We start from the raw sequence: 129,666 nt of genomic DNA, 5'->3' as shown, positions 1-129,666 counted from the left end.
TATCGGATAATTTCTAAAATCACAATTTTCAGTACATTTATAAATTATAATATAATATCAACGCCTAAATTAGGAGACAAGGGCGATAAATAACTTTTAATAGTGTTAAAATTTAAGAGAAATATAGTTAGTGAGTATGTATCGTATATAACTTAATTTAATAATCGATAATGATAAACTAGTAAGTAATTAATAAAATTAGTCACTACGTATTAATGAAGCATTTATTAATTAATTAATAACTAATAACGTAGTAATTAATAATCGATAATAATGAACTAATACCTACTAAATTTGTAAAGTTTGTAAATGACAGTCTGTCAAATATTTATATTGTTTTAAACAACAATGAGACAAACATGTTCAACTACGAAACGAGACAAACAAGCTAGTTCAATAGTTAATTAATTCGAGAAGTTAAGATAACGTATTTTTTCGGTTAGTTGGTTGATTATAAGCTTATAATGTATTGAATTATATTAATTTAGTTTAGATCGAATTAATCAGTTTTACGTAGACAAGCAATTAATAAACGGTTTGGATTAAGCGGGTTATGAGTTTTGTAAACGGTTTGTGTTGAACGAGTGACGGGTTGTAAACGGTTTGGGTAAATGGGATTTTTTTGGTTGAAACGGTTCAAATTGAAATGGATCGGGTCATTAACGGTGTTCAAATCCATTCGGTTTGGGTTACCGCAAAATGGTTTGTTATTAGATTTCAGATCTTAATCAGGTAAATATTTTCGAGTATGTTTTGGTTCGGGTTGAATATAATCATATCGGATCGAGTTTTGGGTTACAACTCGCGGGTTATATTAACGGTTCGGGTTCTAAACGATCAGATTAACCCAACATGTTCAACCGTTCATGCAGGTTGAGAATTGACAGCCATACCGTCATACTCATATTCTTATTTTTATTCACTACAAAAAGTTATATCATTAACGACGGGAAATCCCTTCGCTAAAGGCCAATAATCGTTGATTAATGACGGGAATTCCTGTCGCGAACCCGTCATAAAAGGGGGCCGTCGTTAATGGAAAATCCCGTCGTTAACCCGTCGTAAAAAACATTTGCGACGGTTATTCCCGTCTTTGTTTGTTTGTTAGCCCCTGTCGCAAAAAACTTTTGCGACAAGATTTTTGACCTATCGTAATTAAGTTGTCGTTAAAGATACAAATTCTTGTAGTGAATTTTTTTTTTTTTTTTTTATCATAATTCATTTGTTCCGTAATCATTGCAATTTGCAACTTACAAACATTACGCGTATCCTTTTAAGGAAATCGGTATAGCTATTACTATTTCCCTCTACACGCACTACGTACTCAATATATTCTTGTTGAATTGGCAACTCATCGATCATAATTAAGTTTTTTACCCAGCTAGGGTTATGTGCTTAAGACGGTATTTCACACAACGTATGTGGTTTTCTCTCGTAGTTCTCCAAGTTAATTATTCACGTACTACGATAGCTGCAATAATATTTTTGGATCGGAAACGAGAAAAATAAAATAAAAATAAAAATAAAAAGTACTTCCACTTTAGGAGCATATATTATACTTAATACTTGGTATATATACAGTCCATATTCCATAGAGCCTTAGGCTGTGCTTGACCAAATGATGACAAATAAGTTAACTCTGTAAGGATTAAAGTATGTACATCTATCCTATTGTTATAGACTCTGATTGCCTATTGCATGATTTGCATCTATCTGAATTCTGAAATGAACAATTTGCTGTTTTGTTTGGCATTTCGTGGAACGCTAATAATTTCACATGATTACTCCTTTTGTCACTGTTTTCTAGTCTTCAATTCTTTACTGTTACTATTCTACATTTACACTGCTAGTATCATTGTACATTCCTTGTCAACGGGCTACTAATTAAGTTCCGGTGTATTTTGTTCGACTTATTTTGACTATTAAATTTATACATAGTAATAATTTGTGTACACTACAAAAATTTGTATCTTTTATGACAAGTTAATAACGACAGGTAAAAATCCCGTCGCAAAAGGACTTTTTCGACGGGGATAACAACCCAACAAAGACGGGAACAACCGTCGTAAATGTCTTTTACGACGGGTTAACGACAGGATTTTCCATTAACGACGGCCCCCTTTTATGACGGGTTCGCGACGGAAAATCCCGTCGTTAATCAACAATTATTGACCTTTAGCGACGGGATTTCTCGTCGTTAATAGTACAATTTCTTGTAGTGGTAGTAGAAAGTTACTCCATGTATGAAGTATTTTTTAACTTTATCATGTGCATGGTAGTTGTGAATTAAAATTTAGAAAGCTTATTGGAAGCAATTATAACTTACTTATGTGTAGTACTTCTACTACGTACTCCTTATAACCTTATTAGTTTCAACTACTAATTTTTCAATTTCAGTTAACAAACTCCGATAACAGTTGTTAAAAATGTTTAGTTAGTAGTACGGAGTAGTAACGTATTTTTCAATATTTGTCTTGATTGGCAACAACGAGTAACTACCTCGGAAACTCTCAAAGTCGAACAACAACAAAGGTACCCAAGAAATGAGATCGGGTCGGGGAAAGACAAAAAAACTTGAAAACAGGATAAGATGGGATACCATACATAGGCTAAGTTGCCTAAGTATGGTGATTTGATTTGTTGTTGTAGTTGGTCTTTAGACAAAGTTAACAAACATTAAGTGGAAAGGGATCAAACTCACATGGGGTATTTCTTAAAATGTTTGAGGCCGAGTTAGTCATGCATAGATGGTTGTCCACAGACAAGGGTAACCGACTATCCCATAAGCAAATTAAAAGGGCTTCAATTAAAACTCTCCCACATATGTTTGATGGTAAGGAAACCAATAACGTCTCACTATTCCTTTTTTGTTGCCTAAAAGTCTCACCATTTATTACTTATACCATACATCTATATTTCTTTCTTATTTGGTGACCCCATGCAGTTAGGGAGCAGTTTCTTAACAAAATCTTTTGAGATATATGTGCCCCCATTCTTAGTTTTGTGGGCCTTGCATATTGAGGTGGCAGATGGGTCGTTTAGATTGAGATCGGATCGGATCAGTTCGATCGGCTCGAATCACTAAGTCCAGGTAAATGATATATATATCATATTAATTTCAGGTTGAAACAGTTCATATTCGGCTTATTGTCAATGGTAAAATAAGCATTGTTAAACACATTGTCGTCGGGTCAGTTCAAATTGGTCGAGTGAGTCAAATCGGGTTGAGTACGTACAATTTGGACCGGGTTGATTTCAGATAGAGTTCGGTTCTCTTGTCGGATAATTTTGTTCTTGTAATTGAGCACTGGACATTTTTGCCATGTCTACTCGAATAAAGATTCGGAATTAGATGTGTGTGATTGGTCATAGGTTTGAATCCTCCTATCCAATTATACGGTCATTTGTTGTAGATTATTTAGGCTGGAATTGATAAGTTAGCTGAAACTGAAAAGATTGTAGTTGAAAATGATAAGGTGTTGAAACTAATAAGATACCAAATTAGATGAGTTGTTTGGTAGAATTAATAGTTTAAAGAGCTGAAATTTATAAAATAATTATTTTAAATAAAAAATTAAAGGCAAAATACATGAAAATTTAACGACCTTACATTGAAACGTTACTCAAAATAACGTCTCAAATTATATCAATTTCAAGACCTTATATTCTATTTAAGGTGCTTGATAAACCGCACTAATCATTTAAGTTAACTTAAAATTTCAACACCTTAATTATCATTTAAAACGTCTATAATGGCATGCCAAACCACCACTACAAGAAATTGTACCATTAACGACAAGAAATCCCGTCGCTAAAGGCCAATAATCGTTGATTAATGACGGGATTTCCTATCGCGAACCCGTCATAAAAGAGGTCGTCGTTAGCCCGTCGTAAAAGACATTTACGACAATTGTTCTCGTCTTTGTTTGGTTGTTAGCCCCGTCGCAAAAAGCTTTTACAACAGAATTTTTGATACAAATTAGATTGTCATTAAAGATACAAATTCCTGTAGTACACACATCCTTAATCTACACAAAAACACCAATTCTAATAATAATAACCATGCTATCAGAGAGCAGTTTCTTAACAGAATCTTATGGGATAATGCCCAATTGTTAGTTTTGTGGGACCACCCATAGTCCCATATATCTTATGTGACCCTTTCAATTTTATTCATGCATTTTTTACCTCGCTTTTTTTGGGTTTGAATTAGTACAAAGTAAAGTTATGGACTTATGGTGCATGCATATATTCTGTCAACTTGATTTTTACATGGAAGTTTTTCTATCATCCTAAATGCATGTTCTTCCCAACTTATAATATGGTTCAAATAACCAACTTATATTTCATGATGTTGGATCTCTCATTTGCACGTGTGGTGGTGACTACGGAGTAGCTTATATTGCAAGTAGGGTTTAGGTTCTCATATGTCACAAACTCACAATTACTTAATGTTATGGGTTTAGATGTCATAAATCTTTAGCCTAAAATTAAGTTGTTTGTAATTGTCTAAGAATCATATTAGCCTTGAAGCTCACATGTTAGCTTAAAACTAATAATTCTCGATAGATTGTCTTAGAGTACAATCACACCCTTAAATTTAAAATACTCCTTTCGATAGGAATATGAGAGATATGCAATATCTCTTTATTATCTCAACTATCGTACAATATTATGCATTAGTAGTATATATGGTGTGTGGAGAAACATACAATTTGACCAGATATAAGAGCTAGTTACGACTGACCTGACTGTCCTTCTCCTTTGATACTCACCTCAAGGGTCAAGTCACAATGTAGTACATTAATTAGTTAGACAATTATTCATACATGTATTACATGACATCTAAAGTCAGAAGAAAATGTATACGGAAAAAAAATATTCTCGAAACAACAAAAATGTATATCCCGAACAAATTAGACACTTCTTATTACGCGCGCAGTAATTAGATGTGATCAAATCAAAATTAATTAGGTAGCTAGATTCATGTTACAAAAAAATGATGGAAATATATAATTAATTATGTTATACTGTACATTTAGTTATGAAAAGGTGTTGATCTTGAACCATACACAAACTATAATGTGGGTGAGAAACTTTCATGTAATCGTATGGCATAACTTTGTAATCGCAATTTGGTTTGTACAAGCAAAGCATAGACAACTAGTTGGCCTACCAATTAGGGAAATACGTTTTGGGTTAGAAATTAAACACTAATTAAGATAAATATTAATTATTCAGCTTAATAACGTATAGTATATGCATGCTGTTTACCTACTTAAAACGAACTTATCCATAAAAGTTGTTTAAGGAGAATACATGATTAGTTAGTTCGTTGAACATGTTGTACCCCCTTTATCCCCATTTGTTGGCCTCGTAGAAGAGAATTCTGTTTATGGGAGATAAATTTGGTGAGATCAAAATTAATAGAGTAATTTAGTGTTCTCTATGACAATTTACACTACAAGACTTTGTATCTTTAACGACAATCTAATTACGACGGGTCAAAAATCCCGTCGCAAAAGCCTTTTGCGACGGGATCGGACTAACAACCAAACAAAGACGGGAACAACCGTCGCAAATGTCTTTTACGACGGATTGACGACGGGATTTTCTATTAACGACGACCCTCTTTTATGACGGGTTCGCGACAGGAAACTCCGTCGTTAATCAACGATTATTGGCTTTTCGCAACGATATTTCCCGTTGTTAATGGTACAATTTCTTGTAGTGTTATGGTATGTGGAAAATTCAAAGGGACAACTCAAATAAAAATTGGGGCAAAGATTAATTAAGGGACAAAAAAAAGGTAGTATTTACTATTACTCCGTATAATAATACGAAGTACTCAAGTTATGTGGGCGCATACATTAAAAAAAATGCAAATTGGATGTCCCTATCTTAAGCATGTTAACTAAATGCCGTAAACATGGTAATTAGTCTCATGCCTTTCATCAATATTACACCAATAACTTCTTAAACTGATTAATGTATGAAATGTTACAATTGCCCGGCACTATGTTTTCTACCATTAACTAACCTTATATTGATTGTAAATTTAGTACTCCGTATTTGGATTGAAATGTTAACTAACAAGTAACAACCTTTCACTATCTTATTGTTTCCCAAATTTAATCTTAGGTTTTTCCTTTTTGTTTGCTTGAGCTTCCTCTTTCCTAAATACAGATACGGAGTATTTTGGTTTTATTGGCGTACATGATCATGTAATAGTTAGTTACAACTAACTCTCTTAGGTGTGTTTGTTTAGCCTTGTAAACTAGCACACTAGTATATAAACTGTAGTGCTTTGCTTCTGTTTTGTAACAAGAATCATTCTCGATTCTTAGTTAATAAAATTCTCTTCCCTTTCTCTCAATCTGAAGTTCTAAATATAGAACTTCTTCAGGTTTAGACTTGAAAAAATTGACATGTGCCCGATTAGACAACCTAAATTAACTAACTCCATACCCAGAAGTATAATTTACCCGAAATCACTTGCCTCGAATTTTATCTGACCTGGTTTTGACATGAATTGGTCAAGTTAGGTATGGCAATGAGAAGGAGTTGGACCGAATCCTAATAGATCCAGATCAATATCCGTTTTTCACACATGGATCCAGATCCGGATCCGCGGGTCCAAAAAAATTGGATCCAGATCCGCGAGTAGGATCTGGATACACGTGTATTTTTTTTCTACAAAAAATATAATTTTTATGCTACTTTTTACAAAAAAAAAAAAAAATATTCATTCACCGTATAATGCAAATATATATTTTCTAATGGAATAAAGAAAAAAAATATCAAAATTATGAAGAAAAAAAAATTAAAATTCATTTTATTTTAAACACATTTTTTATTAAAACGGACCAATGGGTAGAATCTGGACCTCAAAACGGGATTCTTTTCCAGATCCCATCCATATGATTCGGATCCAGATCCGCGGGGTCCAAAATTTAAAGATCCAAATCCTGTAAAATGAATCTGGATCTACATGATCCCGATAGGGTCCAGGATCTATCGCCATATCTAAGCCTAATAGTACACTGATTAATGTTTTTCATAATAAGCCAATTCATAAGAAATAAATACAATATGACCCGACCCGACCAAATATTAAATTAATCTGATTTAATCTTAATCTGAACCGGACTCGATCGAAGTTGACCAATACCAAATTTGATCAATACAATCCGATTGGCATTTCTAATTTGTTTGGTGTACATGTAGTGTTGTTTTGACCTAGTCAACAATTGATGAAAAAGGTATTTACTTTGTGGGTAATTTAAGTAAGTTTCCTTGAATCGTAAAAAAATATTTGAAAGAAGTCTACGTTAGATAGTTAATTTAGTTATAAACTCAATTCTAATTTAGTTATTCAAAATTCTTATATGAGACTGTCCTCACCATCAACTGATGGTGAAACCAGTTCACACTTGCGAATTTAGGTATGTTACTTCTATAGTTTAGACTTGTTACTTTTTTTTATAATTTTAGATGAGGTATTTTTTTTAGTTTAGGTATGTTATTTCTATAGTTTATATATGATTATATGTTACTTTTTTTATACGGAGTAGTTTTAGGGGAGATAACTTCTTAGTGTAGGTATGTTACTTCTATAGTTTAGACATGTTAATTTTTTTTTATATAATTTTAGAGGAAGTACTTTTTTTTTAGTTTAGGTAAGTTACTTCTATAGTTTATACATGTTACTTTTTTTTTTTATACGGAGTAGTTTTAGGGGAGATACTTTCTTAGTTTAGGTATGTTACTTCTATAGTTTAGACATATATTACTTTTTTTTTAATAATTTTAGAGGAGGTATTTTTTTAGTTTAGGTGTGTTACTTCTATAGTTTAGACATGTTACTTTTTTTATATACGGAGTAGTTTTAGGAGAGGTACCTTTTTAGTTTAGGTATGTTACTTCTATAGTTTAGACATGTTACTTTTTTTATACGGATTAATTTTAGGGGAGGTACCTTTTTAGTTTATGTATTACTTCTATAGTTTAGACATGTTACTTTTTTTTATAATTTTAGATGAGGTACGTTTTTTAGTTTATGTATGTTACTTCTTAGTTTAGACATGTTACTTTTTTTTATACGGAATAGTTTTAGGGGAGGTACATTTTTAGTTTAGGTATGTTACTTCTATAGTTTAGACATGTTACTTCTTTTTTCATAATTTTAGAAGAGGTACTTTTTTAGTTTAGGTATGTTACTTCTATAGTTTAAATCTGTTACTCTTTTTTTATAGTTTTAGGGGAGGTACGCTATTGGTTTCGCGCTCGTCACACCATCAAGTTGATGGTGTGATTGGTCTCACAGGAGACGCGCTGTTTAGTTATAAACTAAATTCTAATTTAGTTCGTACCAATTGCCTGTTGGTTTAATGGTGATTGGGGCTGAACTTGGTAGGGAGAACTCGTGTTCGATTCCCCGCAACAACAATTAGGAGGAGAGTGGAACCTATCCACCCAGAACACGCCTCGAATCCGGATTAACCCTAAGGGTGAAGCGGGTGCTAACACCAAAAAAAAAAAAAAAAAATTCTAAGTTAGTTCGTAACATGACGGTACTCCTACCGTCCTATATTGTGCTGTCCGTTTTGACTTTTTTTCCATATTATGTTTAATTACTTCAACCAAAATAATACGGAGTAGTCATTATTTGGAATAATACTATAATCAACTACGTTTACAAAACCAATGATTTCTTGGCCTAGTGGTTAAGACTGAGGGCCTGTGTACAATAGGTCTCAGGTTCAAATCCCCCCGCTCCCATTTGTAATTTATATTGCCTTTGTGGCTCATTCGCACCAAAAAAAAAACTACGTTTACAAAACCGGAGTACCGTAGTTCATACTCCGTAATGTAACAAGTGTCTCCTACGACAAAAAAAAAAAAAAAAACAAGTGTCACACTTCCTTGCTTCTTGTGCTAGTATTATACTCCCGTTCTGTTTGTTTTTCTTTTTGTTTGTTTGTTTTAGCCATCTTGTGCACTTTTGTTACATGCGATGATGGAAATTGAGGGACACATACATGTACTTGTCCTTTTCACTTCCTATTAAGGTTTTTGTACTCACTTATAACTAATTCCACTTCCTATTAAGGTTTTTGTACTCACTTAGAAGTTATAACTAATTCCAGTTCATCATCAAAGAAAATTCTTTCATGCTTCCATCATCTGATCATCTCATCTCCAACAATACTCCGTATAGTTTATATAATCTACCCAATTTCACAAGTCATTATGGTAAAGACGGTTTGCGTGTCGAGTTGGGCCGTACCACGTACTGAAAATTCTAAAAAGCGACCCAAACCTGCATGTTGATTTTTTGTGTTGGACCGAGTTGAGCCATTTCTTATACGTAGTAGTACTTTTACCAAAAAATAATGTGGTACTCACATGCCAACCGACTGTCAGGTACACACGTTGCACTTCTTATACCCATGTTTGAGATGTTTCTTTGATTACAACATACCCAAAGTTAACACGGCATTGCCACAACAATGTCGCATGACTCCCGGCAGTGGCGGTGTCAGAATTCACCATTTAAGGGTTCAGAATTTTTTTAAAAAAACATATAATAAAATCAAACATCAAAATCCAAAATCCAACTTATAACTAATAATTCGGTGGTACATATGTTCTATTACAATGTCGTACACTACCAATTGAGCCTTGGCATGAGTGGTTAAGGGTCTTTTGCTCCTTAACCAAGGTCTCGGGTTCGAGGCTTGGGAATGAAAAAAATCTCAACTGGGAGGGATGCTGCCCGTCGAGGTACCCATGCAAACTCCCGCGGGAGATTAGTCCACCTGCCGAAGGCGGTGGGAACTCCTCGTAGTAGAACCAAAAAAACAATGTCGTACACTAAAAATCTTGAATATAGGAAAAAACAAACGGGTGATTTTTGTGACTTTGACACACAATCATTCAACATATGCTCTAAACCCTTCAGCTAATCTCAACCTATTCAAAATCAAATCAAAAAAATTCAATTTAATGTAAAAGAAAAAGAAAAAGAGGAAAGGAAAGGAAAACAAAAGAGGTTTATATGCAGTATAAGTTATTTCAAAATGACGAGGCTTTGTTCGGGGGTAGAATACAGAATTATGAGTATGAGATGCTCAAACGACTTTAAACAAAAAAGCTCAAACGATTTTCAATCGAACTCAAGACCCTCGATTTAATAGGTTAATGTCAAAACCATCACAACACTTGGTTTGCTTGCGACATATTCGTGGCTTTTATTAGATATAATGGTGTTTAATTATAAAAAACCTGGCAGATTTTTTTCCGGGCCAGTAAGAATTAAGTTGAACCCACTGAACCTTTACTGGTGCCGCCACTAACTCCCATCAAGCACAAAAACACATTCGAGCCGTTTACTCGGATGCACCTAGAACCAAGTATGTTAAAATGTATTTTTTATTCCCGATATTATTATAATAAATACTTCTTTCGTCTCTTTTTATTCTTTACGTTTAGTTTTGTGCACGCAATTTAACAAATATTTATTGTGAACAAAGATTCTTTTTTTTTACTTAAACAATGTAAATTATATTTATTAATACTAATACTTTCACTTTTATTCAAAATTTGACATTGGAGAAATGAGAAAGATTTAATATTCCAATGGAAAAGTGTGAGAGATTTAACGAGCTAATGAATGTGATTGGTTTAAATTAATTACTTCACATGATTTTTGACTGAACTTTATGTTATAATATAAAAAGAAGTATTCAAAATGTAAAGACTAAAATAAGACATTAGAAACGAAAAACATAAATGATAAAAAGAGAGAGAGCGTGCAAATAAAACAATCATCGGATTTTTAAAACGAGTACATCTTTTTGGGAAAATGTTTGGTTGACCCTAAGGGTTGGTAACCCTTAAGATACATATAACATAAAATAATATATAAACATAATTAATTGGAGAGAGAAAGTGTTATATGTAAAATTTCAATGCATTTGTAACCAATTAAAAATCAATATTAAAAGGATTACCAACCCTTAGGGTTACTCTATCATTCTCCATCTTTTTACACCTAGGCAATGGACAGTTACCTATATTTGGTGAAATTGAGGGTAAATTTTGGTTAATTGGTGTGATTGGATACTAAAAAATGTAATAGGATATACGATCAATAGATGGATAAAAATAGGAAAACAGTACCACTAGTAACTTATCTGCAGCCTCAATTTTAGACAAAACTGCATTAAAACACAACTACTTGTGGATTCCCAATGTGCATCTCTATTCATAGCGTTTGACATCGTCTAAAACTTACACACCCTTTCTACTCTCACTATTTGCCTTGTTTTTTAGTTCATCTGCATTCTTTTAATTTGATCTGATCTATATCTTATCCGATGTGATACAAGATAAATGACATTTAATTAGGAATTGATGCAACGAGATCAAATAAACTATAGTCTCACGTTATTATTTTCAATAAAGCTAGGACTCGTTAATTAAATTAATGTAATGATCAAAGTTCAACTTACCGGTTGATCACAAAAGGCTAAACTATGATTAATCCTATAAAATCCGATCATGCATTATTAATTTTTGGTGCAAATATAATCATGCAAGTGGGAATGGAATACTCGTCATTAACTTTTTCGAAGGACTCGTAATTAATTTTAGTTAGTAAAATCACGCAAGGCTGATAAATAAAAATGATACGTACTTATAACTCGAGATCAAATTACGTCTATAATTCTATACCATCACGACATAACATACAACATACAAGTCGCATAATGTACTATAGTTTTTTAGAAAAGTAAATATTGTTGGTGTCATCTCTGTGAATTGATTTGTGACTCAAACTTGTATGGTGTATGCCTTGTTTGGTCCCCTATGTGCTCTAGAGACACCCGCATAGAGGTTGGATTGAACTCAAAATTTGTTGGCTGAAACAAATGCTCTGTTTTTTTGCCCTTTTTATGTGGGGTATTATATTATTTGTATTTACATACGGAGTAAAAGAACTTTTCAATGCCAATTTTCCAGCTGAGCTTTCTTGTACGGACACAATATTTTTGGTTATACATACGTTAAATAATTACACTATTTTGTTCCTTTTAAAACATTCTTGTTAGGTTGTAAATATCGGACTGAGCTGGGTTCGGATGGGTAGTGCAAAAAATAACTCCGCCACATTATGTCGGGTTGGCCCAAATTATCGAACACAAAGCCCGATGTTTCGTGCCAAGTAGCGGGGGTTTTCGAATCAGTTTCTTGTCGGGCAAAATTTATAGGATTTTTGGACTTCTACAAATTACAACATTTAGAAATACACATTTTGTGATTTACCACCTTAGTTAAAATACGCATTTTGTAATTTACCACCTTAGCTTCATATGATCTGGTCTATACATAGTTTAGTACAGTACTAGTTTTATTGCGCGTGCGAAATTTTTTGTGTATTGTATTTGGCAGTATTATAATTTTTTATGTGGATGATTTTTTTTTATTCCATCACAAGGATACATATGATATGGATACATAAGATGATTGAGTTTGATGATGTGAAGTGATTTGATTCGGTGAAAGATATAGAGTCTTAAATAAATCTCGAATTTTAAAACTCACATCTAGATTCGGTATATTCTTTTATCATATTATCCCAAGAGTCTGACTCCATACTCTAACCCAGACTCCCCTTCACACTAGAGATAAATCACCCTCACAATCGGTAAATATTTAAACTCTTTGACTCACTCTTTAAACAATGAGAAAGGGGGATGAATAGTGGTGGGAGAACACAAGTCACAAGTAAGCAGAAGGGAAGACATTCCTTAGATGGAAATATACTTTCATCCTTTTAACTGGTTTAAATAGTAAGTTGATTTTTTTGGGAACATGCATTTGCCAGAACTTAATTGCCTCTTTCTTCATCATTTTCCATTTTTCCATCCAATCTCCGCTTCTTAAGGAAAATCAAACCCACTACAATTTACTCTCTGATTAGACTCTTCAATGGAATATATATGGAGTAACCCTTTTTATTTTAACCCCCCAACACAATTACTCCGTACTACATTTTCATGTTCATGTTCATGTTCATCTTTTCTATTGGAGTTTTTAAACAGTTCCATTCTCTTTTGTATTAAGTCAGTGCACGTGCTGTTGATTTTTACCAGAAGTTTTGTGTAACGTATTCCACTTTCTTCCTATGTTTGTGCTGCTTTCCCTTCTTCTGTCAAGTAAAAACAAAAACTAGCTAGCGATAGTGTCTATCGATCTGTTATGATTACAACGATGATTTTGATCTGATTCAAATATTACATTGCGATGTAAATAAGAGTATCAAATGGAGCATCAAAACATCAGGAGGTGGCATATCGAATAAGAATAGGAAAATTTATCAGAAATGACATTTTAAAACACAAAAATTGTGAAAAGCACCTTTAAACAAACCTCAAGTCTTTTATGAGATCGTCCACACCATCAAATTGATGGTGTGACGTGTTCACACTATATGGACTGACCTTGGTTATTAAAACAACATGAAAGATGACCAAGAGTACAAAACTATCACCCATCCCTTCTATATCACCATGCATCTTCTCCTGGAAAGGACATTATTTGAAATTTTACTCTTATATACTCTGCATTAATTAAACCGACTCCTTTCTGGATCTAGCGTCAAATATTCTTATTGAAACACATAATAATCCTAAGAACATTTTCGGTTACGTTGGATTAATTTCTAGCTAATATGTCACTGGACTCATCAAGGTAAACTAAGCAATAAAGAGATAATGAATAGGAAATTAGAAACAATATGTTTACTATACTTGTAAAAAAAAAAAGAAGTAGACATGTTACTTTTTTTATACGGACTTACGGAGTAGTTTTATGGGAGGTACATTTTTAGTTTAGGTATGTTACTTCTATAGTTTAGACATGTTACTTTTTTATATATAATTTTAGAGGAGGTACTTTTTTGTTTAGATATGTTACTTTCTATAGTTTAGACATGTTACTTTTTTTATACGGAGTAGTTTTAGGGGAAGTACCTTATAAGTTTAGGTATGTTACTTCTATAATTTAGACATGTTACTTTTTTTTTTTTAATTTTAGAGGAGATACTTTTTTTGTTTAGGTATGTTATTTCTATAGTTTAGACATGTTACTTTTTTTACACGAGAGTAATTTTAGGGGAGGTACCTTTTTAGTTTAGGTATGTTATTTCTATAGTTTAGACATGTTACTTTTTTTATAATTTTAGAGGAGGTACTTTTTTAGTTTAGGTATGTTACTTCTATAGTTTAGACATGTTACTTTTTTTTTATACGGAGTAGTTTTAAAGGAGGTACCTTTTTGGTTTAGGTATGTTACTTCTATAGTTTAGACATGTTACTTTTTTTTTTAATTTTAGAGGAGGTACTTTTTTAGTTTAGGTATGTTACTTCTATAATTTAGACATGTTACTTTTTTTATACGGATTAATTTTAGGGGAGGTACCTTTTAAGTTTAGGTATGTTACTTCTATATTAGCCATGATACTTTTTTTATAATTTTAGAAGAGGTACTTCTTTAGTTTAGGTATGTTAATTCTATTGTTTAGACATGTTACTTTTTTAGTTTAGGTATTTTACTTCAATAGTTTAGACATGTACTTTTTTTTTTTATAATTGTAGAAGAGGTACTTTTTTAGTTTAGGTATGTTAATTATATAGTTTAGACATGTTACTTCTTTAGTTTATGTATGTTACTTCTATAGTTTAGACATGTTACTTTTTTTATACGGAGTAGTTTTAGAGGAGATACTTTTTTAGTTTAGGTATGTCACTTCTATAGTTTAGATCTGTTACTTTTTTTTATAGTAATATTAGTAGTAATTACTTTAATAGCTTTAGAAAATATTAGTAGAGTTACTAAGTGATTGCTTCTTTTTATAATTTCAGTTACTTCTTTTTATAATCCGCCCATCAGACGTTCCATCCCCAAGAAATAAAAAACAGAACAAGATCGTCGTCTTTCAGATGATCAAGTGTTGGAATTATTGCGTCAACACATCAAAACCAATAATATGGAGTTTAAAGATGTGAGTGATGTCAAGTTAATCCTGGAGAAGAAGCTTACACCTACTGATCTAAAATTAGCAAATCTTTAATGTGAATGTGTCACACCATCAAGTTGATGGTGTGACCGGTCACACAAGAGACGGGCTGTTAAATAAAAGTTGTGAAAGAAGGCCCAATTGAGTTTTTTTTGTTGTGAATAAGGACCATAAGCGATTTTTCGATGGTCAACGACTGTTTTCCGGCGTTGACCATCACGTGTCTTAAACTTTAACATTTATTATTATTATTATTATTATTATTTATTAAAGTTTTCCTCCAATATTTCCCCCCACCCCTAACTAACTTATTCAGATGTAAAAAAACACAAGCAATTGGATAAAATCAGAATTAAATCCTGCATAGTAAAATCAGAAGAAAAGAAATTAAAAAAAATAAAAAAAATTAAGCACAAGAATTCAAAATTTGGAGAAATTTGAGCAAAAAAATTGGGGTTTTTAGTGTTACCTCGTACGAAAAGGACCGACAATCAATTGGGTTAACAGAATTTAGTTGATTTCGACTGAGGAGAAGAAATTTGTGGTTGGAAGGAAGAAGAAAATGGCGAAGGAGCAGCAGAGCAGGAGAGAAAAATCGTTTTTTTTTTTTTTACATCTAAATAAGTTATATAGTTGGGGGTGGGGGAAAATATTGGAGGCAAACTTTAAAAAAAAAAATGTTAATATTTAAGACACGTTCGTGTTACGTGATGGTCAACGCCGGAAAACAGTCGTTTACCACTAGAAAATCGCTTATGGTCCTTATTCACAAAATAAATAAATCCAATTGGGCTTTCTTTCACAACTTTTTTTTAAAAAGGTCATTTCTCACAATTTTTGTGTTTTAAAAGATCATTTCTGACAAATTTTTCATAAGAGTATCCTCATGACCTTTAAGAATTACAAATTTCCAGCCGGTAAATATTGAACTCCTAACATTAGGGTCAATATCTAAGTGAAAAGCGCACATTCAACTATAAATTTGTTATAGCTAGGAAGTTGACATGTTTTTGTGATACATGTGCTGTTGTGTTACTTTCAAAGTACATATCCTAATTGAATCAACTTAGCTTGATTACAACATCTTATATATTAATGGAAGTTAACATATATAGGCATTTGGTTATCCGTCATTTACTCTCAAAAGAGACAAAAAATATTATGGAAGCTAAGGTGATAATTAATTAATTAAGAAAATAGTTAAAATTTCCAGTCCCACAATCTGCGTATTATTTGTGTATCTTTTTTTATTCTATTGGTTTATACTATTGTAATTTTAAAACTGAAAAATACGAAGCGATTGACAGAGTACAAATATCAACAACGAAAGAAATGACACACAATTTGTGAGTAGACCTGGTTATTGGGCGGGGCGGGTCAGGGTCAGTGCGGGTCAAAAGCGAGTCGGGTAATGAAAGGGTCATTTTTAGCGGGTCGATAATGAGCGGGTCAAAAGCGGATCGCACGTCAATAGCGGGTCGTTAGTGGGCGGGTTAATAAATAAGCAATGAAAAATGAAAAACAAAAGAGTCATGTGCAAGTACAACTGAATACGAAGCTATATACACAATTTTTTGTATCATTACTATTTCAGTTTTCAAAATAATTGCGGTATAAGTTTGACCCTATAACGACCCTGTCCAATAAAAGCCCAGACCAATAAAAGTCTTATTAACATGACTCTAACCCTATATCCATTGGACTACCCTGTCCAATAACCAGGTCTATTTGTGAGATAGATGATCCGATCCAGGCACATGAAAAAAAACAGCCTCTTAATTAAATGATGACTTTAAGAAGTTTCTAAATTGGGAAAGATAAAATCACAATTAAGGTAAAGTAGAAATTGGGGATAATTAAGGGCATTAAACATGAAATTGGTTGGGTGGGTCTACCACTCTACCTCAGGTGCCCAACATTGCAACTCTCAAAAGCAAAGAGACATGGATATTGATAGAGTTTGATTGATTGAGATTTAAGCTATTAACTAATGTTGGCAGAAGTCTGGTGTCAAAGGCCTCCTCAGTTTTATTATTTGGTCTTTTGACAAGAAAGCTCTCCATAATTGTACATGCCCCTTGCTTTACCAAAACCGTCACATTCTTGTTATTAAAGAGATAGGGAGAGAAACAACGTAACCCTTTTAATTAGTTTTAAGGCTTGATTTTTTAGATTTAACTAGTTAGTGTCTCGGGCGATGTCCCGGAGTGTTGCATGTAGTTTGATTTGTTTTTTTATTCATTTGTAATTTACTTATAAATTTTTTTATATATGCAATTTGAGAATAATAATATGAATTTTATTATATATGTAATTTAAGAATAAAATTATTTAACCAACAATTTTTGAACTAAAATTTTGAGTAATTTTATTTGTATAAAACTTTATTTTTTGTAATACTTTACTTACAACTTATCAAAAAAATTAAATTACAATTGTATATTGAGTTACAAAGTCGAAATACATTTTAGAGGAAAAAAAACACATTTGATTGGCTAAAAGAAAGCGTAATATTCTTTTTCCTACTCTTTTCTCTATCAATGTCATGGTTTTATGTTTGATCTAAATAAATTTCTAGAAAAGCTATATGATTTGGTTAGTAAAAGAAAAAAAAATTAAGAAAAAAATTATTATCATAAATTGTTACTCAAATACATAAATTTGGGCATTAAATTTTTATACGACTTTTCTCAATTTTAGTTGTTTTGGAGTCACAAGTTGTATCGTTGATGTGATGGATAAAATTTGGCATTAACATACAAGAGGTCATGGGTTCAAGGATTGGTAGCAACAATTTTTTATGGTGAAGACACAATAAACAATCATGTGTGCATATGATGTGGCGCTACGATGCCATGTTACTTGCCAAGTCATCGTGACACGTGGAGAGATGGCATGGATTGCCTTGGAGATTTAATAATATATATATAGATTTCAGTTCATTTTAGTTAAGCTCAATTTTGTTCAGCATAATTTAATATAATTCAATTTGATTTATTTCAATTTAGTTAGTTAAGCTCCATTTAATTAACAATGAACTAGCAAGACTAGGATTGAATTATGCATAATAAAATACAAAAAGTCAATACAACTCCTAAATGGATTCTCTATTAGTGTATACTATAGTGACTTAGTGAGGTATTAAAAATTGGACACACGTGTGATGGGTTGAGGACTGTTTTGCCAAAGTTAAGAACAAAAGAGATTTAAATGCAAACACAAAAATAGTCAGACCTAATCTAAACTAGATTTTGAGAGTGGGGCTTATTAGTTACACTACACACGTTCATTTCTTTCTTGTGGTTGGTCATCAATGCCTCCAAAGCCCTTATATCAGCTTCTTTGACTCACTTAACTTGTTTAGGACTATCTTTTTCTGTTGTTATGAAGTAGCTCAACTTAGCTTATTATTACCTTTTTTTATCAACCTATTAAAAAACACCCTATATACATTCTTAACAGGTTATTATTATTATACCTGCATCTAATTAGTCTCCACTAATTTGGATTCAAATTTGTGATCTATCTTTCATATACCGACCCTTAATATCTGCTATTAGGCTAAAATCTCATTAATAATTGGACCTTTATTTTCAATTTTGTGATTTAGAATAAATTATTAGCTAAAAAATATTGAATAGTCATACATATTAGAGGTCGTTTTAATTTTGAAAAATTACAACAATTAAAAAACTGGAAACTATTTTATGTGATTTTCATATACTTCGTATATATTTTTTAATTATTAAAAAACTGAAGAAATAATTAAAAAGAAAAAAACTATATCAAACGAGGCCCTTAGACCTTAGTTATCCTAAACATGCAAACCCGCTAAATTAATTTTGTTGTTTTGCACAATCAAATCAAATGAAAAAAAAAAAGATGGACCCAATTTAAAAAAGGTCTAATATTTGTTTTGGTTGGGAGTTACATCAAAAGGTCAGTCAGCAGGGTGTTTAACAACTTGGGGAGGCAGTAGTATTTATTTTAACTCAAGAGTAAGAGAGAGAGATAAAGGGGTTTGAGTTGTAGGTTTCTGTTACAAACACTTTTGCCATTTTCAATTGCTTTCTTCTCCTTCATTTCTCTCTCTATATATACTTTCTCTCTCTACAAAATTAAGCTTAAAATTTGGGCATGGCTAACAAGTTTTCTTGTTAGCTTGTTACTACTCAAGTATCTCCAACATTCTCTTTGATTTGGATAATTTATTTCAGTATTGTTCGTCTTCTTTCTTAATTTCAAATGGGTATGAGCGCGTTTCCGGACTTAACCTCGCTGTCGCTAACGAAAACCGCCTCATTCGGTGCAATGCCGGCCGCCGCCTCCGAAGAGCGGCCGCAGAACAGGGGTTTCCCCTTTCTTGGTAGTTTTACCAGTAGACAACAAGAAGTAATTGAGGGGAAAGTGTGTGATTTTGTTGAAAAACATGGGGTTTCGGTTTCGGTTTCTAATATGGATCTCAATTCCAATGCAAGTTGTAAAGATGAAAACTTTTATGAAAATAATAACAATAATGATAATAGTAATAAAGTGGGTGGTTCTAAAGAAAGTAAGGCTTGTGCAAGAGGACATTGGCGACCTGCTGAAGATAGTAAGCTCAAAGAACTTGTTGCTATTTATGGCCCTCAGAATTGGAACCTCATTGCTGAGAAATTACAAGGAAGATCAGGTAATTCTTTCTTTAATTTAATCCCCTTTTCTAACCATTTGTTATTATTCAATCTCAAACCCAAAAAAAAAAATTAAATAAAAATACAAAGAAATGAGTAGTAATGATTTATGTACGGTCATAACAAAATTAATTGTGTTTGATAAATGTTGGTATTAATTCCCTATTCCATTTATCAAAGTTTTGGTCATAATCTTTATTTTCATTTTCATTTTCATTTTCATTTTCATTTTGTAAAAATTTAATTATCAAAGGGTTGATCATAATAATAACGTTTGTATAAAATTGACAGGTAAAAGTTGCAGGTTAAGGTGGTTCAACCAACTAGACCCAAGGATAAACAGGAGAGCATTTACAGAAGAAGAGGAGGAAAGATTAATGCAAGCACATAGAGTGTACGGAAACAAATGGGCAATGATAGCACGACTATTTCCTGGAAGAACTGATAATGCTGTTAAAAATCATTGGCATGTTATCATGGCTAGGAAGTATCGAGAACAATCTAGTGCTTATAGACGTCGCCGTAATCTTATGGCTCATCATCAACAATATCAACAACATCAACAACAACAACCGTCATCGTCGTCGAGTTTTCCTCTTAATAACCAACATGATTTTAATAATGGGAGGAGATCGCCGTCGTCGTCGTCAATGGAAGATGATGAACAACCACCAAGCTCGTATAATACTTGTTATAATGGTGGGATTAATATTAACAACAACAACAACAACCAATGTTCTTCTTTCCCTAACAATGGTGGTAGTAATGGGTTTTGTGGTCATCCGCAGTCTCCTTTGGATTTCTTTTCAGGTGGGTTTTCTTCTTTTTATTATGTTTAATTTCTCTTTATTCTAGTCTTATTAATTCTCTCTAGGTTAAATTTATAAGCTCAATTTTATGTGTGTTGTTTACGGAGTATTAACACATTGCCTTGCACAAACAAAAGTTTAATGTCTAATTAGACTAGAGGTTATATGGAAGTTGTATTTTCAAGTAAAAAAAGTCACAAAGGCAATATAAATTACAAATACGAGGGGGAGATTTGAACATGTGACCTACTGTATTCAAAACCCCTTAGTTTTCATCATTAGGTCAATATCTCATTGATCGAGCTTATAAGTATTTGTCCTTACAGTAGTGTCGCATGAGTAATTAAAGATCAAAAACGGGGAAATGGAAAATTAGTACTATACTATGTAATACTCATTACTCTTGTAATTAGTTAAAGACTCTAAATCCAAGCACAAAAGGAAATTAAAGAAGTACTCCGTAAGAATAATGTGTTAGGTAAATAACGGTTAATACATAGCTAACTTAACTCTTTTAACCCCTACCAATTACCAAATGTAGGCATAGACTTTTACTTGGTCAATGTTAAGGAGAATAAAATCATCATACTAAATCTTAAAAAATAACCAAGATATGTGTATACTACGTACATGTTGTTTGCTGATCTCATAACACATTTATTCTTTGCTGTTAATTTTAGAAATGAGTTGTGTATTTATATTTGGATTTAATTTGTGTTGGGCAGGTCCAAATAACAATAACATGGTGAGCATGTTCAGTCAAAGCAGCTGTTTGGATAGGCCAATACAAATGCAAATCCAACAACAAGAGTCGTACTATTACTACTACTACAACAACAATAACTCTTCTTCTCTAATTTCACTGCCCCAAACAGACCCTTATTCTCTCTCCTCCTCACAATCCCCTTCATTTCAAGCAGCAAGATCAGATGATAATCCCAATTCATCTTCACCACCTTTCATAGATTTCCTTGGTGTTGGAGCTACTTAGTTTTTATTTTAATTAAATATATGTTAACCCTTAATTTAATTATTCCTAAAAACGTGTAGAAATTAGTTAGTGATCATTCGGGTTTTAAGTTCTTCGAAAAACATCTGATAAAATTGGGACGATTGATACCGAGAGATTTGATTGGATCATGAAGGTGGTCATGAATTGTGGTGTGTGTTTTTTAGATGAACTGAAAATTTACCATAAATGGTAAAAAAAAAGAAGTGGGAGTGATTCCTTGTATCAGTTAAATATGACAGTTTTTTTTTTTATAATGATATGATATGTCATGATGGAATTTCGTTAATTTAAATTAAAAATGAGTAATAAAAAGTGTGCGGACCACTAGTGGGTTTGAAGTGATATTGGGAAAAAGAAGCAATCGTTGTCTGTGTTTTGTTGTTCTACAATGTAGATGGAGTATGTGGGTGTATGGATGGATAGAAGATCGTTTTAGTAAAAGAACCAACGGTCCAAATATGGTTATCTGTTAAGTTATAATCATGATTTTGTGTTGGAAAAGTAAAACCTGATCTCAGATGTGATGCTTTATTTAATTCACTTTGGACTACTTGACAAACCCCCCAAGAGTGACTTCTCTATCTCTCTTCTAGCTACTCGGGTATATTATGGGTCGGGTTGTATTTGAGTGACGCGTTATTAGCATTTTCTTGTTATGTTAATTAATGTAATTGATTAATGTAATCCGGGCAAAGATCCGTTTAAGACCCCATGCTAGCTTTTGAACTTTTTTCAAAATTCCAATTCAGTTTAGGTTCATTAGCCAATTTAATTTTGATAAAGTTTAGGTTCTAGTCGAGTAATTCATTCGATCAACGTGTTTTGATTTTGGCGAGTATGACATCATACTTTATTTGTATCAACTCAAGATAAACATTTAAGACAGGAGAATCTCCTTATTCAGAAACCGAAGGAGTAAAAGTAGTTAAATACTATACAATACACTCAACCTTAAATGTTTTTTGTTTTCATTTTTCCTTATAAAAGAGAGTAAGGCCTAAGGGCTGGGGGGGGGGGGGGTAGGGTGGACTGTGGAGGTGGAGAGAATTAAGTTTGTGTCTTTTGTCTTTACTAGTTGGTGGTCCGTGCGCTAGCGCGCACGACCCCCCAAGATATAAAAAATTATTTTCCAAAATGTTGTATAAATCACGAGTTTAATTACCCTATGAAAGTAGTTAAAAGCATGGACATAGTAAATGATAAGAAATGTAGTTATTTCCTAGGAGCATAAAACCTTAAGTGGTCTATGTTCATATGAAATACCCTGAATTCCTAGAGCACATAAGGTAATATAAATACTAAAATCATTCACCATAAACAATGGTTGCTTTCAAAAAGCGTATACTACTAAGATTTCACATATACACAATGTTGATTCTAAAAGACGAGTTATAACACACTGTGTCAAAAGTTTACTGCATTATAATTATTTTCACAAACAACAAGTGATTTGATTCATGACCAAATCTTGTCCTACTACATGTTGGCGGTTACAAAATAGTCCGGATTTTGTCGACAACTTGGGGAACGTATAAATGATTTATCTCCCTTCATTTTTCACATCTCTCCTGTGTCATTGCAACACAAACAAAGAAACAAGTATTAGGCTTCTGGTAATGCATGCTTTATGACACAAAATCTTAGTCAAAGACTGTGTATTTGTATATGAATGATATCTTCCTAGTTCGAGTAGTTCTGCACCAGTTTGACAAAAAGATAACATGAAGCACCCGAGATGACTCTATTGACAAAGTGGATCAGCCAGCTAGCTTTAGTAGCCTAGCTCTTCCCAGACTACAGTATGTGTGTCTATGCCCGTGAATATACAGAGTGCCCCAAGACAATCAGGATATATTAAAAGATCCTACACCCAATGAAACTACTGTCTACATAGGTTAAAAAATAAGAGTATCTTACACTAAGTTTCACCCATCCTCTGGTTATAAGGGAAGCTAAAAGACCCAGGAAATTTAGTCAGTTTTAAGCTTTCTGGTTCCTCTAATGCCTTGGAACCTTTAGTTTATCCAGGAAAATAAGCACATTATCCCACCTATCACCTCAGCAAACACTATAAGATTTTCTTGAAATGAAAACAATGTCAAAAAAATCAGTTCATGCCAAATGCACAAAAAAAAACCTTTATATAAGAGATTTAATGTAACAGACCATTTTCGTAATCTGGTGGGGGCATGGACAGTAGATTACAGCTCTTTTACACAAAAAAGACATAAATCATGCAAGAGAGTTAACCTTTAACATGAATCATGTGTTACAAAAGGAAAGTTCAGAAATGATATTGGGAATAAAGACCTCCTAAAGCAACGTCTGGAAGTTCTTTTAACACGAAGCTATGCTAACATCAAACTATAATACCCAAGTATGAATATTGAACACAAGAAATAACACACATACACATAAATACATAGAATGAACTCATGCACTTGCAAAAGTCGCACAAGGAAGGATGATGAATAGATGACCCCTGCCAGGTTGCCATAAGCCATAAGTCCCTCAACATTAAATTAAACTCAAGATGGTTCCTAGCTATATTTACTTCATATTTTGTCCAACCAATTTTAAACGACGGCACCTAGCTACTGTGTAGCTGAATCTTTCGACCATCATAAAAACTGCATGAGAACAAGCAAGTTGTTGTCCACAAGAATCAACCAGGGAAGAAATTATAGTCTAGTTCAAGTCTCAAACCCTAGTTCTAACTATGGGTCAACACCAACCCCATTAACACCAATTTCTAAATATCATACATTAAAGATTATGATTTCAGGGTACAATCATTGGAAGAAAGCAAGCTAATGTCTACATAAATCCTTCGACCGTCATACAAAACAAGCAGGCTACTGGCTACAAGAATCATCCACGTAATTAAGTCTCCCTTGTAAGTTGTTACTCTTCTAAGCATAATCTATTTCAAATTTCAAACCCTAGCCAGAGTCTCTATAACTATGGGTTCAAAACCACCCCCAGTAGTACCAATTTATAAATATCATACGGCATCCATAATTTTAAAATTACGATTTCAAATCATAGAACGAAAGGAGCCCCTCCCCCCCTTCCCCATAAGTTAGAGAACGAAATCATAGAACGATTTCAGGTAGACTCCCACCAATGCAAAATTTTCAATCAATATTGGGAATGGAAAACGAGTGAAAGAACATAATTTTCCCCATAGCTTGGCACTCAAATAGACTTAAGAGCCCTAATCCAAATACAAGATAAATATATTATCAGATATTGTACTATATTTTTCCACACGACACTGATTTCTAAATTTTTATCCTTTGTTTGGGAGTTAGGATGGAGGGAGTAACTGAAATTAACAAATGCTACCAGTATACAATATTTAACGAAGTGACAATCAATAATCCCAAAAGCAAGGGATAATCACTACTGATAATTCGCCACCCACAAGACAACGCAAAGACAACCCAAAGCTTCTTAATTTTACGAAATACTTCACATGTTATATGGGTGCTGTAATCTATTAATTCCACTCAACAAGTGTCAGCTAAAAGTTATGTATGGTGATAAACATATTGACAATGAGCTCGAATAAAGTAAACATCAATGTATCACGTTTCAGATGCCCACTTGACAGACAATCTTAGACCCTGACTATTAAAACCCTCCAGAAAAAGGAGAGTGAGAAGAGAATGTAATTGCCAAAACAAAATAAAGATTCAAGCAGGAAAAAAAATTGAATCATATCAAGAAAGATCATACAAATTTCAAGTAGAATTATCAAGGCACTTTTATTAAAGAATTTGAAACTCTCCGCCATATCAGAAAATTATATTTTCGAATCAATATAAAATACAAATAAAATCAACAGAAAAATCGATAGAAAATACAGAGTAGATAATTATCGAGAATTCGATATCCAAAGATAAACCAACTTCAACAGCTGGAAAAGGGATTATCAAATTTGATAGTTCATCTCCAACTGATTCCATAATTCACGACGAAGGGCCAAATTAGGAGTTTAAAGCCTATTTTACTCACGAATTAAGTTATTACTCAATAAAAAAAAGTAAATTCTTCAAAATGTGTGACATTTGGGAAGCATGAGCCCCGTCGGCAAAGAAAAATGAAGGGAAATAGCTTTACTTGGAAACAATCATATTTGTTCTAAAGATTAAAAAATATATGAAAAGTTTGTCTTCCAACAGAACCTACCAAGCTTTCCCACATCTATAGTTAGATGACGAACATGAAGTAGGTAACTCAGCACTACATGATACTTCTAACCCAACTTATCAAGTTCGGCCATAACACAGTTAGTAAAGCATGGATTTCAATATATTAACATACATAACCTATTGTTCAAAACAATATACAAAATTTACACAAAGATCACAATAATCACTCACATTTCGCAAAGCAGTTAATCATTGCTTTCTCCAAATCCAACAACATAAAAAATATACAATAAAAAACCCACCAGGTGAAAATTTTATCACAAGTCAACAAAACCTAATCGCTAAGAACCACTTTTATGCAATCAATAAGTTCAGCCAAGAAAAAAGCACATTTCCAACTAAAATAAATAATAAAACAGAAAGTAGTACTATATTTCTATATGAAAGAAACAAATAATTTGAGGTTCTCACTTTATTTTGGATGGAAAGGTTGATAAAGTTGGTATCAACAATTACCTGATAAGGCGGTCCCCAGGCGGTAATATACTTGAAAGCTGGGCAGATGAACATCCGGCCTAAGAACACACACACAACAAAAATAAACAACGAATTTTATCAAATTATGATCAACATGATCATATTATATGAAGTTGTTTAAAACAAACCAGAACTCTCTGGAAATAGTTTAAACTCATCTGTTAGTAAATCAGATACATCACAAGCCCAACAATCACAAACCTAAATCTAAGACTAAATGCTCTAGTCTTTTAGCTAGTGCTTCTAAGCTGGTGCTTCTAATTTCTAAAATATTCAACTCTGCAACCCATTGTTTCTGCTTTCAAAAACTACACTATGACATAATGGTATTAAGCTAGCAAAATGGCATCAATTGAGAAACAATTTCAAATTCACAATGCATACATTTACCAAAATCAAATAAATGATTAAAAAAAATTAAAAAACGAAAAAGCAAAAAAATTTATAGTGTAAAATAAAAATATAAAAATATTACTTCTTTTGTCTGCAACAGGTACTTCTTTTGAATGAAAATCTATTCAAGTTGTTTAAAAAATACAAGTATTACTTTTTTTGTCTGCAATAGGTACTTCATTTTTATTAAAGCAAAGCATGTTTACGCCAGCTGGCAGCTTGGAGTGGATAAACACTCAAGCAACTTCTTTTCTGGTATTCTGAGATGGGTCTGAGATAGATGCAAAGCAAGCAAGTTAAGAAAGGGCGTGTTCTACTCAGAGCTGCTAGCTACTGTGTGTAACATTTGGCTTGTAATAAATGATTCATACTGGAATCAGAAAGTTACATCTATAGAACATACTATAAAGAAAGTTAAAATTGAAGTCACGGGTGGAATACAGGGTATTTCTGTTACACCTAGAAGAATTAGAGTAAATAATAGAAGTTGGTGTGGGTCTTCAAATTGATGTATAGAGATGTATTTAGTTAATCCAGGCTCAGAGTCCCTAGATGGTGGTTGATGTTCCTATGGCTGTAAGGGTGTCCTTCCTAGAAGTTTATCCTTTCCTGTAGGATATGAGGTTGCACTTTGGTTTGGTTGCTCATATTTCATTACACTTGCTTGCCAAAGAAACAAAAAATCTTGTTGTACCACTGAGCATGCAAGCTAAGCATGAAAAAACAATGCAGAAGATACAATTACCACAAGGACAGTAGAAAGGACCAAGTCAAGAACCAAGCCAAGAAGCTCAGCACCAACAAAACCCTAATCTAACCTCACCAACATCGGTCATGAAGAGCAGATTGTATGATGAGCAAACACCATACATATCTACTGGCATTTCATTCAAAATTATAGTTCAAATATTTCACTGAAATTTTGGCACAATTATAGAAATTAGCTTTTCGATTCGATCCATATATTTCAATTACCTTAATCGTTGTTTTTGCTTGATTCAACTCATCAAAACTAACAATTAATTAAAAAAAATCAAGCAACCAAAATACCACAAATCAACTAACAATCAAACACTAAAATCTGAACTAAAACAGCAAAATCAAGAATAAAAACTACCAAAATTGAAAAGGCATCGACTAATTGAACTCTTCATGTGGCATGTTCAGACTCTCCAGAATTGAACTCAGAGTTTCTGCAAACCTAGTTTTCTGGCAAATATCAAATTCAACAAGATTAAACCATAACAGATCACCCATTGAAACGCCTACTATAGGATCTACCTCTTTTGTGGGTCTGATTAAGGAACCAACCTTGAAATTTCTGGTCACAATTCATAGCATAATGCCCAATTAACCCGCAACGAAAACACTTAAACCTAGAATTCATACTTAATGGGAATTTCAAGGAAGAATGGCCGAATATTTTGCAGCTACTACACTTGCTCCCAAATGGGGCAACATCAATGTCTTCCGGAGAATGTTGGAGGTCAGAAACGTTGAATTTGATGCTGAATTTGACATGATCTCCGTCTTTGATGGAACTTGAGGAGAGAGAAAATGGGGGGACATATACTTCGTGAATGAGGTGGTTGTCGGGGAGTATGTAGCCGACACCCTGTGCATCGAGCCACTTCGTTGTTCCAGTTTTCTTCTGCTTGCTTTCGTCTTGCTCACTATCGTATCACCCGCCATTGGTGAAGCTTTTTGACGCGTGAATTAGGATGAAGGAAGAGGGGAGGTTATGGGAGGTAAGATCGAAGAAGAGAAAGGTAGCCATAACAGATCTAGTTACTACCATGAGAGAAGGGGAGAGGGAGAACTGAAGAACAAAACAGCCCGAATTAGGGCACCAGATTGAAAGAAGAGGGGAGGGAGATCTGATGGGCAAGGGAACGTGGCAACAGATTGGGGCAAGGGCAGAATGTAAAACCAAGAAAAATAAGGGGTAATATAGGCATTACACTGTTCTAGGAATAGTAAAGGCAAGTTCATGCCTTTATAAGTGTAGAGATTGTCAAACCTCTCTTGATTTCAGACACATTAGATTGTGGTGGCGAGCCATACTCTAACACTGGTTAATTCAAGAAAAAAGTAAGAAACATGCACCGATAGGACCATTTAACATGCAAATCAATGAAAGAAAAAACGGGAATAAGTTGATAACTTCATATATAAATTCAACGCAAATGAAGCAAAAAAGATATTAAAGCTAGAGAGAGACACACACACAGAGGAGAGAGAGATAGAGAGGGAGAGGGGGGGGGCATCATCATGATATCCGTCCAATCAATCTTTTCAAAATCATACACAACCATCAACCACATCAGTGTATCAATAGAGGATGCCTAAAGAAATTATTTTTACTCAAGTACTCCGTATATACTAATTTCACTGTAAGTTAAAGCACAACTTTTTAACTACACTATCAGTTCTTTAAACTCATAATGATTCCATCAACACAAACAATTGAAACGTTTAAAGGACCAGCTTAGAAGTTGCTTAGTTTTTCGTATTTGTGTTTTCTCCCATTTCCTTATACCCAATATTAATGACAAAGCATACTAAGAAAACTGTAGTTGCTTAACACTTTATCTGGCTTCCAAAATTTTACAAATCAGTAAAGACCATAAGCATTACATAACTTCCTATACACCACGAATTGGATTGCCTTCTTACTGGAATGATATGCAACCCCGCCTAACACGCATATCTTGCATACCACACCTAAAATTCCTCTAGAATAACCTAACCTCCTTTATTGATCCCATATTACAAAGCATATCACTATACAAAGATCAGATTTTCATAGCATATCATTATAAAGTCCAGATCAGAACCCTAGACATATCTTGTGGTTTCTACGATTTGTCAAACAAAACCCAAACCATCAAGACCTCAAAAACAAACCCCAGGTCAAAAAGATGTAAACATAAACAAAGAGACGATAGCAAAACCTATAATACCTGAACAAAAGCATGAGCATGGGTAACATCCAATGGCCTTTCACTTCAAGACTGTATACATTCAAAGAAACAAAATGACAAAAACAAAAAACTGAATTAATCAAAATTAAAACGATAATCAAAAAAAAATTCTCAGATTACCAATTCTAGAATTCGAAATATTGTCACAGTAAACTTTAAAATCGAAAAAGAAAATTGAGTAGTACCTGAAGCAATACATGGAAAAGCCCTTGGTTCTGGAATTGCAAGATTGTTCATCTCCTACGCATCCACGGAAATATTTTGTGCTGGAAAATAGAGGAGAAAAAGTAATTTCATATACGGTAAGTAATCTTGAATCGCGGAAACGCTCAAGAAGGTCACATTTCGCGTTTCCAAAACTCAAAAACTAAAGTTACAAAAGACCTATTATATCCAAAAGTTTCTTTGAGTAAAAAAGCCTAACTATAATACACTATTTAATGTTTTTTATTTGAAGTTTAAGATTTTGCATTCCACATATCCTAATTGTATGAAATATTATATCTCCTCATTGCTCGGGTTATATTTCTCCCGTCTTTTTTACATGTAAGGTAGCATTTACGTACGAATCCAGCAAGAAATATAGTAATGTATAAGTCTGAAATCTCAAAAATTCCGGTCAAGTAAATAACTTGATTCGGTATGCTTCAAAAGCCAGATGCATCTTTGAAGAATCAATCAATTATTTCCCCCGTAATTATTAAATTGGCAACTTGAGCTAGAAAACGCTTCAGAGGAGTCTCTGTGGTCAGAAACCAGGATATGCTAGAAAATGGGAAAATCCATTGTAAATTTCAGATTGGGAACACAATGAATGGAAGAGCTGATTGATCTTAAGCTAAGGCCATTAAAATTCTTGGTAGGTACTGCCAAACTTGATTTTGAATGTTACATGTATTATACGATTTCAAAAAGGCAGCAAGAAAGGACCCATTGACTAACAAATATCATGTCCCAGCTCATTCTTTATATAGGCAGTAGTTTGTACTTACATCTTTTGACGGAAATCCTTCAATACCAGGGCTGGTTCTCGTATTGACAGCTTCTAATTTCATTGAAAGAAACTGCAATAAGTTCAAGGTTCACTTTAAAGCTCAATGAGTAGGCAACATAAAGAACATACAACCAGCAGTTTCAGCAGTTGCGCACCTCAACTTGACGCTGTAATGATTGGATATAATTTATGATCTCGTCAAGTACCAGTGCCTTGCCAATGACCTGAACCCAGAAGTTTGGTCAAGAAAATGAACATGAACATCTCAGAAAAAATCCAGGAAACTCAAGCACCACGAATCCCACAAATTCAATACTCCATAATAGGATTCACTGTGTAATTGGATAAGATGCTTTAAGAGAAAAGTGGACTGCCTAATTGAGAATACAGAACGACTAATGCCATTTCGAAATAAATATGACAGATCGATAGTTCATCAGCCTTCCAATGATAACAACAATAAGTGGAAAAAACTGTAAGGAAAGAAATCGGACCTTATTACACCCAGGGACAAGATCCTGTAATATTCTCATCCTCTCACTGATCTTTTCTCTTCTAGCCTGCCAACAAAAATATCTAAAATCTCATCAACTGTATCATATTCCTAGATGTCTGACAACATATGGCTTATTGAAAGGATGAAAAATACAGGGATTTTTCCGATCTCCTTAAATGATCACGTAAAATTATTTGTTCCATGAGGTTAATATAACACTCTAGCTCAAGAATTTTTGCGAAAAGCCAGCTATAATCAAAAATAGAAAAAAGGCAACTGAAAATCAAAGATGAAGAAAATTGAACAAAAGTGGAATCAATTGAAATCAAAATGATCCGATTTAATCATAAAATTAACATATTTATGCAACAAAAACGCTAAATTAATTTGCCAATTCAATTAAAAACCCTAATTCAGCAATTACAAGCAAAAATAGAACCCTAATGTAACAAAACCAGAGAAGATAGAATTATACCAGGGAGAAAGAAGACGAAGTGAGAGTGTTGATTGCAAGCTGAAGGAGGAGAGAAAAATCCGGCATCGCAATCCATAGCACATTCTTTTTTTCAATTTCTGATCTTCACATCCGTAGAAAGACAAGATAATCTGGAAAGTAGGTGGAGATAAAAAATGGAAGAAAATGAAGAGGAGAGAGTACCGATGTTCGACATTCACATAGGAAAGAGAAAGGGTGAAGAAAGAGGGAGGAACTCATCAGGAGTTCTGAGAAACCCGCAAAAGAACAAAGAGGAAGGGAAGCAGTGGAGGTGAAGAATGGAGAGGGAGAAGTGGCACAAGATCAACGGTGGATGAAGAAGCGACGTGGCAGAAGCTGGACAGAAGGGCAATGAGTAATAAAGATATATGAGTGGGGGTAAAAATGGTAGAACACTATTGCTGCAATAGTAACTCCAAGTTTACATGTTTTAAAGTGTTAGGATATAAGAAGTAGGGGAAATGCAGAAGTTGTAAATCAATAATACTACGTATGATATCTTTAAGGATTTATTCATGCCACCCACATGGGAGGTAACACTAAGTCACTAACTAGGTAGCTCATGTCGTCAAAACTCAAGATTAAAAATAAAGGTAAACACAAATTTCAGCTATTAAGTCTTTTTTTTTTTTTTTTTTTTTTGAGTCGAGGTAAGGATTAACCGCCACACCGGTTAGGATAGATATGTGGTAGATTTTAATTACATACAAGTATACAACATCATACTCCGTACTTCCGTAGTATTAATAGTACAATACGTGTATTTGGATTCCATACATTAGCGTTCTACACATCGGCCTTAATTTCGTAACTGAGTTTTGGATTCTTAATTACACAATCCATCCCAAACAAGTTTGTTTCATAAGGTTTTGCATATAATCGAAAAGTTATTAGTTCCTACTCGTGTAACGTGCATTAATAATATTGTTATTGAAAATGGTCATTTGATGTTTTTTCCTTGCATATAATCGAGAAGTTATTAGCTATTACTCCGTACCCGTGTATAGGGTGCATTAATAATATAGTTATTGAAAATGATTTTGAAGTTTTTCGGGAAGGACAAATTTTAAGTAATATCAATATTATTACCAAATGATCACTTATTATTACCGTGTATCCAAATGAGAAAATTTTAACATGATTGTTTCCTACCAATTTATCATTAATGAGAAAAAGTATTTTCTTACCCATGAATCTAACGTAAAACAATGACCGAGTTAAATGATTACTGTCTGAAAATGCCACAAATTAAAAATTAACCAACGATAATACATCTTATCAATAAGTAGGCAAAAGTTTACTACTTAAAAAACGACTTATCATTGAGAGAGAGAGACTCCTTATGAATAAAGGGGGAAAACCCAACACACAAATGTTATAACTAATTTGAGTGGATGGTCCTAAAATTGGTCCCGAATGGATTGAATAGTTGGTTTCAAAGGTCTCAATACCTCATAAATAGAACAAGTATAAATATTTGCCAACATCTATTTATGTAAGTTTTGAAAAGGGGAACATTACATTATTCATTATGTAACTATCGATTTCACAGCTCAGAAACCAATAATACTTATTAACATTTCATTTTCATCTGGTGTTCGTACACACTTACAAATATAGAGTTTTCTCATCAAACTTCTTTTATATAAATAAATAGAAACTGTTAATTTTTGACATGTGAATATGGGCCAATAGCTATTCATTGTTGTTTTTGTCCGATAAGCAACAAGTGCATTCTAAATTACGCATGAGGATTGAGGGGATTTGAGCATATACGTGATTTACCGTATAGTTTATGAGTCTTTGCCATCAGGCCAATACCTCATATTTTTTGTTGTGAAAGAGTCACAAGCTTACAAGGAATCTACGAATAAATAGGGTACGAACATGTGACCGATAATACACTTTTTTTTTTATTATTATTGTGAATAAGCCACAAAAGACAATAGAATTACAAATGGGAGAAGGCAGATCCGAACTTAAGACCTATTGTATGTTGGCCATAGTCTTTACCACTATACTAAGACCTCAATGATAACTGATCATACACAACCCTTAATTTATGGCACCAGACCGGCCAAGGCCAATACTAGGAGTACTCATTTCATAGTGGCAGCCTGAATTAAATTATCTAAGACAATATTGGTAGCCCATATTGATGAATTGGGTCAAGTTGGGTTGGTAAGTAAAGCGCCAAACATAAAATGCCAAAACTTCCTACAACTTGTGACATTGCAATTTCATACTATTATGGTGAAATGTCCAACTTACTATACGAAATGCAATGTTGTTTGTTTACCATGCATGCATATATTGCTAAAGCACTAAATTTCAGGTTGTACTATGTTCTGGCTAGAGAATTTATTGAGTTTTCTATGAGATACACACGTTTGTCTTCACTGAATCACATATCCTAATAATTGACCCAAAAAGGGAGTGTATTTTCACTCGCTAGGTGTAACCAAGGGTGTTTCTTTGTTTATTTGGCCAGTTAGGAAAAAACACAAACTGGTAAAATGGGTAAAAACAAGAGGAAGTATTTTCGGATATCAGATATGTGTGGGCAAATGCATATCATAGTAAGAGACAAAATAAGAAAAATGATAAAAAAGAAATTAAATGGTACTTTTTTAAACAAAAATGGTACTTTTTTTAACTGAATGGTACTTTTTTTTACAGAATGGTACTTTTTTAACATAAATGGTACTTCCTTTTTTGTCTTTTAGCTATTTGTCTTTTAGCTGATATGTGTGTTGCCACACATATCTGATATCCGAAAAAACAACCTCTAAAAACAATATCATTTGATATATATATATCTCTAGGTATATTCGAAAACAAAATATAATGTTTAATCACACTCAAAATTTGTAGCTTCACATTACTATTTCAGTATTTCTTTTTTACATAGAGTTCCTTCTCGATCAGCATGGACGATAAAATTAATAAAATATATATCCTCACACAATGACTTGTGTACTACATCCGCTTCGAAATAATGAGACACTTATGCATTTCACAACAACCAAGATAAATGATTGAAGGTAAGAAATAAGTATGGGAAAAGTGGAATGTCGTAAGAAAAGAATAATAAAAAATTAGGTTGAGTGGAGTGGTGAAAGAAAAGAAGAATAAAAAATAGGTTGGATGGAAAGTTATGAGTAAAAAGAGAATATAAAAGTAGATTGAGTGAAAAGTTGTAAGTAAAGTGAAAAAAAGAGTAGTGTGAATTCATTAAATATGATGAGTCATATGCCAAAATTAGAATAAAGTACATTGTCCCTATTATTTTGAAACACCCATTTAAGGAAACCGTCCCCATTATTTCGAAATGGAGGGAGTATGTAATTAGATCATGTACACATTGTCTGTCCAGGTGAAGACTCACCGGATTCCATCACCCCACGATCTATACAATCAACGCGTCTCATGTGAGACCAGTCACACCATCAACTTGATGGTGTGACGAGCGCGAAACCAATAGCGTTCTCCCCTAAAACTATATATAAAAAAAAGTAACAGATCTAATTAAACTATAGAAGTAACATACCTAAACTAAAAAAGTATCTCCTCTAAAATTATATAAAAAAAAGTAACATATCTAAACTATAGAAGTAACATACCTAAACTAAAAAGTACTTCCCCTAAAACTATTCCGTATAAAAAAAAAGGTAACATGTCTAAACTATAGAAGTAAAATATATAAACTAAAAAAGTACCTCATCTAAAATTATAAAAAAAATAACATGTCTAAACTATAGAAGTAATACATAAACTAAAAATGTACGTCCCCTAAAACTAATCCGTATAAAAAAAGTAACATGTCAAAACTATAGAGGTGACATATCTAAACTAAAAAGGTACCTCCCCTAAAACTACTCCGTATAAAAAAAAGTAACATGTCTAAACTATAGAAGTAACATACCTAAACTAAAAAAAATATCTCCTCTAAAATTATTAAAAAAAAAAGTAACATGTCTAAACTATAGAAGTAACATACCTAAACTAAGAAGGTATCTCCCCTAAAACTACTCCGTATAAAAAAAGTAACATGTATAAACTATAGAAGTAACATACCTAAACTAAAAAAAATTCTTCCTCTAAAATTATATAAAAAAAAGTAACATGTCTAAACTATAGAAGTAACATACCTAAACTAAGAAGGTATCTCCCCTAAAACTACTCCGTATAAAAAAGTAACATGTATAAACTATAGAAGTAACATACCCAAACTAAAAAAAGTACCTCCTCTAAAATTATAAAAAAAAAGTAACATGTCTAAACTATAGAAATAACATACCTAAATTCGCAAGTGTGAACTGGTCTCACTATCAGTTGATGGTGAGGACAGTCTCATATAAGAATTTGGGCTATACAATATACAAACCCGTTCACCACCGGCATTGTCCGGACTCCGGAGCACAAGTAAACTCCAATTTGAATTAACAAGCTGTTAGAAATTGTGTATCTTGATTTGTATTTCTGTAAAGTGTAACTTATATACAAACTAATATCGGATCTTAAACATGTGTAGCCCAAACCTAAATACATTAGGTTACGTAATTACAATAATGCTCAACACAAGCTAAGCTAAACATCTCACAAGGACGTACATAAAATGAGAATTTCATACCCTATATTGGCTATGTATATTCACGTGGTTAACATTGATAGACGTACGTCGGTACGTACTACACAAGTACGTAGATAGACAAGTATATTAATTAATAATATCTGTCGTGATTGTTACTTCCTCCATTTTTTTTTAAATGACATAATTGTATTTTTGACACTATTCATATAATATACTTTGACCATCAATTATGATTTATACTTAACAAAAAATATAGTTATGTGCGATCTTGTTATAATCATCTCATCATATAGATTCATAATATCAAATTTTTATAATTAAAATTGTGTCATTTAATAAAGAATGGAAGAAGTATTTTTTTGTGAAATATTATGCCGGACGTACAACAAAGAAGATATATGGTGCTTTTAGTGGCCAACATCTTTTTTAAAGATCACTGATATTTTCAGTCGATCTCATTATTACATTCAATTGTTTTTTATTTCGACCTCATTTTTACGTAGACATCAAGATGTAGACATCTAGGGTACGGTGCCGGTGCATGATTCTTATTTTTATAACGAGAGAGATCGATCGGTCATACAAGTCCACAAATCTTAAGTTACACACTTGACAAACCTAGAAAATTATGTTTTACGACGTCTTCTCTTCAGGTACGTCAACTTATGCACGAAATATGTTGATCAAATTATTTAATTTGTGTGGACTTATTTTGAGGTTATATATGCATTAATTGTTGAAGACTAATTAAATTTCTCGTTGTAACAACTAATGACTAATTCTATGCTAACCTAAGCTAGTCGGTCTATCAATATAACCAATATTATATGTAGTCATCTTGCCTACTCAAGACTGCTTTATAACTAATCAAACTTTCTCACAACTTTATTATACATGTCTGAACTTATATGAAATTATCTTAACTTATCAAATTAATTCACGAGACTAGAACCCAATTACACTGACCAAGTATATTAATTAATGTAGCGTACGTAAAATGTGAAAATGGTTATATATTTATTGTTGAACTATTAATGAAGATATAATGGTAGCAATATCATGAGTACGTGATTTAATATGTTCCCTATATTTTTATGGTCATCTTTTGTTCGTACAGGTGAAATTACTAGAAGAATATTTATGAAAATGCTGCTTTTTTCTTCTCCATAACGTACTCTTTAACTTATATGCTTGTATTATTTGTGTCAAGTTCAATTGGTTGTCGAAAATGAATGTAAATAAACTCTTAGCTTCCTCTCTCAATCTATCTACATTTAACTTTCCTTCGCCTCGAAGCGACACATGTCACGTGTTTTATGGCTTTAATCAATGCTTACAAAGCTTGTGGTACATATATAGTTAAACGTAAGTAGTTAGTAGTTAAGGGATTTTTTAATTAGTGTCACACATTAATAAAATTTTGTAATTCGTAAATGATTTCGGAGCAAATGTGTAGTATGGTAGTACCTACTTCCTTTCTAACTAGAAGTAATTGACATTGGTGTTGATATGATGGTTTAAGCGGAGGCCCAAGACAAGAACCTAGCCCAGGCCCAAATTTATAAGATTTCATGCTACATGCACATGATGACATGACCGCATATGTCAGGCCAAAACAATGTTCTTCGTAATGAATAGTGCAAGGAAGGGTATGGATTAATCTAGTTTTTCATGTGTTTTTTATAGAGGAAAAAAAAGAAGTTAAAATTGGTATTAAAAGAAAGGATTAATTGTATTTTATCATCTTAAAAAATTGACAAATTATTTTTTCACCAACGTAAAAAAAAAAAATAGAAATTGTATATTACCACGTAAAAATAAACAAAAATTGTCTTTTATCACCTATTAACGACAAAGATCACATAAATGTTATGTATGAACCCTAAATTTTGTTTGTCCAATTTTGGGGTTAGTTTCAGTCATTTAATCATAAATTCAGCAATTCAATTAGCATACATGATACATCACGTTGCCGGATCAATTACACACACAAATTGGTTTATAAACAAAATTAGCATAACGTCTTAATTACTGATTACCAATTACTGATATTATTTTTGATGCAAATCACCAATTGTCTGTTGGTTCATTGGTGACTGGGGCTAAACTTGGTAGGAAGGACCCGTGTTCGATCCCCCGCAACAACAATTGGGAGGAGACTGAAACCTATTCACCCAGAACTCACCCCTAATAATACATGAAATCGTGGGAGAAGAAAAGCATAATAGAAATAAAGTTGTTGAAAGGGGCCCACATAATGTTTATGTGATCTTTGTCGTTAAGAGGTGGTGACAATTTTTGTTTTTTATTAGATGGTAAAATACAATTTCTAAAATTACTATTAATTTTCCGTCATATAATGGAGACTTAATTCACAAATTCTTATTTACTGTACACCAGAGTAAAAGTTGACTCAAAATGCTTAAAAGTTACATTTATATATGTAAAAGTTATTTATTTTTTAGTGATAAATATTTTCATTTGAATAATTTTTTTTTATTCAAAATCACTAATAATGTATAAATTAATCATTTAACCTTTTAAAATGTTTATCTATCAACTTTTTATTTTTATAATATAATACTTCCTCCGTCTTTTAATACTCGCAACGTTTGTTAGTTGCACACATGCCAATGCACAAATTTGATCATTTATATCTTAAATTCTCTTTATGCAAAAATTATAAAAAGTTGATATTTTGAAAATTCACATTGAGACGAATCTAACAAGATCCCACATGACTATATATGTTTTATCTTATATAAAAAACACTACGAATAGTCAAAGTAGATTATATGAATAGTGGCAAAAGTCCAAACGTTGCGAGTATTAAAAGACGGAGGAAGTATAAAAGTTACAAAAAAGTAGGTTAAAGTTACAAAAAAAACTGCATAAAAGCTATCTTGGTGTACAATAAATTTATTGTATACCTTGTGTGCGCAAGACCTTTTAGACTTAATTAAAGTCATTAATAATTTATATTCCTGTAAACTAAAATGAATTAAACTGAGTTTATTGGACTTTAAAAATCTGAATTGAAAAAAAAAAATAGTCTAAAAGACCAAGTCCAAGTCAGCACTTCCAGCTTTAAGTATCCCACTTCACACTCGAATACTCGATGCTCTTAGAGTAACGACTAACGAGGAAGAGATAGGGTAAGGGATTGGGCTGTTGGGAGATAAAATTTATCCTATGCTTGTTGAAGGTGATAGGGATAAACAATCCCCCCCCCCCCCCCCCCCCCCCCCCCCCCCCCCCGAATACCTTATCCCTTCCCTTAATACATACGGAGGAGTAATTTGGCATAAACTTTGTCATTTCTAAATTAGTGTTTCCTTCAATTTGTGCTTATTGGAGTTAGTTCACCAAAAAGTTTGACAAGGCTTGTAAGGTTCTTTTATGTTGGTTGAATGGTTTGTAATAGTTAGTAAAGTTCGTTTTAGTTTGTTATTGTAACGTGAACTATGACGGTTTCATGCATGTATGATTGAGCTGATGTCAAAAATGAATAATCCGTTACACATTGGCATTTGGTAATTGGTAAATAATTTTATTTGTAAATAGTAACACATGTTTAATTACCTTAGAATTTAATTGGAATAAATTTTTCTTTGCAAAACTCCTAGAGAAATTTATTTTATTGTGGCAATATTTTCGCGAATTATAAAAGGTTTATGCTTCTCAAATTCAAAGCATAATTAAATTACCTTAAGGCTTGTTCGTTGTTGATTTCAATCGTACGAATGAACCTAATAAATTAACATAAACAAATTTGGAAATACTTAGATTTTATAATTTTGGAAATTCCACAACAAATTAAACAGAAAAGAAAGAAAGTGGAGTTACATAGTTATTAAGACCGATCAGTATGTAGGAACCTAATGAATTAACACAAACACGTGTGCATAAACATGAGAAAATCATTAAAATCCAACAATCCATCATCATTCCTATCAAAACCCTTAATCATCTTCTTACACCTTTCAACATTTGATCCTTCCTTAAGAAATCCCAAACTACAAAGAACTCTTCCCAATTCCATAGCATCAATAAACCCATCTTTATTTTCATCAAACACTTGAAAAACTTCCCAAATTTCCTCCAAACATGGCTCTTCTTCTCCAAACAACTCGTCGAACACTTCCTTCTCAACAACTTTCTTCTCATTGGAACCCTCGATTAATCCATTATTCCACATCCCTAGACTTCTCATCACCATATTAACCTCACTAACACTAATGGAGACTTTTGTTTCATCACTACTAGTAATAATATTGATATTACTCGATTTCGTCAAGGGGCATAACTTAGTGTAGGAGAAGATGAGTAAACTTGAGAGTGAGCTAAGGGGTTTTAAGAAATTGGATAAATTCATAGTTATTTCACCAAGTATGAACGAAATATACGCCAATTCCACCATTTGAAGTGATAATATATGATGGTTTGTGACTAATTAAGATAATTGGTGTTGTAGCATATATGACATGTATGATTATTTTTATATATAGTAGTAGTAGAGCTTATAAATGAAGTCATTGGATTACGTACTTGGAAGCTATGCAACATTTTCCATGAAGTTGCGGTGACGCGTGACGGAACTCAGAAGGAAATATTAGTCTACCTAAAGTCAAGGCTCGATCATCTTCCTCCCACTTTCATTACGATTTACGAGTGTCATTCATTTTAATTAGTTACCGACTAAAATACTTACAATTGTTGCCAATCGAGAACAGGTCCTGTCATTTTATGGGCATATGGAAGGGGCCCTAATATAAAATCTAAAACTTTATACGTGATCAATCACATCATGTTCGCACTTTTTAATAAGCGCAACATTGTTTAAAGTTCAAGACCTACTATAGAAAATCTTGCTTGTACTACGTATGAAAATTGTAAAAATTCAAAAGCTACCATTGTATATGAAAAAATTACAACCCAAAAGATACCCATAATAATAATAATAAAATAAACATATAAATAGATAATCACAAATCAATAAGCATTAGTACTTACTCCGTATAACTTAATAATTTTTTAGATTCTTAACTTCAAAAAACAATAAGAGTATAAAAAAACTAAACATTTTTTTTTTCAATAAACTATCAACCTCTCATCTAGTCATCTCCCATGCCCCCTTATAAATAAAGTTGACTACCAACTATTTTTCGAAATGAACTATATTAACATACATTTTTCAAAGGTAATATGCTTTTATTTTATGTAATTTTCACCTTTTTTTTATGACGGCTTATTTTTTTCTATTTTAATTAATAATCAATTTACTTTGCTTTTGGAAGAAATTCTAATGTATATACATTATCATTGGCGTTGATTGTTATTCTAGAAATTTGTTTAGGCTGACTTATAATAATCTTAAAGTAGAAAAAGATTAATAAACATAATATCTTTCTACTTACTCTATCTTATATCGAGCGATGTAAGCTTTCACAGTTTATATATATAATGCTTCTGTGCATTGCACGGGTCAAAACACTATTTCACTATAAATAATGATACATCCAAACGAGAAATTTCAAAACAATCCTCTTGATTGACATATCAAGTGGCATGCTCGTAATTGTAATGAAAAAATGTACCATCTAAAAATTGCAATGCACAATATAATTGATATTTTTAAAAAATAAAAATAAAAGAAAATAATTTTAATACTTCCTCCGTTCCGGAAATATCGCACCATGGTTGACTTTTACCTTTCTAACCGTTATTTTGACTCTTAATAGCTCAAATTGCATGCAATTAAAAATTATAAAAAAATAATATTTAGAAAATATATATCGATACGAATCTAACATGACCCCATATGACTAAAATTTCCTTACGTACGAATCACAAAAAATGGACAAAGTGTGAATAGTGTAATAAACAAATGGTGCGATATTTCCAGAACGGAGGAAGTATAAAGAGATTGTATATTTAAATACTTAGATGGCATATTTGGACAACTTATTTATGGAAATACCCCTTGATATATTTTAGTCGCCAATCACGGAGATTTACTGGGCGGAGCTCCCTTTAGACTCTCAACGCGCGGATGGTGCAGGGGCCTGCACGTAGATCTACGTGCACCTGCACCAAAACGCAAAAAACAAAAAAAATACAAAAAGAACATAAGAAACTAAACAGAAAGAACATACTAGAGTAAACGAAAAGAACATTAACCAAAAGCTGAAAAGAACACTAATGTTAAAAAACTAAAGAAAATGTACAAAATTGAAAATAACATATTCTCTCTCCTGATACACTATAAAAAGAACAACTATTTTACAAAAAGAACATCAAATGAAAAATGCAACAGAAAAACAAAAAAAATATTATCGATAATATTATAAAAAAAATAAAAAACAGTAAAAAAAGTTAAAAAGTTAAAAGGTTAAAAAGTTAAAAAGAACAACAACTTTTTTAGAAAACACAAAGAACAAAATCAAAAGAAAAATAAAAATAAAAAAACAAAAACTCAAAAAAATTTAAGAAAAAGACAAAAAAAAAAAAACAAGAGAACAAAACACATGAAAATGAACAACATTTTCTTTTTCCTTATCAAACAAAAGAACAGAATGAAAGGGACGAAAAGAACAACAAATCTATGTTCTTTTATTAGTTGTATTTGTTCTTTTCAAACCACTTAGTGTTCTAATTAAAAAGACAAAAATGACGATATTTTGATGCACTTAAAACTATATCTATATTTTTATTTAAATGTATTTTTGTTCTTATCCAGCACATCAGATCTATGTTCTTTTATTAAGTGTTATTTGTTCTATTCAAACGATTTTATGATCTAATTAAAAAAAGACGAAACGACGATTTTTTGATGCACTTAAAACTAAATCTATATATTTTTTTTAAAATATTTTTGTTCTTTTACCACGAATCATACTATGTTCTTTTTTAAGTGTTATGTGTTCTTTTCAAACCATTATATGTTCTTTTTTAACAATTTAATCTATGTACGTTGATATAAAAGAACAAACTATGTTGATTTTAAAGAACAAACTATGTTGATGCCACAGTAAAAGTAAAGTTGTGAAAAGAACATTACAATTTGAAATGAACATTAGAGGAAAGAACAAGGAAACATACCTTAAACACTTGATCAACATTTATCAGGAGCATCAATATCTTTTAATAAATCTTCAAAAACTGATCTCAATCCTCGAAAAATATCACGCTCTCCAGATATTCTCTTGCTTCGAAAACTAGCCAAATTGAACTAGTGTTTTTCTTAATTCACTCATTTTTCAACAAAGGAGAAACATTCAGAAGGAATTTTAGAGAGAGAATAAGGAGAAAATATAATTTTTTACTCTTTCACTCACCATCTCACTCTTTCTCTCTCAAAAAATCTCTCTTATGTTGAGAGAATACAAATCCTCTTGTCTTTCTCTCTCTAAATTGTATTTATAAAATGACTAATGAGTATGATTCATAAGTACAATTATTATATATATAGTTGCTGAAAAATAGAAAATGAAAAAATAGGAAGTAGAAATCAAAGAATAACAGAGAAGGAGAAAAGAAAAATTCTTAAAGAGTGCATAATGAGAACTATGCACGTGTTTTTATTTTGTTATTTTAACCGAATATTATAAAAAGAACAAATGAAAATACTAAAAGAACAAGTCAAGTACCTTGTTCAACAATAATATATGATTCAAAATCATCATTTTCATCATTCTGTTATGAATTATCAAGCACATTATTCATAATATCTGAAAAAAATAATAGGTTAACATGTATAAAACCAAGAAAAAGAACGCAACCAAAAGAACAAAGGATAAATAAAAAGTAAGAAGAAAAATAACACAATAAAATAAAAAGAACAAGTTATGAAACGCAAATGCAATTGAAAATAATAGAAAAGAAGAACACAATATATAGAATGAAAGAACAAATTATGAAACGCAAATGGTCTATTTTTCTACTATAATGAAACTGTTCTTTTAATACGAGCATAAAGAAACTGTTCTTTTAATACGAGTATATGTTCTTTTAATACGTAAAACTGTTCTTTTCTGGAAAAAAAAATCGTAATTACATAATCCAAATCTTCAAAATCAGCGATTTCAACGAAATCAACGTGTTGTTACATAATTTGATTCATTAAAATCATCAAAACCATCAAAACTCGATTATTACAAAAACAAAATAATCAAAACCATCAAACACACGATTATTAAAAATTCAAAATCATCAAAACCTAGAATTTATTATTTAAAAATTGGAAAATTACCTTCCAAAATCTGATTATCAGCTGCAAAATTCAGATTTGAAGAAGAAGAATCGATTTAATTTGATGTTGAAGCAGAAAAATCAACGAATTTTTGGGACTTTTCACTACTCTCTCTCTCTAAGAACCATTTTAGAATACCTAGTTCATACTTTCTCTCTCCTCTTCACAATTTGAGTTCAAAAAATAAAATCTAGAAGAATATATATCGCAAGAAGAAAGCAAATCGAATAAAAAACGCGAAAAAAGAGCTGAAAAGAACAGGGTCTTTAATGCTCTTTTGTTCTAGGGTATTGTTCTTTTGTTCAAGGAAAATGTTCTTTTATTCCCGGGATTTAATGAAACACGCGCGTTTTATGTGTTTTTTATGTCGTTTTGTTTCTGGTGCACCTAGAGCACGGTGCACACGCCTGCACCGTCAAATTTGCGTCAGACTCTACCGCATTAATGTTAGGAAGATCTGAAACCCATTACCCAGGAATCAAAATTGGGATTCTGCACTCACCTCAAACTCAAATCCTGCAATTTGCCCATCACTTAAGTCCCCTAAGTCTTAACCAATAACCATCACCACGCCTTATGCCCATTTGTCGCCCAACCCACCATCAAGCCTTATGCAGCACCATTGCCAGGTTTTGCCTCAAACACCGGCATTTGTAGGGAGCAGATCAAGTGACGGTTGTCACTGGAGTAAATGGGTAAGGTGTAAAAAGAGAAAAAACGGGCTTATGGACGGCGGCCGCGGCGGTGATAGATAGAGGTAAGTGGTGGTGAATTGGTGATTGGTATTTGGAAGAAAGGGGAAATTGCAATTAAATTTATAAATTCAATTGAAATTCATTCTCCATTTCAATTTTGTCTGTTTAGTATTATTATTTCATGAACTATAGCTGAATACCATGTTTTGTGTTGTGTAAATTTTGCAGTCTATCCAACAAGGAGACCCCAGCTCGGATACTGATGGCTACATTTATGCCTTTTTCAATCTTTTTAGTGGTATGATTTCATAACCTCTAACTCTTGTTGCGACTTTATTCTTCACAACATGCTCTTCCGTGTAGGATCTAATTTGTGGTTATTCCCACTCCGTATTCTGTAATCAGTAATCTGATACTGAACTCAATTTTCTTAGTGTACATAATCAGTTATGGAATTTTGATGATAGGTAATCTGACGAGTCCACTATGATAGAGTATAAGACTAATCTTGGGGCTTCAACCATCAGCTTAAGCTTTTGGTTGAGTTGGTCCTTTGATACACTACTCCATAAATCATGTTTTTGTAATTTTGTAGGTTTTGAGTTTGTATCTTTGTCACTCCGGATCCCTCATTTACCTTGTTGAATAGCCTATTTCACATCATACCCGTTCCATAGTTGTGATGGTTAGGGTTGCGGCCGTTCAAAAGTAGTGGTAAAGTTAGGAGAAACTCTATGACTTATCTAGGGTGTTTACCATAATATATATAGAACGATAGGAGAGGGAAATTCATAAAATAAAATAAAATTGAGAAGTTTTCTTTGTGTAGTTTACTTTGGGATTAGAGTTCAAGCCTCTCAGTTTCTTGGGAGATTGAATTAAAATCCCTAACCAGTAATTTTTTTCCTCTTTATATTCGTCTTCTACATTTTGAATCCCGGATAGACAACTTTATCATTCATGACAATAAAATTTAATTGTGATAGAGAATATATTTAGAATATTTTCCTCATAGGTTTAGAATTTATTTTTGTAAAAGAATTGCAATCTTATTTCTTATAACAATCTAAATACGTACACTATATTAATGAATCGAGGTTGCCAATTATGTGATGAAGATCTCTTGACACAGCCAAAACTATTCCAAACACGGCAATGATGGCAGTGCTCAAGACTATGGAACTAAACCTTTCTCATCTATGATTCCCAAACTTCACCAGCTCAACTCTTATGTGAAAATTATAAAAGCAGTGTACAAAGTTCTTAGATAACTTTCATCTATAACTCAGATTATTGCATTGAGATATGTGTCAAGGGCCAGACATTGGCTTTGTTTTCTTTCTAGCATACTTGCAACGATGCAAGGCAACGTGACAAGCTTTCTTTTTTAGTTCTCTGCTAAGATAATATATGCTTGCTTTTTGATATTTTCCATTTATACAAGCATGCCATACCAGCCTGCCAGTTTTTGTAGAACTGTGACTGCTATGAAGTTCTGTTTATTCTCAGCTCTAATCTCTAGATAATTTCCCCTGGGTCTTTTTAATCATCTTCAGTTTTTCGCTTTCCATATCTCCATACTAAATTTTTAGGTTCATCATCAAACAAGTGTAAACATACAACAAGTTCGTCTAATTCATCCCCGTCATTGAGTTCAGAACCCAAGCTAGTTTCAATCCTGCGTCTTTTACGTCTTTCATGGACAATTAAAGGCACAGAAGAGGAAGTGTGAGCAGACATAGACTAATCGTGAGAAATAATATTTTTCTTTGAAGGTAAAACATGCTCATAAAGATCAACATCTCTAGATTCACTCATTGATATATCATTTAAGCACATGAACCTATAGGCTGCACTGTTTTCAGTGTAACCAACAAATACAACATCAAAAGTCTTAGGTCCAACATTTTCCCTTTTAAAGGAAGGTAAACCTACCTTAGCTAAACACCCCCCATACCTTTAAGTATTTTAGGTTAGGTTTGTGTGCTTTCCATAACTCATTAGGAGTCTTGTCTAGTTTCTTATGGGGTAATTTATTTAACACGTAATTAGTAGAATGTACGACGTCCACCCACATGTTATCCGGCAAACCAGTACTTATTAACATAACATTCATAGTCTCTATAAGAGTTCTATTTTTCTTTTCAGCAATGGAATTTTGTCATGGATAATCCCATTTTTCTCACAGAGTTCCTTTACAAAGGTGGTTCCGTACTCCCCGCCTCTATCGAACCTAAGTCTCTTAATCTTACGATTTAGTTGATTTTCTACTTTTGCCTTATAAATTAAAACTTTTGTTCTGTCTCATCTTTGGTTCTCACAAGATACACTTTGATATATCTAGAGTGGTCATCAACAAAGGTAATGTAATACCGTTTTCCTCCTCTGCTTACGGTATTAGGTCCATATGTACCAATTCAAGTAATTCAGTTTGTCTATTTGTGATAGTCTTGAAAGTTTTTTTGGAATGTTTAGCCTAACACATATTTCACATTTGTTTTGGTCATTTCCAACTAGATTAGGAATTAAAGACATGTTTTGCAAACCTTTCAAAGAACCATACTTTACATGTCCCAATTTACCATGCCAAAGATCAACGGATTCAAGCAAGTAAGTAGAAGTAGAAGTTCTATTAATAGACTCAACAACTCAAATAGTCTCTAAGACGAATACGCCCCCTGACATATACGGTATACCCTTTCCCCACATATTCCCCATTACGAGCCAATACATGTTTTTCAGCCTCAAATACTAACTTAATTCCTTTTTTGTTAAGAAGTCTGCCAGAAATCAGATTTCTTCGTAGGGAAGGCACATAAAGTACATTATGTAATGCTAAAGTATTTCCAAAATTTAACTTGAGAGAGGTCTTTCCTTTACCGAGGACTTCAGCACTGCTTGAGTTTCCCATGAAGACCTGCTCGCCCTTTGCAACTTCCTCGAAGTTCTCGAACAACTCCTTGTTTGCACAAAAGTGTTTGGTAGCTCTCGTTTCAATGATCCAATCTGCTTTGTTACACAAACTAGGTTCAATTCAGCTACTGCAGCAATAATATCATTCTGATCCTCAGTTGGGTGAGCTGTGAGCTTGAGATTTGTTCTGGTCTTGCTTCTGTCCAATTTTTGCAGCATCTTGACAGTTGTAGCATAGTTGTAGCATTGATATGCATTGTGACCATGTTTTCCACACACATAGCAGCCACTACCACTAGCTCCTTTCCCATTATTGTTGTTATTCTTCTTCTTGAAATTTTCGCTTTTGTTATTCTGGACTCCAAGTTTCTGAAAGGTACTCTGGTTGCTTTTCTTGAAGTTTCCAGTAGCTTTCTTGTACCTGTCATTCTTAAGTAGATTCCACAATGTTAGCTTTAACGGAAAGTTCACAGGGAGAAGAGTCCTTATCTTTTAGGCTGTTGGCTTCTTCAAGCTTTATGTGGCTGACTAACTCCTCTGGCGACATGTCTTTCTTCTTATGTTTGAATTGGTTGCGGTAGTTGGACCACGTATCAAGAAACTTCTCGATTAGGACATTGGCTTGCAACACCTCGCACCTCTTCATGCCCTCGGCTAGGATGTCGCCACCAGATTCTCATACTCATGGACTTGATCCATTATTGGTCTATCATCAAAAATCTTGAAGTGCAACTGTACAACCACTTTCCAGTGGCATACTTCTTTTTGCCGGCATCATCAGTCCCATATTTCTTCTCTTAGGTCTCCTAAACCGACTCTATTGACTTATTATTAATAAAAAGATCAACTTGGGCATTGGTCATATGAGTGAGAAGATGACCTCTGACAAATTTGCTATGTTTTTCATATTTTACAATATGACCGTCTAGATCAAAAGGTGTAGCATCGGCAGTAGCAGTAGCATCAGGACGTTGAGGGTAATCTGTTGTGAGGACATAATCAACCCCGAGTTGTTCGAAGAAGATCAGGAGTTTTTGAGCCTATCGCTTGTAGTTTATACCATCTAACGTTTCTAGTCTAGAGAGATCAGGAAGAGTTTTGAACAAGGATGAATCCATAATCTGAAATTACAGTTGAATAATTTTGCTTCTAAAATGTTAGAAAAATAGCTCTGCAAAATCAGTAGATAGTTAGAGAGAACTGGTTAACGATGTGGGCCAAATAGTTTAATATATTTGTGAAGCTGTGACGTGTTAGGAACATTGTCCTAGAAGCAAAATTTGCTCCGCCTATGATGCAATCGGAATGGCACTGCCCCTAAGATTTCACAGAGCTATCTCCCATAATGTGCACTCAAATAAGGGAAATTAGGAACTCATAATAATGCTAAGAGGAAAATCAGTAAAGAAGAGAGGAAGAAGATGGTTTTCTGTGTATGTTTCCGGACAACAAAAATCTTCTTTGTAAAACCAAAAGAAAAATGTAACTTAAGATTATGACAGAAATCTGTCAGATTAAAACCAAAGGAATAAAACATAAAAACTCTCTAATATTATTGAGGAAAATAAACTTTGGGGCGTAAAATAAGGGATTGTTACAACACATTGAAAACAAAGTGGAATAAACTTGTAACTGAAGAGTTTCATAGATCTGAACTATCAGTAACATCATGGCCCTTTTAGCCTATAGCCCTATACCATAGTCCATTTGCATTATATCCAATATTTTAATACTAGGATTCTCCCCCAAAACATAGCAAATAATGGCATTCTTCCATTTAGAAGCTTCATTCTCCGCATTTCAAGAGAAGCATTAGCAACACCATTTTTGAGCAAAAGGGGAACAAAACCTAACCTCATACCTCATGAAATTCGAGCCTCTTGCTGCAAATTTGCCTGACCAATCAACGAATCAGGTGGTCGATTAAGCATCTCCAGTCACCGGGCAGCACTTGACGGAGCCACCGCGGTTGGAGCCGTCGGCAGAACCAGACACCCGCATCACCGATTGAACAACTGTTTCTGGGGTCCTCTGTAAGCATAACAGGTCTAGGAGCAGACTGAGCATCCACAGGCAGTCTTCCGGGCCGATTCCGGTGCCGGCTGCAGGCTGCTTCACCCATTCTCAGGCAGGCAGTGCATGGTAGCACACACAGACACACTGAACTGTGGTATGAATGTTTTGTGTGAGTGCTTTTAATTTTTTTTTGTCTGGTGTGGTGTGGACTGGTTTTTTCGAGAATAAATAATACTCCGTAAGAATAAGGTGAAGAGAACATAGCCTGACTGATTTTTTTCCTTTTTGGTGATAGGTTGTATATGCAAATGTATCCTTGAAGCGTTTGGAAGAATTACTGCTTGCCGAGGAGAGAATTCTTCTGCCAAATCCGCCTCTTGAACCAGGATCGCCAGCTATCTCAATTAGAAATGGAAACTTCTCTTGGGATTCAAAGGTGTAAGGTGTTTCCACAATATCCTTGCTAAAGCATATTCAATACATCGTCCATTAAGGCATTATGTTTTTATTCACAGCAAAATATCTGTAGAATGATTATGTACGACTTTATATGTCTAGGTCATACTGATGCTTGTTGCAACTGAAGCTTTGCGCAAAACTGCAAAAGCATAGGTGGTTGTATTAAGTGGGCTCTGAAATAAGAGATACCTAAAAATTGTGGTCATAGGAGATCCTAGCATCTTTTCCGTGTGATGTTTATGTGATCTTTTGTACGTTATAAACTGTTTTTATTCGTTAAAGAGGAATTAATGACTTGAAGGTTTCCAGATTTGACATCTGAGAAAACCTGCCGATTTTAATCAACAAGAAATAATCAGTAGGAGGAATCTGATGTTTGGAAGGTCATTGAGGATACATATGAGTAGTGGTATGTTTAGCTGTAATTTGATTCTATTTCTTCTGAAATATGGGGCTAGTTTTTCCTTTCCATTGAAGGACTTAAAGCAAAACATATCTACATTTCTTGGCTAAATTTTTGTTATATGTAGATTTGATCTTCCATATCCTGCCGTTGCTGGGAGTCATTAATTTTAGATTCCGATGTTTTTTTTTCAGGCAAAGAAGTCAACACTAACCAATATAAATTTAGACATATCTGTTGGAAGCTTAGTTGCAATAGTAGGCGGTACTGGAGAAGGAAAAACATCACTAATATCTGTAATGCTTAGGGAGCTTCCTTCTATGTCTTCTGTCTTCTGATAACAGTGCTACCATAAGAGGGACAGTTGCTTATGTGCCCCAAGTTTCTTGGATATTCAATGCAACTGTGAGTTATTTGACTTTGCGTTTTAAATTTATTTAAATTTATTTGGGGTTTCAACATTATTGTCTATGACAGCAGTGGTACTGTCTAGAACTCAGAGTCTCAGACTGGTTCCTTTGCTAACCGGACCGGTCATCTCTCCCTTTTCAGTAAATATATAAAAACTTGATAAGTGATTTATAATTGCCTTGTACGTAGTATTAATTTAATGTATGTCCCTCCTAAAGATAAGTTCTTTTAGGTACGTGATAACATTCTGTTTGGATCACTATTTGAACCTGCAAGATTTGAAGCATGATGTGGAGTTCCTTCCTGTAAGTTTATGTTCTTCACATGAGAGGTGCTTTTGGATTTTTCATCTTCTGTCTATGTTATTTTGCATTCAAATTGATTCTCATGGAGTTTAAATTTCTGGATCCATTATTTGATTCATCAATCAGGGTGGTGATGTTACTGACATTGGAAAAGAGGAATACGTGAACATCAGTGGTGGACAAAAACAGGTAATTGTTGGCTGTCTACAGGACCTTTTTTTTTTGTGTGTGTGTGCGCGCGCGCGCACGTGACTGTGTATGTCATTGGTATACATTTAAAAATAATACCTTTTCATATCATCAATTACTCCATGATTTAAAGCAGGTCGGGTCAAATCGGATCTTCAGGTCAAATACAAGTCGGTTTAAAACAGGCCGGGTCAAATCTGATCACGAGTCAAGAAAATAGGATCAATATCGAGACGGGTGAAAACAAGTCGAGTTCATACAAAACGGGTCATATCGTATATTGGTTCGAACTTGGTTTATGACAGCGTGTGGTCATATTTGGCCATTTGGGATTCAGATCTCACTGCCTTTGAGTTTCTAATAAGGCAGTCCTTCGCGAAGGAGCCAAAAAGCAGATAGTGGGGGCAGCAAATCCCAAACCGTGCTTTTTATTATTTTAAGCATCACTTTCCAACTTGCACCATCAACATTCATGGTAACTAACAAACCCACGACATTGATGTTATTATAAAAATATATCTTTCACTTCCATCATTTCATCCCTTGCAAATTGTATTGTATTATTAAAAATGAGAAAACACTGACCTTAGCTACAAGTATGTCAAAACATACATTATCTAATAAATGTTGTTGTATCTGCATTGTTTTCTTTTTAGATCATAAAACATGAGAAGGATGAACTTGTCTAGCTCGGTGAAGGAAGGAGTTGAAGGTGGTACATTTGTTCCGCAACCACTAGACTACTAGAGAGGTTGCACGAAGCCAGTCCACCACCTTTCCTTACGAAAACGTTTGATATCGTCGAAGATCCGAGCACAGATGATATTATTTCATGGAGTTGTGGATATAATAGCTTTGTTGTTAGGGATCCTCAAAGTTTCTCCATTAATCTTCTTCCCAAATATTTCAAGCATAACAATTTTTCCAGCTTTGTTAGGCAGCTCAATACATATGTGAGTTATAATTAATTTATTGTATACTATATGTTACTTGTTTTGGCAACTGAAGCAAGCAATAAACAATTGAAATAAACCACAATTAAAGGTTGTTGAAATGTGCAGGGGTTTCGTAAGGTGGATTCCGACAAATGGGAGTTTGCTAACGAGTTCTTCCTTAAGGGGCAAAAGCATCTCTTAAGGAACATGAGGAGGAGAAAGGGGGATCTTCTCATCAACAACATCAATCTGCCAAAAACATGGAATCTTGTGTCGAATTGGGTGTGTTCGGATTAGATGCTAAGATCGACAGGCTTAGGCGAGACAAACAAGTTCTTATGTCTGAGCTAGTGAAGTTGAGGCAGCAGCAAACAAACACCAGAAGTTATCTTCAAGTGTTGGAAAAAAGACTAAACAGAACTGAACAAAAACAGAAGCAGATGATCAAGTTCTTGGCGCGGGCACTTCAGAGTCCTGATTTCTTACACCAGTTAGCTCAGCAGAATGATAGAAGGAAAGAGCTTGTGGAACAGATTTCTAAAAAGAGACGAAGAACAATCCAGCAAGGCCCTAGCACTAGTAGTAGTGATGATTTCGGTATTGAAATACCAGCAGCAGTACTGCTTGATGATGTTAAAGATGAAGCTGTTGATTTTGAGGAATTAACTCAGTTCGAAGATTCAGAATTGGACATGCTCATGATGGAAATGCAGGTACCACCGGCCACAATTGAAGATACCAATACAATTGTGCCTCAGGAGGAAGATATACTTGAGATAAAGCATGAGGAGATGAGGGGAGATTCATTAACAGGAACACTGGATGATGTGTTCTGGGAAGAGTTGTTGAATAAAAAGACTGAAGCAGATAATAGTTTGCTGAATGTCGATGTAGAACAAGATGAAGATGTAGAATTGCTGGTTGAGCGGCTTGGTGAATTGGAGTAAAACTGACGAAACTTCAAGAAACTTCAAGTACAGCACAGTATCACTGTTGTCGTATCAGTAAATGCGTCATACGTGACAGTTAAATAGTTAGTGAAAGTGTTATCGTTGTTATGGATGGTGTTGTAATGAGACTTGTAACATCGTTGTTACTTGTTAGCACCTTATCAGTTAGATCACCTTATCAGTGCATTTATTGAGAAGCCTGAATCCAAAGATTTTCAGTGCAACAATCGATCACTTCTCTAGCTTGATTTAATGCTCAATATATATCACCATTTCTGTTTATAATAATGTAGCAAGAAGACAATTAAGCTAGCTAGTGTTGAGTTTGAAGCAATATCGTTCTGAATACAAACAGAAGCCAAGTAGGGAGTTTATATGTTGGTGAATGTCGTAACTTTATTTGGAATCAATATACAGTCATAAAAGCAGTATTCAGTTGTACGTAGCTTGTGTACTGTATTTGTTTATATACATACGGAATAATCAGTACACAAAAGTGACAAAGCAGAACAATACAAAAGCGTTCTGCCATTGTCATTGTATAAATCTCTTCTGAAGTTCTGCACATTTTAATCTTTCATCACTAATAAGTTCCGACATTAAAAATTGCAGTGATTCAAAACCTGATATATATGAATCCCAGTTTGAATTTGGAATACTACACTTGGGATATACGTACACATTATGTAGAGGAACACTTGCCCCCTTTTTTTTCTTCCAAATATGCAATCTATGGAGTACTTACAAACTAAAACATGCTTTTAAAATACAGCTGAAAAATACAGATTTAATTATATGAGATCATAAAATTAATTTCAACAAAAAAAAAACCCTAAGATTAATCACTCTACTACGCACTACGTATATATTAATCGACTTTCCATCATCAACCTTTTTCTGTTACCCACTGCATGCACCAACAGCTCTAGGATTATAATTTTTGAATTTTTAGGTCAATTAAGATCAAGAAAAGGAAGTTATTGCATGTATTAACTTACTAATTAACAGACTGATTGATTATAAATTAATTAAAAGAAGAAGAACAATAAAATTAAAAGACAGACAAAGATTTAACGTGGTTGGGTCAGTGTGACCTACATCCACGGGCGGGAACGATCATCCAATTCTTCCATTAAAATGATGCTGTCAAAAATATGTACAGCACCCAATCAAGCTAAGAGTACAATAATCAACGATACTAATTAAAATACTTTCTCCGATCGCCGTCGTCGTCTGCCATACTTAATTGATCGTCCCCGCTACGCCATTTATCGAATCAACTGGCGTTATTCTTGATCCTTCAACGGATCAAACTTGTGGTTGAAGTTAGGGGGTATTCCGGTGTGTACCATTGAAAAAACGACGACGTTTATTCTCTTTAGCAAGAGAAACATGACAAGCCTGCTGTTGCGGTGGAATAGCGCGTACGTCTAACAAACATGTTCTCTTCCTTGAGTCATTGCTCTTTTGATACCCTTCTTGTAACTTTCTTTTTGTTTTTTCCATTTTTGATTTTACTTCATCTTCATTCAAAACACTACTTGGCACCGACTTTACCATTTGATCTTGACCCTCGACATCTTTGTTGTTGTAGCTTTTGGTTACTACTTCTCTCGGTAACGACGAAGTCGTCTTCATTACCTTGTTTTGTTGTTGCGTAGAGTCTTTGACGTTACTAACCGTCGTCTTCATCATCTTGTTTTGTTGCTGTAGAGAGTCTTTGACTACATTAACCGACGGTTTCACGATCTTGATTTGTTCTTGACGAAAGTCTTTGACGACATTAAGGGACGGATCCGCGATCTTGATTTGTCCTTGAGGAATGTCTTTGACGACACTTTGCGACGATTTCATAATCTTCCTTTGTTGTTGTTGAGGGGAGTCTTTGACGACACCTGGCGACGATTTCTTGACCTTGTTTTGTTGTTGCACAAGGAAACAGTACGTGTGGTTTTCATTTAGGTTTGAGGAGTACGGAAACTAGAGTCTTGAACTCTTTCCCTTTCCCATGACAGCGTCAGCGTGGTAATTCCGGCAGAGACGGCGCCATTGACGATGACTGGTCTAACAATCCAGTACTCAGTTGTAGCAGTTGATCGTCGGACATTAACCAAGAGTCACCTATAAAACCATCAGTATCCAAATTATCCATAGGGATCATATCACAAAGTGGAGTAGTATCATCTTCACCCATTGGCAACTCCATTGCTATTCTGTTTTTTTTTTTCTTTTGTTGTTGTTTAAGTCTTAGGTTTATAGTTTATACCGTGTATATGTATACTACTCCCTCCGTCCCGGAATACTTGACCTGTTTTCCTTATCGAGTCGTCCCTTAATACTTGACCTGTTTCTAAAAATGGAAATATTCTAACAATATTATATTATTTCTCACTCCACCCATATTAACCCACGTACCCCTACTCCATACAAAAAATAATTAAAAATTCAACCCCTACTCTCCCCCAACCCCACCTCTTAACCCACCTCCCACTAACTACATTAAAATAATACCTCACTATCAACTACTACCTATTAAATTAAATAAGTCAATTCAAGTTTCTTAAACTCTGTGCCGGTCAAACCGGGTCGAGTATTCCGGGACGGAGGGAGTAATTCATTACAAAGAGGATGAAGTAGGTACGTAGCTTGACAATCAAACTAGTTTACTAATTCCTATAGAAGTAAGGAGTACCGTAGGTAATTTGGTCTTTCGTAGGAAGGAAAGGAAATAATGTAGCCCATGAGCTAGCTCACTATGGGCCTTGGGTGATTGGTAGGAGAGTTTGGATTACTGAGTTTCCTGCTATCGTAAGTGCATGTTTGTACAAAGATTTATCAAGCAATGATATTTAATGCCACATAGGCTTTACTCAAAAAAAAAAGTAGGTAACTTGATATTAGACGGTGTGGTTGATAAGTTATTGAAAATAATAAGTGTATCTCTTAAATATATAGGCCGAAAAAGTCAAGTGTCTCCCTTAAATAACTTGATTATTTAATTAGACCGGACTGGACCGGATTGGATCAGACCGAAGGCAATCGGTCTCCGGGTCAAGAAATTTTCGGTCTTCGATCCGGTCTAGTCTGCTCCGGTCCATAACTCAATTTTGGACCAGACCGATTTTTCCTTAATAAAATATAATATAAACAATTTAAAATTTTAATTCTCATTTAATATGTTGTAATCATTACTCTTTTGTGATATATTTTTATTTTAGCTTCAAAAAATGCCTTAAAAATTGATTTTTTTTATATATTTTTTTCTTTTTTACCAAATTTTTAGAAAAATAAAAAAATATATAGAAATAGGTCTACAACTGGTCCAAAGCGGTCCAGTCTGGTTTTTGGACCGATTTTTTTGTTCCGGTCTGGGTCCGATCCAAGCATAATCGGTCGGGTCTTTGGGTCTTGAATTATCAAAAATGTTATCTTATGTCCGGTCTGGATCGGTCCGGTCGGGGTTTGGACCAATGAACACCCCTATCTCTAAGTGTTATGTTTAAAATTGTAGGTTTAAATAAGTTATTATTGAATACAAATTTAGGGGATGAACCTATAACTTAGAGCATGAAAAAGGGAAGATATTTAGATGATTACTAAGAGAGGAAATTAAGAGCTAGCTCTTAGCAAAGAATTGAGAGACTCTTAATTAGAGTTTGTAATAGAATAAGAGCTAGCTCCTACAAATGAGAGCTAGTGTCACACAATTTTTTCTTGCATGAAAATAAACTTTAAAAAGAGAAAAAAAAAAGATAATAAGAGCGTATTTGGCGGTAGCGTTAGAGATAGTGGGAAGCGTTTTGACCTATTCAAAACATTACTTGCAAATTTTACAAGTGTTTGATGAGATAGCGGGTGAGGTAGCGGTAAACGCTAGAGGTAGTGGTTTGATATTTAGGTGGCATAGAAGAGAGCTTAAAAGTCATTAAAATAAAAGTATCCCTTATTCATGCTCTTATGATTACTTAAATATAAGATTTAATTAAAGATAAAAATTATACATTTCATGTACAATAAATTTAGGGTCTTACTATTCGTCGCCCGCATTTATGCAAAACGCCCACCTCTATTTAAGTTAATGTCCCTCTTGTCCTTCTCACCCCACCTCACCCTCACTCAACCCACTTCCCCACCCACTTACCCCACTTACCCCACTTTCTCTCACTAGACCCACCACAAAATTCCGGCAACCACTATTTTTGTCGTCTCCACCTTAGCCACCGCCATAATTAGCTGGGCCACCACCACCACCTCAATTCATATTGTTGTCACTCTCTCCACTCAGTGAGCTCAACCACTAGCACCACCACCGTCGCCGCCGCCGCCACCGCCACCACCACCGATGTCGTCATCATTGTGATTGTAGTGAAATTTAGGCTGAGAACGTAAATGGACGACGACCTTCCTTCAACGCCTCTGTCGTCGTCGTCGGCTTCAGCAACAACTTGGGAGGTAAAATAATTTTTTTCCCAAGAAAACAAAGGAATAGGGCTGGAAATCCCATTCCTCCTAGGCATAGAAGTAGTATTACCAACCCTATTCCATGCATAAGAGGGAATCTAATTCAATAGAATGGGATTGTTTTTTCAATTCTTCCTAGACAAGGAATAGGGAAGATAATCCCATTCCAGAAATATAAAATTCGTTTTCCTTATTTTCTTTAATTAGTTTTTAATTTAGTTTTGTTAATTTTTTACTAGAATTAAATTATTTGTTTATTTGTTGACCATGATTAAAATTGTTTGTATATTTCTTGACTATAACTACGTTAATAATTAGATAAGTAAAAAATGTTCAGTTTTATTTATTTGGATAAATTATTTATAATTAATAAATGACTTTTTATAAAAATAACCTATTTAATAATAAATTAAGAAAACATAATAAAAAAAATATTAAAATATTAACTATAATAAATTTGACAAAGAATTAGTTAAGGAACGCGAGGTAGAAAAAATGAAAAAACACGGAATAGGGTTGATATCCCTATCTTGTTGTCCTAGGGTGGGAATAGGGTTGGGAGCTCTATTCCGTGTTTTGGATAGGAACAAAAAAATGTTAAACACGGAATAGGGATGAGATCCCTATCTTTGAAGGAAATAATGCCCTTGGTCCAAGTATGCATTCTATGATAAGTCTAATAAATGCGGTTCAGTATTAATTAACAAGTTAATAATTCAGTGAGATCAAGTGAGCTGAATGCCTAGCTAGAGGCCGCTTCAGTTCAAATGGAATTAATGATATTAATCCACAGCTTACTCTTGACTGAACCCGTAGGGTCACACAAATAGTACGTAAACGGATCAAGTATTTAATGGCATTAAATACTCCATCTATGAATATTCGGAATCGACGGATCTTGGTTTCAGTGGGAGCTGAGATCGTCACAGGCAAGAAATGAATACTCCGGAAACGATGATATTACCGGAAACGGAAATATGGATCGTATCGGAAATATAAATATTATCCAAGTCGTAGATGTTGCCGGAAACGGAAACATGGTACGTATCGGAAAATATTATCGGAAATGGAAATATTACCAGAATCGGAAATATTGCCGGAAACGGAAATATTGTCAGAATCGGAAATATTATCGGAATCGGAAAATAATTCCGGAAACGGAAATATTAAATATTTGTTCGAAACGGAAATTGATTCCGGAATCGGAAATATTAAATATTGTTCGTATCGGAAATGAATTCCGGAACCGGGAATTTAATCGGAATCGTATCGTACGAATTAGCATCGGACGAGGCCTGCCGGACGAGGGCCCAGCACGAAGCCAGGCCATCGCCCAGCAAGCCAAGCGCGCCACACGAACAGCCAAGGCCACGCCAGGCCCAGCAGGCCGTGGCAGCGCGCACAGCGCGCGCAGCGCGCGCAGGAGCTACGTGGGCTTGTAGCTCGCGTAGGCCTCGCTGCGTGGGCTGCTGCTCACACGCACGCGCATGGGCGGCCCATCGTGGCTGCCGTGTGTGTGTGCGTAAGTGTTTGTGTTCATGCACGATTCCTAAAACATGCAGAGTTCGGTTAATGATTAAATTCCTAATTTTATTTGATAAATTAATTAATTAGAGTTCTTGTAGGATTCTAAGTTTAATTAATTTGTATCTGAATAGGATTCCAATTCCCTTTCCATACCCCTATAAATATGTGGCCTGGGTTCACAATTTATAACGAGTTTCAAAGTATTCAAAGTGAGTTTTTGAGAGAAAAATTCAATCACACATCTTGCTCAAAAGTGCCGAAAATTCTAGTACCTTAAGGGCGATTCTAGTTGGTCAATCTTAAGGCGGATCCGGACGTGCTGTGGACTATCTACGGAGGGACGACACTTGGAGTCCTAAAGACTTGTTCTTGTTCGGTTCGGGCGCAGCTAGGGAGGGCACGCAACAAAGAGTATGCATCTAAATTATGCTATATGATTATGTGTAAATAATATGTATTCCTGGGTTAATGGTTGTTTCCGCATGATTTATGTAATATCATATGTATCATAACCTAACAGTGGTATCAGAAGCCCCTTATTATTTTCATAATCTAATTTGCATAAACATGGTTAAATATTACAAATTTGCAAGAATTAAAAGGGGTGATTAATTTTCGTAATTGTTAATTAATTGCAAATTGCGTTTATTTAATTATACGTACGCAGTTTTTCGGCAGTTTCTTCGTTACTCATCCAAATCGAGTGATTTTTGTGTCAATTCCGCATGTAAAAGGCATTCTAAAATTTTGACAAAAATCCTTTTTTTCTGCCGAACCCAGAATTCTCAAATTCGAAGCCTAACTATGACTTTTCGAAGGTTTTAGTTTTTCGAATGCAAAATTTCGTAAATTTAAGATGTTAAATTAAATATTTGCGATTCTTGTTGATAAATCTTGAATTTTTGATTGACCTACTGTATATTTTTAACAAGTTTGAATGCCTAGCCTTGTTAATTATGCAATCTAATTTGTAATTATGATTAATTTGTTGAAAATTAGAATAATTTAGAATTAATTTGATTTTCATAATTAATTATAATTAGAAATGTGAAAACCACCATAAAAATTGTAAATTTATGATAAATTTTAAATTTTTATGACCTAGACTTGAATCCATGATAATCGGAAATCAATTGAATAATAAATTTTTGATTTTTCGCCCTAAAATTATGAAATTAATATTATTTATTAATTTGTCATTAATTTTAAATATAAATTTTAAATTTTTATGCGATTCGTTCATATAACTTGCACGCACAAACCAATGGACGCTTCGTGTTACCCTTAAGGGGTGTTGTATAGTGCGGGCATGCGACGACGAGCAAGGGAGCTCGTCGCCCGTGCGGCACGAATGCAATAAGCAAGGCATGGTGCACGAGCATAAGGCAGCAGCCCTGCCTTGTGTCGTGGGCCACGAGCTATGGACGAATGGGCATGGGCGAAAGGCAAGCCATGGCAGTCGCGTGTGGGCAGCAAGCGAGCTGCGCCACAACGCGCACTGCCTCGCGCAAGGGCGCGCAGCCTCGGGCGCAGCGAGCGCAAGCTCGCGTGCCACGAGCGCTGCGCCCAGCGTTGAACGCGCGCAATTGCTCGCGCACAGCGAGCGATGGCTCGCGCGCACAGCGAGCGATGGCTCGCGCGCACAGCGAGCAATGGCTCGCGCGCACAGCGAGCGATGGAGCGCGCGCAGCGTGCGCTGGCGAGCGCGCACAGCGAGCGATGGCTCGCGTGCGTCGAGCGCTGGCGCGCGCGCAGCAAGCACCACAACGTGCGATGGCTTGCGATAGAGATGCAGCAGCGATGCGACGAGCGCATGGGCTGCGCGCACATGGCCAACGATGGCTGTGTGCGTGCGGCCCATGGGCGTGCGATGCGTAGGGTGTTTGCGTTGCGATTAGATCGTGTTGAATGTTTAATTTGAAATTTTTCAGTTTACGTAATTTTAATTAATTTTAAAATTAATAATTTAAATTATTTTCTTGGATTTTAATTTTGAATATTGTAATTATAATAAATTTTATTTATTCTAATTATTTTACTAAAATTAAAATCATGAATTAATTTAAATACGACTGAAATTAAATTAAACTTTTGGATTCAATTATAAATTTATATGAGCTTTAAATTTTAATTAAATTTGTAGGTTTCCGGTTAGACTAGAAATACATTTTTATGTTTAAAATTAGTAAAGCATATGAATTTATTGGATTAAGTGGGAGCGCTTTTAGTCATAAACTCTTGATTAGGTCTACAAATCCTTAAGGTTAAAACAACTTGATTAGAATTAATAAGGACTGAATAATTGGTAGATTATTGGTGCCCTTGATTAATTGCTGCAAATGTTTACATGATGCATAATGTGTTTTACTAACCAGCTATGTGGGCCATTCATGATAATGAATGGGTGAATGGTATATATAGTATATGTACTGTTATGCAGGTTATGAAGTGACTAGTATGGCCCAAATAGGATAGAAAATATGGTCTGCGTACCATTAATTTGAATGTAATTGGTCTAAAGTACCAAAGTTGTTTTTCAATTCAAATATGGTCTGCGTACCATCAAATAGTTGTAATTAGTTTTAATTATAGCTTATCCTATTTGAAGAAAATGGAGCCTCCCACGGAGATTTTCAAGACGGACTTTGAAGTTAAAGCTTCAAGATGAAGTCGGGCCATACTAGATCACATTTGTCTTATGCATGTTTTAAGTTATTTATTGCTTTTAAATATGTCTTAAAATGCATGAGATCAAAAGCTTGATTATGTTGCATGATTAAGGATTTTAGTTCACTTAAAATCTAACCAACATAGTAAGAGCCTTAAGTTCCAAACTTAAAAATTGAGTTATAAGGTGCCATGCCAAAATATACACTTGCTTGGATATCCTTTACATCAATCTAGTAATAGTTTTCGCTCAGCGAGGTGTTACTTATTGGTCCTAAAGGGGCAAGGTACACAAATAATTGTGAAAACACGTTAGTTTTGGTGAAACTCAACGATATAAGTAAGGAGTCCTTTTATGTCGTGGCAAAATCGATAGGTTTACCTAATAAGTTCTTAGACGTACCTATCAACCAAGAGTAGTTTCTAGACTATTAGCAAAAGGTTTTTGCTTACCTAAGATGTTTTAGAATTAAGTCGACAAACTGTGCTTAATTCTTCAATGATTTTAGGATCTTGGAATCATTTTATTCACACCTGCCGGAACACATAATTCGAATAAAATGCTAATGACTTGTTTAAATTGCATGATTGCTTTCATTTTCAAGTTATTATTCATGATAAATGTTTAGACTTTGCATGCTTCAATGTATGTTTTAATTATTGTTTATAATTAAATATCTTGCACTGCAATAAATCCTTTTAGAAAGGTAACAGTAAATTTCCTCGATTGGTAGTGAATCCAAGAACGATTCACGGAAATGAGAGAAAGTAGCAATTTAAAATGTACGTTTCTTTTAGCGACTTTTTATGGTTGTTTTCGAATATCAAAATCGAATGGCAAACCAATTGGTGCTTGTGAATTCAAAATACAATGTAGTTTTGAGATCATAAAGCATTGAGTTTAATACGCTCATCTTTACCAATGGTTAACAACCTAATATCTTTGTCCATTTAATTCTCGAATGAGTCTAGTCCCTAGACATTCGAATAGATCGATACTTAGAGAACTTTAGAAGCTTCTGGTAAGATCATCTAGTTGAAACAAAATATTCAACATAAATTAAAATGGTAAAGAACCTTGTTGGTGACATTGGACATGTCTAACAAATTATAAAAGTCAACACTAAAGAATTCAATTCTTAAGACTATAAGAAAGGGTACAAGAAATAGGAAAACGAGGAACAAATGAAAGGAATTTACGATTCCGTTTCTACCTATAAATTTATGTTTAAAGAGAAGTGACCTAGCAATCAAACTTCCTTGGTATCATATACCGCTTGAGGTTCTTACTTCGGTAATAACTCAAACAATGGAAGTTAGGATACACTAATGACCTACAAGTGGGAAATGAAACATGGCAATGCTACATTAATTGTAGGGTCATCTAAGTTTGTTTTAAGTCCTTTCAAAGGCTGGAACTTAATGGCTATTTTGTTCCATAATCAACATACCTAAATTTCTGTTTTCAAACACAGAAAGACTCACATTCAAGAAAAACAAAAACAATGTTTGTTTGTTTATTTGAATGAAATGGTCAATTACAGGTTGAGTCAATATGCTTGATTAAAACAAACAACTCTTTAAAGAACTTTACTAGGTTCAAATCAACCCCTTGATTTGAGTTCCACTAATCTTTGGCATTGTTGCTTAGACCATATCAACAAGTTAACATTCAAAAGCTCTATTTTGATAGACTTTTTGAAAATTGATTGATTTATAGATCAATTTAAGACAACTAGTCTTACTTGTTGAAAGTAACAAAAGATATGAACTATTGTTAGAACGCCTAGACAATAGAGTTCAAAGCTAAAGAAAGATTTTATGACTTTATTATTTCACATGGATTTGAGTGAATATAGGTTTATTTACTCAAATGTGATATAAATTTGAATCTGTTTGGCTAGTTCAAAGATTCAGAAGTATAAAATCCACTTGGCAAGAAATCATAAAGATCTAGGTTAGATCATGTTCATGATTACTTGAGACCAAATATGATCATCAATGATTGTGTGTTCACAATCTAGGTCCATAAGATATGGCATATCTTAGTTGGGATAATCGAAGTCAATTAGTACTTGATTCGATTAATGATGAATCATAAAGACTTTTCCTATAATTTCTAAAACAAAATGCTCAACTACCACCAAACTAAACCAAATTCGTCAAAGCTTTTGAAAAGTAATTTCAGAATAACTTTTCATAAAATATCTAGAGAGTTGCAAAACTCAGTGGGAGCTTAGTGTTTGTCATTCGACAAACTAAGGCCCAAGTATAGATATATGTTTCATTGTGATTTATTCAAATGAGACACAAGGGTATTGTTTCTACCACGAATTTTTGAGAACATAATGTTTGTTTGCTCGAAATAATGTCCTTTTGGAGATTCGTTTCCAAAATGACAAGTGGGAGAAAATAGACCTCGAAAGTCTTCGAGGCGAACAACAAACATAAACGGACATTCCGGAGGCTTTTCGAAGTGCTTCAGAAAATCCGAAATTATTCTTTAAGGACTTTAGAAGTGGCTTTAAAGACTAGACATCTCTTAGAAGACTTTACAAGTGCTTCAAGGAGAACAGAATATTCAAAGGACTTTTAAGTGGCTATTGACATTCTGTTGTTTGATGTTCTATACCCTTGTAGGCATAGAGTTCAAGTCACTGAAACTATGCAATTCTTCTATTAGATAGTGAAGAAACCTACAACTTGCAGTCAAACTATTATCATGTAGATTAATGAGTTTGTGACTTGTAAGAAAGCTATGACGAAACCCAGATTCCCTAAAATGGTTAGAGGCCATATATAGACTCAAATGTTTTAAATGGTTAGAGGCCATAAAACATACTCAATGTTTTGATGACAAAATTGAAATTTTGTTGATTTGCAAGAATAGTTTCACACCTATTGGTTGCAAAGTTTGTTTTAAAGGATAAAAACCATCAAACATGAAATTGTGTTCACACACAAAGCTAGATTAGTTGCTAAAGGTTACAAGCAAATTCACGATGTGGATTGTGTTGAAACCTCATGCAAAATCGTAATGCTTAAGTCTATAATTCAAGCAATGATTGCATATTGGTACATATGGCAATTGGATGACAAAACATCTTCCTCAGTCAAATGTTGGAAGAAACTATGTACATGCTATGTCATAGGATTTGTGGATCCAAATAAATGCTTGAAAAGAAAAGCTAGTTTATAAAATCTAAGTACAGATTTAAGCAAGCAATTGGGAATTAGAAATGTATTTTAGTGAAGCTAATAAGTATTTTAGTTTCATAAAATATACATGATTCTTATAGATATATAAGAAGTTTAGTGGGAGTACTTAAAACTTAATTGGTCCTATGTGTATTACACACATATCTCTCTATTGTGAAATAACATTCAAATGCTAATGACTTAGATTTGAAATTATTCATCAATGATGGACCATGGCGAAACTTAGTACATACTGGGTATTAAGATCTATTTACAAAGATCTTATGATATTGTTTTGGATTAAGTAATGGCATTTACTAAATCAAACACGAAAGACTCCATTGGAGATATTCGACCCATATGAATAAATCTAAGTAAAGGATGTTTTGAACTATGTATAAGCATTTACTAAGTTAAACATCAAAGAATCTAAGTAAGATTCTTAAACCTATATTATATGTCAAAGAATTTAGCTGGATTTAGTATCTACTGAAACTAGATGAGCTAAAGTTACATGAATAGAATTCAATTGGGAATTATTCTGCAAAAGAATTTATCATGTATGATATAATATGAGGATCGCCAAAAACGTATCGTATGACTTTAGCCATGACGAACATATACCAATCTCTATTGATCTAAGTAAAGATCAACTAGATTGAGATCAAGAATACTTATGGTACTTGAAAAGGTACATAGGAATAGTTCTTGATTCAAGGAAATAAAGATATGCTAAATATTGATGCTACACGCATAAACACTGGCAAAGGATCAAGCAAGACCCTTTGGAGTTAACCATTGATAAGGACGAGCTATAGAGCATCGTGTTTTGAAATGGCAACATGGATTGGAGACCATGAGTTGTTGCGTGGGAAATTAAAATAATAATTTCTATGTTCTAAGATATAGTTGGAGAGTCTTCCACATATCTATGAACTCCTTGGATAGGTAAATCCAAACAAAGCATCACTAGCAACCTATACAGTTGAAGTAAAAGTGATTATTGCCTAAGAAGCAATAAAACAGGGTTGTTTAAAGTTCTTCACTGAACTTGGGTAGATCACCTATCTGCTGGCTTGATGGTTATTCATTGAAAAATGCGTAGAACCACTCTTGAAGCAAGAAAAACGTCTGCTAACTTGATGGTTCTTCATTGCAAAATGAGTAAAACCACCATCGAAGTAAGAAAGACTAGATCACATAATAAACAAACTCGAAAAGATCTTATCATCATATCTCGAAGAACATTCGATGAAAAGGATATTAAGATTGGCAAAGCATGATAACTAATCCTATGCAACAAGTGAGAAGCAACACTTACATTGTAGCACTGGAAATCAAGCATAGCTTTGAAATTCCATGAACTGTTTTAGAAGATGGGTTTGAGGCCCATGGTTGTAAAACATTGGGGTTGAGCATTTATCATATATGAAATGAATTTTCATATTCCATTTAATCTTGGTTTAGTATTAAATGATGAGTCCCTTCAATTTGACGATATATTCAAGATAGACTGTCAGGACCAGTCCTGTGACTAAGAAATGTCTATCAAGTGAACTTGAATGTCAAAGGTTGAAAATGGTCCCTAATCGGAGTTTTCTATAAAATTGGACGCATAGAAAACGTTAGACGATTAGAATGCAAGATGACTAGTAGTTCTGTTTCTTGAACTATGTGGACATGGCAATGTCATAATCATTTGCATAGATACTTACTTTGGGAAGACTAGTATCGGACAAGACCTATGAAACTTTACTGTAAGAGATGAAAATCTGTCATAAGTAAATTTCATTAAATTATTAGACACTAAATCCTCAATACCTGAGTAATTTGAGATTACTTGTTTGAGAACTGGTTGCTTTGACGTTGACCAACCGTCGCACCGTAAAAGGAGGCTATAAAGGCAACGCTCAGGTAATCACCTATCAAACGAAGTCTAATCTCAAGATCGCAAGATTGGGATTGTCCTCCCATAAATCGGGATGAGATGCTTAAAAGTTGTACAAGGCCACTCGGAGAGCTAGAAACTGTGAAATGCATGGCCGTGCTCGGATGAATCATAGGCTATGATTATCTGTTTATTTGATCAGTTGAACTCTGAAACCGAGGAACACCTCTGGACATAATAAGGATGACAACTCTTACCTTATGTTCAAGAGCAAGCATCGAGCGACAAAGGAATTAGGAAATGCACACTTGTCCCTAAGGACAAGTGGGAGACTGAAGGAAATAATGCCCTTGGTCCAAGTATGCATTCTATGATAAGTCTAATAAATGCGGTTCAGTATTAATTAACAAGTTAATAATTCAGTGAGATCAAGTGAGCTGAATGCCTAGCTAGAGGCCGCTTCAGTTCAAGTGGAATTAATGATATTAATCCACAGCTTACTCTTGACTGAACCCGTAGGGTCACACAAATAGTACGTAAACGGATCAAGTATTTAATGGCATTAAATACTCCATCTATGAATATTCGGAATCGACGGATCTTGGTTTCAGTGGGAGCTGAGATCGTCACAGGCAAGAAATGAATACTCCGGAAACGATGATATTACCGGAAACGGAAATATGGATCGTATCGGAAAAATAAATATTATCCAAGTCGTAGATGTTGCCGGAAACGGAAACATGGTACGTATCGGAAAATATTATCGGAAATGGAAATATTACCAGAATCGAAAATATTGCCGGAAACGGAAATATTGTCAGAATCGGAAATATTATCGGAATCGGAAAATAATTCCGGAAACGGAAATATTAAATATTTGTTCGAAACGGAAATTGATTCCGGAATCGGAAATATTAAATATTGTTCGTATCGGAAATGAATTCCGGAACCGGGAATTTAATCGGAATCGTATCGTACGAATTAGCATCGGACGAGGCCTGCCGGACGAGGGCCCAGCACGAAGCCAGGCCATCGCCCAGCAAGCCAAGCGCGCCACACGAACAGCCAAGGCCACGCCAGGCCCAGCGCAAGGCCAGGCCCAGCAGGCCGTGGCAGCGCGCGCATGAGCTACGTGGGCTTGTAGCTCGCGTAGGCCTCGCTGCGTGGGCTGCTGCTCGCACGCACGCGCATGGGCGGCCCATCGTGGCTGCCGTGTATGTGTGCGTAAGTGTTTGTGTTCATGCACGATTCCTAAAGCATGCAGAGTTCGGTTAATGATTAAATTCCTAATTCTATTTGATAAATTAATTAATTAGAGTTCTTGTAGGATTCTAGGTTTAATTAATTTGTATCTGAATAGGTTTCCAATTCCCTTTCCATACCCCTATAAATATGTGGCCTGGGTTCACAATTTATAACGAGTTTCAAAGTATTCAAAGTGAGTTTTTGAGAGAAAAATTCAATCACACATCTTGCTCAAAAGTGCTGAAAATTCTAGTACCTTAAGGGCGATTCTAGTTGGTCAATCTTAAGGCGGATCCGGACGTGCTGTGGACTATCTACGGAGGGACGACACTTGGAGTCCTAAAGACTTGTTCTTGTTCGGTTCGGGCGCAGCTAGGGAGGGCACGCAACAAAGAGTATGCATCTAAATTATGCTATATGATTATGTGTAAATAATATGTATTCCTGGGTTAATGGTTGTTTCCGCATGATTTATGTAATATCATATGTATCATAACCTAACAATCTTGGCCTAGGGCTGGAATTGGAATAAGAGCCCTATTCCGTGTCGGTTGATGCGACATAAATGATAACACGGAATAGGGCTTAGATTCTTATTTTGTCCTAGGGTAGGATTGGGAAGTGAGCCCTATTCCGTGTTGGATAATGGGACAAACAAAAGATGGAATAGGATTCAGATCCTTATTCCAGCCTAGGATTGGAATAGGGTTGAGACTCATATTTTGTCCTAGGGAAGGAATAGGGGTCTGAGCCCTATTCCATTCTTTTTTATGTTTTATTCGTGTGTCCACCGACATACTTGTTTAAGATTCTCGGATTTTTGTTTATTTTTTTAAGGAAAGATATCATAGGCTTTAATTTTTGGCTTTTTCTTAATTAGGTTGTAACATTTAGTTTGTTTACTCGGTAACTAGAATTAAGTTTTTTGTCGACTAATATGTATTACGTGCATCATATTGGCTTGTTTTCAGGTAAATAATAAAAAATATGATTATTTAATATAAAAAATATTAAATATGTTTTGTTAAAAAAAAGTAAATTGATTTTATTAATGAATGCAATTGTCAATTAATGTTTAAATGTTTAATATCGAATTATATAGTTTAGTTATTGTGCATTATAGTAACTTGGGTTATTATTTAATGCTCAGATTTCGTTGCCTGATGATTATGGTGGTGATGGTAAAGATTATTCTGATCATTTTGTTACAAATGACATTTTTCCGAGTTTTGAAGAAGCGGCGGAATGGGCTAAACAAGTGGCTATTGGGTTGGGTTTCTTGTTGACAAAAATGTCGTACAAACAATTCAAGGATGGTCGAGGGTATCGTTATTTGAAATGCGACCGAGGAAGGAGAAAATGTGCTCGAGATATGGAGGTGGCGGAACGACTAGACACAAAAACTAAGCCGTGCGGTTGTAAATTTGAAGTGAAATGTGTCCAACGCATGGATTTTGCGTGGCAAATTGTTAAGCGTGAAGGTCATGGCACGCACAATCATAGTTTGGTTATGTATGAAGAGGGTCATCGAGGCATAAGTGGTCTAAGTCCAAGAGCTAAGAATCTCATTCTTCAGATGAACAATGCGCACGTCAAGCCAAAAGTGATTATGTCCGCCGTGCAAACAGAGTATCCAGATGATCATCCTAATATGAGGCACATTTACAACTACAAAGATAAAATTAGACGGGATGCAAATGAAGGAAGAAATCCCGCTCAACAATTCTTGCACCTGGCGAAAGAGCACAAGTATGTTCAATGGATCGTCGTCGAAGAGGGGAGTAGGGCGGTAACTCACGCGTTCGTTGCCCACCCTTCAATGGTGGAAGTTCTACGTACATACCCATTGGTCATTGGCATGGACACGACGTACAAGACTAACAAATATGGATTTCCTTTCTTGGAGATTGTTGGTGTGACAAACTCCCACCTCAGAGCTCGACACGACGTACAAGACTAACAAATATCTGGATTGGCTGGGCATGCGACAAACTCCCACCTCAGAGCTCGGGGTCTCCCAGTTGTTGTCTCCTTGACTGTTGCATGAAGGCGAAAACAAGGAAAATACTCATAAATCCACGCCTGAAGAAGCGTGAGACAACCTCCGATGCTAGCACTATCAGCCCGTGTAGCTACACCGAGCTAGCGAAAAAGATAAGCTAAGCAAGGCGATCCCCAAGAATAACCACGTACTGTGCTCAAATCATCAAGATTTGCTAAAGGATGTGGGGTCACTCGGTTACTAGCCTTATCAACAAATAAACAAGAACCCAAAGCAAGCAACAACCAACCTCTAGCCTGTATCTCAGGGCTCCTCGTACCCCCACATCTCTCCATGACTGTTTTCCACCTTACGGTGGCTTAACCCGAATGTTAACAATCTCATCCTGAAGTAAAGAAGCCAAACTCGAGTCGATGGAATCCCTATCAAGAACTGTGCTGACTGGTCTCCCCTCTATAGGGATCCCGACTATCATAAATACTTCATGCAACATAATAGTCATCTCTCCAAATGGCAAGTGAAAAGTGTTAGTGTCCGGTTGCCAATGCTCCACGAAAGCAGAAATCAAAGGCAAGTCAAAGTGGCCTGTCGTAACCCACGGCAGGTGAGATAAACCGGTATCAGCTATAAGTGTCTTCACCCCTTCAGGCATCCCCTCGAACAAGGTCTGTAGCTCAGCACACAATAAGCCTCGACTCTGGCACCTAATACAACCTCGATCTATGCTGTCTTCCCCCTCGAATGGGCCCTCCCGTAAGCGAGACGCAATGTGACCCGCGAAGCTGGGGATAACACTACCATCCTCAGGACCTCCACCCATCGGTCCCGAAACTAACCAACTCGTGTCCCTCCTCCTACTCGCCCTCGTACTACCCCCCGCGCCTATGGCGCCCTCCTCAGCTAAAGAAACAAATCTACCAAGAACAGATCTCCCCACTGGTTTTACCGCCTTCGGGTACACCGAACAATGTCCCGGATTACCCACCGAAGAATGTCCCGGATTACCCAGCCCTAGATCCAAAATCAAACCCTGACCCTGACCCTGATCCTGATCCTGACCCTGATCTTGATCCTGACCCCGATCCTGAACCAGTCCCTCAACCTGATCTTGACCACCTCTAACATCAAGTATAATCCCCTGACCAATCCCAGAATCGTAATCATCATCATACGCATCATCGGCAACCTCACCCTCTTCACCTGACCGATGAGACGAAGATCTGCGCTCCGAAGAATGGTACGAATGTGACGAGTGCAAGGACGGTGAAGAATGGAAGGACTGCGCCGAATGGGTGACATGTGTTGGGTCGTATGGGATATTCGCATGCTGAGTAACCTGCGGCAGCCTAAATCTGGGCAGCTGCCTCACACTCTCCCATGTATAGGGTATAACACCTAACGTCTGCGAAACCTGTGAGGTAGTATCGAACTGATGCTGCTGCTGAGGGGAAGACACATGTTGCTGCTGCTGAATGAAGGACACAGGACGATGCTGCTGAGGAAATAACACAGACTGCTGCTGCTGAAGGAAGGACACAGGACGCTGCTGCTGAGGCAATAACACAGACTGTTGTTGTTGATGAGGAAAGCATAGAAACTGCGACGCCACATTGCTATCCGAAGGTTGTCTTTCCCGCCTACGAGAAGATGTCACGTTTCGCGATCTCGTATGTCGTTGTCCGGAGTCCTGGACACGTTTACTGTAATACCCCGAATTTTTAAAACTTAATTAATTATGCATAATTATGTTTATTAAGCTTAAAATCGTTTTAAATACTAAATTCGAACTTTATTTTAATTAACGAAGTTTTATTTCACTTGAATTTTTAATATTGTAACACAAGTTATATTTTCCAGATTCTATAATTTAATTTCAGATTTACGAGCTTAAGCTACATTTTTTTAAAATCTTAATTATTTCGTAATTTATTTCGAAACTTTTCATAATTTCGGAACGTTCTTATTCGAAGACTAAATTTCTTTATTTTCGCTAACGAAATTTTTCTAAAGACTTATATCAAAACTTATTTTTTTTGTCAATTTGTAATTATAGCAACAATTTCAGAAATTTTGCCTATTCAAGATTACCCCTAAAGAGCAAATTGCCAATTTTCTTCTCTTTCTTCCTCTTCACGTACAAGTGAGAAGGAAGCCATTCTTTCTTTCCCTTCTTCCCTTATTTCAGTCCACATCCATGCCTTGTTCCCCAGGGAAACTTCAGATTCTCATTCACTCTACTTGTCATTATAATCAGCCAATTCCTTTCCACTTTTCTCAACCAAAAACCATTTATCAAAACTGATTATCACTCCCTTGTGTTCTTGGTTCGAACCACCCTACTCAAACCACCACCACCACCATCAGTAGCGGCACCACCATCAATCACCACTAACACGGCTGCTTAGCCTCACCACAACCATCCACCACCACCGCAACCACCCCTTATTTTCTCTCCTCTCCTCGCAGCCCCACACTCCCCTACCCCTTTTGCCTCCCTGCCGCACCACCGCGTGCTGCGACGCCACTCCCCGGCTACCTCCGCCGGTGCCCAAGCTACAGTCGAACCGCCCTCCCTCCGCCCAGATTTGACCGAAAAACACCCTCAAGCATCCCCTGTTTCCCTCCCCTGTTCGCAGTCCTTCCCCCTTCCTTGCCGTTTCGCCGCAGCGAACCACACCACCACCACCGCCTCTCCGGCGCGTCCCTGCTGCGCCGCCCAGCCAGCCACCCCTGCCTCCCTTCGTCTTTCCCTACTCCTCCTTCGTGCCCTGCCCCTCCCCTGTTCTCGTGCCTCCCCTGCCACGTGTTCCCTTTCCAGAAAACCAAGGAAATCAGGTTTCAAAAATTGAAACTTGATTTATTCTCCCAAGCCCAACTTGAATTGGCCATTTTAATTGTTTGGACCTTTGGGTACGTTATACCAAAATTTCAGATTCTCCTACTTATGAATATTTATATTTTTTTAATAAAGTGTTATAATATAATTATTTACTAATAAATTATTTATTATAAGATGGAAAAATATATTTAATTATCGATTTTACTAAAATAAATTACTAGATTTATTTAGCAAAAACGGAATTTAAATAATATTCGTATAAAATCGATATATGAAATATGAATTTAGTTTTTAATTGAAATTTTGATTAATAATAATATTTTCGTTAAAACTATGAAATTATAATTTTTATTCGTAAATTCAGTTATTTATAAACTTATTATAAAGTATTAATTTTAAAATATTAATCGTTTAATAACGAATTGAATGATTTAATATTCTGAAAGAAATCGGACTTGAAGCTCAGGAAGAACGGTCCATCAAACAGGAAATATAAACTACGGTTGAGGTAACATCTATTGCTAACACCCACAATCCCCTTATGAACTGTGTTTTATGAATTTATGAAATATGTTTATAATGATATGTTTTAATGGATTGTGGGATATGAAATGTGTTTATAAAAGTGTGCTTTGTGATGATTATATTCCAGCATGTTTATGTATGATTTTAAAAGAACGATGTCTATGAGTTATGAATAAGATACGAAAACATGATAAATTAAAGTGTAACAGGTTCTGGCAGTTAGTGGGGTTACTATTTCTAGGTCGTGCACGTACCGCCGTACCGCGGGACACCCAACAAGGGAGAGTGCTCCTTGAGGGTTACCGCAAGCTAAAAAAGAAACTAATTAGGTACAGGCGTATGTCCAACAAGGGAGAGTGCTCCTTGAGGACAATCGCAAGGTGGGAGACGTCCCGCAAGGCTAACTTGTCAGCTACCAAGTAAAAGGAAGGTTTTATGAAAGATAATGGGAACTACTAAAGTTTCAAGTTATAAATGATGTTTTATTATGTTGCTTTTATGAAAGTGATTTACTATATTCTATTCTCCCTGTTTGCAAATTAAATTAAATAAATTGAAATGAATTTACGTTGTTAGGGTAGTATGTTACTGGGCCTCGGCTCACGATGTTGCTTTTGTTTTAGGTACGAAGAAGATCATGGGATGCCTTAGAGTGAGGATGCAACCATCAAATTCACGATCGATGTTTAGTAAAGATAACTATGTCTCACTAGTATTAATGGATGTATTAACTACACTCTAAGTTTAATTTCAAGTATCGAGTTAGATATTATTATTAATCTTTAATCAATGTTAGGATTATTTGTTAAGGCTTATTTAGATTACAATGTAAAATATTAAAGAATTAATCGAAGCTAAGTATATTTACTGTTACTAAACCATATTTAGTAAATTAAAAAGGGTATGTAGCCTTGTGTTTCCTACGAGGGAGATACAGCATGTGACGCTCCGACTAAATTAGGGTTTCCGCTGCTAATTAAAGATAATTAACCTAATTAATGGTATTAGAAGTCGGGGCGTTACATTTACGTTTTATAACTTCAACGTTTGGATAACGAAAGCCCACCATCTAATATTAAAAAGGTATTTATTAAATAGTGCATTATTGAACATTAATCGATTTAATAATTTATTCTAATTACCATATTTATTATTACAAATTATTAATTACTAATTTTTTTTATTATATATTATTTTTTATTATTTTTTATCCATTACTTAGTTTTTATTTATTACTAATTATTAATTACTTATTTTTTGTTATATATTATTTATTATTCATTATTCATTACTAGTTTTATTTTTATTTTTTATTACTTATGTCATTATATATTATTACTAATTTTACTTATGTTCAAAACTACGATTATTGTTTCGAACCGTACTATAGATTATTTCTTAATTATTAGGCAATAATTGTTTAGAATCGCACTTTAATCCAAATGTCGGCATACTAGTTTCCTTATTAGCCGACATAATTCATTTCTAATACTCCGTATATATTTGATCCATTTTTCAATCTTAAATTAAACAAATTAGTGGGTGTTTATGATTACTAAATGCCTATATATTAGGCAATTGTCATAAATATAGTTGGGAAAACGAATAATAAAAGAAAATGGGAAATAAAAATCTGATAGGATAAACAAGTGTTGAATAATCAATTGTCATAAATATAGTTCATTCATGCAATATGTACAAACAACAAATGGACAAATTTTTTGAACAAAACCACACGCCAACTTTAAAGAAGAAAGCAATTAAAGAAAATTATAATAAAATAAATAAAAGTAGGTAATTGATAACACACATCTAAATTCACGGATAACAAACTGACATGGGCATGCAACAAATGCATGGAATAGGATTGAGATCCCTATTCCATCCCTAGGTTGGAATAGGGCTAGTATTCCTATTTCCACCTAGGAGTTGGAGTAGGAATATTAACCCCATTCCATTGCAAAAAAGTAAAAAAAAATATTCTTACTGCTATTCATATAGGAACTGACCCACTACTCCACTAGGTAGGAATAGGAATGATGACCCTATTACTATTATTAATTACTTACTTCTTTTTTATTATTAATTATTTATTTTCATTATTTATTATCACTAATTATTAGTTACTCCACTAAATTTTCGTTACTAATCATTTATTATTCTTATTTATTATTACTAAATATTAATTACTTATTTTTTGTTATATACGATTTCATTATTATTCACTATTAATTACTGATTTTTTTATTAATTATTACTAATTATTAATTCATAATGTTGCGTTTTTATTTTGATGTCAGCGGAAAAAAAAACAAGAGTTAGCGTGTTGGATGAAATCCCTATCAATGTTTGATGCCAGCGAAACAAAAAAAACAAGAAACATGGAATAGGATTGAGATCCCTATTCCATCCCTAGGTTGGAATAGGGCTAGTATTCCTATTTCCACCTAGGGGTTGGAGTAGGAATATTAACCCCATTCCATTGCAAAAAAAAAATTAAATAAATAAATAAATTCTTACTGCTGCTCAAATAGGAATGATGGCCCTATTACTATTATTAATTACTTACTTTTTTTTTGTTATTTAATAAACATCACTATTATCATTTAATTATTTAATAAACATTACTGATTTTTTATTAATCCGTATTAATTATTTATTTTCATTATTTATTATCACTAATTATTAGTTACTAAACTTTCGTTATTAATCATTTATTATTACTAAATATTAATTACTTACTTTTTGTTATATATGATTTAATTATTATTCACTATTAATTAGGTTCGATTTTTTATTAATTATTACCAATTATTAAATCATAATTTTGCATTAATTAAAACAAGAGTCAGCGTGTTGGCAATCCCTATCATTATCAATGTTTAATGCCAGCGAAAAAAAAAAAAACATGGAATAACCATGATCCCCATTCCATTCCTAGGCTGGAACAGGGCTAATATTCTCATTCCTACCTAGGAATGGAATAGGATTCTTAGCCCTATTCGAATAAGGTCCAGATTCCTATTCTGTGTTTTACATGGAATAGGGTTGAAATTCCTATTCTATACCTAGGTAAGAATAGGATTTCTGGCCCTATTCCGTAAAAAAAAAATTCAAAAAAAAAAATCATACTTGTAACTCGGCTGTAGACGACGGTGGAGGCTGCATCCCCTCTACTTGACCCGACGAGCTAGCCTTTGACTTCTTCTTGGGACCCTTTTCAAACTCGTTCATGGTGGGTGGGTCGTGGATGACGGTGGTGGTGGGTGGGTCGTGGATGACGGTGGTGGTGGGTGGGTCGTGGATGCGGAGGTGGCCCCGGTGGGAAGGGGGTGGAGATATTATGTAAAGAGAGAAAGTGATGTATGAGTTGGGGTGGGGTGAATTTATAAGGGTAATATCGGGTTTTCACCATAAATAAAACGAACGACATACGTAAAAGCGGGCGTCGAATAGCGTGGCACTAAATTTATATCAACAGCGTTTGTAAAAGCTTTTGGTTGATAACTTGGTGTTGCACCAAACTAGTGTTTTGTTGGTGCACGAAAAAGAAAGATGCTTTTCGGCCTCTAATGAAGTAACGATCCCAGTTCGAGCTTATCCAATTTTTATTTAAGGGCCTACAAGGACTTTTCAGTCCACTTTTTACATTATTTTGTGAGAAAGAGTTAAAAAGAACTGAATTCAAAAGAAAATGTGGGGTCATCAAATGTGTTGGCATCATAAAACCCAATGTCAATCCACCTTCTCAATTTCTAAAAATAGTCCCTTTTGAATGCTGGAATTTTCCCCAATTGTGTTACGGAGTATACTTGGTAACTCTTGTATTATACATTTGTATGGAATACTTACGTTTTTCATAGATTTATCGTATTTACTTATAGTACGAAGTACTCCGTAACATTTTAACTAATTTTGTTAGTTATTTATTCCGTATAAGGAAAACATAGTTACGTACACTGTATAATTTTGTTAGATTTATCACAATAATGTATATTTTCATTATAACACCATTTTGCAGCTTTTATCAATAATATAATATCTTAGCGTAATGGTTAAAATTAAATGCCTTTGTAAAAGTTGAATGAAAAAGTCAAAAGATTAGACATGCAAAGTTGTAACTCTTGTAAGAAGAATTGCTTGGTTGAAAAAACTTGGTAGATATATACACAAACTCAGTTGAGGAAAACATAAGGAAGGGGACGGGGAAGGCTCCTCTTAGCTAATGAGAAGCCAAATTCGTGAAGAGTTTGTACTTCATTTGCTGATTTGTGCAGCTTCAATGGCACACCTAAATACAGGTATTGACAAACTCATCAAAATCTACTTTTAAGTCACTATCTAGTTACATATTACATTGATCAAATTCCAGTCAAGCAACACTCATTGTGCAATTTCATGAAATGCAAGGGATCTGGAGAATGCCGCGGGATTGGCTTGTAGAACCATAGATGATGCTTCAATATCAGGCATATCCTTGGCTTGCTGTGACTCACCCAAAAAAGCTATTCTCCCGATTGAAGAGCTAACATTATGATTGTTGTTCTTGATCCCGAGAGTAGTCCATATCGAACTCTTAGAAGCGTCTAAAGGATCATCGATTCTCAATGTCTTTGGCATCACAACTCTTGAATTCTCGAATTCCAACTCTTTCGAGCTTCTAGAATGTTTTCCAAGGGTGGTAGAATTATTAGGACTGGAAGTTGTGGAAGATTGATCTGAGTTCAATGATGGGGTTGGTAGCCATTGTAGATTGTAGGGTGCTGCAGCTACATTTTCACCCCATTGAGGTGAGGTGGTTGAGTAAAATGATACAGGAAACCCTGGTTGCCATGAAATGTAAGGAAAACATGGAACTGGCTGAACACTCTCTGTTCCCCCTCCATTACTGATGGAGCTTCTTGTTTCATTTTCAGACCTGAAAAACCCATTTGTGTGAAAGTTTTGTGAAGCATTTGAATGAGTTGAATCCATCCCAAAGGCAACAAGTGCTCCATCTGGGCCCATCACATGGTGGATTAGTCCATTAGAAGCTCCCGGAATCACTAGATGATGGTTTTGAGAAGCCGCATAATTCTTGCTCTTCCGCCTGCCTGCGCCCACCGGAACATTCCTCATGGAGCCACCAGCAGTCCAGTATCTTTGACATTTTTTACAGAAGTGGCGTGGCTGGCTAATATTGTAGTTGTTAAAGTAACAGAATTTTGTGTCCATGCTACTACACCTTGCACAAGGGAGGATTTTTTCAGGTTTTTTCAAAAGGGTTTCATCTTGTGACTCAGAGTTACTGCTTGCTTGATCACTTTGGTCTTGATCTTTCTTAGAAAGGTCTTGGGATGAACATACTTTGTTATTGGCACGAGTTTTTGGGTTCTCAGTATTTGTTGAAGGGGTGGTTGGTGTTTTAGGCTCTTCTAAACCTGAGTTTGAAGATGGTTCCTCTTCTTGCTTGTTGACTACTGTTTCTTTTGTTATAGATTCCTGAATTACACAAAAAGGATACACCAAAATAGACATTAGACACAAGTCACAACTAACACCACCAAAAACCCACCAGCATTATCAATATATTTTGCAACAAATTACTGAATTCAACAGGACTGTGTAAATCTTGCTCATTTATAAGAATGTATCAAATATTACATGAACAAAATGCCCGAAAACAAAAGCTATGGGTTAATTTTGGGTTAACTTGAACAGCTTAATAATGTAAATAAACAAATAAAACTCAAATACAAGAGGTTGTTGGACTGAAATCTTAATTATTGAATAGAACAGAGTCAGATTATTGGGGGGAGGGGGGACTAAAGAACTAATTCAAAAAAACAGATAAAGTTGTGATTAAAGGATGGATGCAACTTGGTTGACTAATATTTACACAAGGATTAGGTTCGACTTCAGTTTAATTGTTAACAATTGTCTGTTTACTCTCCCCCAAAAAAAGGTGATTGGTGAACAAGAAAATTTAAATTCCCCTACACAATTAACCTATAATAACAAAATAATGTAAGTAGATGCGTACTATTATTACATCATGCACCTGGGAGCACAAAAACACATTTAATATGTTGAGGGTAACATAAGACTATGCTAATTCTCACAAACAACCCAAATCCGAGGCAAAACGGTTTTCTAAAAAGCTACAAATCTAGTAATTCTGTTATCCAACATAAGCCCTCAAATTATCACATTTCATAAATCACAAAATTGACCAAATCAAGCAAAACAAAGAACAACCCCATTCAACTTCATGATCTTTACCAAATGGGTTAGTACCAGAATTGCAAATTGCGAATTACAAACAGTAAAATAAAGAAATTTCATTAAAGAAAGTAAAAAAAATACCTCATTTCCTCTGTTTCTGTCCTGTTTTGAGCATAGAACATCCTCAGCGGAACAAGTACTTTCACAATCATAATCAAAATCATCAGAAACATCTGCAGAAAAAGGCTCAATTCTTGATGCAACCACAAAATCTCCATTGGTATTTGAACCCAACTGAATCATCTTCCCAAAAAGCATAATTGAAGGATCTTTACAATTTTCTGACATATTTTTTTTTCTTTCTTGACTAAAAATTCAATCTTTTTTTTTTCTTCCTTGTTTTGGTTTCTTGGTTTTTCCCTGAGTCAGAGGATGATCAGTTACAGTGAGGTGGGAGTAGAGAATATATAAAGAAATGGAAAATGGGGAATTTGTGGGGGTGGGATTTGAAGGTGAAATGCCAAGTCATCAAAGAAGAAGAAAGATTTAGAGCCACAAATTGAATGTGGGGGTGTTAGGAGGAGATCTTAAATGCTTTAAGAGCACAGTTTTTGATTCCACCCACACTTTAGACAAAGAAAAGTGTCTACTTGCCCCTTACTTTTTTTGGCCATGTCAGCAATTTTCTTCCCACAATTTTTTTTTTTTTTCCCTTCTAAATCTTGTTTTTCTTGTCTACACTATTTCAAGTAGTGGCCCAAATGCCAAATCCCTCCTGGCAGGCTGGCATTCAGAAATCTATTAACCTTTTCAAACTCCCTCCTCATTGGGTGTGTATTATTATATCATCCCTTTTTTTCTCATCCATGGAAATACTTTAATGAGATTTAATTCACCTTTTTTGTCACACTAAGGTGTTGAATATTGATTTATCCACTTCTTTATTAAAATAAAATAAGCTGGTTAGAAATAGACTTGTACTGTAGTATGAGAAAATACTTGGTTTAAATCAAAATCAAAATTGACCCTACTTGGAATCAGTGTGTCTAAAAAACTAATCACTAATAATTATCCTGATAAAGTACTCCGTACTATGTAATTGACACCCAAATAAGATCTAACACAAATCTAACTATTAAATGACTCATCGACAAAATGAGACTCGATTTAAACTTGAAGTGATTATCATTTCAAAATACAACTTGTCAAAGATGGCACTGGGTCGTGCATGAGGCATGACCATTCAAAATAAGCCCTTTCGTGGTCACGTTGTGTTGTCTCAGGGAACCACAAACTCAAACCCCACACTGAACACAACCCGTTATTTTTACGTTGTTTTTCAAGTCATAGGTACACCCTTAAACGCTAAACTATACCCGTCAAAAAATTTCTTGAGAAATCGTGCTCGGCTTGTTCTTGTGTCAAGTCCGATTATTTTTGTTTCAGACCATCTTTGTTGCCACCACATGATAAAACGAATATTCTCCACGCTCTTATTGTCACGTAAATAGAGTAATTTAAGCAGGTGAATCGGCAATCAGATTAAAATAATAATATTAGTAACTTTCTGTATCTTACTTTTGCAAAGGGAACTCAACACATGGCCACAGAAACTCCCAGCCAAAAAATACATGACACGACGAATAAAAAAAAACACGTACAAAAGTGGCGAAACTATTGATCTCTTCTAAAAGATTCAGGTAAAAGGCATACGATAAGAAGCTCAGCAACAATATCAAAAACAGGTTGGAAAACTAGCAGTTCCATAATAAAACTAATTATGGGAATAATTATGACTAAACAGTCATGATAATTGCATTATCTGACCACAATTTTTCGTAATGTTAGGCAGAAGGATGAGTTTAGGCAGATGTAGCATCATTCAGTTATCTTAATTAAGCAATTAGTTTGAGTTTAAAGAGGGATTATGTAATCTTCAGCAAAAGGTCGAAAAAAGGTTAGGCGATTTAACGTATGTGACTATTGACCACTAATTGTAGGTTACAAACTTACACTAATGACAGATTACAGATTAAAGATGGCATATTTTTGGAAAGAGATTAAAAGCCGTAGAAAAGAAACTATTTTGAGAAGCAGAGTTTAGTACATTTCTGGGTAGCAGATAAAGTAGCCATGCCAAACTTGTCTGTTAATTACACTTTGGAGTTTTCATGGATGACAGAATGTTGAATTACGTCATCATATTAGGTCTAATTCTATACCAAACGAAGCTTGACTTATTGGTAAAGATTGTACCTTTGAGTGCAATCCGGATCAGGGCTCTTTGGGGTGAGAATCTCTTACACTTCCCGGTTCCTCTCCGCTTGTTAACCCATTGCAGGGTTCCAGCCCAAGTGCCCAACAGTGTTGTTCTTGTTCCCTACACAAAAGCAACAAAACATCTAATTATGTGATGTCAATTAGCTTAAGTCCACAAATTAGGTTGGACCAACTTAAATTCATAATTAAGATAACCATGTGTTAGGCAATTGTCATGAATAATAAACAAAGATTCTCCAAGTTTAATGCAAGTTCTCCATAGCTAAATTACCTTAGTTGGAGTGGGATAGCTGTAGTTTGTACTATTTTCCAAGGGCACTAATGGAATATTTCTACCACCCGATTCCCACAATGGCGCTATACACTTCATCTTATGATCAGTGGCAGATATAAAATTTTAATCAAGTAGGTGCAATAGTTCCAAAAAGTGATAGTATTACAAAAAGATATGGGTTATATACTTATATTGATGAGAAAATGGGGGTTCCATTCTTATATTGTCACTTTGATTAAAAATTTGGAATGATGGGAAAATTACTACTCCGTACTTGAGATAGAGAACATACATCTTGCACCCAGGTGGGTGCGATGTATCTTTCAATTAAGTAGGATATGGTCAATCAAGATAAAGGGGGAACTTGATAGAACAATAAACAAATTAAACATCATTAATGTCGTGTGAAATCAAGAGATAACAATACTCAACAAAAGAAAAAGACCTTGTCAAAAAAACAAACAAAAGGAAAAGACTGATTGAAGTACAATACTTTGTCAAACTCACACTCAGATGACTAGACAATTTTCGTCGGCATCGTGGGTTTGTTGAATAAAAATTAAGCTAAGACAACAATGTGGTGGACCAAAATAGGCATATACAGTATAGAATTCCCTAGGAGAGTGACCATAGCATTAAAGGAGAAAGCAATTCTTAAAGGTTAATTGAAAGAGATGAGACTGTTTTCAAGTGTCATGTTGAGGTCGAGTAAGAAACTCTGTCACTCCTTGTTGCATTAATACCACGACCTTTCTATTTTCCTCGAAGATTAAGTCAAGGAAGTTATTATTCCAAATTTTCCATGTTGTTTAAAGATTTCCAATTTTCCTCTGTTAATTACTGTAGAAGAAATCCAACCATTAGCCCCAACCCCTCAAGCCGAACATGAGAGAGTGAACCTTCTAGCTTTTGCACACAATATTAGCTATGCCATAGCATTTCTCTTTATAGAGTATTAGAGTAACAAAATTGGCGGAGTGTGGAGCTTGCAATCACCAATTAAGGGAGGCACATCCGAATGGGGACTTTGGTTGAAGACTAAGGTTGTTACGACGAATTTTCTCTATCATTAGTCTAGAACTAGCCAAGGAAGACAAATATTTTTGGAACTGTAGAGGCGAAACAAAAATTGGCTAAGGCTTGTCTTCATATTGATTCCTTTGTTGGATTCTATTGCAGAGACCATCCAATGAAGCATCCACATAATATGAGTAGAGTCTAATTTAAAAGGGCATAAAAATAAATGCTTGTTTTATTCAATTTAAATTCTTATACGAAGTAATTTATTTTAACTTATTTTGTCTACAGTAAATCAAAAGAATTTGAATAGAGCAAAAGATAAAGGTAAGTAAAGCGAGGTAAGGGATGTAGAGTTTACATGGTGAGCCAAAACTAAACAAAATCTAAGCATACAACTTAATGACATAAGCTGGAGTGGTGCCCTTAATTGCTTGGTTCATAGGACTTTCCTAAATAAGTGAAAGGATTCTTTCATTAACTGAAAATAGAATTCATATTTTTGGTCTTAGTTGACCAAAACCAAAATATTCGTCCAACTTTTAAGTGAGTCTTTCAGAAGTGCTATACTTGTTGTCAAAATTTAAGGCTAAGGGCAATTTCCTACTTGTAACTTGTAAGCCCAAAAAATCAAACCTGCCTTGTTGTCCAATACAGATTCATCATCGTACATTTCCCCATCAACAGTTTTATGCTTTCTTCTTTTAACTTATTCTTTGTGATAATATTTGGTAATTTCAAATTTGGTACTACATGAGAATCAAAAGGTGTATGGTGAAAATCACCCCGTATCAACCCTGCTCTAGAGCTGTCAAAAATTGACCCGACCCGAGAAACCGACCTGAACCGACCTGTATTTTTAAGGACCCGGAACCAACCCGAGATCCGGAATTTTGTTAAAATAGGAAACCCGTAACCCGACCGTATCAAACCCGTTAAAACCGACGACCGATTTCGACCCGTTAATGCATGACCCGGACCCGAACCTGACACCCGACCGAAATATAACCGATGACAAAACTGAGTCAGCTTACCCGACCGAAAAATGACCCGAACCCGATTCAACACCCAACCCGATGTCAACCCGAAACCGATTATAACCCGATGAAACTTGTTATTGACTCAATTCGTGACAACCCATTACCTGAATTTACGCGACCTGTTGACAACCCGATTTGTCATTGACCTAACTAAATAATAACTTAAATCAAGTTAATATTATTTTTTATAATTACCTAATCTAGAACAAGTGAAAAGCGTTAAACCAAATTTATAAAAGTTAATTATAAGGTTACAACTTGATTAGACCTGATAGCTATCGTACCCGGTCTTAACCCGTGTCCGATGGTGAACACGACTGAAATTTAACCGACCCGATAATTATCCGATCCGAACTTGACCCGACTCGTTAAGACCCGAACCCGTAGTTGTACCCGACTAGAAAAAGACCCGACCCGAACCCGAACCGAACCCGACCTATACCGAAATGGAAAAATAACCCGACATGACCCGACAAATTTTCAACCTGACCGAACCCGACCTGAACCCGACCTACACCCGGTGATAAAATGACCGGGCACGACCCGACCAGATTATGACCCGTGACCCGAGATGATCAGACCCGGACCCGACTCGAGTAACCGTTTTGACAGCTCTAATCTTATAAGTTATTATTAGAGGTGTTAAAAACCAAAGGGACTGGGTTCGAATTCGGCATAAGTTAAGTGAATATCTTCAAAGCCAAACTAAACTTGGTACTCCGTATTAAAAAGGACTTCAAACCCAGAAAATTAGGTTGAGGGCCTGAAATTCAACCGAGCGACCTGTTTGACATGTCCAGTTATGGTGCACTAGACTCACTTTTACAAGAGTGAATAATTTTGTTGTTAAAGTCATCGGTCTAATGCTTTGACCCTTTGAGCTCAAGTTATCCTTTTATATTATTTAAGTGATTATCTATAAAAAGAAACCCTAATATGCAATGGAGTAATGAACACTTATATGGTTAGTTAAAAATATACTAGAAGAATAGTAACTAATGCATAGGTATTGATGTTACTCCGTATTTGACTTAGTTTCATTTATATATACGAGTGATTATTTACGAAGGGTAACTCTAATTGCAATGAATGGACTAATATGAAATATTAGCAGATTGCACATCTTATTATCAGATCATAGTAAGGGTAAACATTCATGGATCCCCAAAAATGCTATTTTTGTAACTTATGCTTGGTTATGGGTGTCAGATACGGGTGCATATTTGACGGACTGGCTTACAATGCCTAAATTTTAAGAGAGGGGCACACTACCTTAAATTTGGACGCGGGTGTAGGGACATGACATTTGAAAGTTGAACGTAGTTTTTCACCAGAGTTATCTGAATCAAAGCTGTTGAGAAGAGAAAGGAAGAGTGAGATTACCTGTGATTCTCTGAATGGTTGTCTGAATAGCACAATGCTAAATAGCAGTATAGCGCTCCTCTAAGCATGTCTTCCCTTCCTCCAAGTAGATAGCATCTTTAAGAATATCTTCCTTGCCTCTGATCCCATCGTCTTCTCTCCTGTCTAACTGTCTTACTTGATGTTCAAAGTGGTATGAACTTCATAGTGTCTAATTGCAAGGTAAAGTGTTCGTAATACCCATATCCTTCTCACATCCTGTCAACACGGATATGTCAGCCAAAACGCTTATACGAAGTAACTTATTATTCATAGATAATGGCACCAGTGATTTTGAGGGCCAAAAAGACATATCTTCGACAATGTGAGTTTAAACCACCAATTTGTGAGCCTATATTCCACCTAAAGGCTAAATACAGATAGGACTGGTCACATAAACCAGATCGATTAAAGAAAAAACGTCTGTCTAGACAATCTCCAGGTAATTGTCTTTTCAGTAATCAGTGTATGGAGTATTAGCTTAATAAGTCCCGAACCCCAGGAAGCTTTGATATCGTAATAAGTACATAGAGGAGCTATATGAAAATCAAGTGTGTACCCCATCAAAACAGCCTGCTACTCATGAAAGATCCAATCAATGGTCCACTTTCCTAAAGGTTACTGAAACCGAAAGCTATGCTTTAAAGACCAAGAAGTGATGCTGAGTTGAAACTCTAAAAACTTGAAGGTACACAAATTTCTAGTAATTTCAACATAATCCAAGGAAAATAGAAGTTTCCTCGTGGGATCAAGTCTAATGTTAAGAGTTCCGTTTCTTCTCATTAACTTACCTCCTTCCTAGGATTTCTGTAACAGCAAAATGTTAACAAACACCAATGACATACATTTCAATTCTTGGCTTACTCTATTTTCTCCTAATCGTATCTGCTCCAAAAGACATACCTTTTCCCTTACTAAGTCAAATACTACCTTACTTTCGCAATACACAGCATTTTGTCGACAGATTAAAGTCTTTTAAATGTACAGTCTAAATTGGAACATGAGCTGTATTTATTTATAGATATTAGTTGCAACTAGACACAATTTTTCAGTAAATTAAGCTCCCAGAGTCAAGATGTTCAATGATGTCAAGACCTTTGCTAAGGTTGCACAATGAAGCATGACAGAAAGAGGTACCTGAAGCATGTACGCAATCATCCCAGGAGCATGTATGCAATAATCTCAATCTGGTTTAGAAATTCTGGCAAGCAATTGGGATATTGTAATTTAAGCAGGGATCAGAAAATTGTTACATAAATCCAGACAATGGCATGTATATTCATGGATTTGAATTTCACTGTTAAAGTGTTTAAACTTTCACCATGCCTATGTACTCTTTCTTTGAATTTCTTTGTTAATGGCTTAAATAAGTCATGTGGCCTAGAGAAAGAGAGGGAGTACTAATACTCAAAAGTTTTTTACTTACTTTTATGCTATGCACATACCGGGGAAAGGGGGGGATGGTCCATGGGGGCAAGGGTGGTACATGCCAATGATTCACTGCAATCACATCAAGCAATTCAATTGCTCACTTCTTTGCATTCATTATATAATATGGAGTACATGTATTAGAATCAACAAACTCTTTCTTAAACATTGAGTTGGTTCAAACTACGTTTTGTTATGTAGAACTGGTATCTCCACTTCATAGCCAACTAAAAAAAAGAAAGATTCCAAGACAGCTAAAGGAACCACATCTATAACCAGCACCACCTTTCTAATAAAGGCATTCAAACTCTCACCACACATTAGTTAGCATCGTAGCTGATCACTCAATAGAGAAACTTCAAAATCTCAAAGGGCCAATCAATTTCTGAAACGTGTTTTGGCTATTGGTTGCAATTCACTTAAAGCTAGATATCAGCCACCAGTCATATAGTTCTATTTCCTTTTCCAAGCAAACAGATTCAAACTCCAAGGGAAATGTATTACAGAGTATCTAACACCAAATCCTAACTGTTAGGCATGAATCCAGTTTAGTAAGATGGAAATTAGTGTAGGCGCACAATATACTGCAAAATGGCTGCATAACAGAGAGAGAACTCAACAAGATATCATTAAAAATGATATAAAGATAATGAGTTGCAAGACAACATATGATGTTGGTAACATGTGATGATGCTATTGGATGACTGGATGTTAAAAACAGAAACAGAAGACAAACCTGTTGGTTTTGGCAGGTACGGCTTCTTAAAAAATGCTCAAATGCCCAACTTTCTGACGTTGACCGACCACAAAGATAACGTCGTCTCAAAAGGTTGAAAATCATTGTCTATTATGGAGATAATGAAGAGTTTTCACAGTGATTTCAAGTCAATTACCAAGTCCTTCATCTGCAAACCATAAATTTCCGAAAGGTGACAAATGGCGACCTCACTTACATTGAATCTGTAGTGAAGTTCATTAAACGGTAATGCTTATGTCAACATACCATCATAATATTTTGGTAAAGGGTGGGGGGCTCCAAAATACAGATGACAATGAAGACTGGTAACAGTTCACAACCAAAAGGTGCAGTATTGCAGTAACACTAGGAAAGTTCAGTTTCACATCAGATATCACTTGCGGGATCTTTCACCCGATCACCCCTACTTGAATAAAAGGTTGTAAAGCAAGGATCTTGATACAGTTCTACGATCTATATGTTCCGGCCACCCAATCCTACAATGATAAACTAACATCATGATGTATAGTCTTGCAAGTTTTTTACTTCCCCGTTAATTAGTCAAGCATACAAATTAGTGGAATAAATAGTACTTCTCATTGACATAACTACTTTAAAGAAACTAATCACATAAATATTTCCAGAAATCATACTAAAGAGTAAATAATCAATTACGATTGCAACATTCATGCAAAAGATCGATAGGATCTCAATTTCCACAACCTCGCACACATTATGTTGATATCAATTACCAGAAACTTAATAGGAAAAACTTAAAGAGTGAGACTTAAACATATTGGACTATCAGTCTATCACCATCATACTTATGCCAATAGATTAAGATCTTACAGCTTTACAGCTCCACTATATGACCTGATCCCATGTATCTCCTGCACTTCAAAATTAAATCTGGAACCTTACAACATGGTCATCATGGAATATTTTGTCTCATAAATGATTTAATGCTAAGCACCCTAAAGCCATTCATTTTCAAAATGCTCGGAAGAAGAATATGTTCATATTAAACATTTAACAAGTTCGATCTTTAAGCTAGAAATACAAATCTCCTGAGTGCAGCAGAGGAACTTTGAGGGAAGAAGTTTTGAAAGAACACAGCTTCCTGGCCTTTAAATTCCTACATGCTTATTTGCCAGATAATGGATTTAATCTGCTGTTAAAACAACAATTATTGTTGGAAAGCTACTCATTCCCCTCCACTTCTATGGTGGGTTCTACTTTCCTTATCAGAGTTTGACATTTTATAAATCCAACTGATGCCCTCCACTACTCATTACACATGCCTCACATTCAGAAGTCACAGAGGAAAAAAAATATCCCAAGTGCCTTTCATCACCACATCATAACAAGATATGCCCAAATGTATATAATTCTTAGACGGAAGGCGGAGACAGAAAGTGCGCGCCACACTTAACTTCAGAAAATTCCGGTTATCCTCCAAAAGAGCCCCATTATTTGACTTTTTTTCTGGCTTGGAGTAAAAAACGTCTAGGTGTGCATTATCATATCTTAAGCTTTCTAACAATAGCCTTCACTATATATATGTCAACGGTACAACTCTGTATAGTACTCCAGCTACCATAGTGTAATACCTCAAGTTCAGCAATAAAATATGGCTTCCCACATGCTTCATCTCTTTGTGATCATGCTCGCTTGTTCTTACCTTATCTCGTCAAATGCTATCCCCATGTCAAGTAAAATACAGCAAAACTATCTTAAATAAAGTCTCACTATGGTTGTTCTTTTTATATCTTTTCCTTGACTAGTCTTTGTTTTTTTGTCGGTGTTACCATTTCAGGGCTTAGCAATATCCAAAACAAAGGAAGAGAAGTTCTAGAAACAAGAAGCATAAATCAGGTATTTGTACATCTATATATGCAGCTCATGCACCATGTATGAAGGTCATTCCTTTTCCTGTAACTAATTTATGTTCTGTTTTCTAACAGGATCAGATGATACCAGAGGATAAGATGGAGGAGGATTCTATTGAGGGTAGGATGGATTTTGAGAAGAATGATTATGGACCGACAACATCAAATCCAGTCCACACCCCGAGGCCACCACGTCGATGATGCTAAGTGTGTTGCTTATCTCCACAGCTTGTAATAAAACCATAAAACCATATTTGCCATCATAGCTCAGGCAAGTGTAGGCGTGTAGCATATGATGGCAAATTCTGATCCTAACCCTTAATTATGGGGAGATCAGTACCATTAGCTATTTAGCCAACAACTAATGTAAATATCGAGCAATACTTCTTTGATGTATCCTTAATGGTTTGTCTTCAAGGAAATTACATGGCTGGCCCTATCTAATTAGGTTGATCATAAATGGGTTGGTCAGTTGGTAGCTAGGCTAGTTTCTGTTACATAGATATGTCTTAAGACTCTTAACCTGTAATGATCTTCTACTTTCTAATAGTATGAAATTTATCTTATAGAAATCATTAGATCACACTGTTCCAACTAGATTGTTAATTTCTTTCACTTTAAGGTTGATCAGACAAGAAGTACTAAAGTGCGTGCAAAACAGTATTCAGTTGTTCATGATTCAGACAGTCAGAAGATGTTTCAACTGATATTTCCTGTTAAGATTGACACAAGTACAATCAAGCTAAACTAGTAAAGTGATTATGTGAACTAACCAAGCATGCTAACCAAATATCAAGACACAGAAAATATCCACTGCCAATTAGCTTTCAACCAATCAGAAAATTATGTGGTTCTGGTCCAATTCCATAAGTAACACTATGTTAAATCGTACTACTTCGTAAAAGATATCCAAACCCGTTTATCAGAAATCTAATTTTACAAATGAACCCGAGTAACATAACATGTGTTTTTCTTCGTAAATTTTCATTGTCATTCATTTGGGGATAAAACTTCTCAGTTTTACATGCGGGTATAAATATATAACCATTGTAGCCAATTGTTACCAGATTACCATCTAGCAAATGAGCCATTGGTTTGATTACGTAAAATCCATATATCCGCATGCAAAAGGCAAGAGCATGAGAAAACAATCATCATTCATCAAAAGCAGCAAGTCTGTGGAATCATCACCAGGAACCAAAAGCTATTCATACATGATAAAAAAAAAAAACAATTAGGAAAGACTTAAAGATAGCAACTTGTTCACAGTAACAATGATAACTTTCATTGAGGACTTTCACCGAACACCTTTCGTGCAAAGTACAAAATAGCAACACAAGTCAACCCAATAATTCCCCTAATGGTGTGGACACCACAAAAATTGAAAATATGGAGATTTGGGCATATCAATTCAAGGGCTGATAATAAATGTAAGATTAGACAGCCTTAATTAAAGAGATTAAAGAACCCTAATTTATAAGCAAAGACATGTATCAAATGGAGTTAGTGGGGAAGATAAGAAGTGGGTGTGATGTGTGAGCCACTTACTTAATGTGATGTAAAAAGCTCCATTAGCTAGATCCCATCATTAAGGCCAGAAGATTTCAATGGATATTGCCCATATTTGTGTTGTCATCATCTGCTACAATTGTATAGCTTGTTTTTTGTCTTTGGGTCTCGCAAAACAGAAACAAAAGTTTCATTTTAACCAAAAAAACAAAGGTTTCATAATGTTTACATTATGGTACGGACTACGGAGTACTAATAAACCCACTCAACGTCTCAACCCTAACCAGTACTAATAAACCCACTCAACCCTAACCTTAGCCGTTATTTTTAATTTTACTGTATGGGTTCCGGTTTAATAAGATACCTTCCGTTTTCTTAAAATATACTCCGTACTACTCTGTACCTCTGTTTCAAAAATCAAAATGATCTGTATACTTTCCGCTTCATAATGTTCTTTACATTTTGCTTTATTCTATTTTTGGATGTGAAAATTTACTATCTTATTCCACAATACAATTTTCACCAACTTTATTTTATTTTTACTCATTTTTTTACTTACATACACTTACCTTTTTACACATTTCTCTTACTTTTTACATATTTTATTATATTCAACCAATTCCCAATTTTACCTTCATATTTGTGCAAATAGTAACCGTAAAAATCTTTATGAAACGGAGATAGTACGAAATATTTTTTCATTCTCTTTTTAATTTTTATGGAAAATTCGATGAATAACAATCAAAGTATACTCAATTATTTAAATGTATATTTACGTATGTATGAATACGAAAATGCCACTTGATTGACAAATTTCGTCAATTGACAAATTTAGTCAATCAAAGTGATTGACCGAACATCCTGTTAGAAAAGCGGATGAAACAATAGGGTGAAAGTAATGAAAAATGACCCAACAAACAATAAAAGGAGTAGTTAATTTTCTTCACCTTTTTGGAGACCCCACATACCAAACACTCGATAAAACACTTCACTTTATAACAACATTCTATATCGTAATTCCTCCAAAGGAATGGACTGGCTTGTGGTTGAATATTTGCACCAGGAACGGGTAGAGGTTGGGCTAAAACTAGTATAATACCCGTGTGATGCACGATTTATGATCTAAATATAAATTTATATGAAAATTTGGCAGTCAATTATCATTAAAATAGTGCATGGACAAAATTATTATTCATCCCTATTCATCATCTCATGTCAAACATTAAGTTATCTCATCCACCCTTCTTTTCGTTAGTCATATCTACTTAATACTTGTCTCATTTATCTCATTATTCGATCATTTAACGCCTACCCACCCCTCCCAATCTCCATCTCGAGAGATCAGGTATAAAATAAAATTCATCCAAGCTCCATCACCCACCTATGTAACCTCATCCCTAGTGTCAATTTTTATTTTATTTTTGGTAAAAGAGTTTTGAATTGTAAAACTATGTTCTGACGTCTTCGATAATTCAATTGTCTGGTTATATTAATTGAGTAAATGTATAAACATTATCATATGTACGTTAGTGTAAAAAAAATGTTGATATATTCATAATCATTTTGATGAAAGATAAGCGATTCGATGCGGGCGGGAGGGTCCAATTTAAAATTCGTTCTCGCCCCCGTTACCCGCTTGCGGATACATTTTTAACCACATCTCCCACCAAACTTTCATTGGTTCTCTCCCACTTGGAGAGGATGCCCGGAGGACTCCCAAAAAACCACCTCCGCTGACAATATGACATCTCTATATTCGGTAAATAAGCCACTTTACCTTTACCTAACTTTTGAATATATTGGCATAACTTTATTATTAAAATTAATTGTATTAGCTAAAATATTTAAAAATGACATCCATAATAGTTAGGATTGGGTTAGTGATCCAAGTCCAGGAAATGTAAACTCACCCCATCACCAAGGTGGGTACATGTTATCCTTATACCCGCTCACCAACACCAAATCTATATTTATTAGTAATATTAGTCAATCATCCACGTTATCTTCGTCTTCAGCCTTATCTAAAATATACCTCACGGAGTAAATGATTTGTAATATTTTACATTAACATATAAAGATTATTTTTGTTGTTCCAAACATAATAAGCAAACATATCGAATCATCTAAATCTTACTCCCTCCGTCCCATAATATAGCGCCTGTTTTCCTTAAATTGTGTCCCTAAATGATGTGCATATTTCTATTTTAAACCATTAATTTTTACCCATAATACCCTCATGCACTATTTGTAATTCCAATATTGTCCTAAATAAGTCAGAATTTTTACTTTGAAAATTATACTTTTTGACTTTTATTCAACTCATGTGCTTGATTTTTGTCTTTTTTAGGCCTATTTATTATGTACACGCCTTTAATCTCTAATTTCTCTCTTCATAAAAGCCAAGTAACATGTACTTTATCTTAAAAGTACAAATAATTATTGTTTTTATTATCAATGTTATCCTTTACCTTAATAACCGTGATTTTGGTCAAACGGACACTATATTATGGGACGGAGTGAGTATGATTATAGAAATAGTTGATTACGATAAATTAGTCAAAAGTTTAAATTAACATGCCCTTACGACTTCAATAATACTATGTGTAAGGGAATAACTGGTTATTTCTGAATTCGTGTAAAAATATCACGATAATGAGAACGTGAATCTTTTTTAAAATAATTGATAGTATTTATTATATGGCAAAAAAAATTAAATAATTGATAGTATTTATATATGACACAAATTTTTAAACAATTGAATGGATAGTACAAGTTCAACTATTATAAGATTTTCTATACGAAGTATTGGTTATCTGAAATTGCATTCAGTAGATTATAATGTAAAAATATATTACCCACCAAATGATCAAAAAAAAAACAAATAATACAAAAATTAAGCGAAGTATTAGATGATTCAATCAATATGTACGTTCAAGATTTATCAATTATACATTAGATTTAGGGGGAGAAATATTTTATACGGGGTAAAAAATATGGCTGGTCAAATATAATCAGTACTTGTTTGCTCAAAATATTATCTTTAACGTTAATTAAGCAATTGAACCAATAAGTTAAGAAATATAAGCGGTCGTTTGGTTAAGGGGGTCTTACACAAAGTTGCCGTTTTTTTTATTTTACAAATTTTTTGATTAGTGTTTGATTTTGGATTGACTTTTATTTTAGATTTATTTTTAATTATTAGAGTGTTTGATTTTGGATAGAGTTGTATATATTAGTAATTAATTCATTAAAATATCTACCTGGCGCACACACTTTTTTTTTGGACAATACTAAAAGTCCTGTATTTTTCACGTAAATATGAAGATTTGTGTTTTTGGAGTTTTTTTTTTAAAAAAAATAGATTAATATTTGATTTTGAATTGACTTTATTGTAGTTTTTTTTTATTATTATTAAAGTGTTTGATTTTGGATGGATTTGTATAACTTGTATATATTATTAATTAATTAATTAAAATATCTATGTGACACACACATTTTTTAATTCAAAAATAAATTAGAAATCTTACTTTTCATTGGTCGAAACCATTAGATTTCCTACGTGACACTCTAATAGCTCAACAAATATGCACGGTCATTTTTCAATGTGTTCTTTGAAAAATAAAATAAGAGATAATGTATGCCAAAATGAGTTAAGCTCCCTTATAATGAATGCGGCAGTTAAGGGTCTTATATTTTGAGTAGCGCTACACGATATATTGTATAAAGAGAATATTTATATATGATTCATGTAGTACAAACTTATAAGCTTTAATTAGTATGGATAAATAAATAAATAAAAGTACGGATAATAAAATACTACCATCTTCTAACGTCTTAGTTTGATTGACTGTACCTAAATAAGTTTGTGTACCCTTTATTTTATTAATTATCTCCATAATATCTACGGAGTAAATATTTTGATTATAAAATTTGTAATACAATATTTAAAATATATGTAGTAGGAGTTACTAAAAATCATTAAGTAATTACAACTCTATAGGTTTCCATATAACAATTATAAATCTATCTTACGTTGTACTATAATTTTACTAAAATATATCGTGAAAATCTACCATAAAGTTTCACTCCATGAAGTGTTTGTTGAAGAGCAAAAATAAATAAATTATAATATATACGTAGTAGTACCTAATGTGATAGGATAACATAGAACATGTTATATTTTAAAATATTATGTTAATTTTATCACATGCTTCTTAATATATATCTAAATACAAATGTTACAAAAATATAAATATAATACATACGAAAAGACCTTGATGTGTTCCTCTACTTATCTAGGATAACATATACTCCGTATATATATAGATGTTTAAAGACCTAGATAAGAATTAATCACAATTAGATATTTTTTTAAAGACCTAGATAAGTAGAGGAACACATAGACTTCCATTTTTTTAAAGACCTTGATATTGGTGTTAGTCTCTCATTTTACTTGCTTTGTCATCCCACTACAAGAAATTGTACCATTTAATGACGAGAAATCTCGTCCCTAGAGATCAATAGTGGTGGGATTTCCAGTCGCAAACCCATTATAAAAAGGGGATGAATTGATGAAAAATATCGTCGTTAGCCTATCGTAAAAGGGATATGCGATGGTTGTTCCCGTCTTTATTTGATTTTCAATGTGTTCTTTGAAAAATAAAATAAGAGATAATGTATGCCAAAATGAGTTAAGCTCCCTTATAATGAATGCGGCAGTTAAGGGTCTTATATTTTGAGTAGCGCTACACGATATATTGTATAAAGAGAATATTTATATATGATTCATGTAGTACAAACTTATAAGCTTTAAGTATGGATAAATAAATAAATAAAAGTACGGATAATAAAATACTACCATCTTCTAACGTCTTAGTTTGCTTGACTGTACCTAAATAAGTTTGTGTACCCTTTATTTTATTAATTATCTCCATAATATCTACGGAGTAAATATTTTGATTATAAAATTTGTAATACAATATTTAAAATATATGTAGTAGGAGTTACTAAAAATCATTAAGTAATTACAACTCTATAGGTTTCCATATAACAATTATAAATCTATCTTACGTTGTACTATAATTTTACTAAAATATATCGTGAAAATCTACCATAAAGTTTCACTCCATGAAGTGTTTGTTGAAGAGCAAAAATAAATAAATTATAATATATACGTAGTAGTACCTAATGTGATAAGATAACATAGAACATGTTATATTTTAAAATATTATGTTAATTTTATCACATGCTTCTTAATATATATCTAAATACAAATGTTACAAAAATATAAATATAATACATACGAAAAGACCTTGATGTGTTCCTCTACTTATCTAGGATAACATATACTCCGTATATATATAGATGTTTAAAGACCTAGATAAGAATTAATCACAATTAGATATTTTTTTAAAGACCTAGATAAGTAGAGGAACACATAGACTTCCATTTTTTTAAAGACCTTGATATTGGTGTTAGTCTATCATTTTACTTGCTTTGTCATCCCACTACAAGAAATTGTACCATTTAATGACGAGAAATCTCGTCCCTAGAGATCAATAGTGGTGGAATTTCCAGTCGCAAACCCATTATAAAAAGGGGATGAATTGATGAAAAATATCGTCGTTAGCCTATCGTAAAAGGGATATGCGATGGTTGTTCCCGTCTTTATTTGATTGTTAGCCCCATCGCAAAAAACTTTTGTGACAGAATTTTTAATCTGTCGTTATTGGGTTGTCAGATACAAATTCTTGTAATGCCCTTTTTTATTTATTAATCCTCTCTTATTTATATTGTTTTTGCATATTTTTTTGAGAAAAATAAGAAGAAATGCTCGAAGATCATCGCGCATTGTTTTAACATAATCTTGGTTGAATTAGGATGCAAGATTATTTTTATCTATGACTTATGGGTTTGGTAATATATAATGAGTATTCTTTTCTATATTGGATTTTGTACAGTACGTGGTACACGGAGAGGTTTGAGAATTAAAAGGAAAATTAGTTTAAATTGTTGTGTCAATGAGAATATGAGATATTGGTGGATCATTTTTTATGCATTTTCCATATTAGTTAGTGTTACCATAAAATACAATAAGTTAAATATGACAACAAAAAATTATATATTAATTAATTGTTGATATTAAAAGAGAGGTCAATCAATGAGTGACATTTGTCATCACCACATTGATTTCCTCTCTTTTAGTATAATAATAGATAGATAGATAGATAGATAGATGATTATGTGACCCATTTACAAAAGATGGGTGGTAATTTTATCTCTAAAATCATCAAACATTTAATTTTTCGAATTCTTATTTAGCCTAGTCGATCTGTAAATAAAAACAAAAAAACTAATATCTCGCACTTGATTATCAAAACACTGAAAAGACATTATCAACTTAATCATGGAAAGTTTTGATCTCTTTACTATATTCAAGGTTAAGTTCATGGAAATATAAGTTTCACATGCTATCATGATGCCATGTGACCCCCTTCTCTTGCATTTCTATATTTTTTTTTTCTTCTTTAAACCATCACACCTTTCCTCTTCCTTATAAATTCATTTTTATCAAATAATCGTGTATGTTGTGAATAAACAGGAGAGAATAGGGTTGTGTTCATTATTCCATATAATACTGGGTATATATAGGATACAATAGTTAGGGTTTGACTGAACCCTAGAATATTCCGGAAATACTAATGGGGGTATAATGGGCATCCAATTATATTTCATAACACTCCCCCTTGGATGTCCATTATACAAAAATAAAATTTCTCTCTTAAAATAAAATATTTCCTAATGCGCGAACGATGCTGCCTCATTAAAAACCTTACCAGGAAAACCCAGTGGGAAAAAACCATGGTTAAGGGAAAAAGAGTGCAGCGCGCATCTACTCCCCCTCATGATTACATAACTTGAGATCTTTGATACGAGACAATCCAATCTGGCAAACTAATTTCTTGAAAGTAGCAGTTGGAAGCGCCTTGGTAAATAGGTTTGCCAAATTTTCACTTGAACGAATCTGCAGAACCTGTACATCACCATTCTTCTGCAGATCATGGGTGAAGAAGAATTTTGGTAAAATGTGCTTTGTTCTATCACCTTTGATGTATCCATCCTTGAGTTGTGCAATGCATGTTGCATTATCTTCATACATAACTGTTTGAGCTTCTTTCCCTGTGGATATGCCACAATCTTCTCGTATATGTTGAATTACAGACCTTAACCATACACATTCACGACTAGCTTCGTGGATAGCTAAAATTTCTGCATGATTAGAAGAAGTATCTGCAATAGTTTGCTTCATGGAACGCCAAGAAATGGCAATACCACCACATGTAAAAACATATCCTGTATTTTGAAACGTTCACTTGTATGCACTAGGTGAGTATTTATATCACCAGACTTTTGACAATAATACCTGAAATAAATATATTTTCTTGTACATAATATTACAAATGTATCCTTAAATATTGGACATATATAAACCTTCTTCTGGAGGTTATAAGTAGTAGTAATCATCAATGTTGATCAAAATTTCTCTAGTCATACTTTCATGATTATACATGATAAATAATTATATCACTGTCCAACTAAGGGTATAATGTAATTTATGGTTCTTCTGGACCATAAAATAAACTCAATGTAAGGACATTACATACTCTTATCTTAAAATTTTGAATCAACTCATATTTGTACAAGAATTCTTCCGTAAATAAATATGTATATTTCATAATTCTCAAGTACTCTAACTACTGGTTGAGACGACAGTTCAAAAACACTCTTCAAGAGTTTAGATAATATTTGATCAATGTTATGACATTCATATGTAAAACTTAAAGGGCTAGATGTGTAAGAACATCATGTATAAGTTCTTCAGGAACTCTTCTTATTGCATGATTCATAACATGCTATTAAATCAATATTATATATATACTTCTTTCGCAACTATTCGCCCATTGGAGTAAGAAACTCCTCTTATAATATTCATAAAGTTGCAAATCCGTCTTACCATTCTTTGGGTGCATATTAATATATGACATCATAATAATTTTGAAACATATATAACTTGATAAATGAAATCAATCATGATAAAACACAAAACAAACTAAATGTATGATGAATGATGCATTTACATATTAACTACAGATGTATATGAATGTAAGACTCAAAATGCAAAACACTGTACAGTGTGGATATTCGAATCCATATCTTGTTGGACTTCAGGTCCATGAGCTCATTTAATCATTATAGTTATGACTACGTCGAAACAGACATAGATTTACGATCCCCTGTTCAAAACCCATTATTTCTCGCATATGCATTATATTCGGTTCCATCATCTACCGGTATCATCAAAATTCTTCAACATATACTTCGCATGCTATTCATCAATGATATCTGAATACTTATTCAATAGGTACCATTCATCTTTTCTCATGGGCCATCTATTATAGTTCAGATATCTATACCACTTCAAGGGTATTTCATACACTATATATTAGTGTTTTCTTTCTTTTCAATAACATCATCAACTGCATTATCTTGCCATCATTTTCATATAATCACTATGTTGGAACCATATATATAATCTACACTTCAGGTGTAGAGATTTAAATAAATATTGGCAAGATATATATTTCTCAACACTTACTATATGTAACATCGAGCACTATGACTATCATACACCTTTATGCCTTTGAACATGTAACAATTTAACACAATCAAGTCATAGATATTTATGTCCAAACATACTTCGAGAACATAAAGCTGACATGTACACTTACTCATATGGGGATCAATTTATTATCTTTCAATTTTGCCAACTTATTCTTGCTCGTCTCCCCCTAAGTTGGGAAAATATTTTCAATATGTTATGGGGCATAAAAAATTTCACCAACTAAATAATACACTTTTCAACGTGTATTTTGATAAATATTACATACTTTTGTTCTCTTCTGGAGATCAACATTGATTATGGGGAGTAGATATAATATGCAGTTGTTTTTTCTTCATATTTTCTCTTTTCGTACTGATGTATGATTGCCCCGATCAAGAGATTTATGATGTTTGTTTATGATACTTAAATCAATCACAAAATACTTGTAAACTTATTAGTGATCTTCAAGTCACCTACTACCATTCTGGTGAACTTCAGGCCACTTACTATCACGGTAAACTTCAAATCACCTATCATTATACAATTTTTCAAAATCATTAATATCTCTTGTATTTATTTTCTCAATCGATTCATTATAATTCGATTCAAATACAACTCAACCTCATCATTTTGTCATGCCTTTGAATATATACAACATATGAGGGAGTGTCAGCACATAAAATTTTATTTGATAAGAATTTTCAAATTCTCATAACGGGTGTTCTTAAACCCGGATGGCCTGGATTATCACATCATGCCTATATAATATCATATAAAATATTTCATTCGATAACTGCTGGTTATCTTCTCAAAGTGATCACTGTAATTATAGAATACTATAATTTGAACATATTATGATGTGATATAACGACACAAACTGGTGTCTCAATTATAACGGCAAGACAATCTAAACAAAACTTTTGGAAGATAGCTTGTACTCTTCAAGAGTATCCATTACAACTTTGGTACATATCGCAAAAGTATACATCTACATAATGTAATCTTGTACTCATGCTTATAAAGCGAGTCCATAAGATATGAACACATATTTGTACCAAATTCATTATCGTTGTATTATAATCTTGATCATATACTACTAATTTTGTTATGTTGAGAGCTATCTCCCCCTAATACGTGCATGTATTTATTTATAAATTTGGTTCGGAGAGCACGCTACAATGTCTACTAGACATATGTTTTGATTATCTTCATACACCATTATGTGTATTTCGAAATTACATTCATACTCATTTATTCCTCCATGAGTATAATTTATTCTACTTTCACATTCTCGATCATGACTATTGACATTATCTTTATTATTTCTAGTCATACAATTTCTCATTCACTTCTGGGAATGATTTACCTAGTTGAACATGATCATAGTATTCAGGATTTCTTTATTTTGTTCATTCACCCAAAAGACAATATATGAACTAATTAAAAACTCTATTGAATATTTCTCACAATTATCGTGTCTGCAGGACCACACTAGTTTCATGAAAGATATAAAGGGTATCTTGACAATAAAATTCAGAAACTATTATAGTATTCTAGGTCATATTTTCTTGTACATCTCCAAAAGGATTTACAGGCTTCTAATAGTCAAATGTCCAGACTTAAGCCGTGAACTAAAATGAAGGCTATATATTTGCATCTCAATTTATAATAGCTTTGATTATAATTATCTTCAAAGAAGAGCAAGACCCACTAATTTATGTTTTCAACATTATATAGTAAATTATTATTAATTTTTCCCTTGTTTCCATAGACCAATGTCCTTTTCCTCCACAGCGGTAACATACATTGGCCACATTCTCATTTTATCTTTCTTTTGTTTGTTATCATCTTTGTCCCACTTCTGGTAGGAATATGAGTTATTGAGAGGACCACCTTGACCATATTCATATCAACGCCTACGTCCTCGACCACTACTGTTGGCATGATATTTTTCTTTTCCATAATGGGATGTCGCATTCGCTTCAGGGAATAGAGTAGAACCAGTTGGGCGTGATTCATGATTTTTCATCAATAGCTCGTTATTTCGCTCCCACAAGGGGACAAGATATAAGTTCAGAATATTTCTTAAATCTCTTTTCACGGTATTGTGTCTGCAGGACAACATTATTTGCGAGAAAGTTAGAATGTGTTTTCTCCAACATTTCTACACCAATGATTTTCTTTCCACATAATTTCAAGTGTGAATTAGTTCTGAACATAGCTGGGTTATATTCTTCACATACAAACTTAAAGTCTTGTAGTGTTAAATATAATCAATCATAACTAGTTTTGGGTAATATGACAATTTTCTGGTGGTCATGTCTTTCCTTTAGATTACTCAAAAGATTTGTGTATCTTTTACGGCCAAATACTCAATCTTAAGACCCTCATGGAGGTGATGGCGAAGAAATATTATAGCCTTAGCCTTGTTTTGACTTGTTGCTTTATTTCCTTCTTTGATTGTTTCACCAAGGTCTTTTGCATCTAGATGAATTTCAGTATCTAATACCCAAGACAAATAATTCTTTCCAGTAATATCAAGGGCCCCAAATTCAAGTTTTGTAAGATTCGACATAGTTCACACTACAATTGAATATTGCAAATTAGGGCTTATTAGATAATAAACATATTCATAAAAAAAAATGGAATTCAATGTCGTAGTTCAAATAATGTACACACATTACAATTCATGTAATAGGGAAGTATACTTGTTCATGAATTGACGCAATTCAAGCATGAACTCAATTAATCCATCATGAATCATGAATCATGATTAATGCCTCAAAAAATTCTAATCCACCGAAACTAATAATTTCGGCAAATACAAAAGAAAAATAAAATTACTTAATCCTTGGGTAATCATGATTTGACACGGAAGCCTAATAAATAAAGTATGCATATCACAATAAAAGTAATCATGAATAGAAAGGCTTAGGATTTGTAAGGTGCAGCAATTTACAGCTCGCCATATGCAATTGTAAATAAATGAATGGAAACTTAACAATTCACCGATACGCACTTGAATCAACTCATTGATAAATTAATTGCGGCATGAAACAACAGTACCGATACACGCACTGTATTATCAAATATGAAACAAAAATATCGAATAATAAATCTCTACGTCACAATACTTAACAAGTTTAATCTTGAAATACACAAACAATAAATCATGTGTCGATCTATTATATAAAGATCAAATTTAATTAATGTGATTGATAAATTGTACTTACCTCAATGACGGTTATTTTCTCTGTTTCCTTCTCGTTCGCTCAGTCGGCTAGGGTTTGGTGCTGATAACGTGTTGTGAATAAACAGGAGAGAATAGGGTTGTGTCCATTATTCCATATAATACTGGGTATATATAGGATACAATAGTTAGGGTTTGACTGAACCCTAGAATATTCCGGAAATACTAATGGGGGTATAATGGGCATCCATATTATATTTCATAACAGTGTATTTAATTACGTTCTTATTTTTATTAACTCATATTCCAATTCCAATTGAATAATTTGCATTTAACTCCAAACACATCATCTACCGTTATTTCAATATTTTTATTTCTCATTCTTTTTCTCTTTTTACCTGTGCATATAAATTTGAAACGATTTTTTAAATTAATAGTGAAGTCGTGCATCGCACGAGTTAAAACTAGTTGATAACTAGATTAAGTCCCGTGCACGCACGGTTATTGGAAAATTATTAACTGACTATCTTTTTTAATTGAAATATTTATCCCTTAAATCTTTTGCGTAATTAATAAATTTCGAACGTACTCATTTTATCATATAATATACAATTTTCGCTCTATTACGTATTATATATTTTATATGTTTAATATGATGATTTGACCGAATTAAATATTTGATATACTTAATATGAACAAAACATTATTATTGAGATGAAGATCTGACTAAATATTACCAAAATTGTTTAATAATGTCATATTTAATAATCCTATGATTTTTTCTATTTATAAACATTTATGCCCAGAAATCTCCTTTCTGTTTTGAAAAAGGAGAGAAAATAAAAATAGAATAAAGTAAATAATTTTTTTAGGAAAGGATTTTTGGCGGGAAAAAATCGCATCAGAAATTGACACGTGTCATTCCTGGTGTCTCTTTTAGTATATAGTAATAGATAATATACAAGTATGAAATGCTCTTTTAAGGAGTAAAACTAATTTCACTAGATTACCACAAATTGTAAAATCATGGTAAATGCTAAAGATAATTGTGAGTCGTGCTTTGTGCAACCACGTGCTATTGGCCTGGATAAGCCTGACCAACCACCCACAACGATGGTACATTTGAAAGACTTTAAACAATTCACGAGTAAATTTTGTGTCATGTCATGTCATGTCATGTCGTGTCCCGGGCTTGTCCAGTGCTATCTTGAGTAGATAACCCTTAATTTTGAAAGACTTCAAACAATTAACTCCCAACATCGAGTAAATTTCGGGCTTTACGTATGAACATAAGAAGTCGGCCCAGCCTTTACAAGAAGCCCACAACAAATTCCTGTTTCTTCCCTCCTAAAAGTCTAAAACCCTCCCGCTTCTTCCCCAATCAGCTCTCAACAGTTCATCAACGATCACATTGCGCCGGCTGCTGGCTGCTGACTGCTGACCTTGCAATTTCTTTCAAATGTTAAACGTACGACTTCCTTAGGTAAATTCTCGTTCATTTGTTCAATTGTTCCCCATTCTTGTTCAATTTTTCGTTTTGGGTTCTTTTCTTAATTTCTGTGTAATTAGTTCTAATTTCTGTCATTTGGGTTTCTGACAATATGGGAGTACTATAATTCAATAAGAATGTCTTACTTTTCACCTTCATACGATTTAGATAGAACAACAGCAACATTAACAAAAAACACCCCATTTAGATACAATACAAGAGATAGAGAATAGCGAGGCGTTTGGTAGTGAAATTGGAAGTTCGACTATTAGAGGGTGGGATGGGGATTGAGAATTCGTGATGGAAAATTCACACAGCACTACATTGTGGGGAGTATTGGAGTAGAGGCCAACTAAGCTCAATTTCACATTTTATTCCCCATCCCCGTAACAAACGCGGGATTGGGAATTTAAGAGTTATTATTCCCAATCCCACCCACATTTCAATAAAACAAATATCATATTCACATGCTTTATATCGGGCATTTTGGTCGTTTTGGGTGCTTTTAAGGACACGTCAGGAAAAATAGGGGATAATTTTGTGTTGTTGTGGCTGATTTTGGATTGAAGATCTGTGTAGATCCTTTTGTTAACTATTATATATTGCATGGTAATTTAAGTTCGATTTTATACTAATAGGTTATGTATTTATCTTTCTTTGTCAAAGCGCACCTACATTGAACATAAATTTGTCAAAATATATCCTTAACTAATTGTCTTAAGTTATGTGTTAAAATAGCATTCTAGATCATCTTTAATGATCAATGTTTTGTTATGTGTTAAAATAAAAGTCAAACATGGCCTGTTATCCTAGCAAAGTTTCAGACGAAGTTAGATACAAGTGTACAAATATGTCACATTACTTGGCACTTCTTGGAAAGGTTCTTTATTAGTGGGGTGTTGAAGCATTAGTATTTGTATCATCTCATGGTTTAATGGAAATTTTGGCACCTCTTACACATGATACCCAGGTTGAATTCCTAAGAACCTCACACTCTTGGATAAGAAGATGTTCAAATGCTAGGCTTTTGCGCGCGCTTAGATCAGGAAATGTTTATCGTAGTTGAGGTGTATGCGTGTAGCCAAATGGCTCGGGAAGACCTTCCTAGACACCCCTTCCAGGTAATAAACCTTTCTATAAGAATAAAGTATCTAAGGTACTTAATCGAAAGTTGAAACAAAATACTTGTGATACATCTTTCGCTTTTTTGGGTTTAATTAGATACATTGATGTCAACTTACTGGATAATGATTTTGCGTTTGATATTAATTTCAGAAGTTTGTTTTGTAATAAACCACTAATGTAAGGCAAAAGTATCAATACCTTAATTCAAAACAGAATATGTATAGTACAAGTTAGGTTCTCTTATTATATAAGTTGCTTTCGCAGATGAAAATGATTTAAGTTACAAATAGAGTGTATGCAGTATTATACGAAGTACTACTTAAGACCTATAAAACTAATTGAACTGTGGATTTTAAAGTCTGATATGTTTATTATTTACGAGTTTACGACTACAGCCGACCTACAGGATACCTCAAAGCTGTTAAATGACTTGAATCTGATGTTTATTTATCATCTTTTGTGCTTTTATTTCAACGTGATTTTATGTTAGGTACTCTGTTACAATAGTAATAGGCCTTGTCATGTACGAGTACCATGCTGGCTTTATGTTTGCTTGTCACTGGCTTAGTTTGCTTTTCATGATATTTCTTTTCAAAGCAATGTTTAACTTTTGGGTTCCATCTAATTTGACAAAGGTGCTTTCTTCCTTATCAATGAAGCATAGTGTAATACGGAGTAGTTTTATGATTGTTGATGAATTAAGCGTTTCTATTGCTTGGAAGTTTGGAACTAGTACTGATTCTCTTAGACTAAATAATGGTATCAAATTTTCCATTTTCTGTTGTCATTTTCCTAGGAAAGATGCGGTTTTGAAAGAGCCACTCTATACAGTATTAGTCAATGCGCGCTTGAGTTTCAAAACCCTCAATCATTGACACTATTAATCAACTGTTAATCTGCGTTTTGTCTGATCTCTTTTGCTTGTCCGCTCTGTAATCAGAGTTCTCAACCTAATTGATCCCAGCACATTTCTAGTTCTCTTCTTTTCTCTGGTATACTGGTATCCTATTATTTACAGCTCTGTAGAAGCTAACTGTGATTGAAGAACTGAAGCAACAGAAAACAGTTTTACCTTTGTCTGCATATTATCATATCTATTTGTAACTTTGTAAGGATAGCCATCTAGTACAGAGTAAGTAAATTTCCAGATAAAATAAAGGATAGATTTAGATTGAGGCATCTGAGAATAAATGTGTCAAAAATTTCTGAGTTTGAGAGGTATTTTCATCTGTCTTTCCTTAGGACTGATATAGAATGCATAGAGGAGGTTACTGCTTTTGGTGTCCGAAGTAGGCTAATAATATGACGGATTAAGGGTAAAAAAGAAGGGTTACTAATCTGAAGTTCCCTTTTACATAAGTTGGTGACTTTGGGATACATTAAAATTTCCTGAACTCTGCATTGTTCTGTACCTGCATGATCTAATTATTGTTCCTTCAGGTAAGTGTTTTGATAATCTCCTTGTCATTTGACTAACCATGAGAGAAAATCTAGTTGTTGAATTGAAGATACAATCATACAAGTCTGTTAAACTACTAAGCAGTCCCCCAAAGGGATAAAGTTTTACCATGGAGAACCTTGCAACTTCTGTGGACTCCAGATTAAGTTGGATTTCTTATGAAAAATTTACATGCTTTAGGTGAACAATGAAGCATCAATGAGTCCCCATACAATATAAGTTTGAATGACAAGGATGCGATCCACTTACTTGAGGTAAAGTGAAGAGTCTGAATAACATTGTTGCAATATCTATTACTTTCTTCAGGGGGGAGCTGAATGTGCAATGGATTAATTGGTCTTTGTCGTATTTTCAAGGACGGGTAGGAGTAGGTGGAATTACAAATCAATAAAAATCATACCTTTGCCAAGTTTCGTTGTTGATAAGACTAGGGAAAAGTAAGCATTATTCAGGAATCTTTTAACCACCAACGAAAATCGCATAGTTGAGAGAGTCTTTACTCTTTAAGTGTTGAATTGCCTTTCTTTTTTTGGTTTCTGGCTCCCAGTATAGAATGTTGTCAGGTTTTATGCTTTTAGCCTTTCCTTGTAAATTATTGATGTTCATGGTAAGTTTTCCATGAGAATTACAACACCTTTTTCAGAGCTATGAAATTCTGTGCTGGTTCATGCGCATGGAGACTCAAATCACATTCTTTTTCCTTGTTTCCATATCATATGGCTGAATTTACTGGTCTGATATGCTTTAGAAATTTCGAATATTGTATCGAAAAACAAAAGTTCAGTTTGCTTAGCTTAGTTTTTTATGTTCTTGTATTCCTTTCTCTTCCTAGAAGACTGGAATTAATTGATTAACTAAACCAAAGCAGTAATCCTTTAATGCAATCTTTAGGTTCCGGTCTTCAGCAGTTGTGCAGTGCTATTGATAGTATCCTCTGCTTATTTCACAAAATTTGTTAGTTTCCCTTTGAAATAATGTGGTATCAGAAAATGATGCTTGCTATCCTGTCATCTATGAATAATAGTCTTAATCAAATTATAGAAGGGAATATTATAACAGTGATTCTGTTTTGTAGATGTAATTAAAGATGTGGGGTCTTTGACAAAGATATTCTGTTTGTAATGGTTCTAGGTATTATGTCATGACAAACCAGGGAAAATTATTCTTTCTCAATCACATCTTGTTGAAATTCTGATGATTTATATCCATTATTTGTTGGCCATACTTTCCTGGAGTTTTGCATATTCTGATTTCTACATCAAACTTCAAATTAAATTGATACGGAGGGAGTGTACAAATTCTATTTGGGGTTATTATATGTATACTCCGTATAATACAAGATTTACACAAATCAGTATTATATCAGATGAGAGAATCTAACTGATTGTCCTTGCTCAATGTTTGCATTTGACAACCTGTATGCATTAATATAATGGATTCTGGTATAATATTCTCTGGATCCTGGTATATTTTCTGAGATCTTATTACTACCTCCTCGGCTCGCTCTGCTCGGATTTAGTTGTCACATTATTAGTATTTAGTTGTCACACACACTAGCAACAATGCGACTACTAATTCTAGGCGGAAGGGTATTTGTATGGGTTTATTTTATTATGTCGACTGTTACACCTGTATCTGACAATCCTTATCTGCCAATAATACCAATCATTTCATGCCAAATTAATATTGTCACTTTTCAGCATCAGCAATTCCCTTCCAAAGAGGGAAGTTCAGAAATTGATAAGTTGATGGACCAGCGTTAAATACAGTTTTTAGCCTGTACACATTCAAATCACACGTGGAATGTCCAACGCCTATTCTATTTTTGGTATGATATTTACTTTTCTACTATTTATTGATCTGAATTTACCCATTTTGTTTAAATTAAATAACCTGGATAGCATCAGAAAAGTAATAATTTTTCAGGTAAAAAATTCAAATTTGATGCTAACTGGAGTACACACTAGTTCTTTACTTCTCTTCTAGTCTGAAGTACGGAGTACGCGATTGATCGTAAACCAGAAGTTACCGGAAAGGTGAATTTGATCGCGTGACATACTGCTCGCGTCATTTTTGGTAAGTATGACATAATTTCCTTAATTTACATTACAAGTGAATGAATTTTGCTTTGTAGGAGTGGTTCTTTTTGAGTGTCTCCTTTTATTGATTCCAGAGACCATATTCTTTTTTCATTTTTGATGTCCATGCTTTTGGCTTTATAAAACATCTTCTTCATGGAAGGGTCCCTACAGAATAATAATAATTCATGAAGAAGGAAGCTACCCTTTACCCTCCCCTCCCCTCAATGAGAAACTTTTGATCATCATCAACAACAACTTCTTCACATACATACACACAAATACAATCCTAAAATGTTTCACATGATCGATATGACTCGCTCTTTCGACATCATCCCCCGGAATCTACTTTACTTATTAGGGAATATATTAAAGCCATGATTAAAGAGCGTTAAGTACAATCAACCATCTCTTTTTAATTTTCTTCCTTTGGTTTTTCAAATATTAGGGCCACATTTCATCATTGAATTCGGTACATAATTAGAAACATATTCCTTCCTTTAATATAATTATGACAAGTTTGTGATTAGTCCTTCAGTTTTTCGTCGTTAATCGTTTTGATAATGTGCTTACTATGGTGGTGTGGACCAATAACCAGTTAGGATCCCCAGGGTAAAGGCATCTTGTATGCTTTCAGCAAACTAAAGCATTGTCCCTTAATATGTGCTCTTAATTTATTTATTTTTCTTTTTTTCTTTTTTCGGGCTTTTGTCATGTAATGTTTACCTGGTATCTAATCTTTTCTCTTTTTGCATCCTGGAAAAATAGTTTACAATGTAGCAGAACATGTAAATGTAAGGCACTCAGATAGCAGCACTTTGGAAAATCAATCATGAAATTCTGATTCCCCTTAGTTATCAAACACTTAGACCGATACCCAAGAAATCTAAAGGAAGATCAATCTTTGATCAATTTGACTTTTTTGGATATGTTGTTCGCCATATTGAGCTCCTTTACTCTCTTTTCTTTCCCCTTTTCATTTTTGATTAACACTTTGTCATCTTGAGTTTTAGCTAGTTTTAGGATATGGATTACAGCCCTAATCTAGTATGCTAAACCTACACTTCTTTATTCATCATTCAACTCTTATCCATCATTCGTCTTGATTGCTTTTATATTTTTGTTTCAAGGTATAAACTGTGTATGCCCACTTTTGGCCATTTCCGTTTATATACATGTTTACATGTTACCAGTATACCATGATGGCATCACCTAGGTGTGAGCCTTCATCACGAGCAACAAAGAATGTACACCAAGTATACATAGAATATTTATTTTCCCTAACTTCCATTGGCTCGTTAGAATTAGTAGTAGACCTAGGAATTATACCAATAGTATAACATATTAACATCATCTACCTTTGGAACTCTCTAATCAAATATTTATTGTAATTTTAATATTTACCCTGTTACTGTAATACAGTGAAGAAATATATGCAATTGTAAATCTAGTTAAGGAATATTAAACAGAAAAAGTACAAGATAAGTTAACTTTTCGGGTCAAGCTAATCATTATTATTGAGACACACAACCAGACTTGCAACTCAAGGATAGAACCTGAATATCTCAGCTGCAAGTAGCTGTAAACTCTGTACAGAAAAGCATAAAAACATCTTGAATGAGCCAGTGATAAGTTATTCTGCAACACCTTATGTGTATATATTCTCGAACAAAAAAAGGGGGGTATATGTTCTGAGTTTTGTGACATTATATGTGTATAATGCTCACGGAGTCACAGCTCCGGAAATCTGATTCTCCTGTGCAGGGATAATCCTGCAGATATGCGGTTCTATTCCTTTAGAGATAAGGGGATGGATGGTTCTGGTTCTGGTCTTAGGAATTCATATTCAGTTACATTGAACTGGCTGATTTGATTGTCATTTTGGTTTTAGGTAATGACACAGATGGCTTGACTGAGTGTGCCCCAAATATCTATCAATAGATTCTTTGGTCCTTTAAGCTTACAAGGAACAATAAGGATCTGACAATTTCCACCACATGAAAGCAAATTAGGGGTAGAAAAAAGAAAAAAAAAACGTTTTAGGTCTAATTTCCTTTCAATCATAAATATCTATTCAAGCAACTCTAATCAATTACTCTCACTTCATATAATTGTTGTACCTTTCCCTCTGTCCTAATTTACTTGTCCCATTTAAGTGACACGCTTTGTGAAAAGGTAGTTAGAAAAATGTAAGTGGATGAGTGTGGGACCTAACTTTACCGTAAAAAAAAATTACCATGAGGCGAGTAAATTGGGACAAAATCAGTATGTTTTCCACACCCATTAATATTTTATAATGGTAGGGCTACCTAATTCGCCTGGGAATAAGAGGGGAAGGAGAGGTGAAGGAAGATAAAAACAAAGGCTACACTTTTATTCCTTTTCTTTTCTATCCTTTTGAGAGACTCCATGTTGGAACTGTGTTGCTTTCTCTGTTTTTTGCTGCCTCGGCGAGATTCTCTCCCACTTCCTTTCAAGTCAAAGGAGAAGATAGAGAGGTAAGGTAACACAAGTTGAAAATTGAACATCACACCCAAAAAAAAAAAAAAAAAAAAGAAAAAAAAGTTGATATGAATATTTAGGGGGAGGTGAGAGGAAAGCATCCCCAGCTCATGGGCATATATTCCCTAAAGAACCCCACTTAAAATGTTTCCAGATATGGAGTGAGAACATAGGACAACTCCAACCAACTTCTCTCTAAATTATAAGTATATAAAAAGAAGCCACATCTTCTGCATATTTATTTTGAATCATCAGAGCTTCAAGGGTCAGAGCTAGCTTATTCTGTATTAAACTATTACCAGTACTATTTCTATATCTATATATCTATATATATATATATATGCTCCCTTTGAGTATTTTCCAACCTGTCATTCCTCTACAAAATCTGAAACATGACTAATTTTCAAAATTTGCAAACTCAAGATATGAACTTGGTCTTATCTACTGATGCCAAGCCTAGGCTGAAATGGACGCCGGAACTTCATCAACGATTTGTCGAAGCAGTTCATCAGCTTGGAGGTGCAGACAGTTGCGTATCGTTCCCTTCACTCTATTTACCTTATCTTGTATTACATTATTTCTCATTCCATGGTTTTTGTCTTATTTTTTTTTTATTGTTTCTTTTATTAAGCAGAGGCAACACCGAAAGGTCTGATGAGAGTGATGGGAATACCAGGACTTACTTTGTATCATCTCAAGAGTCATTTACAGGCAATTCATCACCTGCTTTTTTTTTTACCTTATCTAATCTTTAGCTTCTATGAAAGGACAGAGTTCTGAAAGTACACATCGTTTTTTCGATCATTGCAGAAATTCAGGCTTGGAAAAAATTATCAGCATAGTCAGAAATCAGAAACCTGCAGTGAATCGAAACCAGATGATACAGATTGCGAAGAAAGCCATGGCATTGACACACTTAATCTATTCGTTGAGGAAAAGGAAATAAATGATCCGACTCAAGAACAGATTAATGAGTAAGAATTTGCAATGTTCGTCTTTCCTGTGTTTGGCAAGATTTTTCATCTGTGCTGATTTTTGTCATGTTTGAATACAGAAATGTGCAGATATCTAAGACAATAAAAATACAGATGGAAGTACAGAGGAAACTCCATGAACAGATTGAGGTAAGAAGAATCATAATCATCTTTTGCAGCTTAATTAATCAGCTTCGCCTCAATATTGATGATGGGAAAAAACAATCATGTAATTCTAGGTACAAAGACACTTGCAGCTGCGCATTGAAGCTCAAGGGAAATATTTACAGACAGTTTTAAAGAAAGCGCAGGAAACACTGTCAAGCTACAACTGTTCAGCAGATGGAGTCGAACATGCAAAAGCTGAACTCTCTCAATTAGTCTCAATGGTTAGCAGTTCATCATTTTCCGGGCTAACAGAGGTGACAGATTTATCACTAGAACAGAAGCAGACAATGAGGCATACTGGATATTCTGTTGAAAGCTCCTTAACATCTTCAGAGAGCTCGGGAAGAAGAGAAGAGGAGAAAGAAACAAAGCGTGAAAACGAAGAGATTACCACAGATGACAAGGGTAGCCAAGAAAACTGTGTATTCATCCTCCCATTACTCGAACTCGATCAATCGAGAACGAAAGTGGGGCCGGGTTCGAGGAAGAGGATGAGCAATTGTGTTGAACAAACAGGCAGCAAGAAATCATCATGTAATGGTAATGGTAATGGGTTGAGAAAGTTTGGAGTTTTGGAAACATTTGATCTGAATAGCAGCAGCCAATGTGAGAATAATGAGTTAGATTTTGGTTTAAGGCAACCAATAGACTTGAACTCAAAGGAATAGATCAAATATTCTGTGCATCTTTTTAATTAGGTGCTTTTGAGTGGACCATTAAACTAGATTGCCCCCTAATTAAGTATAATATTAATTATAATAAATAGTCATTTTTATGTGCCAAAATAGTGGGTTAATAGGAGATAATGTTTGATTACAAAAATATAATCTGATATTTGTTTGTATATTTTTGGACTTTCTGGCCAACCTTTTTAGAGTATATACTGGAAAAACAAGTTTATCTGTAATAATGTAATAGAGGAGTATGTGTACATAAAGTAGCTCACTTTCCTTATCTTTGTTGTTCTGGCAAATTTATGAATTGCGCATGATTTATGAGATGGTTTTAAATAGTTTAGTGTGTGGTTGGGTGACACTTGTATTTTTAGAGGTGACTTGTTTTCAAGGCAGGGGGCGTTTTTACATCTCCCAATAAGTTTTTGAGAAACCGTTTCGCATAAATATGCTCTTTACAGAAAGGAAAATGTATACTATTGAGGAATTTTTTATTTTTTTTGTTTACAAACTACTATTATTGAGGGCTTTGGGTATCAAAGTTTAATTCGAACTTGAAATAGTGTCCAAGCCTCCAAGGTTATGCGATGTTTATACTTTAGGTCTATGTCATCCAAGAATAAGACTCATTAGATATGGACGTTTACAACACGACTATCCATAAACATAATTCGTTCCATATGCACAAGACTCAAAAAAACAAAAAAGAAGCACCATTTATCTCAACAAGACATTTGTGCTACTCCAATACTCTCTATGTTCCAAAATGTTCCTCGTGCAACTATTCTTTTTTTTTTTTTTTGACGGGGAAGAACAATTTCATTAATAATCAGCCATACGGCATCTACAATAATAAAATAGATCTGCATACCACAGATTCAAAGAAAATATATAACTGTTACAATCAAAACAGTTACTATTCTGCATCCTAAAGCACATCTCGTACTCCACCGCTTCTAGCTTAACGCGAGCAGTGATTTTCGATGTTTTCGCATCTTTCCAAGTAGAGCCCTTCGCAATATGCGCACGAATTGTTCTGGTTGACGAGTTGATGATAAACCCTAAACCTGTATGAATCCAAATCTCCTTCCCAATTATTAAAACCCTAAAAACCCTAAAAAAATTCTCATCCATGGATGAGAATCAAGAACCTAGAAAACTCTAGGAAAAACCCAAATAAATTGGGAACAAACCCAAGAATAAATTGGGAACAAAATAACGGAAAAAACAAAACAAGACAATACATAAAGAGAAAACAATGAAAAAACAAGAATAAGGGTCGGAAATAGTCTAATTTCCGAAGAAATTAGACTATTTCCGGCCTAAACGGCAAAGAAAACTGAAACCCTCCGTGCAACTATTCATATGATCAAAATAAATACAAAACTTTGACCATAATTAGTAATATAAATAATAAATAAATATTTACTTGTGGGATCTAATTGGATTCTTTCCAATATAAATTTTCTAAATATCTTTATAATTTTTACTAAAATAAATTGTAATAGTTAAAGTAGTGTATTGAACACCGCGCATAATAGAAGAGTAAGAACATTATAGAACGAAGGGAGTGTTTAGTATGATTCAATTATAGCTAAAATCGATGATAAACAACATTTGTTTGTCTATAAACAGGCATGGGTATCTAAACTATAAACATCATGTCAATTTATGGACTTTCATAACTTATCCACATTGGATCATACAATCAATCGATATGGGGGCCAATGACTCAATGAGGCCACCATGTCGAGAAGGGAGCAACTGGGCAAGGGCCAAGTGGCTTGGGGTCAAAGTCCAACATATTCATTGCAAAAATACTTATTCGTATGATGTCTCTACAAACTCCAATAACAAAAAGGATAATTTAGGGTTCTACTATCTTACAATTATTTGTTGTTTTGTTTAGCATCTTACAATTATTTGTTGTTTTGTTTAGCATCTTACAATTATTTGTTGTTTTGTTTAGCATCTTACAATTATTTGTTGTTTTGTTTAGCATCTTACATTCTCACCTTACTTATCTCCTACACATTCACAAGGAAAATTTGCACTTTATTAATGGCCATAGTACTAGTGAAACTAAGGATGAATATTGCACACCGGTCTTATTTCTACTTGTTTTATTTCTACTTGTTTTCTTGAGATAAGTTTAAATAAGTTCAGATATTAGAAATCTAAGTTTTACGCATGATCTATGTTACTCGAACATGGGTACTAGTGTCGGACAAGAATACATGTCCAAGTATACGACTCGACTAAATTATGAAAAAATTCCATGATATTACGTAGTTCAAAAGGGAGTATTAAAGTGTCGGAAACATACATATCAAAATGTCGAGAATCCAATGCGGATACTTGAGGTACAACAAAGAGTTCATATAGTATGATTATTAGTCAACCAATGAAAACCACTTCGTTTATTCACAACAATAAGGTAGTACTTAGTAGTAGGTGCAGGGCACCTTTATATAACTTCCCACTAAACAAATTTGGAGAGAGCCAATCAATTACACATGTAGTCCAAGTAAGAACATGCAATGATAACCATACCAAGCAACATTAATTATGACTTTCCCCAACCAAAATTAGTCCAACTTATTATTGCTCAAAACATGCGCAAACTTTTATTAATTAACAAACAATATTACTTCTCTAGCTAATTAGTTGCTACCTTAAAACTCACATTACAAGCTAGACTCCTTTTAATTGCATGCATTTTCACAAACCAACATTATCATTGTCTTTTTACTATTTCTAAACTACAACAATACCATAGATGATGAAGAGGCTTCAAGAAACATGTATTATTATACTTTGGTTTCTTATCCATTGCATTCTTTCCTCCATATCCTTATCGTCCTCCTCCTCTCCTTCATGTAACAAAGGTAATTAATTAAGCTATACACATGTTCAATTTCGTCCTGGTTATATACTTTTTAATACAATATACATGGAAGTTTGAATGTGTAATACATTTTCTTGACATTGTAGGACCTAAACTTGAACTTCCTTACATGACTTCGGATGTCAATGAAGTCGAAGGCAAATCTTTCGACTACATAATAGTCGGAGGAGGAGCATGCGGTTGCCCATTAGCTGCTACACTCTCGGAGAAATTCTCGGTCCTCGTAATCGAACGAGGAGACACTCCTTATAGCAACCCAACAATTTTGGAAAGAACAAAGTTCGGTTACCCATTAGTGGAAACAAACAAGTACACTTCAGCAGCACAAGAGTTCATTTCCTTAGACGGAGTTTTGAATTACAGGGGTAGAGTCCTAGGAGGATCCACGGCTATAAATAGCGGGTTTTATAGCCGGGCAAGTGACCCGTTTATTAAGAAAATGGGTTGGGATGAGGAAATGGTGAAACAAGCTTATGAATGGGTAGAATCTAAGGTGGTTTTCGCGCCGGAAATGTTGAGCCCTTGGCAATCTGTTGTGTTAGATGGGCTTTTGGAAGCAGGGGTTTTGCCTTTTAATGGGTATACTTTGGAGCATGTTCAAGGGACTAAATTGAGTGGTACGATTTTCGATGTTTCTGGGAGACGACATACGGCTGCTGATCTTCTTGGAGGAGGTAATCCTAAGAACATTGTTGTTCTCTTGAATGCTACTGTGAGCAAGATCTTCTTCCACCCTGATTCAGGTGAGTTTATACAAGTAAATTCAAAACATTTTTCAAAGAAATTTACACTTTCAAAGTAGCGTTATACTTCGTATGTTTCACTATCTTAATATTCAATGCGAATAAATAAGCAATAAGACCAATAAAAATTATTCCGTCTAAATAAATGGAGGGGAAATTCGATCGTTAAATATGTGGTATACGTATAGATACTCGATCTCACAATCAGGCCAAGATATTATTGGTTAATCTCTAATGATGAATTTTGCATATATTTTTCAAATAATGGGCCGACCATATACTTAATTTATATGTGTATTTGTAGTCGTAGACATCAAAAAGATGGTTGACAAACTTTTAACCAAAAAAGTTAGAAAAAAATTGATTGATGGATAACGTCAACATTACAATTTGATAATGTCATACAAAATGGAGGTTTAATAATCAAATAGATAAGGACACTAGCGGATCAATTTTACTTTGAGGTGATGACAAGTCATTCACCCAACATATGATTTAGGTCAATTTAATTACTTTAGGTTATTTTTAAGTGATGACAGATGACTCTATAGGTTAAATTTTGATTTAGTACGTTCAAGTCAATTATATATGGTTCATACACGTACATTTTGGTTTGGATTGGGTTATCTAGTTTTTCATAAACAATGCAGGGGATCAACCAAGAGCAAAAGGAGTAAAGTTCATCAAAAGTGAAGATGACAACAAAAAATCCTACAAAGTGTACCTCAAGAAGCCAGAAAATTCAACCTTACCAGTAGGTGAAGTTATACTTACAGCAGGAGCATTAAGCAGCCCACAAATCCTCATGCTAAGTGGAATCGGACCGTCGAATCACCTCGAAAACTTCAACATTTCAGTAGTATCAAACTTAAAAAGTGTAGGAGACAAAATGCAAGACAATCCAGCAATATCTCTACTAGTAGACTCGAAACCAAAATCACGAGTACCCGATACACCCCAAGTAACAGGCATAGCAGAAGACTATAAAGTCATACTCGAATCGATCATCGTACCTGTTAGCAAAAACTTAACAAGGGTTTCAATAGCTGGTAAGCTTGCATTCCCTGCCTCAACTGGAAAACTCGAGCTAAAGAACAAGGATCCAAGGGAAAACCCACTTGTACAATTTAATTACCTTTCAAGAGATGAAGATATGGAGTTTTGTGTTAAGATTCATCAATTGGTAGAGGAAGTATCAATGTCCATGGCAGTGAGTGTATATTTGGGGAATGAACGTAACAGGTTAGAGAAGTTGGGGAAGGAAGAGAGTAAAGAGTATTGTAAGAAGAATGTGAGTACATTTTACCATTATCATGGTGGGTGTATTATAGGTGAAGTGGTTGATAAGGATTATAATGTTAATGGGGTTAAGGGTTTGAGGGTTATGGATGGTTCTACATTGGTGGAATCTCCTGGGACTAATCCTATGGGTACGTTGATGATGCTTGGGAGGTACCAAGGTTTGAAGATTGTACAGGAAAGAACGCAATCTTCTTCAAGATCCTAACTTGTAATTAAGACTCTTGTTAGTAATTTTGTGTGATTTATTATGCAATATAATTTGTTAGTACTCTGTAATTGTTTTAGATATAAACATAAAGGTGTGAAATGCTATTTACATATTATTTTAATTGAAAGCAATCTAAAAATACGACTTTAATTAAACAAATCAAATTCATAGTTCTATGTAGAGGATGGGAAAACTAACCACCCAATCATACCTACACTTCTTTAATTAAAAAAAAAATTAAATTGAGGCCGTAGAATCGTAGATAACATATTTCTTACTTTGAGTACGGATTCTTACTTTGAGTACGGAGTAATCTGTGACATAGCAACACACTTTGAGTACGTTTAATTCAACTTATCAAACTTAAATTTATTGAAATAATCAAAACTAATTGGACTGATTTAAATTTATTAGACATTATAAAACGGCGCAATTTTAGAAGTTTGATGGTGATTTTTTTTTTTTGGATAATTGAAATGTCAAAGAACAACAAATCAACGAATGCATAAAAGAATTGAAATAAAACCTCATCAAATTTATTTCTAAAATCTCCTATTATATGTACAATCAAATCCATAGTAAACAAAAGAAAAAGAAACCTAACTAAATTTCGATCGACTATTTGACAAAAAATTGTTTCAATTTCCGACTCGAAATACTCCAATCAAACCCGAATACCCGATTTGACAAGTCTTGTCTTGTCTACGATTCTCCTTCATTCTCGTTACCAGAATCGGAATCTCCTGTATTCAACTCATCATTACTGCCACTTTCTCTCTCCTCAACCGCCTCTTCCTCTGTTCTTCTCCTACCACGCCGAAACGAAACACTAACCCAAATCTCCGTCCTTCTCTCTCCACTCTCCTCCTCTTCTCCTTTCTTCCCGCCATCTTCCTCCTCGACTGGCATCTTGAACCGGCAAACCGGGCACGAACCATGAATCCCCAACCACTTCTCAATACACTCGCCGTGAAATCTATGCTTACATGGCATCTCCTTCACAACCCCGACACTGGGTCCACACACTTCCAAACAAATCACACACTCTCTCTCCTCATCGTCCTCTCTGATCTCGACACATGGCATGGCTTCAATCGCCGATTTCGACGCCGGTGGCTGCCCATCTTTAATACTCTGTACGCCGTGAAACAGCGAATCAAGCCCTGCCCCTTCAATCACCACCATCCCTTGCGTCAAAGGGTTGATCAGAACGATCCTCTCCCGTGGTTGGCCTTCTGGGGTCGGATGATTCGGCGAGTTTTCACCCGAGTTAGACCGAGTCTGAGTTGGGTCAGAAATTGGGAACCCTAAAAGAAATGGGAGGAACGAAGAGAGGTCTCTGTTTCTTGAACTTATTAGCCTTTCTAAAAACGATTGCATCTCTTCTGCGGAAACGTCTGGTTCTGACGCCATTTTTTTGTTGGAGAAAGAAAATCGGAGTTTCCAGAAGGGTGTAATTCAAATTTGTATAGGAAGTAAGGAAGATGTATGAAATTGTAAGAAATTTGTATGAAATGGTAGGAGAAAGGTAATTTGAGGAAAGAGGAGATTATATACGGTGATGGTTGGGGGTTGAAGAGAACTCGCACTAGAAGGTGGTAGAAGGATCTGGAATGTGTATGTGCATATTTTTTTTCGTGAAGAAAAAGGAAAAGAAAATGGGAAAAATAAAATACTCCGTTTTTTTTCGGCTGATGTTTGAGGGTTTCTAAACCTCAAGTGACTTACCAAAATGTAAAATTGTTTAGAAATACCATCAATATAAGTCGGGAGCTGATACAGTTACACTGAGGGTATCTGGGCCCCTGGTACCCTGCTCAATTAGTGGTCCACATAAGCAAAAAGAAATTTAGAATAAGGGGGAAAAGCAGCAAAAAAAGGGGGGAAATTATTTTGTCATTTGCGCCTTTTATGGTTCGGTGAGCGGGATGAAAACCGCCCATGTTCACGAAATTCATATCCCGCCCAAACAACAGTAAATTTTAATAAAAAAAAATGAAAAGAAAAAATTGGGGCATTCAAAAAACCAACGGTAACATAGCTTTCTCATTGAATATTATCATGTAACCAAGGCAAACACAAGCACACAAAGGAGAGAACAATACTATCAGATCCAAATCCATAAAAAGAAAAAGGTAATTTTTAGTTCATTTCTTTTGTCTATTTCATAAATGTTTGAAAATGTTTATAGGAATATCATTGGTTACTGTTGCTAATTTCGTTTATTTTTATTACCAAATGCATTAAACCATGAGTCTGTTGAATCGTTTTTTGTTCTTGACATTGGAGATATGTAAGGCGGAGGAACCTAGGCTTATTACTTTCTGTTATAGTTATTGTATTAGTTGTATCGTGTTCCAATACTTTTAAACATTACACAATTATATTAGTTTACAGTTGTATATATTTTGTCGTATGTTATATAGTAAAAATATTTTGTATTGTATTTCAATGTATAGCGGAATTGAATGAAAAAACTTATTTTGGGGCATTCAAAAAACCAACGGTATATTAGATTACCCATTTTGTAGATTATCATCTAACCAAACAAACACACAAATGAGAAAACAAATACTATGAGATCAAAATCCAGACAAGGAACAAGGTAATTTTTAGTTCATAAAATTTTAGTTAGTCTATTTCAGAAATGTTCCAAAATAGTAATGGTAACATCATTTTTTAATAATGGTAAACTCATTTGTTAGTATTGAATGCATGAAATTCCATGAGATTGTTGAATCGATTTGTGTTCATGACATTGAAAATCTGAAGGGCGGAGGAACCTATGCTTATTTGTTATAGTAGGTATGATTTGCTATAGTTATGTAGTATTAAGACTTTGTAGTAGTTGTATGTTGTTCTGATATTTTTAACCATTAAACTATTATACTAATTTACATTCGTTGTATATTTTTTATGCGTTTGTTGTATTTAGTCCGATGAAATTAAAAGCGTTGGGTTTTAGCGGCAAGGGAACTGCGGAATTAGAAACTATCGATTACTTCGCTGGACAATTATCTTCACATGGCGAAGCTCGCAAAACCGGAAACAATGTAGATTGTAGAAGATGAAGTTGTTGGTGATAGTGTGAACATAGTTGGGAGTTAGGATACAAAAAAGAAAAAAGCAATTGCTAAAGACTGACATTGCATTCAATGTCCGGCACACTTTTGTATATAGAAACATTCAAAAGCGTTTTTTTTAATTCTCAAAGTACCTCTTTTCTTCTTCTTTTTTTCATTATAAATATCCAAATTTATCGGTTTTGCATTACATAAATTGATTATAACTTTAACTACGAAAATTAATTTGAATTCACTTATCTTAAAAAACAATTATTGTATATGTAACGCAATTCTAATTAAAATATAAATCTAATTTATTGTATGTCTATCTGGAATTAAATTTATCATAACGTAAGTCTTAAGTTCATAAGTCGTCTTGGAATGTGAAAATGACTCATGAATTTATTTTGCGTTGTTTCCAATTTCTTTTTAGTCACCTTTTAAAAACAAACTAGTTTGTGGCCCGGGCATTGCTCCGGGTTTTACTTTTAGTGGATTTACTTACTTAAATATGTGTGTATGTGGTTCTATTATCTGATTTCCATGCAAAATCAGTGGCCGGTCAACAAACTTCCTTCCCATATCCGAAAATCAAAACAAAGTCGAGTTCTCTTCTTCATGATTAGTTGATTATTATACTCGTGTCAATGTTTCCCTCTCCCGCACTCATAATTACACTCCATTACCCTAAGTTTTTTATTTTTTAAGCTTAAGTTGAGAAGAGAATAATTGTACATTTATAAGTTAAGTAATTAATTCCCTTTTGTTTTTTTCCCTTTAATTCATTATTATTCATTTTAAAAAGGTTGTATTTATTATTTAAATAGAAAGATATAACATCATTGTGGCTAGCTAAGATGGTAAGAATGGTAACTTTTAATTCAAGAGGTCTAGTGTTCAATCCTTGCTACATGCTTTTTGGTTGTCAACTACATGTCATGATACGGAGTAATGGTGATGTGGCGTAATAAGGAGGGATCTACGTGGCACATATACGTTCTTATAAACGCCTTTTAATATATTAGTATAGATTGTTCCCTCACATCAAAAGTGTTTATCGATGTCTAGACAACTTTCTGTTGTAGACTTAACCTAGCATTACAAATCATATATCGACCTTTCCGATCTATTGTGTTAACAACGAAACCTAATTAAATCGATCTATATCTCGAATAAAGTATTGCAAATTATTGTGAAATCGATCATTCATTTTATCCATGCGTGACTATGTAGAGTTAAGCATAGCTACGATCAATAGTATTTATCGACGTATAGACAACTTTCCTTTCCCGTCCTATAACATTTCAAATATATATCGACTTTTCCGATATATTGTGTTTCGTGATTAGGTTAACAACGAAACCTAATTAAATCGATCTATATCTTGAATAAAGCTAGTATCGCAAATTATTGTGAAATCGATTGTTCATTTTATCCATGCTTGACTATGTAGAGTTAAGCATAGCTACGATCAATAGTGTTTATCGACGTACATACAACTTTCCTTTCACATCCTATAACATTACAAATATATATCGACTTATCCGATCTATTGTGTTTCGTGATTAGGTTAACAACGAAACCTAATTAAATCGATCTATATCTCGAATAAAGTATCGCATATTATTATGAAATCGATCGTTCATTTTATCCATGCTTGACTATGTAGAGTTAAGATATCTACGATCAATAGTGTTTATCAACGTATAACAACTTTCCTTTCCCGTCCTATAACATTACAAATATATATCAACTTTTCCGATCTATTATGTTTTGTGATTAGGTTAACAACGAAACCTAATTAAATCGATCTATATCTCGAATAAAGTATCGCAAATTATTGTGAAATCGATCGTTCATTTTATCCATGCTTGACTATGTAGAGTTAAGCATAGCTGCGATCAATAGTGTTTATCGACGTATAACAACTTTCCTTTCCCGTCGTATAACATTACAAATATATAACTTTTCCGATCTATTGTGTTTCGTGATTAGGTTAACAATGACACCTATTTAAATCGATCTATATCTCGAATAAAGTATCGCAAATTATTGTGAAATCGATCGTTCGTTTTATCCATGCTTAACTATGTAGAGTTAAGCATGAGTGATCACTTATGTTATGAAATCGTTCATTCATGTTAGGGTTTAGGGTATATGGTATAAGGTTTATAGTTTAGAGTTTAGAGTTTAGGGTGTAATGTGGTACAGCGGTAGACAAAGTATAAAAATACATACAATCCAAATCGTACAACTAGAAATTTGACCACTAATTACATAACCCTACTATACAGCATTAAGCTGATCTTATCTAATTTCAAGAGATTAAGGAATACAACAAAAATAACCTATCTTCATATTCATCTCTTTGTATTGTCTCAATTGTTGTTGTTCATTGCACATTGATCGACACAACCACTTTTCAGCTTTTTGTTTTACTAATGCAAATGTCTGGCGGGGAAACTTGTCCCACAAATATATAACTAAAACTTAATTAACACAAATATTTTATGACGACAATCATTTTGGCGAGTCATTGAAGGCCTTATTTCAAGAGGAATAAGGTTTAGGCTATACATGCATTACCTAATATTTTGTTAATCGTAGCATTTAATTATGTCAACTAATTATTAGTTAGTACAATTAAGATGTTTAATATGGCGGAGTTAAATCGGGGCTAATTACTATTTCGGAAGTATTTTGTACGACATAACATATGTTGGTATCTGTATGGTTTTATTGTTTTGAACTTATGTACACGATTATCTTATTGTAACTAAAAATAACAATGACTAAAGCCTTATAATTACTTGTTGATTTCTGTTTAATATGTTCAATATTTATTTTTTATGTACCACTTCGTTTGTTTTCCCTTTTATTTTTTATTATCAATTACAAAATGTGAAACGAGTATTGGAAGAGAACAACAAGTACAATAACGATTATTTTTCAATAAAATTGTTAATATCTAATTCTTCTAATTATTTAAACATACGAAGCTATACAAGGATATTGAACAAATTATACTACTTATAAATATTTATCACCAAGATTCTATACAATAAATTATCTTTCGCTCAAGTCTTCGGTTACGATAATAGATAAAGGTTAAGAACTTTTTTTGTTGACAATAGCCAATGGATTTGCCTCCTGTCATAATGGTTAAGACTACTGCACACTGAGCTAATGCTTGCTGCCCCTAAGGTCACGAGTTCGATCCTACCCTACCCCCAACCACATAAACCCTTTTTTTTCTGTTTTCCTTTTAACATAAAGTCTTAACATAGGATTCTTCAACTTCGTCTTCTCCGCCTTCGCCTTCTCCAGAATTCGTCTTCTGCAACCATTTTTTTTTTGTAAAATAATATAGCATAAATCTTAAGCACATTTACAGATACCCATTGTTGTGGAAACGAACAACAATATTCCGATTTCTATTAAAGTTCAACCAACCATGAATCTTATTTCATTTTTAACGAACCCAACTACATGATGTCGAAAACCATCGTAATGTAGAACAACATGCATCATCAATTAAGTTTCATTAAACAGAAGTAAGGGGAGGAATAGATCTGACTGAAATTTTTATCACAAACATTGGTTTCATCGAAGAAAATAAAGAGAAAAGAATTTCCTAGTTTGAATTTCGTATTCAAAATCAAACTGAATTTTTGTTTTGAAAATTTTGCTCTGACGTGGCAAATCTGATGTGGACATGGCCAATGAAAAGGAAGGGTACCAAGGGACCACTTACACTGAGGGTAAGTGTAGCCTTTGCGATATAAGTCATGTGTGTTATTATTAATATTCACATAATTTGTATTGGTACTAACATATTCTGTATTGGTACTCCAAATTCTGTATTGGTACTCTAAATTCTGTCCAATATGGACACAAGTCACTTACTCACTTGTGACAAAGAACTTCCTCGGTGATGTTTATCTGTTAATTGAAGAGGGGGATTCTGTGCAGATGGCCCACCGGTTATGAGTAGGTTCTAGTCTAATCAGTTTGAGTTGGCCCAATTATATGCTGACATCTGCTATTCTAGGTAATATTGGATTATTTTGAGAATTAATTCGAATTATGTTAATCGGCTAATGAAAGACTGAAAGGTGAAGCTTTGGAAAATGGAATCTACATTCTACAGTATCAATATTTGATCGCCACGTGGTTTATGTCATGAGCATAAGAATCTAGTATTAGACGACATGTGTCAATACATTTGAGGAACATATGATCCATTATTTCCTCTATCAATTTGGTATTTTATTTAATTTTTTCTTTGTTGTTTGATATATTATACAATTCCAATCGCCTCTTTCACTCCATCTTCCTCATACAACATCAATTCACCAATTTATTCATTCAACATTTTCCACTCCATCTTCCCGATTAACACTCAATATTAATACACTATTTAATTTGTGTATTCTTTCAACTTTCAAAATTTACCTCTATTTAAATCATATATTCTCTTTAAAATCATAAGCTCAATAAAATTAGAACTTAAAAAGATTGATTAAATAATCATTATACAACCGTCCGTTCTTTGAACGGGCTCAAAAGCTAGTTGCAATTAAATAGTGGTCCGGGCAATGTCTCAAAATGTTGGATATAGTTTGAATTTTTATTTTAGTTCGCTTATAATTTTTTGTATATATTTATATTGTATGTACTTTGAGAATACTATAAATTCACTATATATGCAGTTTAAGAAAAAAAATTGATTTGACAGTAATTGATCAATCGTTAGAAAGATAGGTATTAATTAATTGACAACTTTTAGCAACATAGGTAGAGATTATTTTTTTTCGTGGACCTGATCCACGATAATATTATTTTAGACCTAAAGCCAACATACTCTAGCACTTACTTTACATACACAGTGTTCCGGTATGGGAATCGGGTGGTGTAGTCGGGCTCCAAGATCTTGAGCGTGGAGTGAGTTCCTGCAAAGTGAACCCCAACCCCGGGGGAGGTTCCCCGGATCGGGGCCTCCGACGCCCAACATTAGTATCCAGTAGATAATATAGAGAGAGAAAGTAGATAGTAGAGTGTGAGAGTGGAGGCACCCCCCTCTTACCTATCCCAATAATGAGTATTTATAGAGCTTGGGGGGGCTTCTGGATTTTGGGCCTTGGGTCTTTGGGCCTTGGGACCCTTAATTGGGCTCAAGGGAGTATCCCGTACAACTAATCCACTCAGAGTAAGTACAACCGTCTAGAATGTTGTGCTTGCTCTGAGAAAGTTAATCATCCCGTAAACACAGTGGCTATAATAAATTAAACATCAATTTTCTTAAATGTAGTAACTATTTTTTGAATCAAAGTAACCCTATGTTTTTAAAATCACATTATTCAAGCACAACATGTACTAACGACAACAATTTGATACTTTTTTCATAATTATTCTAATAAACACGTCAAAGTAAATTAGAATCAAGTTTTTGACTTTTATTTAGGCATGGTCAACAATAAACATAGTATGGGGTAGATCCATATTAAAATTAGTGTCTATGTATACTTCGTAATTCACAAACTTACTAACAACCTAGGTAGTAATTGACAAACTAACTAACAACTTACTACCTCCGTTCTTTTTATATGACACAACTATTTAGGCACGTTTGTCAATACACGATTTCAAACATTAATATCTTCAATTATGGATAAGATAAATTATAAAAAATTGATATGTAAAAAATATTTATTGAGACGAATCTAATAAAAACCGCACATGACTATGTTTTTCTTAAGTATAAATCATAAAAGGAAGTCAAAGTAACTTGTGTGAATAGTGGCCAAAAATATATAGTAACTAGTTCTATATGCACGCGATGCGTGCGAAATGCATAAAACTTGAAAGTGTTTTATTACAACTAATCAAATCAAATTTTAGGCACTAAAACTTCACTCGCAAAGTTCATATTAAAAACAGTGAGGTCATAGAATACGTCAACCTTGTAATCTAAATAGTGAAACAATGTAATAATAAATCATGCAGACAAAAAAATCAAAATCTTAGTTCCAAAGTAAAGTAATTAATTAAACATATAAAATAGTGTGTTTCACTTTTTTCTCTTGCTCGTAATGTACTTGCCTAACTACATTTTGATTTCTGCCCAATCGATGTGCAACACGTATCTACCATTATAAGAATGTTCTGATTATAATTTTCAATTGGTGGAGATAACAACCACGAAAAATATTTTTTTCCGAATGTTAAGAATGTTTTTTCCTTGATATGATTGTGTCCATTAGCTAGGCTGCATGAACGTAAAAAAAAAAAAAAAAAATCTTTTAATGTAAATACAATATGAGCTAATCAATTCAGAAGAGTATGTAATCCGAGTAGATTGAAACCTGTTGAAGTAATTATTTTATTTCGGTAGCTAAGCAACTTAAAAGGTGTTGTGCAAGGTCATGTAGTATTGTTAGTTGTTACTCTCAAATTAGCACCTTTATCAAATATGATAAGTCGAAACAATAACTATAAAACGAAATATAATACTAATTTAAATATTTTTATATTACAATGTGAGTCCGACTATAAAAAATATTTAAACAGTTACTCCCTCCGTTCTTAAATGTTATTCCCCTCTCTTAGGCCCAGTTCTTTTCACCTTATTTCCACTTATTTCAGAAAAAATAAGTTCAAATAAGTTCAGATAAGTTCAGTTAAGTTCAGATAAGTTCAGATAAGATAAGTTCAGGAAAAATAAGGGTTGGCCAAGTACAATTTATAACTAAAATAAGTTTTGATAAGTTCTAATAAGTTCAGATAAGTTCAGATAAGTTCAGTTAAGTTCAGATAAGATAAGATAAGTTAAGGAAAAATAAGTGAAAATCAGGTGAATAGAACACAGCCTTAATTGAGTTGTTTTTTTATTAGTTCATTTTGAAATCTTTCCTTATTTGTCTAACATTTATCCCCTCTATACCCTTATAATTTATAAATATCCAGAAAGACCACTTGTCTACTCTCAAATAAATTTTAATTCCCATTAAACTCCCAAATTATTTTTCTCTCGTACCCACATTTGTTATATTCTATTGAAATTAATGTGACAATTATACTTTTATTGGATTGTCTTAGATTCCAAAAGGGACTAACAATCAAGAACATAGGCATGATCTTAGAATAATTATAATATTGATGAGATGTTTATCTCTAAATGAGTACATAAGAACGCATATATAGCTAAAACAAATGATGGTTATTTGACAGTG

At 34.1% G+C, this 129,666-nt stretch overlaps 6 protein-coding genes, 2 long non-coding RNA genes and 1 pseudogene across 15 annotated transcripts; 4 read left to right on the top strand and 5 right to left on the bottom strand.

Annotated features, from left to right (window-relative positions):
• Positions 1 to 19,042: 19,042 nt before the first annotated feature.
• LOC110782840 (transcription factor MYB54) lies at positions 19,043 to 21,968 on the top strand. The gene is made up of 3 exons (XM_021987087.2): positions 19,043 to 19,757; positions 20,050 to 20,568; positions 21,293 to 21,968. Exons 1-3 carry the CDS (start codon positions 19,331 to 19,333, stop codon positions 21,556 to 21,558), a joined length of 1,212 nt encoding a protein of 403 aa, XP_021842779.2. The 5' UTR covers positions 19,043 to 19,330; the 3' UTR covers positions 21,559 to 21,968.
• Positions 21,969 to 23,116: 1,148 nt separating this feature from the next.
• Positions 23,117 to 31,274, bottom strand: LOC110777943 (uncharacterized). Its single transcript, XR_008919469.1, has 7 exons — positions 31,139 to 31,274; positions 30,800 to 30,868; positions 30,643 to 30,714; positions 29,836 to 29,916; positions 29,630 to 29,680; positions 26,253 to 26,311; positions 23,117 to 23,147 (listed from the first exon to the last, which is right to left on the bottom strand). It is a non-coding gene; the product is annotated as an uncharacterized lncRNA (long non-coding RNA).
• An 8,772-nt stretch (positions 31,275 to 40,046) lies between these two features.
• LOC110782839 (probable calcium-binding protein CML45) lies at positions 40,047 to 40,706 on the bottom strand. Its single transcript, XM_021987086.2, has one exon. The coding sequence runs from the start codon at positions 40,648 to 40,650 to the stop codon at positions 40,117 to 40,119; it is 534 nt and encodes a 177-aa protein (XP_021842778.2). The 5' UTR covers positions 40,651 to 40,706; the 3' UTR covers positions 40,047 to 40,116.
• A 9,559-nt stretch (positions 40,707 to 50,265) lies between these two features.
• LOC110782869 (heat stress transcription factor A-2b-like) lies at positions 50,266 to 53,984 on the top strand (annotated as a pseudogene).
• A 24,249-nt stretch (positions 53,985 to 78,233) lies between these two features.
• On the bottom strand, positions 78,234 to 83,083 carry LOC110782995 (cyclic dof factor 1). Of its 2 annotated transcripts, XM_021987293.2 has the most exons (4): positions 82,865 to 83,083; positions 82,570 to 82,693; positions 80,455 to 80,546; positions 78,234 to 79,590 (listed from the first exon to the last, which is right to left on the bottom strand). In XM_021987293.2, exons 1-4 carry the CDS (start codon positions 82,961 to 82,963, stop codon positions 78,493 to 78,495), a joined length of 1,413 nt encoding a protein of 470 aa, XP_021842985.1. In that variant the 5' UTR covers positions 82,964 to 83,083; the 3' UTR covers positions 78,234 to 78,492. The 2 variants fall into 2 exon arrangements, with proteins under 2 accessions (XP_021842985.1, XP_056683378.1); XM_056827400.1 differs by lacking the exon at positions 82,865 to 83,083 and having other exon boundaries at positions 80,455 to 80,733; positions 82,570 to 82,695.
• A 4,449-nt stretch (positions 83,084 to 87,532) lies between these two features.
• Positions 87,533 to 92,145, bottom strand: LOC130459820 (uncharacterized). Its single transcript, XR_008919459.1, has 3 exons — positions 91,927 to 92,145; positions 88,490 to 88,713; positions 87,533 to 87,825 (listed from the first exon to the last, which is right to left on the bottom strand). It is a non-coding gene; the product is annotated as an uncharacterized lncRNA (long non-coding RNA).
• A 12,933-nt stretch (positions 92,146 to 105,078) lies between these two features.
• LOC110782994 (myb-related protein 2) lies at positions 105,079 to 114,532 on the top strand. 7 transcript variants are annotated; one of them, XM_056827383.1, is made up of 9 exons: positions 105,079 to 105,222; positions 106,199 to 106,349; positions 109,513 to 109,640; positions 109,739 to 109,888; positions 112,816 to 112,920; positions 113,027 to 113,103; positions 113,203 to 113,366; positions 113,447 to 113,516; positions 113,606 to 114,532. In XM_056827383.1, exons 5-9 carry the CDS (start codon positions 112,818 to 112,820, stop codon positions 114,200 to 114,202), a joined length of 1,011 nt encoding a protein of 336 aa, XP_056683361.1. In that variant the 5' UTR covers positions 105,079 to 105,222; positions 106,199 to 106,349; positions 109,513 to 109,640; positions 109,739 to 109,888; positions 112,816 to 112,817; the 3' UTR covers positions 114,203 to 114,532. The 7 variants fall into 7 exon arrangements, with proteins under 7 accessions (XP_056683361.1, XP_056683351.1, XP_021842982.1 ...); XM_056827373.1 differs by having other exon boundaries at positions 113,024 to 113,103; XM_021987290.2 differs by lacking the exons at positions 105,079 to 105,222; positions 106,199 to 106,349; positions 109,513 to 109,640 and having other exon boundaries at positions 109,733 to 109,888; positions 113,024 to 113,103.
• A 2,247-nt stretch (positions 114,533 to 116,779) lies between these two features.
• Positions 116,780 to 119,473, top strand: LOC110782992 ((R)-mandelonitrile lyase-like). The gene is made up of 3 exons (XM_021987287.2): positions 116,780 to 117,096; positions 117,203 to 117,859; positions 118,510 to 119,473. Exons 1-3 carry the CDS (start codon positions 116,988 to 116,990, stop codon positions 119,364 to 119,366), a joined length of 1,623 nt encoding a protein of 540 aa, XP_021842979.1. The 5' UTR covers positions 116,780 to 116,987; the 3' UTR covers positions 119,367 to 119,473.
• Positions 119,474 to 119,883: 410 nt separating this feature from the next.
• On the bottom strand, positions 119,884 to 121,077 carry LOC110782837 (E3 ubiquitin-protein ligase MPSR1). Its single transcript, XM_021987085.2, has one exon. The coding sequence runs from the start codon at positions 120,780 to 120,782 to the stop codon at positions 120,072 to 120,074; it is 711 nt and encodes a 236-aa protein (XP_021842777.2). The 5' UTR covers positions 120,783 to 121,077; the 3' UTR covers positions 119,884 to 120,071.
• Between the last annotated feature and the right edge of the window lie 8,589 nt (positions 121,078 to 129,666).

The sequence above is a fragment of the Spinacia oleracea genome, chromosome 1, assembly GCF_020520425.1.
Source record: "Spinacia oleracea cultivar Varoflay chromosome 1, BTI_SOV_V1, whole genome shotgun sequence".
In the NCBI taxonomy this organism is placed as follows: Eukaryota; Viridiplantae; Streptophyta; class Magnoliopsida; order Caryophyllales; family Amaranthaceae; genus Spinacia; species Spinacia oleracea.
Note: the sequence above shows the minus strand (reverse complement) of the source record. Positions and strands in the feature narration are given on the sequence as shown.

Bases quoted from the DNA above. Each gene is read 5' to 3' on its own strand.
- LOC110782840 (XM_021987087.2), top strand. From the start codon at position 19,331: ATGGGTATGAGCGCGTTTCCGGACTTAACCTCGCTGTCGCTAACGAAA. The intron at 19,758-20,049 runs GTAATTCTTTCT...TAAAATTGACAG, and splicing joins GAAATTACAAGGAAGATCAG to GTAAAAGTTGCAGGTTAAGG. The intron at 20,569-21,292 runs GTGGGTTTTCTT...TGTGTTGGGCAG, and splicing joins TCCTTTGGATTTCTTTTCAG to GTCCAAATAACAATAACATG.
- LOC110782839 (XM_021987086.2), bottom strand. From the start codon at position 40,650: ATGGTGGAATTGGCGTATATTTCGTTCATACTTGGTGAAATAACTATG.
- LOC110782995 (XM_021987293.2), bottom strand. From the start codon at position 82,963: ATGAAGTGTATAGCGCCATTGTGGGAATCGGGTGGTAGAAATATTCCA. The intron at 82,694-82,864 runs GTAATTTAGCTA...GCTTTTGTGTAG, and splicing joins GCTATCCCACTCCAACTAAG to GGAACAAGAACAACACTGTT. The intron at 79,591-80,454 runs GTATTTTTTTTA...TGTGTAATTCAG, and splicing joins ACAGAAACAGAGGAAATGAG to GAATCTATAACAAAAGAAAC.
- LOC110782994 (XM_021987288.2), top strand. From the start codon at position 112,785: ATGACTAATTTTCAAAATTTGCAAACTCAAGATATGAACTTGGTCTTA. The intron at 113,104-113,202 runs GCAATTCATCAC...CGATCATTGCAG, and splicing joins ATCTCAAGAGTCATTTACAG to AAATTCAGGCTTGGAAAAAA. The intron at 113,367-113,446 runs GTAAGAATTTGC...GTTTGAATACAG, and splicing joins ACTCAAGAACAGATTAATGA to AAATGTGCAGATATCTAAGA.
- LOC110782992 (XM_021987287.2), top strand. From the start codon at position 116,988: ATGATGAAGAGGCTTCAAGAAACATGTATTATTATACTTTGGTTTCTT. The intron at 117,097-117,202 runs GTAATTAATTAA...TTGACATTGTAG, and splicing joins CTCTCCTTCATGTAACAAAG to GACCTAAACTTGAACTTCCT. The intron at 117,860-118,509 runs GTGAGTTTATAC...TAAACAATGCAG, and splicing joins CTTCTTCCACCCTGATTCAG to GGGATCAACCAAGAGCAAAA.
- LOC110782837 (XM_021987085.2), bottom strand. From the start codon at position 120,782: ATGGCGTCAGAACCAGACGTTTCCGCAGAAGAGATGCAATCGTTTTTA.